The following is a 144,179-nucleotide window of genomic DNA, read 5'->3' as shown; positions in this document are numbered from 1 at the left end:
TCTCGAAAGGATTAAAACGTACTTACACCAATGTTTTCCCTCGTGTTTCTCCCTTAAGGTGCAGTCATACCTCAAAAATGCTGGCATTACAGTGCTGGACTGGCCCGCAATAGTCCATATTTGAACTCCATAGAAAATTTCTGGTAGATAATGTTGTCTAAAATTGCTCAGAAGAAGCCAACAAATAAGATTCAACTGCAGGAGAGCATTGTAAGGATGTGGTACCACGAAATTGGGCAACTGTATATCCAGAAGTTGATTAACTCTGTGCCAGATCGTTGCAAGGCTCCAATTATTATTATTATTATTATTAGCCATATGGTACAAGTAAGCCTGAGGCTTATTGCTGCACCAGCCAAAAAAAAAAAAAAAAAAAAAAATTCCCACATTACCCCGAGAGAGAGAGAGAGAGAGAGAGAGAGAGAGAGCAAGAAAGAGAAGAATGATGATATCCAGCTCAGGATCCTGGATTTGCCAAGCCCATACCCACCAGATGTGAGCCCCTGTGGTAATTTGAAGCTCTAGAAGGAACAACAAAATATTGAGGACTTATTTTGCTGATTTACAGTACATAATACTATTATGTTAACTTGTCATTTCAGATTGTACACATAAATGCAATAAAATGTATGTTTGGTTGTCATGATTGCATTATTTCTCCTATTTCGATCAATTACTCGCTTTACCCTTTGGGAAGATATTTATAGCAATTAGTATATCAGGTGGCTCACGCGACATGCCACACTGGGCAGTGTGGCATGTCGCATTATCCTGCTGACAGAGAGGAAGACCGTTACCATGAAAGGGTGTACCGAGTCAGAAATGATGTTTCGCTGTGTGTGTGTGTGTGTGTGTGTGGGTTGCCTGGAGTTTACCCCATTAGCCACTTCATGTCTTCTTGTTCATAGGACCTTACTTCTTTCTAAACAGCAACTTAGCGAGTGAGGGGGGGCAGAGCCACTAGGTCTCTCCCTACCCCTGCCACGAGGAGGCGTGCCGGGTTCTACTATCATCTGGCTGGGTGTCCCTGAGAGATTCCGGGGCACTCAATTTAGGGGGAAGTAAGGAAGAGTAATAGAAAGGGGGCAAATCGTAGAGTAGGACCGCCCTAAGAAGAAGTGAAGAGTTTTAGTAAGGATAAAATATTTCTCACTTAGGGTGGTGTGAGAGAGAGAGAGAGAGAGAGAGAGAGAGGAAAGTTTATTATTATTATTATGTCTAAGAAGGCACCTAGACTTCCGTCTATCTCCACTCGATAAACTGAATTTGTGCAGAACCTCTGCGAAACAGACCTGTATGACAGGCCTCTTCGCCATCAGGGAACAGCTGGCACCTGGAGAACTGCTCCCTAATGGCCACCCATAGTCACTTGGTATTGGCCTGGTATACTATTTTAACAGTGCCTCACGGACAAAAATCCCGCACCTGTGGGATTTTTGTCCATGAGGCTTCTTCCCTCCCCCCCCCTTGGTTTCCCTTTTCACTTTTTGGTATATATATGTATGTATGTTTGCGTATATATGCTAAAAACCAATATATATATATATATTTAGTATATATATATATATATAAATATATATATATATATATTTTTTTTTTTATTTATTTATTAGTATTATTTTTTTTAATTTTATTTATTTATTTTTTATTATTATTTTTTTATTTATTTATTTTTTTTTATTATTTTTATTATTATTTTTATTATTTTTTTGTTATCTTAGTTAATTATTTTTATTCTCTTCTTTCTCTTCCTTTCGGGTTTCTTTTTCTTTTTTTTTTTTTTTTCCCCTATGGAGTTGGCCCCAGAGAAGGTTTTTTTGTTTTTTTTTTGTCTCAAACTCTGAGACCATAGGTGTCCCATCTACTGGAACTGGCCCACCTTCCCGTGGTGTGGACGAGTACCCAGAATCATCTGTCCAGGTGACTGATGCTTCTGGGTAGCCAAGTGACCAGAACATAACAATAGAACACACACACACACACACACACACACACACACACACACACACACACACACACACACACACACACACACACACACACACACATATCTGGCCCATTTGTAGTGATACTATTCTTCACAGAGATACGAGGCAGAGTTGAACTGACGTTCTAGGAGCCGCCCCATACATAAACACATGTCCACATGTCCACACTAGACTTTCTAATACCTGGGCCACTCTTATTACAAGCACAGACCTGGATTTACCAGTAACACATAAAATCAAATCATCTGCATAAGCAATCTTATGGAGATTTTCAACTGATTGTTCTAGCCGTAAATTTTGTTGGAAAGTTTATTGCCTTCAGTCAGGGTCAAGGTTGGTAGCTATTTCTCAAATCCGGTTGTTCTCTCTCCTAACGGCCTCTCCTCTCTTAAAGGTGCCGTAGTCGCGAAGGTGTTCAATGTCTTGAAATTGTACTCGCTTTTTGTGCGCTTTGCTTTGATTAGCTCGTGTTGGGATGTATTGTCTTGTTGTTGTTGCTCCCTTTTCCGTAGTTGTCCAGGTGTTTTGACATTTCTCCCTCATCACATTCCTTATTGTGACTATTTCTGTTTCCTTTTCAGCCTGCAAGTCAACAGTGATGTCATCGATATACATATATATAATCAATTGGTGATGTGGAATCTACTAAGGAGGAGAGCTTCTGCCTTAGATCCTGGTAACAATGACAATCGTTGAGTATATGGTCAGCAGTTTCGGGCTCGTCGCAGTGACATGTGATGTCTCTGTTAGGCCCAGTTGGTATAGTTTGGCGTTTATACTGCCATGGCCCATCATTCGGAAGGAGGCATATAGGCCTGGCGCTAGCCATCAATTTTTCTTCTTGATTAGCTCTTGCACGTTTGGGATGTATTGCCTTGTTGTTGTTGCTCCCATTTCCGTGGTTGTCCAGGTGTTTTGACATTTCTCCCTCATCACATTCCATATTGTGACTATTTCTGTTTTCTTTTCAGCCTGCAAGTCAATAGTGATGTCATCGATATACATACAGTGTATATATAATCTTTACTGTGTACAAAAGGATGTATACAATGTACGCTTCACAGGAGGAAAGCCAGGGGCTTCACATTGGCTGGTGGACAAAGGCCATGAAGACGGAGCCCACATCGAAATTCGAAGTCATCCCCCAGGGCCAACAATGTAATAAGTTTCAGTTAAATTATTCACAAAATATTCATAAAGATATTATACAGCAATTTTGACATTATTATATACAATATTATACGAACATAATTTTAAAATTTATTATACAGCCCACATAGTGACATAGTGTTTTTTGACAGGCGGCACCGGTGCTTTCGCACAACTCCGCATTTGAATCTCTTGTGAAGTAAGACAGTACTGTCAAGGCCAGATAGCATATGTTAGTGTATGTTCATGTTTGCTTAGTGCGGGTTATGTTGTTCATCTGCCCGCTTAGCCTAGGGTCTGTGGAACACCACAGACTGCTAGTTACCATCACTGGCACTGGGAGCTGGACCAGGTAAGTGGGAAGAGAACTCTGGCTGGCCGACCCTGGGATTAGCCTGAGCTTCCCAGGGAGGGCCAAAATAAAAAAAAAAATAAAAAATAAAAATAAAAAAAAAATAAAAATAAATAAATAAATAAAAAATATATATATATATACATACATACATACATATATATATATATATATATACATACATACATATATATATTTTTGAAATAGGAGAAGGGGTGAGAAATTGAGAAGAAACAAAGTAAGCAGAAGAAAGAGGGCGAGGTAGGGTGGGCCGCCCTAAAGGGGAGCCCACCCTACCTCAGGAAGAAGAGAAAAGATTGTGAGGTCAAGTGACCCACAAAGTCAGGTTGCCTAATAGCATGACCCTGCATTTGATAAGTCAAATGCCAGTCCCACTCCCAGAGGAGTATTTATGTGAGTTCCTACACATGTAGGAAAATCAGTATTGTCCTACACCTCGAAGAGAAGAGGTGACAGCAAGTGAGTGGGTCCCACATTGGGCAAGAGCCCAGTGTCAGGAATTTAATCTTCAGCCAAGGGTGACTTGCAGGCAATGAGCCGTGTCCCACATTGGGTAGAGGATTTGGATAATCTTCTCTTAGGGGATGAGAGGAGGCAAATGGATTCATGAAGCTCAAGGATTGCTTGGAGTTCTTGTGTCTACTGTAGAAAAGTCCTTTTTTTTTGGGTTGGTGGGTTTGTCAGATAGCTTCCTTTGTGAACGCGAGAGATTCCTGTCAGGTCAGGATAAAGATCAATATCCTGTTGGTGTTTTCTTTGATTCCATTCAGGATATGTTCTGTGAATTGAGCCCACATTACTGTGCACATATACAGCCCACATTACTGTGCAGTTTACCTGATTGAGTTTAGGGCATCAAGTATCTATCTCCGGTATTTGCGATCCTGGGCAAATTTGCAGATATCGCCATCGATTACATAGGACTGTGATAAGCATCTGGATAGGGATAAAACGGTCGCTCAGGGCTAGTCTATTGGTGTTGGCTATAAATGTGGGAGCTAACCTCTGTCCAGATTGAGGGATCCTCCAGCAGCACAGTTCCCATATGTGTGGCTTTGAGATTATTCGAGTGGTCATTTTGGCAGTTAAGGTGATGCATCTTTGCAGTATAAGATTTGGCAGTCGAGCAAAGTTTAATGCAGTTGATATCGCAGTTGTTATTTGCTGGGATGCACGATTATGTTTATGTGTAATCCAACGAAGGAGCCATTATTTGAAGGAGTACATTATTATTAATTTAGTGTTGCCCGTAATTGAATACATTAACCTCTATTTGTGTCTGTAAATTGCGTGTATTATATTGTAGATGTGCCTGTTTTGCTGGACGAAAAAACCCCATGTTTCTAGGAAGAAAACCTTGCTATCTACGCCTAAGACCGACTAACTCAACCACGGAGTGAAAAAAGGCTATTACAGTTCCTCGCGTCATAGATGGGACTCGAACCCGGGCCTTTTCCACCGGTGTGGGGAGGACAGTAGAGTTATACTGTGCTACCGCGCAGACATTCGAAGGTACCAGGGGTTTCTCCCATCACCGCGAGTTTACATTGTCGTGTGATACAGTGCACTGTAAATGCAAGAGATATAAAAGTGTATCGATATTGTACAGTATAGTGTTGTGTACCGTTGTTCATCTGTTCATTTAGTCTGAGTCCCAAATGGGATCCAACGTTGCCCACACTTCGCCCGGTGGAGGCAGACCAGGTACACCAGCACGTAATTTGAATTCTGGCAGGCCCTGCCACGACTCTGTAGGGGCTATATGCACAAAGGTGTATAAGGCCGAATAATTAAGCGAACAGAATTTTAGTATTTTTAAGTTTCGACCGTGTGGGGCATACGCTGTGAGAAGTAGACAGGGTGGGTGAGGAGACTAAAGACTGAAGGGTAGAAGTTGGACGTAAGAGGTCGATAGAGAGATTGACCCCTGCATTAGCATTAGCATTAGTAGAGGCATATGATGCAAGAATCAACTAAAAGAAAAAAAAAACCACTCCCATTTCACCCCTCCGTTCATTCGAAATACCCGTCCAGCTGAGCCTTAAATTTATTTAGACTATAAACTGCCACAACAAGGGATGGAAGTCTGTTCCACTAAACAACTACCCGCTGGCTAAAGGCAAATTTCCGCACATCTATCTTACATCTGCCTTTCCTCAATTTGAATTTATGCCCTCTCAAGTGATTACTCTGAGCAAGAGGAAGAATCCCATCGGCATTGAGCATGCTCAAACCATTCAAGGCTTTATACACCTCTATCAGATAACCTCGCAGGTGCCTATATCCAGACACTGTAATTTGCAAAACGTAAGCCTTTCTTCGTAAGAGCAACACTCTGTTCCATTCACTAATCTTGTTATCCATCTCTGTACTCGTTCCAGCAGCTCAACATCGTTCTTGAAATGAGGCCTCCAGACCTGTATACAGTACCCAAGGTGTGGCCTGACCATTGCCTTATACAAGGGAATAATCACTTCCTTTTCACTGCTAGAAAAATTCCTATATATCATTGACAATACACCATGAGCTACTCTTGCACCCGTTTTCACTGCACAGAAAACTTCATATCTGCCTGCACAATTACCCCCAGGTCCTTTTCATTCTCTACCACTTTTAGTTTGGTACCACAAAGTTGATAAGTTACTCTGGGATTACTGCTTCCCATACATAGTACTTTACATTTGTCAATGTTAAACTTCATTTGCCACTTCTCAGCTGATCTGCTCAACTTTTCCAGGTCCTGTTGCAGCAGCACAGCGTCAGTAGTGTCCTTAACAACCATGCCAACCTTTGTATCGTCTGCAAACTTGGATATTAAACTTGATATACCATCATCAATATCATTTATAAATACAGAAAACAACAATGGACCCAACACTGAACCCTGAGAAACTACATTAATAATAGTAGTCCAGGATGAACAGTGTCCATTGATTACCACACTGTTTTCTCTCCCTCAAACATCCATTTATCCATAGCAGCAATTTACCTCCAATGCCACACTGCTCCAATTTGTGCAGCAATCTTCCATCTGCAACAGTATCAAAAGCCTTTCTAAGATCCAAATATATAATATCAAAGTTATTCCCTGCATCCAGTTCTTTTGTGATTGCATCATAGTACTTTCCCTTAACAAAACCATATTGTGTCCGAGCTATAACTGAAGGCCTGTCTAGATGCTCCTGCAGTGCTTCTTTAACCAGTGCCTCCATTAATTATCCTGGAACAGAAGTTAAACTCACAGGTCTATAATTACTTGTGTCAGCCTTTGATCCTCTTTTGTGAATTGGGGTTACATTTGCACATCTCCAGTCCATGGGTACCTCCCCCTAGTCCAAAGAACCTATCATAATTAGGGCTAAGGGTTTGCTTACTTCCTCTGCTGCCTCCTATAACATAACTGGATAGATTCCATCCACCCTAGGTGCTTTTTTTATGTGTATCCCTAACAATTTCTCCTCCACTTTCCTCTCAGTTATTACAAAATCATCTAGCTCTCTGCCAGAGTTTACTTTACCTCTGGCATTCCCTTCCTGAATAACTCCTCGTGTGTGAATGTAGATGCAAAATACTCATTTAGTTTGTTAGCCACCTGAGAAGGATCCTCAACTGTTGAACTATCCATATCCAGTGGACCAATCTGATTCATTCCTTTCCTTCTGGAGTTTACATAAGTAAAATGTTAATCATACTGCATGGAGTGTGGCGCAGGATGAAATCACTCGCGTTTAGGCCTTAGGCAGAGGGGTCGGTTCGTAAAATCAGAGACGGTCTCACGACGAGGACAGTGGAGAGAGTGGCGCTGTCCCCAGTAAGGCTACCACAACAGAAGAGCAAGATCATCCAGTCCACCAACTGGAAGTGCTTCCTGTGCAACTGCACTACTGACCACCCAGGATGGAAGAAAACGGCAACGCATGAAGTGGAGCATCGAAATGAATGCGTACATCATGCAAGCATACTACGGAACAACGAATCTGGAGATCGATATGACAACTTACAGGGCGAGACTACATACGAAGTGACTGGAACGTTTCCCGGATATTAAGGTCACCGAACAGTTAATAGTGGACCAGAGAAGGACCATCGTCACGAAGAACCTGATAGCTCCTGCAATCTTGAAAAAAATCAAACAAGATGTGAGCGATTAACTACAAAGGTTAAAGAATATGGAACCACAGGAAGAAGAACATACCACCACCGAACCAGAGGAGTGAGAGCAAGAAGAGAATACAACCCACAGCAGGTGAAGTGGAAAGAGACAAGGTCATGATATCCAGAAAAGTGTATGAGTGGAAGAAGGCCCTAACAGAATTCGAAGAAATGGACCCCACAAAGACTCACGTGATACCCAAGCAGAGGCCAAATAGAACCTTGTGGAGAGTCACAGACTACCTAAATCGGCACATAATACCGCATTACCGCGACAGTAATGGTGCAACATTGGAGGTTATCCAAACAGCCGTGCATTGTGCTGCGGTAGCAGCCACGAGGATTAATGGGACAGAAGCGAGAGACCAGCAGCAGAAGAACCGAAAACAGAAGGAACCACCAGATTGGGAAAGAAAAGTTCAACAGAAGATAGAAGAATTAACAGTCAGTACCAACGGGCAATAGGAGTAAAAAATTAATTGGAAAATGAAGATCATCCTCAAGAGAGACAGCGTCCACAGCAAAAATGAGACAAGAAATCAGAGAATAAGAGAGTACTTGAACACATTGAAGCAGAACTTCCTTGCACTCAGCAAGAGACTACGCTGATACAAAGAAAGCTCCAAGAGGAAAATAAACAACCGAATCTTCGATGAGAACCAAAGAGGCTTCTACAGGAATCTCGGAGAAGACGGGAAAGAAGGAACGGAACAGCCGAGAAGAAGACGTTTGAGGAGTTCTGGGGAAACATATGGAGCCGGAAAGTAAGTCATAACAGCCGGCGGTCCCGGATAGAACTAGAACGCAAGAAAATCAAGGATGTACAATAAATGAGAGGGTGAGAGATTCGGGAAGAAGTGAAAAAGACGATCAAGAACTATCACAACTGGCGAACTCCAGGAATATATAACGTCCACAACTACTGGTACAAGAAGCTCACTTGCACACACAAGCACTTGGCACAGCAGTTCACCCGATTGATAAGGCGCCTAGAGACAATCCCGAAGTTTCTCACTCAAGAAATCATATATCTGAAGCCTAAAGACGAAGATACAAGAAACCCGGAGAAATATAAGCCAATTACCTGCCTCCCAACAATATTCAAACATAACCAGGAAGATATGGGACAAAGGGGTTCTCTTACGAAGAAAGGCTTAAGTTTTGCAAATTACAGTGTCTGGAAACTAGGCACCAGCGGGGTGATCTGATAGAGGTGTACAAAGCCTTGAATGGTTTGAGCATGCTCAATGCTGATGGGATTCTTCCTCTAGCTCAGAAAAATCACCTGAGAGGGCATAAATTCAAATTGAGGAAAGACAGATGTAGGATAGATGTGCGGAAATTTGCCTTTAGCCAGCGGGTGGTTGGTGGGTGGAACAGACTTCCATCCCTTGTCGTGGAAGTTGATAGCCTAAATAAGTTTAAGGCTCAGCTGGACAGGTATTTCGAACGAACAGAGGGGTGAAGTGGAAGTGGTTATTTTTATTTATTTATGTTACTTTTTTTTTTTTTTTTTTTTTTTTGGCTGATGCTGCATAAGCTTGCTTTCTTGCATCAAATGCCTCTACTAATGCTAATGCTAATGCTAATATCAGACCACTTGGAGAGCCAAGAAAGTAGAAAGGATGCAAAGGATAATGGCCGAACAGCAGAAAGCAAGGGGCTGAGCAAAGGATGCAAGGAGCAATTAACCATAGACGCCGCGCGGTTGTGGAAAAGCCTACAAGAAGCGCCGCAACATGTAAACAGCCTACATAATTTATCGCAAGGCCTTCGACTCCATGCCTCATAGCTGGCTAATAGAGGCGCCGAAGATCTCAAAAGTCAATACGGTAGTGACAAACTTCATAGGAGAAACGATGGCGAAATGGAGTACCACCATTAAGATCGAAAACATCACAATCAGGTCAATCCTCATCATGAAAGGAAACTTCCAGGGAGAAGTCAAGAGCCCATTGTGGGTCTGTCCAGCACTTAACCCGCTATCCACCATGCTCAACAGTAGCAAGTACGGATATAACCTGAAAGAAGGAAGGAAGAACGTGAACACCCTCACCCACCTGATGTACATGGATCACATCAAGCTCTACGCGGGAACCGAGAAGCACCTCCAGCAACTACTCCAGATCACTGAAGAATTCAGCAATGATATTAGGATGGAATTTGGTCTAGAAAAATGCAAGACCCACGGATTACACCAGGGAAAATTAGTCAACCGAAACTACCAACTGCAGACTGGTAAAGAGATTGAATCCATGGCAGAGGGAGAGGCCTACAAATACTTGGGAATGGTGCAGGCTGAGCAGTTACAGCAGAAGGAAATTAAGGCCTGCCTCACCGAAAAATATCATCAGAGGCCAGAAACCTACTGAAAGCAAAGCTGAATGGAGGGAACGCATTTAAAGCGTAAACACCTATGCAGTCCCAATGCTAACCTACTCCTTCGGGGTCATAGATTTGACTAACACCGAGCTGGAGGATATCATAAGAAAGACAAGGACAATGATGACCAAGAGCCGCCAACACCACCCGAGATCTGCTGTGGAGAGACTGACAATTGCACGGGAAGAATAGGAAGGGGCTTGATAGACTTCATTAAGCAACAGAAGACAGAAATAGTTAACCTGTTGTTGTTGTTGTTTTGGAGCATTAGTAACTAAGGCGACATTGCTCCGGGATATGCGGTAGTCATTCTCTGACCTTTCCAGATAGTCACACTCTGTATTTGGTGGTGACAGGCTCGAACCCCGGTCTAAACAAGAAGCGTGTGCTACGCACTGCTGCTCCTTCCTACCTGGCTACGGAGGCGCCTAGTTAACCTGAAGGATTACTTCCAGAAACACACGGCAGCACCCCATCAGGCCATAAGGAAGATAGACAAGCGGTATACCCACACATCCAAAACGAGGAGTCCAACCCCCCCAACCAGAAGGTCCAAACGAAGCTAGAAAGATGGGTAAAGAAGATACTCCAAGGCAGACAGTACAATGATATTTATCAAGATCACATAGATAAAACTGCTTCCAATGCATGGCTCACGAGCGGGACGCTCTTCCCTGAGACTGAAGGATTCATGCTTGCCATCCAAGACCAGGTAATTAACACCAGAAATTATAGAAAATGCAATGCCAAGGAGCCCGGAGTGTCCGATGATACATGTCGGCGATGCCAAATGGCCTCAGAAACGATTCAACACATCACTGCAGGATGCAGTTAATCTGTTGGTTCGCAGAAACCGCTCCGTAGAGGGCGTGTTTGAAGATAACAGTCGGGATGTACCTCTTGGTAGTGCTTGGATTTGTGAACTACAGAGGATTCTGTTTCGCCATCCGGCGATTTCGGTTCATTTGACGGCGCAAATATTCAAATTGACAGTTGAAGTTTAACTTTGCGTCGAATATCCACTCGAAGTCATGATGTTTTGCTGTACTTTTGATGACCTCCCGCCATGCCTACCTGAAAGACTGTGGGATCTAGCTCCAGTGAAAAGACCATGCAAGAGGAATTATCTGGATAAATATTCATACGAGAAACATCGCTAACTCTACTCCTTGGAACTCTTTCTTTAAAAGAACATTGGCACAAATGAACAAGTGTGATCGGGATATAGCTGTGAACAGAAAAGAGTTTCACTGAACTATTTAGAAGCATTGCAGGATCATTTAGACAACACTTCATTTATAGCTCGGACACAGCATGGTTTTGTTAAGGGGAAGTCTTGTCTGACGAATTAGAATGTATACTGTGGTGCAGTCACGAAGGAACTGTATGCAAAGAATAATATCAATTTGGATTTTAGTAATGCTTTTGATAGTGTTTCACATTGAAGACTGCTGCACAAATTGGACACTGCACACTGCTCTTCGTGGACAAATGTTATTAGGGGAGTTCCTCAGGGTTCAGTGTTTTGTCCATTGTTGATTTCCCTGTTTATTAATGATATTGATGATGGTGTATCAAGCTTAATGTCGAAGTTTGTAGATGCTATGGAGGGCGATAGGGTTGTTAATGACCCTAATGAGAATATGGTCCTGCAACAGGATCTAGAAAAATTGAGCAGATGGGCTAAGAGGCGGCAACTGAAACTTAACATTGACAAATGTAAAGTACTACATACGGGAAGCAGCAACCAACCCCAGAGTAACGTATCAACTGTGTGGTACTACACTGACAATAGTAGAGAAAAGGACCTGGGGGTAATTGTGCAGGCAGATATGAATTTCTATCAGTAGTGCATACGGTCTGCAAGAGTAGCTCATGGTGTCTTGTCAATGATATACAGGATTTTTTCTAGCAGGGATACGAAGTTGATTATCCCCTTGTATAACGCAATGTCAACTCAAATCGTGAGTACTCTATGCAGGTCTGGAGGCCTCATTTTAAAAAGGATGTAGAACTGCTGGAACGAGTACAGAGAAGGGCAACAAGATTAGTGAATGGTACGAAAGGTTGCTCTTACGAAGAAAGGTTAAAGTTTTGCAAATTACAGTGTCTGGAGACTAGACACCTGCGAGGTGGTCTGATTGAGATGTATAAAGCCTTGAATAGTTTGAGCATGCTCAATGCTAATGGAGTCTTTCCTCTTGCTCAGAATAATCACCTGAGAGGGCATATCTTCAAATTGAGGAAGGACAGTTGCAGGATAGATGTGCGGAAGTTTGGCTTTAGATAGCGGGTGGTCGAATGTTGGAACAAACTTCCATCTGTCGTTGTGGAAGTTTATAGCTTAAACAGATTCAAGGCACAACTAGACAAACATTTTGTGGGGGGGGAGGTCTTTTTTTTGTTGTATTACTATTGATTTGTTTACTCAATTATATGAGATAATTAGTAATAATGAGACGTGCCCTCCGACCTCTGATACCCACTTACGCTATCTGACTGCAGTATCTAAATCAGAATTTTCCCGGTCCAGAGGGCGTTGTGATTTCCCCCGGTCCTGATAGGTCTGATGTGATTTCCCACGGTCCTGTGAACAACATAGGCATGGTTTAACAATTCTACTAATTATTCTTGCCCTATAACAGGTTAGGGCTACCTTGCCTAATATACACATAATTCATCCTAACATTATGGGAATCTTCTACTCTTGAAGCCATTCCAATTCAGTTTAATACAAAATCCATTTATTCTATTTCTAAATACCCTTAAGATATTGACTAGATGTGTGTAACAAGCTGTGATCTACTTTAATTTCTACCTTCGGTACGAAATACATTCTATAAGTGTCACGTTTCTAAATCTATGAAAAATTTCCCTGCTTTAAAGCATTAACTGATTCTGCTCTCCCTAACGTTTATCGCAACTTTACGTTGTCCTTTTAATTAACAGAAATTTATCGGATTATTCTCAGATGCCTGACATAACCGTCCCCTTTTGTGTAAACCTGGGTTTAGCATTAGCATTAGCATTAGCATTAGTAGAGGCATATGATGCAAGAAAGCAAGCTTATTCAGCATCAGCCAAAAAAAAAAAAAAAAAAACAACCCTCTCCCATTTCACCCCTCCGTTCGTTCGAAATACCTGTCCAGTTGAGCTTTAAATTTGTTTAGGCTATCAACTTCAACAACAAGTGATGGAAGTCGGTTCCACCAACCAACCACCCGCTGGCCAAAGGCAAATTTCCGCACATCTATCCGACATCTGTCCTTCCTCAATTTGAATTTATGCCCTCTGAGGTGATTATTCTGAGAAAGATGAAGAATCCCATTGGCATTGAGCATGCTCAAACCATTCAAAACCTTATACACCTCTATCAGATCACCTCGCCGGTGCCTAGTCTCCAGACTCTGTAATTTGCAAAACTTAAGCCTTTCTTCGTAAGAGCAACCCTTTGTTCCATTTACTAATCTTGTTGCCCTTCTCTGTACCCGTTCCAGCAGCTCTACATCCTTCTTGAAATGAGGCCTCGAGACCTGTATACAGTACTCAAGATGTGGCCTAACCATTGCCTTATACAAGGGAATAATCACCTCCTTATCCCTGCTAGAAAAATTCCTGTATATCATTGACAAGACACCATGAGCTACTCTTGCAGCTCGTCTGCACTGCTCAGAGAACTTCATATCTGCCTGCACAATTACCCCAATCGTTTAATCGTTTTCTGTTATCAACTCTTTCACCTGAAGCACGCAATCTATTACTCAGGGATACAAGGGCTCTAATATATGCATATGTATATATTATCAGAACTGTAGGAGTCCAGTGAACAAAATTGACAAATTTAGAATCTTGCTTTGCTCTCTGGAGTTTGATGTATATAGTATATCTTCACAGAAACATGGCTACTCGATGGGATTCTGGATTCGAAAGTGGCAGTAGTGGGCTATACTGTCCTCAGAAGAGACATATGATCTAGGGGAGGTGGTGTCGCGATTATTATCTCAAACCAATTTGCAGTAACAATGCCCAGGGCTTTCCAAAATATCGAATGAATCTTTTGTCAGTTGAAGGTTCACCACAAAACTGTTCTCATTGCAGTTGTCTACCTTCCGTCCCCTGCCGATCTTCTTCCAAAGAGTTTGAAACGTTTTTTCACCAGTCGGATGAGGTTTCCTTGTTTGGAGATTTCAATACTCAACACTCTCCTCTAGGTATTGAGAAATCATCCGCTACAACTAGGCTGCTATATGAAATCATGTCTGAACTGGGCCTCAAGCAGTATATTGATATTTGTACAAGAGGCAAAGCGACGCTGGATCTCATTTTTCCATCCAAGCAGATCCGTATTTTAGAAGCAGTTTCATTTCTGCCGTCTGATCACAAGGCTTTAAGCTGCCAAATAAACGTATCACAGAAGAGTAGATTCACTACTCTTGTCCGAGCCAAGCTGAACTTTAGAACAGACTGGCAATTATTAGGGGGTGAACTTCATTGCATTGATTCGTTCTCCTTCCCACGGATTAATGATCTTGGTGCAGTCACCGATCATCTTAATAGCACAATTTCCTATATCATTCAAGAGTTCGTATCACTCAGTAAACATTACTCGAATAGATTCCCTCATTGGATCACGACAGACATAATTGCGATTATCCGAGCCAAAGAACAGTGCAGAAAACACAAAGGCAACACATGATGAAGCATATATGGCACTATTCAAGGATCATAGAAGCAACATTAAAAGGATGATCAGAAATCAGTACACTCGTTATATTCAATTAATTAAACGCAGTTTCACAGTGAATGGAGACCTGAAGCCATTTTGGAACATGCTTAAGAATTCTAATAACTGCTCAACAGAAAGCAGTATCACTGATTCCGATTGCAAGCCTGTGACAAAAATAAAGCAGATCTTTTTGCGACCTTTTCCTCCTCCTTTTCCGAGAAAACTGCAGCTACTCCTGCTTCAACTTATCAATTTCAAGTCATTATGGATGATAGACTGAATAATATCTCGGTGGACACAGCTGATATCATTCAAGCGCTTCGGAAACTTAAAAAAGATTTTTCAGCTGGCCCAGATAAGATTCCACTTATCTTGTGGAAGAAATGTTTTACAAAACTTAAATATACAGGGTGTTTCAGTTAAACGTTTCAGAACTTCTAAGAGGAGTAGGGTACATCCTGACAACTCGAAATCATATAGCAATGTGGGGTCGGAAATGCTTTCCTGAAGCGCTGTTGTACACAGAAGCACCATAAAGAAAAGAGACCGTAAGTGAGAAATCGTTTTAATAATACATGAAAAGAAGCAAAAGGTACATGGATTAAAGTAAGTGTTCGAAGTTCCTTCCACGGGCTACAATGCACGCCTCACATCTCCGACGCATGGACATCCGAACATTCTGGAATACTCCAGGCGAATTTCGAATTTCTTCGGCAGCTACTGCGATTCTTGCAACCAGCTCCTCAGCATTGTCAACAGGGGTGTCATAAACTAGCGATTTCCTATGACCCCAGAAATAAAAATCAAGACATGATAGGTCGGGTGACCGAGCAGGCCAACGCACGGGACCACCACGTCCGATCCACTGTTGACCAAATGTGACATCCAGGTAGTTACGAACATCTCCGCTATAATGGGCAGGGGCTCCATCGTGTTGGAACCACATTGTCTGTTGCGTCGATGCAGAAATCTGTTCATCTCTCAAAAGTTATGGCAATACTTGCTGCAGAAAGATCAAGTAGATAGGTCCGGTTAGACCTATCTACTTGATAATCCATGTACCTACGGTAATCCATGTACCTTTTGCTTCTTTTCATGTATTATATTAAAACGATTTCTAACTTTTCTATGGTGCTTCTGTGTACAACACCGCTTCAGGAAAGCATTTCCGACCCCACATTGCTATATGATTTCGAGTTGTCAGGATGTACCCTACCTCTCTTAGAAGTTCTGAAACGTTTAACTGAAACACCCTGTATAAAGAGATTGCTGATAGCCATTACCGCGTGTCCCTCTATGGATAGAAACAGTAGAGGCCTGGAAAAGAAGAAAACAAGAGTTGTTTATGCACCGTGATTGCTAACTATCATTCTTATCCACATTGTACTCTTGTACATTTTCGTCCAATGTATTGCCGGTTACCTGGAAAGAAGCATAGGATGGATGTTTATTTCAAATTTCACGAACTTCAGCTACCACTCCGATTTCGTTTCTAATGACTTCACGTAAAACTTCCACCTTCGTATGGGTACTGAGCCAGGAAACAATAATCTGTATTTGCCTGGTACTACAGTGAGATTGTATTTGCGTTTGGATAGGCGATGCTTACATTGAGAAGGTGCGTGTGCCGAAGGCAGTTAAGCTGCACGATAATGGGCAGAAGAGGTGTTGCTATCAATTAGACCCTTATCATTCTCGTAAGTTCTTCTAATTCTCTTAGTGCGGTTGACATTAGTATTAGCATTAGCATTAGTAGAGGCATTTGATGCAAGAAAGCAAGCTTATGCAGCATCAGCCAAAAAAAAAAAAAAAAAACCACTTCCACTTCATCCCTCTGTTCGTTCAAAATACCTGTCCAGCTGAGCCTTAAACTTATTTAGGCTATCAACCTCCACCACAAGGATGGCAGTCTGTTCCACCAACCAGCCACCCGCTGGCTAAAGGCAAATTTCCGCACGTCTATCCTACATCTGTCTTTCCTCAATTTGAATTTATGCCCTCTCAGGTGATTTTTCTGAGCTAGAGGAAGAATCCCATCAGCATTGAGCATGCTTAAACCATTCAAGGCTTTATACACCTCTATCAGATCACCTCGCTGGTGCCTAGTCTCCAGACACTGTAATTTGCAAAACTTAAGCCTTTCTTCGTAAGAGCACCCCTTTGTTCCATTCACTAATCTTGTTGCCCTTCTCTGTACTCGTTCCAGCAGCTCTACGTCCTTCTTGAAATGAGGCCTCCAGACCTGTATACAGTACTCTAGGTGTGGCCTGACCATTGCCTTATACAAGGGAATAATCACCTCCTTATCCCTGCTGGAAAAATTCCTGTATATCATTGACAATACTCCATGAGCTATTCTTGCAGCCCGTCTGCACTGCTCAGAGAACTTCATATCTGCCTGCACAATCACCCCCAAGTCCCTTTCATTCTCTACCATTGTCAGTGTAGTACCACAGAGTTGATACGTTGCTCTGGGGTTGCTGTTTCCCATGTGTAGTACTTTACATTTGTCAATGTTAAACTTCATTTGCCACCTCTCAGCCCATCTGCTCAACCTTTCCAGATCCTGTTGCAGCAGCATAGTGTCATAGTGTCCTTGACAACCCTGCCAACCTTTCTATCATCATCTGCAAAATTGGACATTAAGCTTGATATACCATCATCAATATCATTTATAAATACAGAAAACAATAATGGACCCAACACTGAGCCCTGAGGGACTCCACTAATAACATTAGTCCACGATGAGCAGTGTCCATTGATTACCACTCTCTGTCTTCTCCCCCTCAACCACCCCTTTATCCATAGCAGCAATTTGCCTCCAATGTCACACTGCTCCAATTTGTGTAGCAGTCTTCCATGTGCAACAGTATCAAAAGCATTTCTAAGATCCAAGTATATAATATCAAAGTTATTCCCTGCATCCAGTTCTTTTGTGACTGCATCATAGTATCCAATCAAGTTGGTCAGGCAAGACTTCCCCTTAACAAAACCATGCTGTGTCTGAGCTATAACTGAAGTCTTGTCTAAATGATCCTGCAGTGCTTCTTTAACCAGTGTCTCCATTAATTTTCCTGGAACAGAAGTTAAGCCACAGGTCTATAATTACTTGTGTCAGCCTTTGATCCTCCTTTGTGAATTGGGGTCACATTTGCACATTTCCAGTCTATGGGTACCTCCCCTGAGTCCAAGGAAGCTCTCATAATTATGGCTAAGGGTTTGCTTACTTCCTTTGCTGCCTCCTTTAATATAACTGGATAGATCCCATCCACCCCGGGTGCCTTTCTTGTGTTTATCTTCAACAGTTTCTCCTCCACTTTACTCCCAGTTATTTCAAGATTCTGTAGCTTACTGCTAGAGTTGAATACACCTCTGGCATTTCCCTTGCTGAATAACTCCTCATGTGTGAATGTCGATGCAAAATATTCATTTAGTTTGTTAGCTACCTGAGCAGGATCATCAACAGTTGACCCATCAATATCAAGTGGACCAATCTGATTCATCCCCTTCCTTGTAGAGTTTAGATAAGTAAAGAACTCTTTGCTGTTTTTCTTTGCATCCCTTGGCAAGGATTTGTCGTAATCTGCCTTCGCCTGCCTAACCTCCTTTGTAACTTGGTTGCATATCAACTTGTATCTATCATAGCCTTCTGTGTCATGTGTTAATTTGTAAGTATCCCATGCATTTTTCTTCTCTGCCATATGCCTCATTAGTTCATCTGACATCCATTTTGGCCTAAATCTTGAACAATATTTCTTAGTTGGTATGTAAAGCCTAGTAGCTTCCAAGATAAGTTCTTTGAATGCTTCCCATTTTGAATTTGCTGTTGGTAACATCATCAGTTGGTCCCACTGTATAGAATTTAAATACTGTCTCAGTCCATCGTAGTCGCCTTTACGGAAGCAATAACCCTTCCCTTTACCCCTAATGGTAGTTACCTCTTTCAGTAAATCCCACTTCAGCACACTGTGATCACTGCCACCTAGTGGTTCATTTATCTGCAGATTCTTAATGCATGAAGAATCACTGCTGATAATCAAATCAAGAGTATTACTCCCTGTAGTTGCCTCCCGAACATGCTGGTGTAGAAAACAATCATCCAATAAATCCACAAAAGCCCTGCTAGTGTGTGAGTAACCAGCCCCCAAATTCCAGTCAATATCTGGGAAATTAATATCTCCCATTATAAGACTCTCTGATTTACTGGCCCACTCTATTTCCCTGTACAGTTCCTTATTATACTCATCAGAGTCATTAGGCCTATAGCACACTCCTACTCTCAATTTTGATCTCCCAATGCTTATGTCACACCAAACTGACTCAATAGTGCACTGTCAAGCGATGTCGACTGGCTTCACTTCCTTGGTTTTTATGTGTTTCTTAACTAATAGCATAACCCCTCCCACCTTCCTATCCTGTCTATCCTTTCTGTAGACGTTGTACTCCCCAAATTGCAGTTCTGCATCCCTTATATCTGTGTGACACCACGTCTCTGATATCCCAACAATATCTGGCTTTGATGTTTTGAGCAATACCTCAAATTCATCAAATTTATTTACTAAACTCCTAGCATTGGTGTACACGCAAGTATACCTGCACCTGTTTCTATTCTTAGCTACCCTAACACAACCCATGTGTTTATTTGTACCGCAATGGCTCCCAGCAGTCTCTGAAATACCATGCATCTTGTTTTTCAGACTTCTGCTCATTCTAATAGAAGCAGTGCAAGAATCTCTTTCACTTCTGCCAGTGGCTACTGTCAATCTATTGGTCTTTGTCTCCCCCCAAGCTAGCAGTTTTCCGACCCACCTAATACTGCCTCGATAGCATCAGCAAATATTCTTGCAGTTATTTGCTGGGATGGACGATATTTGCTGGGATGGACGTTATTTGCCGGGCCTTTTCCACCCGGTGTGGGGAGAACAGTGACGATACCACTGTGCTACCACACAGACAAATGTACCAGGGGTTTCTCCCATCACTGCAAGTTTACATTGTTGTATGATACAGTACACTGTGAATGCTAGAGTTTTAGTGATTGTCTAGAGACCTGTTCATTTAGTCTGAGTCCCTAATGGGACCCAACGTTCCCACACTTCACCCTGTGGAGGCAGACCAGGTACACCGTAACATAATTTGAATTCTGGCAGGCCATGCCACCTAATATTCTGGGATTTCAATGGCAAGAGCCTAACAAAATAACGACTCTGTAGGGGCTATATGCAGAAATGTTTATAAGGACGAAAAATTGGGGCGAACAGAATTTTAGTACTTTTAAGTTTCAACCGCGTGGGGCACACGCTGTGAGAAGTAGACAGGGTGGGTGAGGAGACTAAAGACAACAGGGTAGAAGTTGGACGTAAGAGGTCGATAGTGAGATTGAATAGTGATTGCCTGCATTAGCATTAGAAGAGGCAAGAAAGGAAGCTTATGCCGCATCAGCCAAAAGAAAAAACCACTCCCATTTCAACCCTCCGTTCGTTCGAAATACCTGTACAGCTGAGCCTTCAATTTATTTAGACTATAAACGTCCACAAAAAGGGATGGAAGTCTGTTCCACTAACCACTGTCACTGTCGAACAAAAGCCGAGAATTAGAGTTGAATTTGAAAGTGTCTGCAATTCTGCCCAGACACGATAGGAGGGAATATATGATGAGAGCCTTGTCGATCAATTCGGCCCTGGAAAGATTGTGCAAGGTTCAAGGGGTAGAATTTTTTTCAGTCTGGACTGTACTTGTTAACAGGAGAGATTGCTTCTACAGGGATGGGATACACTTAAATAGAAAGGGTGCAAGAATATTTGCTGATGCTATCGAGGCAGTGTTAGGTGGGTCGGAAAACTGCTAGCTTGGGGGGAGACAAAGACCAATAGATTGACAGTAGCCACTGGCAGAGGTGAAAGAGATTCTTGCACTGCTTCTATTAGAATGAGCAGAAGCCTGAAAAACAAGATGCATGATATTTCAGAGACTGCTGGGAGCCATTGCAGTACAAGTAAACACATGGGTTGTGTTAGGGTAGCTAAGAATAGAAACAGGTGCAGGTATACTTGCGTGTACACCAATGCTAGGAGTTTAGTAAACAAATTTGATGAATTTGAGGTATTGCTCTAAGCATCAAAAGCAGATATTGTTGGGATATCAGAGACTTGGTGTCACACAGATATAAGGGATGCAGAACTGGAATTTGGGGAGTACAACGTCTACAGAAAGGATAGGAAGGGGGGAGGGGTTATGCTATTAGTTAAGAAACACATAAAAACCAAGGAAGTGAAGCCAGTCGACATCGCTGGACAGTGCAGTGTTGAGTCAGTTTGGTGTGACATAAGCATTGGGAGATCAAAATTCAGAGTAGGAATGTGCTATAGGCCTAATGACTCTGATGAGTATAATAAGAAACTGTACAGGGAAATAGAGTGGGCCAGTAAATCAGAGAGTCTTATAATGGGAGATTTTAATTTCCCAGATATTGACTGGAATTTGGGGGCTGGTCACTCACACACTAGCAGGGCTTTTGTGGATTTATTGGATGATTGTTTTCTACATCAGCATGTTCAGGAGGCAACTAGAGGGAGTAATACTCTTGATTTGATTATCAGCAGTGATTCTTCATGCATTAAGAATCTGCAGATAAATGAACCACTAGGTGGCAGTGATCACAGTGTGCTGAAGTGGGATTTACTGAAAGAGATAACTACCATTAGGGGTAAAGGGAAGGGTTATTGCTTCCGTAAAGGCGACTACGATGGACTGAGACAGTATTTAAATTCTATACAGTGGAGCCAACTGATGATGTTACCAACAGCAAATTCAAAATGGGAAGCATTCAAAGAACTTATCTTGGAAGCTACTAGGCTTTACATACCAACTTAGAAATATTGTTCAAGGTTTAGGCCAAAATGGATGTCAAATGAACTAATGAGGCATATGGCAGGGAAGAAAAATGCATGGGATACATACAAATTAACACATGACACAGAAGCCTATGATAGATACAAGTTGATATGCAACCAAGTTACAAAGGAGGTTAGGCAGGCGAAGGCAGATTACGAGAAATCCTTGGCAAGGGATGCAAAGAAAAACAGCAAAGAGTTCTTTACTTATGTAAACTCTAGAAGGAAGGGGATGAATCAGATTGGTCCACTTGATATTGGGTCAACTGTTGATGATCCTGCTCAGGTAGCTAACAAACTAAATGAATATTTTGCATCGACATTCACACATGACGAGTTATTCAGCAAGGGGAATGCCAGAGGTGTATTCAACTCTAGCAGTAAGCTACAGAATCTTGAAATAACTGGGAATAAAGTGGACGAGAAACTGTTGAAGATAAAAACAAGAAAGGCACCCGGGGTGGATGCGATCTATCCAGTTGTATTAAAGGAGGCAGCAAAGGAAGTAAGCAAACCCTTAGCCATAATTATGAGAGCTTCCTTGGACTCAGGGGAGGTACCCATAGACTGGAAATGTGCAAATGTGACCCCAATTCCCAAAGGAGAATCAAAGGCTGACACAAGTAATTATAGACCTGTGAGCTTAACTTCTGTTCCAGGAAAATTAATGGAGGCACTGGTTAAAGAAGCACTGCAGGATCATTTAGACAAGACTTCAGTTATAGCTCGGACACAGCATGGTTTTGTTAAGGGGAAGTCTTGCCTGACCAATTTGATTGGATACTATGATGCAGTCACAAAAGAACTGGATGCAGGGAACAGCTTTGATATTATATTATTTATTCTTTACTCGGCGTTGTAATTGCATAAAAGTATCGGTAAAGGTTTCCACGTGTTTCAACTCCGCTAGCGTTCGTAATTTTCCCGCCATTGTGATACGATAGTTGTATGCCGTACTAGATAGCGTTAGTTGAACTTCGTTAGCAGTTAAATTGTACGTTTAAATAAATACATATAACGACTTAGATTACAAACGTAATATAATTAATTATATTTAACATAATTAATAACATAACATAATTAATAAATTAATAGAATCATGACTCAGACCAGAGCAGCAAAGCAAAAGGCTCAAGCTAATGGAAGCGCTGTGGCTCAGAGCAGAACTGAGGGGGGCAGTTGTTCTCTGACTCACAGCCCTATAAAATGCACAGTTTGCTTGATGTTTGCAGAGCAATCGGGTACGGGACATGATACTGCCAAGGGAGATGTCTTTGTGTGTGCGCGATGCAAGGAGTGTATCGATATCAGGCAACAACTCGGCGTTCTTGTGGGCCTATATGAGAGCTTGAAGGACAGGGTGGATGCCCTCGAAGAAACTAAATTGAGGGGCCCATCAAGCTCTCAGCTGCCCACATCAACGCCAGAGCTTGCACTTGGGCATCGCGTGACACAGAGACAACCCCCAAGGCAGAATGCGCTGGTCCCGAAGGAACTAGTAGTTGTTGGTGACTCTATTGTCAGGGAAACGGGGAACATGCTTTGGAAAAAAGATAGGTGGAACAGGACCAGGGTATGTCTGCCAGGGGCAAAGGTTGATGACGTTGTAGAGCGAATATCATCTTTTAAGGGCACAAAAGGTGATATAGTTGTACACGTTGGCACTAATAATATTAAGAATAGGAGACCGGGAGAATTACTTAACAAGTACAGGTCACTGTTGAACAAAAGCCGAGAATTAGGGTTGAATTTGAAAGTGTCTGCAATTCTGCCCAGACACGATAGGAGGGAGTATATGATGAGAGCCTTGTCGATCAATTCGGCCCTGGAAAGATTGTGCAAGGCTCAAGGGGTAGAATTTTTTTCAGCCTGGACTGTACTTGTTAACAGGAGAGATTGCTTCTACAGGGATGGGATACACTTAAATAGAAAGGGTGCAAGAATATTTGCTGATGCTATCGAGGCAGTGTTAGGTGGGTCGGAAAACTGCTAGCTTGGGGGGAGACAAAGACCAATAGATTGACAGTAGCCACTGGCAGAGGTGAAAGAGATTCTTGCACTGCTTCTATTAGAATGAGCAGAAGCCTGAAAAACAAGATGCATGGTATTTCAGAGACTGCTGGGAGCCATTGCGGTACAAATAAACATATGGGTTGTGTTAGGGTAGCTAAGAATAGAAACAGGTGCAGGTATACTTGCGTGTACACCAATGCTAGGAGTTTAGTAAATAAATTTGATGAATTTGAGGTATTGCTCAAAACATCAAAGGCAGATATTGTTGGGATATCAGACGTGGTGTCACACAGATATAAGGGATGCAGAAATGCAATTTGGGGAGTACAACGTCTACAGAAAGGATAGACAGGATAGGAAGGGGGGAGGGGTTATGCTATTAGTTAAGAAACACATAAAAACCAAGGAAGTGAAGCCAGTCGACATCGCTGGACAGTGCAGTGTTGAGTCAGTTTGGTGTGACATAGGCATTGGGAGATCAAAACTGAGAGTAGGAGTGTGCTATAGGCCTAATGACTCTGATGAGTATAATAAGGAACTGTACAGGGAAATAGAGTGGGCCAGTAAATCAGAGTCTTATAATGGGAGATTTTAATTTCCCAGATATTGACTGGAATTTGGGGGCTGGTTACTCACACACTAGCAGGGCTTTTGTGGATTTATTGGATGATTGTTTTCTACATCAGCATGTTCCGGAGGCAACTACAGGGAGTAATACTCTTGATTTGATTATCAGCAGTGATTCTTCATGCATTAAGAATCTGCAGATAAATGAACCACTAGGTGTCAGTGATCACAGTGTGCTGAAGTGGGATTTACTGAAAGAGGTAACTACCATTAGGGGTAAAGGGAAGGGTTATTGTTTCCGTAAAGGCGACTACGATGGACTGAGACAGTATTTAAATTCTATACAGTGGGACCAACTGATGATGTTACCAACAGCAAATTCAAAATGGGAAGCATTCAAAGAACGTATCTTGGAAGCTACTAGGCTTTACATACCAACTAAGAAATATTGTTCAAGGTTTAGGCCAAAATGGATGTCAGATGAACTAATGAGGCATATGGCAGAGAAGAAAAATGCATGGGATACTTACAAATTAACACATGACACAGAAGCCTATGATAGATACAAGTTGATATGCAACCAAGTTACAAAGGAGGTTAGGCAGGCGAAGGCAGATTACGAGAAATCCTTGGCAAGGGATGCAAAGAAAAACAGCAAAGAGTTCTTTACTTATGTAAACTCTAGAAGGAAGGGGATGAATCAGATTGGTCCACTTGATACTGATGGGTCAACTATTGATGATCCTGCTCAGGCAGCTAACAAACTAAATGAATATTTTGCATCGACATTCACACATGAGGAGTTATTCAGCAAGGGGAATGCCAGAGGTGTATTCAACTCTGGCAGTAAGCTACAGAATCTTGAAATAACTCGGAGTAAATTGGAGGAGAAACTGTTGAACATAAACACAAGAAAGGCACCCGGGGTGGATGGGATCTATCCAGTTATATTAAAGGAGGCAGCAAAGGAAGTAAGCAAACCCTTAGCCATAATTATGTGAGCTTAACTTCTGTTCCAGGAAAATTAATGGAGGCACTGGTTAAAGAAGCACTGCAGGATCATTTAGACAAGACTTCAGTTATAGCTCGGACACAGCATGGTTTTGTTAAGGGGAAGTCTTGCCTGACCAATTTGATTGGATACTATGATGCAGTCACAAAAGAACTGGATGCAGGGAATAACTTTGATATTATATACTTGGATCTTAGAAAGGCTTTTGATACTGTTGCACATGGAAGACTGCTACACAAATTGGAGCAGTGTGACATTGGAGGCAAATTGCTGCTATGGATAAAGGGGTGGTTGAGTGGGAGAAGACAGAGAGTGGTAATCAATGGACACTGCTCATCGTGGACTAATGTTATTAGTGGAGTCCCTCAGGGCTCAGTGTTGGGTCCATTATTGTTTTCTGTATTTATAAATGATATTGATGATGGTATATCAAGCTTAATGTCCAAGTTTGCAGATGATACAAAGGTTGGCAGGGTTGTCAAGGACACTACACTGCTGCAACAGGATCTGGAAAGGTTGAGCAGATGGGCTGAGAGGTGGCAAATGAAGTTTAACATTGACAAATGTAAAGTACTACACATGGGAAACAGCAACCCCAGAGCAACGTATCAACTCTGTGGTACTACACTGACAGTGGTAGAGAATGAAAGGGACTTTGGGGGTGATTGTGCAGGCAGATATGAAGTTCTCTGAGCAGTGCAGACGGGCTGCAAGAGTAGCTCATAGAGTATTGTCAATGATATACAGGAATTTTTCAAGCAGGGATAAGGAGGTGATTATTCCATTGTACAAGGCAATGGTCAGGCCACACCTAGAGTACTGTATACAGGTCTGGAGGCCTCATTTCAAGAAGGATGTAGAGCTGCTGGAACGAGTACAGAGAAGGGCAACAAGATTAGTGAATGGAACAAAGGGGTGCTCTTACGAAGAAAGGCTTAAGTTTTGCAAATTACAGTGTCTGGGGGACTAGGCACCAGCGAGGTGATCTGATAGAGGTGTATAAAGCCTTGAATGGTTTAAGCATGCTCAATGCTGATGGGATTCTTCCTCTAGATCAGAAAAATCACCTGAGAGGGCATAAATTCAAATTGAGGAAAGACAGATGTAGGATAGACGTGCGGAAATTTGCCTTTAGCCAGCGGGTGGTTGGTTGGTGGAACAGACTGCCATCCCTTGTGGTGGAGGTTGATAGCCTAAATAAGTTTAAGGCTCAGCTGGACAGGTATTTTGAACGAACAGAGGGTTGAAGTGGAAGTGGTTTTTTTTTTTTTTTTTTTTTTTTTGGCTGATGCTGCATAAGCTTGCTTTCTTGCATCAAATGCCTCTACTAATGCTATATACTTGGATCTTAGAAAGGCTTTTGATACCGTTGCACATGGAAGACTGCTACACAAATTGGAGCAGTGTGACATTGGAGGCAAATTGCTGCTATGGATAAAGGGGTGGTTGAGGGGGAGAAGACAGAGAGTGGTAATCAATGGACACTGCTCAGTGTTGGGTCCATTATTGTTTTCTGTATTTATAAATGATATTGATGATGGTATATCAAGCTTAATGTCCAAGTTTGCAAATGATACAAAGGTTGGCAGGGTTGTCAATGACACTATGCTACTGCAACAGGATCTGGAAAGGTTGAGCAGATGGGCTGAGAGGTGGCAAATGAAGTTTAACATTGACAATTGTAAAGTGCTACACATGGGAAACAGCAACCCCAGAGCAACGTATCAACTCTGTGGTACTATACTGACAGTGGCAGAGAATGAAAGGGACTTGGGGGTGGTTGTGCAGGCGGATATGAAGTTCTCTGAGCAGTGCAGACGGGCTGCAAGAGTAGCTCATGGAGTATTGTTAATGATATACAGGAATTTTTCCAGCAGGGATAAGGAAGTGATTATTCCCTTGTATAAGGCAATGGTTAGACCACACCTAGAGTACTGTATACAGGTCTGGAGGCCTCATTTCAAGGACGTAGAGCTGCTGGAACGAGTACAGAGAAGGGCAACAAGATTAGTGAATGGAACAAAGGGGTGCTCTTACGAAGAAAGGCTTAAGTTTTGCAAATTACAGTGTCTGGGGACTAGGCACCAGCGAGGTGATCTGATAGAGGTGTATAAAGCCTTGAATGGTTTGAGCATGCTCAATGCTGATGGGATTCTTCCTCTAGCTCAGAAAAATCACCTGAGAGGGCATAAATTCAAATTGAGGAAAGACAGATGTAGGATAGACGTGCGGAAATTTGCCTTTAGCCAGCGGGTGGTTGGTTGGTGGAACAGACTTCGATCCCTTGCAGTGGAGGTTGATAGCCTAAATAAGTTTAAGGCTCAGCTGGACAGGTATTTTGAACGAACAGAGGGGTGAAGTGGAAGTGGGTTTTTTTTTCTTTTTTTTTTGGCTGATGCTGCATAAGCTTGCTTTCTTGCATCAAATGCCTCTACTAATGCTAATGCTAAAGTAATTTATCATCAAGTCTGAATATTTCTTATGAAATGGTAAAGGATGATCTCAAACCGGTTTGTTCATAGCTTGACAGCATCAGCTCCTCACAATGGCCATGTAACTGCTTGCTAACACCATTCAAGACCTGTCTTTTATACTTCTGCCACACAATCCTTATTCTCTTAACTGCTTCAAATGACTATCATCTTTTTGGAATACTCACACAGACATCCCATTCTGATGACAAGTTAAAAATAAATCATTCTCTGACAGTATCCAGCCATAAGTTTACAAATGAAAAAAGCATATATTGTAAGAGAAAACTAAATACAGTACATTGAAGTTTGAATATTTTTTTGTTTTTATTTGAACCATCTTTGTATTTTTAATATTATTGTAATATGACAATTATAATCAGTGAAAAATTAATGAGAAATTTATCAACAGATGCTATTCTGTTCAGATCTCAAAGCAACTTAAGTATTTATTTAAACTGATTTTTTCAGTTCATCACTAATTAAGTAAATTTTTAAGTCCTATTACCACACTCAATTATTAAATAAAAATTTGAAAACAATTGAAAATGTTAGTATATCAGCAGAAACAGTCAGCACTTGTGAAATATTAAACTTTATGTGTCACACTTATGAGGAGAAAACAGTCAATAAAGTGGTATAAAACTTTATAACAGCAATGTGCTCCTGAATTTCACACATATCCTAATTAAGGAAAATCAAAGCTATGTACAAATCAATTCAACATCAGAGAATTCAGCGTACAGCGATGCCATAGTGCCATAGTTAAAACTTCATCACATAAAAAATATATTCCATGCTGACAAAGGTAGCATTAACTAAGAATGAAGAATAACATATCTTTTGATGTTTACAATTTGAATAACACGATTTACTTATTTCTGTTCTAACTATTCGTTTTATTGGATAAATCCAAAAGACAGCAAAATATTTCACAAAGCAAAAATACACCAAATTTTAAAATATATATTTACATTATAATAAACTACACCTTACTCTTTAATATAATAGTGGAACTTCACCAAGATGTTCCTCCTTATTGTCCTGACATTTTTTGAGGCTCAATGAGAAACCCATCAAATATGTTTCATTTTCCTATTATTTTATTTCCTGATTATTATAATTTTCATGGGCTCAGAAATAAAATAATCTGCTAATCCTTTTGTTCATAACAGAGATTTCTTGAAATTATCAGCTCACTCATTTTTAATGGCAACCATTTTCAGAAATAAGTGTTCTGTTATTATGATCACAAATCTGCATATTCCCACATCCAAAGGATATCACTGTGTATACTTAATGCAATCATAGATTGCATGTACAATATTGATATCAATGAAAATGTGAAAGCATCACTATCATAACTGTACATATATTATACACACACACATACAAATATATACACAAACACACACAACCACGTGTAGTAAAACGAACTGTCTTCAGGAAATATAAATTTGGGAATGAAAATGTTGAAAAGAATCTCAAATACACCAACCAAACTGAATGGTTAAAACTATTTATAAAAAAATAAAAAATATATGTAAAATATATAAGAAAAACTATTTAAAGTTTAAAATCTGTAAATAAATAGACCAAAGATGTGCATGCTATCTTTCTCAACTATGACTCTGTAAGAGGACTGCATCCTTGATAACATTAAGGCTATCCATCTCTCTGCAAAAATATAACAAAAGACATGTGACTCCCAGCAGGCTACTTACTTCAAAACTGTAATCTAGCAAAAAAAAGTTCAATGGCAAAGTAATGGGGGTTAGGGGAAGAGCTTCAAACCGTGAAAGTGTGCATAGAATCAAGTAAATACTTATTTAGCTAACTGTGTAGATCTCTTAGTCTCCTTGAAGCTGTGCAATGTTCATGTTTATAGAGGAAAAATCCTGTTGTAAATCCTAGTATTTTGTAGTATGATATTTTACCACTGCTTCCATGATTAAGAAATATGACTTATAGTCTTTGAAAGCTACCAGTAGATATTTTTATGTCTGTGTGTATTTTTTAGTCTACTTATTTACAGATCTTAACTGCCATAGTTATATTTTACCATATATATTTTACATATTATATATATTTTTTTATTTTATTATACTCTATTTAAAATTTATTAGGATACAATAGTGCCAAGTTGCAGCATCAGCACAACCCATTTGTTTTATATTAAATGTTTCATAAATTAATATACATCTATATATATTATTCATCTCTGAAAGAAAAGTACATAAACTTACTTTTCTATACCTTTATATTTCTACAGTATTTCTGTAAAAAAAAAAAAAATACCTATCATATGAAAGAAAAAGTCAACCAATCAAGGAAAAAATTTCTTGTTAGGTGTGCATACCTTCAGTCAGTTTCAAGAGCTATACAAAGTACATAAGATTAAGTCTCTGGTTTTGCCCAAGATTTCTTTCATATTTCATTGATTCTGAGACATCATCGATTGTAAGACATGCCATTATTTTCAGTACCACTAACAAGGAAAAAATTAACACTAAAATAAATTGGAAAAAAAATTTATTTCAGCTGAATACAATTTACTGACATTTTATCATATATTATACTTCATTTGCTTCTCTAGCATAAGAGTCTAAAACTTGTGCATATTCAGAGTCTGATTCTTCTGAATCACTTTTTGAGTCAGAGTCCATGTTTTCCCATACAATGTTGTCCTTTGTGCCAGATGAAGCTTTGGTGATACAGCATTTCTTAAACTATATAATAACGGTATAAAAACACCACAGATAACTCTTAAAGGAATAAACTACGATAGTAGTGTAAAGGGCATAATTTCAACTGTGTCTGACATTGTGCTCATCCTTTTATTATATTGATAATTATAACTGTTAAAAATATTATGCCTAGTTGCATTTAGTCTTACTTAAAGCATTTATTAAAAGAGTGCTACACCATTGTCTCTTGGATTTTCTTCCAAGCTGCTGACACCCATTCTGCAAGTTTTGATGCTGGCACTTTCTTATCTTACCAGAAGGTTTATTTTCATTCAATAATCAGGACTCATTTTCCTTCCTCAAATAGGCCTTAAATGTTGAGGAGTTGACTAGTCAAGCTACCAGAAATAGTCACTACACTTTCATCCAGCTTATTGTTTACCTATTCAGATAGGCTGCTAGATGGTTGGTTTTTGAAGCGTGAAGACATAATTTTTGCTCTTGAATTTTTGATTAATTTTAGTGGTTAAATTAGTGTGTAGGGGATAGAGTGAGTGAAGATCTACTAGAATATATAAAACTCTTGTGGATTATGGTAAATATATAGTGAGTAAGAGGAAATATAAATTTCTGGAAGTTATAATCTTCCATTTGCTTTGTACTGTAATGGCTGCTAATGTATTTAAATAGTAAGGAAAAGTAGTAATTCTGCTGTCTCCAGTTTGTAACATACACTAGATATAGTAGGGAGAATAGACTGAGGTAAAAGAACACATTATACTGAATCTGGAACTGAATTTCTTACAGTTATAGTGGGTTCTGGAGTGGAGATATAGATGTTTAAAGATATTTGCTATTTAGATGATGAATGCTTTGAATATAGCTGGCAGCAAGGAAGGATGCAATGCCACATGAAATTGCCTATCTGCTGTATTGCATTCCCATAATATATTATTAATTTATATATATTTTGAACAAGTTATGGTGTGCCCATAAGAAAGTATTGCTGTCTAAAGTTGAAGGGCAGTTTGAATCTGAGGTATAAATGGTTCTCTGGGAGGTTTTGTATTTGTGCTAGTAAGGAGTTTGCTAGGTGACTTGGTAGATTTGAGGCCTCTCTCTCAGAAGACATAAGATATTTTAAGAAACAATAAGTAAGGGAGGGGGAATTGGTAACAAAATATACTGGTTTACAATTACAGCAGCCACCTTGAATAGTCCCTTCTGTCGTTCTAGGGCTTGCACATACTGGTATGTTTCTTAAATTACTGCTGCTTATGAAGCCTAGGCTAGTGGCCATAATAATGGTTTAATGGGATAATGGTTATGCATTAGTGGAGAAGAGATACTGGTAGTAGTGGAATGTGATGCAAGAAAGCAAGTGTATGAGCTTATGCAGCATCAGCCAAAAAAAAAAAAAAAAATCACATCATTCCCTCCAAATGCCTGTCCAGTTGCTCCTTAAATTTATTTAATCTATCAACTTCCATGACAGATGGAAGTTTGTTCCCGCAATTAACCACCCGCTGGCTAAAGGCAAGTTTACGCACATCTATTCTACATCTGTCCTTTCTTAATTTGAATTTATGACCCCTTAGGTTTGTAATCTGAACAAGTGGAAGGATCCCATCAGAATTCAGCATGCTCAACCATTCAAGGCCTTATACACCTCAATCAGATCGCCACGCAGGAGCCTAGTCTCCAGCCACTGCAATTTGCAGAACTTAAGCCTCTCTTGGTAAGAGGATCCCTTCATTCCCCTCACCAATCTTGTTGCCCTTCTCTGTACACGTTCAAGCAAATCTACATCCTTCCTAAAATGAGGCCCCAAGACCTGTACGCAGTACTCAAGGCGTGGCCTGACCATTGCCTTATACAGAGGGATAATCATCTCCTTTTCCCTGCTAGAAAAAATCCTATATATCATTGACAAACCCCATGACCTGCTCTGGCAGCCTGTCTGCATTGCTCAGAAAACTTCATATCTGACTGCACAATTACTCCCAGGTCTTTTTCATTTTCTACCACCATAAGTGTAGTACCGCACAGTTGGAACGTTTCTCTGGGGTTACTTCTATCCATATGTAGTACTTTGCATTTGTCAAGGTTAAACTTCAGTTGCCACTTCTTAGCCCATCTGCCCAAATTATCTAGATCCTGTTGCAGTAGCACACTGCCATTACCGTCATTAACAACCCTGCCAACCTTTGTATCATCTGCAAACTTCAACACTAAGCCTGATATACCTTCATCAATATCATTGATAAATATACAAAACAACAGAGGATCCAACACCGAACCCTGTGGGACTCCACTAATAACATTAGTCAGTCCACAAAGAGCAGCACCCATTAATTACCACCCTCTGTCTTCTCCCACTCAACCGTCCTTTTATCCATTGTAGCAACTTACTCTTAATACCATTTTGCTATTAGATGGTGGCACCATCTAATAGCAGGAGGGAATTTTTATAATATTATTTATCAATAAAGGTATTTCATTTTATTTTTCAATATAGTCCTGAAATAAAATTTCACGTTCAGGGAAAACACGTCATTTGGGTTTTGTAAGAAGAGTAATGGCTACAGAGAATCAAAACACTGACAATATAAACAGAGAGGGTTCAGCAGTAGACAGCTTTAGGGGCAGAAGCCCTTAAATCTTGGCACAAATTGATAAAATTAATCATTTTAAAAAATGAAAATCTTCACATTGGTGAGAGGAGATGTCATCAGCCGGTGTGGCCTGGGGGCACCATATACTCTTGAGTCGGCCCTGGGATGGTCTAGGGGAATATGTGATTTCTCAACTGGATAAGTGGATATCTAGTGGAGTAGAAATGGAACTTGTTTTAGAGGTGTATTCTGAGAAATGCTCAGATGCTAATGCATCTGCTATGGCAAGCCAATCTGATGGTCAGTTTTGTAAGGATGTGAAGGGGGGGGTTCCTAAGGAGGAAGATGCATTTAAAGGAAAGACACGAAAGAAGAGGAAACCTAAGAAAAAGTTAGACAGTGTAAAGAGGACGGGAAAATCTGCACTGAGTGCAGGGAAAAGAGCTTGTCAGTTCCTGATACAACTGTGCTTGTTGAGGCGAAAGTGGAGAGTAGTGGGATGGAAAAATGGGAGGATATTATCTGTACACTAGAGTATAGTCCAATTTCAACTGCTACTACCGGACAAGTAAGTGCAATATCGGAGAGTTCAGTAACAACATTGATGAACACTGACTGGATACATGATACTGATGACAGTTGTGCAACTTTAACTCTGGATTTATTGGTTGAAGAGAAGATACAGAAACTAGTCCTTATAGAAGTGCAGACAGACATTAACAGCAAGGATGCCCTTAGCAGGGTGGTAAGGAATATTGAACAGGACTTGGTTATTGCAGAGGAAAAAGAGGCAAGGTGCAAGGAGGATGATTTAATAACCCCTCAAAAGAAGAAAAAATTCTGAGGAGGAAGAGAAGAAATTGGTACAGATCCCCAAAAAAGTGGAGATTTCTGAGGGGATAGTTGGATTTATTAGTCAGTCTTGGAGAAATATTTATTTGAAGAGTAAGCAAGGCTTCCAAAGGTGATAGAAAGTATTCTGTTACGCTGTGTATGTTTAGAAGAAACAGTAATTGAGTTGGGATTGGAAAACTCTTAACTTTAAGGTGAGAGTAGTCTGCATGGAAAAGATGGGAGTTGTGTCAGACCCAAATACATGGTATGGCCTCAGCCTCTATAGTGGAGGCACAAGCACAGGAGATGAAGGATGATTTGACCTAAAGCAGTGTACTACAAAAGGGGATTCCATCAGGCCCAACAGAAGAGAAGTGGGGTTGGTGAAGAAAATTATAGCAAATCAAAAGGATGAGGATTTGGTAGGTTGCCACTGGACCTATATTTAGCATTCCATACCCTGCAGCCCTTGTGAGTAGCACAGTTGGTATAACTGCTGTTCTCCCCACACTGGGTGGAAAATTTCAAGTCACGTCGATGACAAGAGGAATTTTTAAGGGCCTTTTACACAACATGACTGAGTTAGATGGTCTCAGACAAGGGTAGCATGGTTTTTCTCCTGGAACTCTGGTTTTTCGTCCAGCAAATGGAAAATCGACCACAGAACACACAATTTACAGACAATATGGCCTTGGCTGATGATACTCCTAAATCCTCCTACAGCAACCACCATATCCTGTGTTTTTATTTTAGATGGGGAAAAACTTATGAGCAACTGTCAATTGCATTGGATCTTACCCAAAATTATAAGGATGAAAAGAAACAAATCTGGAATGAATTAATATCAATGTGGCAGGAAAGATGGGATAATTCTGATAAGGGTCTGATAACAAGGAAGTTTATACCTAAAGTTGCTAGGTTGGGTAAGGGTGTGCCTTATTGGTTTTCTCTGAATCTGTATTCCACTTTCTTCCTTATAGGACATGGATCATTCTTCGCAAAACTGTGTGTGCTTGGAGTAACAGATAGGGTAATCTGTTGTTGTGGTGCAGTGGAGTCTGGTCGCATGTGCTCTATGTCAACAATACCATGATCTTAGACAAGAATTGGTGTCCCAAATGAAATATGTTAAGGAAATTTGTCCAGGCTGTGAATGCAATATTGTAATGATCTGAGAGAACTTTGTAGTGTTTTAGGATTTTGCTCATAAGGTGTTTATGAGAAGGATCCTGCTAGAAATGGAACAAACCACAGAAGTATGATGAAATGGAAATAATTTAAATAGTGTAGGCCACTTGGTGGAACTGTGCATGAATTTCAAACTCTGTTGGGTCTCTTCTGTTTTCAATTAGATATGGGAGAAGTGCACCGGGCTCGTATGGAGGATTACGCTACCACATAGACTGTAATGTGTAAAGAGTCTTCGACATGAACGCCAGTGTTAGTGCTTCTGTGATCTTGAGGAGGCTATGGCTGATTACAGGACTGGTGCTAATTATTAATATAGTGGACTACCTTTCGTTATCTGAGTGACACGAGTGTGAGCTTAGAATTTGCTGTACTATATTAATTGTGGTGGTAGACATCTGGAGAAGAGGAATTTGGACTGGCTGTGTGGCAGTATGAAAAGTTGGATGCTGTTTATGCTTTATATCTCAAAGTAATTTGCCAATTTCTCCTTCTCAATTGGGGTGTAATAAGAAAACCCTTTCTACATAACTCAGTCACAAAATGTAATACAGCTTCATCTATTTGTGTGTATATTCCTTTCTTAGTTCTCATAAATCACTTGGTTGTTTTGCAAGAAAATATGGAGTTGCAGTCATCCAACGATGAATATTCTTTCACTAATATAAAATTTATGACCCACTGCTCTCTTTCCATGCTTTTCTGTGCACAGAATAAGTTTTTGTTTCAATGTGGCATCATACTGAAATCTATTTGAAGACAATTTAAATTACTATGAGGAGCTCAAATTTTAGTTACACATGTACTAGCACTAATGAACATAACTCAACTGAAGTGACAATAAGATGAACAGATATGCATGTGCTTGTGCAGGCACTCCCACACACCTAGTGATCTCCCTTCAGCAACTTTCTTTTGACAGTGATTGTAAGATGCACCCCAATTTCGGAAACATTAAATTGTGAAAAAATGCACATCTTAGAATCAACGAAATATGGTACTCCCAACAATTACAAAATTGTTTTGCCATGGCACTTTGTGGGGAGGATGCATTTCCTCATTAATATACTTCCTGCTTAATATATTCACTTTAACTAGTGCTGTGAAAGCAACATATTAGAAGGTTCCATTTATTTCATACCCTGACCTGACCTCAAAGGTTTCACACTTCTCATAAATATATATATATATATATATATATATATATATATATTTTTTATGTGAACCGCAAACACGAGAGGTATTAGAACCTATAGTACTTAGTACCGTGCTTGGGTTGAAGATGCACCCCAAATAAATAAATATATATTTATTTATTTATAATATTATTATTTAACAGTATGTATATTGTTAGTGTGAAGAAATTGATAATATATAAGTATAATGTATATTTATTTCATTATATGAAAAATCTTTTATTATTCAGAACCTGTGTAAAATATGCTTGATAACTTCATCTAAAGATAATTATGTTAAGACACCTATTAAATGGCTGAATAATAAATCAAAAGTTACTGCAGAAAATATTATGAATGCTAAATCCATTGGCAACAACAGCAATATTATTCAGTTAATCAAACATTATAATATTAAAATGGTATACATTTCAAAAACCTATTCACTAGTACATCTCGTGAGAATTTAAGATTAGCTTTAAACTACTATTATGAGTAATTCAGTAGCAGTCTAGGTTGAAGTAAAGAATACTGGAAAGAACTAGTGGCACTTCACGTTAGTAATAACTACATTAAATTTGGGGATAACATCTATGTAGAAACCAGAGGCATAGCAACAGGTGTTACCAGTTCTTGCAATCTGGCTAACTTGTACCTGCACTATTATGAAAGATTTTTAGATCCTGTAGGTAAAGTATTTCGATATATCGAGGACGTTAGTTTTCGACTGCAATGAGTATGAGGACATTTCTAATGCTGCAATGTATCCAAACGATCTTGAAATAGAGTTCACAAATAATAGTAATAAAAAAGCAACACATTTTGATATGGAAATTACCATAATCAACAATGAAGCATATACTGAATTGTATGATAAGTGGAATGATTTGAACTTCAGCAATACAACCCCAGAGACACACATCTGGTGAGTATGGGCTTGGCACACCCAGGGTCCTGAGCTGGATATCATCATTCTTCTCTTTCTTGGTGATTCCTTTCTTCTTCTCTCTCTCTCTCTCTCTCTCTCTCTCTCTCTCTCTCTCTCTCTCTCTCTCTCTCTCTCTCTCTCTCTCTCTCTCTCTCTCTCTCTCTCAGGGTATCTCGGGAATATTTTTTTGGCTGGTGCAGCATAAGCTTCAGGCTTCCTTGCAACACATGGCTAATAATAATAATAAGCTTAACAAACTGGTACTCTAACATCTCTAAAAAGTGCATTCTAATGTAATAAGAGCACAAACATATAGAAGAATTAAAATAAGTAACAATGACCAACATTTAATTAGTGCACTGAATAACAAAGATAAAAATTATCCGTAATGGTATTCCCAAAAGATTTGTAAAATACCATATGAATATAGCTATTAGAGCATATGCCAGAATTTCACACAGAAGCTACAATCCGGACCAGGTTATTAACTTAATTTGGAACTAAATTGTATTTGACGTCTTTACAGTCAGATAGGGCTATATCTGACAGCACTGAGCATCTAGTGGCAATACAAAATTTACTATTAAAATTTCTATTATATATAGTGTTTACGTGGCTTCAGCAGGCTCACAGGCAGTGCTCAGTTTATGTTATTATTAGTGTAACATTCGGCATTAAAGTCATAATACTTATTTTACCAGTTTACAAAGTTAATATATAATACAAGTTTTTTTTTTTTTTTTTCCTTTGTCAGTTGTTGGCGCATCGGCTTCTGTGGCCGTAATGCACCTTCCAAGGTTTTTGCACTACTCTGATACAAGCCCGAGGCAGGATTCAAACCCACGAACTTTGGGTTCCAGGCAGGCATTTTACCCACCCGGCTAGTCCAGTCGGGAATAATACAAGTCTCATTCTTATGTAATAAGAATGCAAACATATAGAAAAATCAATATACATAGCAATAGCAATGACTAAAAGTTTAATTATTGCATGGAATAACTTAAAACAAAAACTGATCAGCAATGATATCCAGGAAAGGTTAATAAAATATCACACAAATTTAACTATTATACCATTTGCTGGCATTTCATGCAGAAGCTACTATCTTGAACAAGCTTTTAACCAAATTTGAAACTACAGTAATTAGCATTAGTAGAAGAGGCATATCAATTTCTAAAGGTGACACGAGTAATTACAGACCTGTTAGTTTAACATCTGTTCCAGGGAAAATAATGGAGTTACTGGTTAAAAAAGCACCGCAGGATCATCTAGACAAGACTAGAGTTATAGGTCAGACACAGCATGGGGAAATCTTGTCTGACAAATTTGATTGGATACTACGATGTGGTCACAAAGGAACTGGATGCAAAAAATACTTTTGATATCATATACTTGGATTTTAGGAAAGCTTTTGATACTGTTGCACATGGATGACTAGTGTACAAATTGAAGCAGTATGGGCAAGTTGCTGCTATTGATAAAGGGATGGTTAAGTAAGAGGAGGCAAAGGGTGGTAATCAATGGACACTGCTCTTTGTGGAGTAATGTTATTAGTGGTGATCCCCAGGGTTCTGTGTTGAGCCCATTGTTGTTTTCTGTATTTATCAATGATATTGATGATGGTATATCAAGCTTAATGTCCAAGTTTACAGATGATACGAAGGTTGGTAGAGTTGTTAATGACTGTAAGGACGGTACGCTACTGCAAGAGGATCTATAAAAGTTAAGCAGATGCACTGAGAGGTAGCAAACTGAAGTTTAACAATGACAAATGCAAAGTACTGCATGTGTGTAGCAGTAACCCCAGAGTAACATACCAACTGTGCAGGACTACACTCAGGGTAATGGAGAATGAAAAAGACCTGGGGTTAATTGTGCAGTCAGATATGAAGTTTTCTGAGCAGTGCAAACAAGCTGCAATAGCAGGTAATGGGGTTATGTTAGTGATATACTGGAATTTTTCTAGCAGGGATAAGAAGATGATTATCCTCTTGTATAAGGCAATGGTCAGATCACACCTTGAGTACTGCATACAGGTCTGGAGGCCTCATTTTAGGAAAGATGGAGAGCTGATGGAATGGGTACAGAGAAGGGCAATGAGATTAGTGAGTGGAACGAAGGGTTGCTGTTACCAAGAAAGGCTTAAGTTCTGCAAATTGCAGCGTCTGGAGACTAGGGACCTGCGAGGTGATCTGATCGAGGTGTATAAGGCCTTGAATGGTTTGAGCAGGCTCGATTCTGATGGGATTCTTCCTCTCGCTCAGATTACAAACCTAAGGGAGCATAAATTCAAATCAAGGAAAGACAACATTTGTAGAATAGATGTGCAGAAATTTTCCTTTAGCCAGTGTACCCAGTGGGTAGTTGATTGCTGGAACAAACTTCAATCTGTCATTGTGGAAGTTGACAGTTTAAATAAATTCAAGGCTGAACTAGACAAAGTTTTGGAGCTAATGGATGGGTGAAATGGGAAGGTTCCACAATGACAGATGGAAGTTTGTTACAGCAATCAACTACCTGCTGGCTAAAGGAAATTTCTGCACATCTATTCTACAACTGTCTTTCCTCAACTTGAATTTATGCTCCCTTGGGTTTGTAATCTAAGCAAGAAGAATCCCACCAGAATTGAACCTTCATATCCATTCAAGGCCTTATACACATCGATCAGATCAACTCGCAGGTCCCTAGTCTGCAGACGCTGCAATTTGCAGAATGTAAGCCTTTCTTCGTAAAAGCAACCATTTGTTTCGCTCACTAATTTTGCTGACCTTCTCTGCCCTCGTTCCAGCAGCTCTACATCCTTCCTAAAATGAACGTAACACTAATGCAATTGCAAAATACTGGCATTAGCATTATGTTAGTAATTAAAGTATTATTATATTTGCTTAAAACATATATGTAAAAATTAATAATATATATATATATAATCAATTTCTTCATACTAACATTTGAAAAGCCTCTTTCTCATACAGGATACAGGATACATAAAATATTTAAACCTTAATAAATAGCTGAATATATAAAGACAACTTTAAAGACAATCATAAAGACAATTATAAAGACAATGATAAAGACAACTGTATTCTAAAATTTATAAAAACTTCAAAAATTTTCAAAACTTTTACATGTTCACACAAACTTAACACAAGCTGCTTTCTTGAATTTTTATCAGATGTATTACATCTGTTAAATTTCAACCCACTACCCTCTATACACAAAATTCTAAATCAGCACCCTATGCTCTAACACAATCATAAAGAACTAAACTTTTGAGCACTGTAGCTGTTAGAACTAATTGACTGCAATGGTAGACCTAATAGTACAGTATTTTTACCATTACCTCCATTCTTTTTCTGAAGAAAGTTTTATAATATGGAAAACAAGAGCAATGAAAAGTTTAAGAAGTAAACAGAAAGAATCAGATTGTGGTTAAGGCAAATTGACCACAGTGAAGACAAACGAGGAAATATAAGAAAAATATGTGGAAGACAGAGGGAAGGAGTTCAGAGGTGCAATTTGATGAAAGAAACAGCAATGATAAAGCAAAGGGGAGGGAAAAATCATTTATTATGCAGCATTAGATAATCAATATTAAATAACAAAACAGAAGGATAAAGAAGGAAAGGCAATGGTGACATAAACAAGACAAGGCAACATGATTAATTACTGGACTGTTGAACATGGAAATTAAAACTGGAGTATAATGAATGCAGCGCTATCAGGAGTAGTTATTAAGTTAAAAGTATTTCATATAGATTTTGAAGGGTTGGGTTGGCACACCATTTGGTAGATATATGGAAGGAAGGAACCATATATGGGAGGAAGGGCAAAGGTTGATGTTGTTGTAGAACTGATATCATCTTTTAAGAGCACAAAAGGTGATATAGTTGTACACGTTGGCACTAATGATATTACGAGTAGGAGACCGGCAGAATTATTTAACAAGTACAGGTCACTGTTGAAAAAAAGCCGTGAATTAGGGTTGAATTTGAAAGTGTCTGCAATTCTACCCAGACGATAGGAGGGAGTATATGAGAGAACTGTTGATCAATTTGGCCCTGGAAAGATTCTGGAAGGCTCAAGGGGGAAATTTTTTTCAGCCTGGTCTGTACTTGTTAACAGAAGGGACTGCTTCTACAGGGATGGGATACACTTAAATAGAAAGGGTGCAAGAATATTTGCTGATGCTATCGAGGCAGTGTTAGGTGGGTCGGAAAACTGCTAGCTTGGGGGGATACAAGGACTAATAGATTAACAGTAGCCACTGGCAGAGGTGAAAGTGATTCTTGCACTGCTTCTATTGGAATGAGCAGAAGCCTGGAAAAAAAGATGCAGGATATTTCAGAGACTGCTGAGAGTCATTGCGGTACAAGTAAACACATGGGTTGTGTTAGGGTAGCTAAGAAAAAGAACAGGTGCATGTATATTTGCGTGTTCACCAATGCTAGGAGTTTGGTAAATAAATTTAATGAATTTGAAGTATTGCTCTAAGCATCAAAGGCAGATATTGTTGGGATATCAGAGACATGGTGTTATTTGGTGTTTTTTAGGAGCATTAGCAACTAAGGCCATATTGCTCCGGGATATGCGGTGGTCATTCGCTGACCTTTCCGTATTTGGTGGTGATGGGCTCGAACCCCGGTCTAATCAAGAAGCGTGTGCTACGCACTGCTGCTCCTTCCCACCTGGCTACGGAGGCGCCAAGAGACATGGTGTCACACAGATATAAGGAATGCAGAACTGGAATTTGGGGAGCACAACGTCTACAGAAAGGATAGGAAGGGAGGAGGGGTTATGCTATTAGTTAAGAAACACATAAAATCCAAGGAAGTGAAGCTAGTCGACATCGCTGGACAGTGCAGTGTTGAGTCAGTTTGGTGTGACATAAGCACTGGGAGATCAAAATTGAGAGTAGGAGTGTGCTATAGGCCTAATGACTCTGATGAGTATAATAAGAAACTGTTCAGGGAAATAGAGTGGGCCAGTAAATCAGAGAGTCTTATAATGGGGGATTTTAATTTCCCAGATATTGACTGAAATTTGTGGTTTGGTCACTCGCACACTAGCAAGGCTTTTGTGGATTTATTGGATGATTGTTTTCTACAATCAGCATGTTCGGGAGGCAACTAGAGGGAGTAATACTCTTGATTTGATTATCAGTAGTGATTCTTCATGCATTAAGAATCTGCAGATAGAGGAACCACTAGGTGGCAGTGATCACAGTGTGCTGAATTGGGATTTACTCAAAGAGGTAACTACCATTAGGGGTAAGGGGAAGGGTTATTGCTTTCGTAAAGGCGACTACGATGGACTGAAACAGTATCTAAATTCTATAGAGTGGGACCAACTGATGATGTTACCAACAGCAAATTCAAAATGGGAAGCATTCAAATAACTTATCTTGGAAGCTACTAGGCTTTACATACCAACTAAGAAATACTGTTCAAGGTTTAGGCCTAAATGGATGTCATCTGACATGATGAGACATGTGACAGAGAAGAAAAATGCTTTGGATACATATAAATTAACATGTGACACAGAAGCCTATGATAGATAATTTGATCTGTAACCAAGTTACAAAGGAGGTTAGGCAGGCGAATGCAGATTATGAGAAATCTTTGGCAAAGGATGCAAAGAAAAACAGTAAAGAGTTCTTTTTTTATGTAAACTCTAGAAGGAAGGGGATGAATCAGATTAGTCCACTTGATATCGATGGTTCAACTGTTCATGATCCTGCTCAGGTAGCTAACAAACTAAATGAATATTTTGCATCGACATTCACACCTGACGAGTTATTCAGCAAGGGGAATGCCAGAGGTGTATTCAACTCTGGCAGTAAGCTAGATAATCTTGTAATAACTGAGAATAAAGTGGAGGAGAAATTGTTGAAGATAAACACAAGAAAGGCATCTGGGGTGGATGGGATCTATTCAGTTATATTAAAGGAGGCAGGAAAGGAAGTAAGCAAACTCTTAGCCATAATTATGAAAGCTTCCTTGTACTCAGGGGAGGTACCCATAGACTGGAGATGTGCAAATGAGACCTCAATTCAGAAAGGAGGATCAAAGGCTGACACAAGTAATTAAAGACCTGTGAGTTTAACTTCTATTCCAGGAAAATTAATGGAGGCACTGGTTAAGGAAGCACTGCAGGATCATCTGGACAAGACTTCAGTTATAGCTTGGACACAGCATGGTTTTGGTAAGGGGAAGTCTTGCCTGACTAATTTGATTGGATACTATGATGCAGTCACAAAAGAACTGGATGCAGGGAATAACTTTGATATTATATACTTGGATCTTAGAAAGGCTTTTGATACCGTTCCACATGGAAGACTGCTACACAAACTGGAGCAGTGCGGCATTGGAGACAAATTGTTGCTATGGATAAAGGGGTGGTTGAGGGGGGAGAAGACAGAGAGTGGTAATCAATGGACACTGCTCATCGTGGACTAATGTTATTAGTGGAGTCCCTCAGGTTTCAGTGTTGGGTCCATTATTGTTTTCTGTATTTATAAATATTGATGATGGTATATCAAGCTTAATGTCTAAGCTTGCAGGGTTGTTAAGGACACTACTGATGCTATGCTGCTGCTGCAACAGGATCTGGAAAGGTTGAGCAGATGGGCTGAGAGGTGGCAAATGAAGTTTAACATTGACAAATGTAAAGTACTACATATGCGAAACAGCAACCCCAGAGCAACGTATCAACTCTGTGGTACTACACTGACAGTGGTAGAGAATGAAAAGGACCTGGGGGTAATTGTGCAGGCAGATATGAAGTTCTCTAAGCAGTGCAGATGGGCTGCAAGAGTAGCTCATGGTGTCTTATCAATGATATACAGGAATTTTTCTAGCAGGGATAGGGAGGTGATTATTCCCTTGTATAAGGCAATGGTCAGGCTGCACATTGAGTACTGTATACAGGTCTGGAGGCCTCATTTCAAGTAGGATGTAGAGCTGCTGGAACGAGTACAGAGAAGGGCAACAAGGTTAGTGAATGGAACAAAGGGTTGCTCTTAAGAAGAAAGGCTTAAATTTTGCAAATTACAGTGTCTGGAGACTAGGCACCGGCGAGGTGATCTGATAGAGGTGTATAAAGCCTTGAATGGTTTGAGCATGCTCAATGCTGATGGGATTCTGCCTCTTGCTCAGAATAATCACCTGAGAGGGCATAAATTCAAATTGAGAAAAGACAGATGTAGGATAGATGTGCAGAAATTTGCCTTTAGCCAACGGGTAGTTGGTTGGTGGAACAGACTTCCATCCCTTGTTGTGGAAGTTGATAGCCTAAATAAATTTAAGGCTCAGCTAGACAGGTATTTCGAACGAACGGAGGGGTGAAGTGGAAGTTTTTTTTTTTTTTTTTTTTTTTTGGCTGATGCTGCATAAGCTTTCTTTCTTGCATCATATGCTAATGCTAATACTAATGCTAATAATGCTAAATGACTGGAAGAAAATATTTTAGCACTAATGAAACCATTAGTATGAACTGGAAGGAATAAAGCTAGGAAAAACCTCTCCACTCATCTGATTATCCAGGCTAATTAGAGCAAGAGAAAGCACCAAAGTTATATTTTTAAATTGCACACATCAAATATATTTTTTATTTTTTAAGAAAACATATATAAGAGCAACCTACAATTATAATCAGTGTTGATTTATAACACCAATAAAGTACCGAGCAGTTATAAAATAAGCATTCCTATTGACCCTAGTGTCAAAATGGTTGGAGTTAGAGCTGTGAAAATTGGGGGGTATGTCATTTAGGGTATCGGGAAGCAATTTGTAGAAAAAAAAAATTAGTTCAAATTTCCGATACCAGGGGGAAAATGGTGCTGCACATATGTAAAAGTTGTCATTTACTTCTAGACATGCTGCTTATGCAAATGACATCCTGTTAGATAAAAGCAGAAAGATCAATACCACCATCCATAACCATTATAGCTCTTACAAAAAAGGAACATGCTCTTTTTGTAAAAACTGTTCTAGTAAAAGGAGCATGTTCCTTTAAAACATGCTCCTTTTACTAGAACAGTAGAAGGAACATGCTCTTTTAGTAAAACTGTTTTACCAGAATAATAGTAATGCTAATGCAGCACAATGTGAATATTGGAAACTTAAAAGGTTTGCGCAAAGGACCTTTGATGTCTGTGGGGCTTGAAAACTAATAAAGGAATTTGAAGTGACCGGCATGTTAGGTGTAATTCCAGGCAGGGGATGATCAGGTATCGGAATGGATGTAGTGAATGAAGTGGCGGTTGCAATGGTCAGAATGCGAAACACTACCAGTCAATAGTGCCAGAGGTGCGTCAAGAGACTTGAACCTTCCTTGGTCTACTGTATGTAAAGTGCTTCGAATAATTTTACACTGGTTCCATACAAGATTCAGATAGTGCAAGAACTGAAGTCTTGTAATCAGCAACAACGAATAGACTTTGCTCTACGATTTCTGGCTCATATGGAATTTGATGACTGAATGATCTTGTGGCCTGATGAGGCAAATTTCACTTTATTTTTTCACTTTCATTACAGTATGGTGCGAATTCACAGCAGAGTTAATAAACAAACCATTTTTCTTTGAAGAGTCTACAACATCATGGTCCCATAAGGTGTATGGTAATTAGTGCATGCTACTGCACTCTTCTAAGAGATCACATTATTCCTGCTCTGCAAGAAAGGCAATGCTTGGAAACCATAGTGTTCATACAAAATGGTACCCCTCCCCACGTTGGTCAACAAGTGAAGGAACTGCTCCGTTCAACATTCGGAAATGATTGCATCATTTCTAGAGACTTTCCACAGTTCTGGCCAGCTTGATCAGCAGATCTAAATCCCTGTGATTTCTCGCTATGGGGATACCTGAAAGACAGTTTACTGTGACAGCATACAGACACTTGTCGATTTGAAAGCAAGCATTAAACAGAATGTAGCCAAAGTCCCCAATGAGATGCTGTGCAAAACTGTGTTGCATGCAGTCCTCCATTTTCAGAATGTCATCTCAAGTGAAGGAAAGCACAGAGAACAATATCTGTAGATTTCTAAGATCTGATATTAAAATCTAATCCCAAATAAAGTATTCACTCCGGGGGCTCACATCTGGTAAGTATGAGCTTGGCACACCCAGGGTCCTGAGCTGGATATCATCATTCTTCTCTTTCTTGGTGATTCCCTTTTGATTTTCTCTCTCTCATCTCAGGGTGGCTCAGGATTTTTTTTTTTTTTTTTTTGGCTGGTGCAGCATAAGCCTCAGGCTTCCTTGCACCATGTGACTGGTAATAATAATAATTCCATCATGTTTACAGTGCCAATTTCTCCCCTGGTAGCAGAAATTTGAACTAATTTTTTTTCCTTCTACAAATCACTTCCCCAAACCCTAAACAACATAACCACAGGTTTTCACAGTGCTATCTCTAACCGTTTTGACACAAGGGTCTCCTGAATAGGGAAATTTATTTTATAACCACCCGGTATGTGCAACTGTTAAGTATTTAAATTTCCAAAGATGTTATAAATGGACAAAATTAGAGAAATTAGACTGGCATTGTAATACCATTTTTTTAATTGTGTCATGCATTTCACTGCTTTCTCCTTATGCTGACTTAATCCATAAATGCTAAATAGAATTCTTAAGGCCAATTACAGACTGGAAATTTGATTGCTATAATTTTTGAGAAATTACAGAGCAGTTCATTGCATCTTATCAAAATCTGTCACACCCAGTTGGTGCATGTCACCATGATGACACAAATCAGTTCTTGTGAACTATCAGCCTTCCACTCACTAATTTTCTGAATACTAACCAATTTTCTGTTAGATTTTTACCTGCTTTCCTTTAATACCAATCTGCTTTCCTGCTTAATAACCACTGATCCACTTTCCTTCTGATCTGCCTTTAAGCCTATTATTTTTGTTCTCTACTTAGCTAATTCCCCTTCCTACCTCTCTATGCATCCATAGAAAATCATAAGTTTGCTTTGCTTAACCTTTTGATTAGATAAATGTTTCCTCATTTCCTTCTTGTTTCTTCATTTTTTAATATGGTCTTTCCATTTTTTATCTGTTACTTATAGCTTTCTTAAAAAATTCTCTTTTCTGTAGACTGAAATTTTTGATAACGCCTTTAATTTCTTACCCAGCTCTCTGCTCAGAGGTTAAAAATACTTAAAAACTATATTATAAATAGCTATTTATAATATAGCTATTTTAGAGAAATAATAGAAAGAGAAATTAGCCAAAATTTTGGCTAATTTCTCTTTTGCTCCAAATAAATTTGAATAACTGGCTTCCTACACTTCCTGCTTTCCAATATTTGGTCATTCAGTCTAATCTAAGTTTTACTTCTCTCTTTCTCAACTTTCATTACTTCTATTGGCGACCGGGCTAGCCAGGTAGGTAAAGTGCCTGCCCAGCAACCCAAAGGTCGTGGGTTCGATTCCTGCCTCGGGCTGGATATCACGATGGTGCCGAACCAACCGGATGGTTGAATATCCCGGCCAAGATACACGAAGGAAGCAAGAAAAAACTGGTTCCTTCATTTATTGATCACATTATACGAAATAAATAAATTACTTCTATTTTTAGGTAACTAATTTTTACGTCAAATTCTCTATAACCCTTATCCAGAGATTCAGATGATTTATTTAGAGATTCTTGAAGATCTTCTAAGCTACTATTTAAGAATTAAATAGTAGCTTAGAAGTAGTAGCTAAGAATTAAATAGTAACCTCTCAGTAAACAGCAGGACGTGAATCAGACTGTCAAACAAATAAGTGACAAACCTTTATGCACTGCCACAGATGATATGCAGGAGAGAATGAAAGGTGCTTTAACTAAATATAATGATGACAAGAGTAACGTTTGAAAATAAGTAATACAAAAGCAATATCAAATAAAAATAGGACCTAAATTAGAGTACAAACAAGGAAAAGCAATATGTAAAGCAATGATTTTGAACACCTGAAGCAAACATTAAATTCTGTGCCCTCTTTCCTGTTCTGATTTTTTTTTTCATGAAAAATGTATCCACCTCTAGTAATGAGCAGACATTAAGCACAGAACAGAAAGAATAAAAAAAGGTGAGAAGAATTAGAACAGACAGACTTGAGAATAATTAGGGTAGATGAGAAATAAAAATGAAGAGTGAAGTGGGAATGCAGCAGTCAAGACTAAGAATATAATATAAGTGGGAGAAATAAGCTAAATAAAACAAAAATAACATATAAAAGAAAGAACTGCTCAGTTCAACCGCAACAATGAAATTGGGGAAATGAATGTGGAAGACCAAGAAGATCCCAAAAGAGATGGTGACAAATAACAGAAAACAATATGAAGAATGGAAAAGTGCACAGAATAGAACAAAGTTGAAGGCCCAGAGTATAATAGCCTGTTGGAAAAAGTTCACATATTAAAATTCTTCACACCTCTTGTACCTGATTTATATTTTCATCACAGAAGTTTTTCATTTAAAAATTAAGAAACATTTTTGTTGTTGTGTATATATGTTGCATACAAAGATAATTTAAAATAACTACCAAATATAAATTATCCTGTTTTGAAGGGTATTTTATTAGAAATTTTGGTAGATATTAACAAATTAAAAAATATTGTTTTTATCTATGAGTTTTTTTTTTTTTAACTTAAACGAATTTTATTGAAAAAAAAAGTTAATTAAAACAAGATAATCTACACTCATTTTATGAAAATAACGTACTTATGCAATTTTAAAAACTTTTATACACAGTTCATTCTTCATCTAATAATATAAACCATGGGAAGCTATTCCCACTTTTCACATATTACACATTACCATTAATAATGAGCTAAATGACATTCTGGCTACAGTAAGGCACAGTTGTCAGATGCTAGCACTGACATGAGAATCTATTTGTTTTGGTTTTACTTTTGCAAGATGAACAAAAGTGAAAAAAAGTGGTAAAAAAAATTAAATATATTTTTACAATTTTGATACAAAAAATAGGGGAAAAGAATTTTAACATGAAAAGAATATCAAGATAAAGAAGTTTAATAAGATGTCTTGGGAAATCTGATTTGCTAGTGCTAGCACACACTTGGTATAAAAGGCACCAACTACTAAAGAGACGATGACTGTTTGCACTATTTTTTTACCATGGGTGTTCCATATGGACTGTACTGAAACAAAAACAAGGGAAAGTTAATATCATTCACTTAAATCTTTAAATGTAAAATACAATAGAAGCATACATTTAAATTCCAAAATACATGAATAAGATATAAACCTAAAACCAAAAATGTTCACACTAAACTATAAAATAAAAAGGGAAAGAACAAAATAAAAAAAAAGAAGAATACATTAACGGTGAGAAAGATAACAGATAATAAAAAAAATGGTATGTTTTCAACTCTGTTACACTAAAATATTCCACTTGAAAAACAAAATATGATATTATCATTAGCTAAGTTAAATGAATCAGTTGCTTCAAATAAAATTAAAATATTAATATTGTTTCCATTACATTGTTATCAATAAATATCTCTCTATTTTGAATTATGAAACATAATGATTATATTTTTTTACAGTGAAAAATTATTCACAAACACACAAAGGGTCAATTTCCCTTTATTGCTCCTGTTTCTTTATTCAGAATTAACATATTCACTAGCAGTTTCTCCTCACCATCCAGAAACTTTTACCTGTAAAGATTCATGTGAAATACCATTCAATTCATTGCCTATACCAGCTGGGCTGTCAATGATTTATGTAAGGACCAATCTTATTTGCTCTTTCTTCTTTGTATTTATATACATGTAGAACTTATCCCCTTTCTTTGGCCCCTTAAACAGTGATTTCTCATACTCCACTTTTGTCAGGCAAATGATTCTGTGGTGCTATTACAGACCAACTTATAATGATTATATGCTTCAGTACGTTTCATCACTCTATAACAAGCCTATACCATTTTTATTTGCTCAATTAAACTAGTTTGTTTTTTAATTATCCCTCAGCATTCCCCTAGTGCTATATTTTCTTAATGATGTGTGTGTATATATATATATCTTGACTGGCCTCCATAGCCGAATGGTCAGGAGCGGGAGCGCAGTAGCACACGCTCTTTGAGTAGACCGGGGTTCAAGCCCCTGACTGCTGAATACGGTCGATCTGCCAACCCGCACTGGACCAGTGTGGCGGATTATGGTCCATTTCCCTCAGCATGAATTGTTGAGGAGGAGGATTCCATCCTGCAGTGGGTTGATAATGGCTGCACTTTACCTACCTTTTTTTTTATATATATCTTAAATTATAAGAGGAAACCTCACACCTTTTTGTAGGATGTAATCCTCTCGACACTCATTCGCGGATGAATGTATTATTACAAGAACCAACGTCCCATGTTTAATATAAAATAAATCAGTTTGAGTTTTAAAATAGCTATGTATTTAAAATCATCATGTATTCAATTCTCATATCCACCACAGTGCATCGAGAAGAGCCATGGAAAGTTGACAGCCAATCAACCCCGCCCTCCCAAAACCAACCAATATTGGCATGCTAACACGAGAACCGAAAAACAATTGTCGAAAAAGATCTTGAAGCCACAAAATAAATATACATCAAATCACAAATAATTTAAACTTTAAAATTTGTCTAAAACTTCTTTTAAGGGAACAACTTATTCGGACTGTTTCACAAGAAGTAAAAAGCAGTTCGCGAATGATATCCCCCCTCCTGTTTTATATAAACTTATCAAAACCTGACACAAGATTATTTATTCAGACCAATATATGAATTACTGTTCATACACACGTGTAGAGTCAACGAGTCCGAAATATTGTAAGGTCTGCATACATTAATAGAGTCGGCATTTAATCTCATTTCTAAGGTTTCTGTAATTAATAATTTAAAATATTCCTGCTGTGTATTTAGGACTTTCAATTCATTAAAAAGGAACATGTGTCCATCAGCATGAAAAGCAAGCTCCAGGGAACATGTCCTGCCTGCCCTAACCGATGTTGCTGTATCCTCATCGAAAGAGAATTTTGGGTTGATCCAATATAAGCGGAATTGCACCCACCACAAAGAACGTTGTAAACAACGTTGTGTGCCTCCATGGTTGAAATGGTGCCAATCGCTCTATGTTTCAAGATGATATGGAGTTTACTCATAGGGTGTGCAACCATCTTAAATTCAGTGTTCTTAAAAAATGTTAATGAATTGTCTGTACCAATATTGTATATAATATCGGTGTTATTGTTATTTTGGTTTTTAGGAGCATTAGCAACTAAGGCCATATTGCTCTGGGATATGCGGTGGTCATTCCCTGACCTTTCCGCATCCTCCATATTTGGTTATGACAGGCTCGAACCCCGGTCTAATCAAGAAGCATGTGCTATGCACTGCTGCTCCTTCCCACCTGGCTACAGAGGCGCCCTATAATATTGGTGCAAATATACCATAGTTTACCCATAAGTTTAACTGTACATGTAGTGTAATGGCATCGTTTAGATTTTATCTCATATTGTGGCTACCTTCACAACGAGATACCAGGTATTGCACTACTTCAAATAAATAACGCTTCTCTAGTAGGGGAGACTGCTGAGTATAAACGGGCCTGTTGTACTGGGATCCATGGTGAAATGAAATAATGATAACTTATAAATCCAGTAAAATATCCTTAATATAAATACTTTGTAGCTTTTGAGGCAATCGTGTCTCTTTTTCAACAGAATTTGAACTTAACGGATACAGTTATGCATGCAGTGAGACGTGTGAAGGCACGTTATTCAATCAGTAAACTGGCATTCATTGTTGCTGCAGGGACATGTGGTCACGGGTTCGAGCCCGTGACCACCAAAATATGGAGGATGCAGAAAGGTCAGGGAATGACCACCGTATATCCCGGGAGTAATATGGCCTCAGTTGCTAATGCTCCTAAAAACCAAATAAAAACAACAACAACAATTCATTAACATTTTAAAGAACACTGAATTTAAGATAATTGCACAACTTGTGAGTAAACATCATGTCATCTTGAAACACAGAGCGATTGGTGCCGTTTCAACCATAGAGGCACACAACATTAGGCAGCACTATGTAAAATTTGTAAAGCTTAAAAATTAAAAAAAAATGATCAGGTGCTGAAAACCAAACTGGCCTAGGGGCTCCACATACCCACGAGCTGGCCCTGGGTTAGGGCAAGTAGAACATGTGCCTCGAGAGCTTGCTTTTCATGCTATCAATGATGGACCCGTGTTCCTTTTTAACAAATCAAAAGTCCTAAATACACAGCAGGAATATTTTAAATTATTAATTGTGGAAAAATTAGAAATGAGATTAAATGCCGACTCTATTAATGTAGGCAGACCCTATGATATTTCGGACTTGTGGACCCTAACGTGCATATATAAACAGTAATTCATACATCAGTCCGTATAAATAATCTTGCGTCAGGTTTCGATAAGTTGATATAAAACGGGGGGGGGGGATATATCATTCGCGAACTGCTTTTTACTTCTTATGAACATGGAAACGGTCCGAATAAGTTGGTCCCTTAAAAGAAGTTTGTGATTTGATGTATATTTATTTCGTTGTTTCAACAACTTTTGACAACTGTTTTTCAGTTCTCATGTTAGCATGCCGATATTGGTTGGTTTTTGGGGGGGTTGATGGCTGCCGACTTTCTACGGTTCTTCCTGATGCACTATGATGGATATGAAAATTGAATCCATGATGATTTTAATATGTAGCTATTTTAAAACTCAAACTTAAACATGGGACGTTGGTTCATATAATAATGCATTCATCTGCGATTGAGTGTCGAGAGAATTACAGTCCTACAAAAAGGTATGAGGTTTCCTCTTATAATTTAAGATTAATAATAACAGGACATATTGGGCTTCACTGCTCTTTCGATTTTAATTAGTAATATATATATATACACACACACAGTAAATCCTTGATTTAACAGACCTCGATATAACAGATTTAATGGACTGGACAAATAATAATACAGTAATGTACATATTAATCTAGACCATATTATTTTTTTTAGGTTATACAAAACTTCAGTATTATTATTAATTAAAAATTAATAATAATTACCTATTTCCATTATTGTTTTGATAATTACCTACTTTTATTTTTATAATCAAATTCAGAAAATTGTTTTTTATTCTTTCTGAAAATGTGTTCAAATAACTGTTTTCCCAGATTACAGATAAGCACAAGTGTGAATTGACAACTGAATACGACTCGGGACACTAAACTGCAGGTCTACCGACTCACTTTGTTTCGGTTTCAGTCTGCCTCAAGCTATTGTGCGATCAGGTTGTTGTTGTTTATTTGGTTTTTAGGAGCATTAGCAACTAAGGCCATATTGCTCCGGGATATGCGGTGGTCATTCCCTGACCTTTCCGCATCCTCCGTATTTGGTGGTGACGGGCTCGAACCCCGGACTAATCAAGAAGCGTGTGTTACGCACTGCTGCTCCTTCCCACCTGGCTACGGAGGCGCCGCGATCAGGTTGTATATAGAGTGTTGCTGTGATTTCTGAATTGACTTTATTTATTAAATAAGTTTGCCATCCTTACAATTTAAAATGGCATCAAGTGGTAGAGGAATTAAAAGAAAGCATGTGAACTTAAATGTGGCACAGATATTAGAGCTAATTGAGAAATTAGAACAAGGCATCTGAGTAGCAAGTGTTTGTGAAATTTATGGCTTAAAAAAAACAAACTGTTTCTAATATCCATAAATCAAAGGCCAAATTGCAACATTTTTCTTTAAAATATAGTGTTGATAGCTCTAAATGTGGTTCTACGGATCGGAGTAGAAAACATATGAAATTTGTGCAAGATAAAAACTTAGAAGAAGCTGTGTATAAGTGGTATGTTCAACAGAGATCTAGTGGTCTTAATGTACAAAGTTTTGAGTTGAAATCTGCATGTGAAACTCTTGGAAAACACACAGGACTTAATGTTAAGGCAAGTGATGGGTGGCTGTGGCCTTTAGAAAAAGGCATGGCATTATGAACAAAAAACCTGTGGTGAATCTTTAAGTGCAGACACTTCATAAGTTGAGCCATTTAGAAAATTTATAAATGAACTTATTAAATCGGAGGGCTTTATTTTATCACAGGTTTACAATGCTGATGAAACTGGCCTGTTCTATCATGCTGTTCCTGAAAATACGCTAGCCTATAAACATGAACACAGCACTCCTGGTCGCAAGTTAAATAAGGAGCGAATTTCTACCTTATTTTGTGCAAATGCTGATGGCTTGCATCACCTGAAGCCCATGGTGGTAGGGAAATCAAAGAAACTATGCACTCTTAAAGATATTATGAATCAGTTGCCTGTTATTTACACCAGCTCAAAGAATGCGTGGTTTACTTCAGAGATTTTTTCTGACTCATTCTACACCCACTTTGTCCCTAAAATTTCCCCCCCATAATGTAAAGGCATTTTTTTGCTTCTTGACAATGCCCCTGCTCATCCTAGTGTTGAGAAGTTAGTAAGGATGGCAGAATTAAATGTCTTTTTTTGCCTCCTAACACAACTTCAGTTATTCGGCCAATAGACCAGGGAATAATTGCAGCCTGCAAGAGGCTGTATAAGAAATTCTTTTTTGGAAGAAGTAATGGTCGTGTGTTGGAGGATGAAGAAGGTACAGAAGAAGACACAAGAGGAGCCAGGACACCTCAGAATCTATGAGCCTACAACATTAAGTCTGCACTCTTTAACTTTGCAGCTGCTTGGAAGGAGATGAAGACTATGACTTTGGCAAATAGTTGGAAGAGGTTGTTGTACAATATTGAACCGGATTTGGATTTTGAAGGATTTGAGGCAAATGACTTTCATCGCACCCTTGTAAATGCTGGCAATGAGGAAACAACTGAAGATGTCCTGAAATGGCTTGAAAATGATGAAGGTGATCCTAGCTACCAAGTCCTCACTGAAGAAGAAATTGTGGATGAGGTTCAATATGGCAAGGCAGGGGAAGAGCAAATTACACCAGCACGGCCTACACTGTCTGAAATGAGAAATCTCATGGACATCGCCATCCACTACATAGGGACATCTTCTGACCCTGAAATTGTCCCTTACTATGAACGTTTTCGGCAGTTCAGGGTGATCATTATTAAGAAACAACATCAGAGGGGCAAACAACTGAAGCTGGATGCTTTCTTTAAGAGAACTTCACCGACTTCCACTCCTATTTCACCTCCAAACTGCTTGTACATTTCAACCGTCTACAAGCAAACAGATGACATCAGTGTCTCCATTTGTGAACATTTAAAGAAGAATCTGAAGCTGAGGCCTCTACACCTCTACTTTCAGATACTGAATAATGGACTACTGTACTACTACTACTACTATGGTCACAGCAAAATACTCTTCACTACACTATAATTTTATATTGTACAGTACTGTATATTGTATTAAAACTTTTTTTTTATATTAAGAACAATAAAAAATGCCCCCCCCCCAGGCTACATTCGATTTAATGGACTTTTAGCATTAACGGACACCTGTTCTCCCCTATTAGTCCATTAAATCAATTAAATCCAGCTGATGCTGTATATGCATTTATGGCTTCTGTTATAGTGGCGTTAAAATTATTCCATAATTTGACCATCTCTGTCTCTATTCATGCCACCTTAGACTACCATAGACCCGTTTCACTTTCTTCCTTGTGAATACAAGAAAGAAAAAAGTGAATCAGATCGGACACTTGTGCACAGGGTGTGAGAAAGTATTAGACAACCCAGCTGATGCTGCAGATGAATTGAACAGGTATTTTGCATCTGTCTTTACTGAAGAAAGACCCTTCATTGCTGAAAAGAAGATATGCAAGTGAGGTTAAGTCATATGAAAATAGCAATTTTTAAATTACAAATGACTATTTATAGTCATCTGTAATTTTCAACTTTTGAGCATAAAGGTAAGTAAAGCTCCTGGAGTTGATGGCATATACCCAGTAATTTTGAGGGAATGTGTTGAACCATTGAAGTATGAGGGCACCTTTTGACTTGGAAGAGATTCCTTTGGAATGAAGAAATGCCAATGTATCAGTTCTTGGACCACGGTTGTTTCTGATTTTCATGGTGATGATGGGCTTAATGTAAAAATTTTCAGATGATGTAAAGATTGGCAGAGTAGGTAATGATCAGTACCAAGTAGCACTCCTTCAGGATGACCTGAACAGGCTACAAGAATGGTCAGAAATGTGGCATGTTTTAAGGCAGCAAAATGCAAGGTCTTACATTTGGGGAAAATTGATGGAGTTGAATTAAAAACAGCAGAGGAAGAAAGAGATCTGGGAGTTATAATACAGGCAGATATGAAGTTTTCTGAGCAGTGTAAACAGGCAGCCAGGAAAGCCCATAGTGTCCTAACAACGATTTAACAAACATTATCCTGTAGAGATATGGAGATCATAGTAACACTGTATAAGGCAATTGTAAGACTGCATTGGAATACTGTGTTCATGTATGGAGACTTCATCAGAAAAAAAAGACATTGAGCATCTTGAAAGAGTCCAAAGAGGGACAACTCGCACGGTGAGATTGGCAAAATGGTGACCATAGGACGAAAGACTCTGATTGAGGTTTATGAGCCTCAGAGGGGTTAGTAAAATGAATGATGGTGGAATTTTCATTGTTATAGAGAATTTCAGAACTTCAGAGCATAAATTCAAATTGCAGGGGTTTAGAATAGATTGTAGGAGTTTTCTTTTAGCCAGCAAATAGTTGATTGTTAGAATGGGTTGCCTTCTCAGGTAGTTGAGGCTGACAGTTTGAATAAATTCAAACATGAACTGGATAGTTACCTATGTGGGAAGGAAAGCAAATAATTTGTATTCTTATCTACTCAAGGGTAGTGTATTTTTTTTTTCTCTCTTTTCCCTGACCAGTGCAGCAAAACCCTGTAGCTTCCTTGCACTATATGTCTATTACTATTACTTTCCTGAAATAAAAACCATTGCCCTTATCTTTAACAACTCAGACCTTACTCATCATCAAACACTTTAGCACTCTCCATGATAAATTCCCACTAACAGTTCCTGTGCTATCAGGTTCTCCGGTGATGATCAAGCCTAGAATATTCTTGCTTTTAGTACTTTTCCTGCAGATATAGTTATCAATCACATAGCCGTTTAAAAAATTTTGAACGACCACATGAGTTTCTCATCAAATTGCTCTAATCATTAACCTTGCAATGGGGCACCCCATAAAGTAACAAAGCCAATGGCACAAAATCTGACAGGTGCCAAACTTTCTTTTTCATTTCTGAAAAAATGTTTTGGGTTTTTTGAATTTTGCTTGGAGTATACTAGTATGTCACCTTTTTTTAATAGATTGCAATACTTATTGTGTGTAATTCTTTATTTTTTAATAAAAAAAATTAAAATATAATTAATAAAAGGGGGACCTGTTTCAAATGCAGGTCCCCCTTTGCAATATTTGAAATGGCTTCAAAAATAATGCTCTGCTGCATTAAATTTTTCAGCCAGCTGTCAGGGAATGCCATGATTTCTCTAGTGATGGTGATAGGTTCTTTAGAAAAAACTACAACAGTCCATGTAGTCAATCTAATTAATATTGTTTTTAATCCAATAATATTGCCCATCAGAAAAATCTAATATCCATTAAAAATTTGAGGAAATGTTGGGATCAGTTTCAGAACTTAAAGGTTCCATCATCAATACAACATACATGATATATCATTCTTTTCTTTTTTTTTTTGGATGGTGCAGCAAAAACCTCTGGCTCCTAATACTATTAGGGAAGCCCATTTAAAATGCTGATCAGTTCTGAGTGAGAGAACTAAATACATGCTAAAAATACTAATCTTTTCATGGAATAGAATATAAATAAAGGGATGGAAACTGTCCACGTATTCACTCGTCTGCTGCTCCCCTGTCCTTTACTTTTGCAGTTGGAAAACCTCTTATGAATGACCAATGAGGAACAAATAATGGTGGGATATTATATATATGTCATACATTCATTAAAACTATTTCTTTATATATATCTATATTACTTTTATTATTAAATGAAAGGGGTTTTTCAAAATGCACTAATTACTTTGGAGCATTCTATACACAGTTTCAAAAAATCATAGAATATAAGGGTAAGGATTTCAAAAGAGAAACTTGACTCACAATAAGTCTAACTCCAAAATGAGTATCATGATCTGTGGTACTGGTAGCCAATGCCGACTTCAATTGTCCTGAAGAAAGAATTGCAATAAACCGCCCTTTTTCTACTGCACTTTCAAGTATAAGAAAATTGCTCTGAAGTGAAGGTTCCCTCACTTTAAAACGACAGTTGGTACTTCCTAATCCACCAGGTCCCTAAAAATTAACCATCTGGCTGAAAAAGCTGTTAATTTATAATATCATCATAAAAAATATCAGCACAGAATTTTTCCATATTTAATCATATTCTACATGAAGTAGTAGAGCTTCCTGCAAGAAAAACTGGGAACTGGAAAACATAAATACTTCCATGGTAATCAAATAATGGTGGGATAAAATAATGATACCCAATCAAATGTAATCGAATAATGATACCCAATTACAGAAAAATTCTGCAGGGGGGGGGGGGGTATCAGTATTTTTATTATCGTGAAATTACTTGGAAAAAGCTATTTTTTTCAGGTCTTTTCTCAAAAACATGAGAAAATCTCTTGGAATTTTCCAAGAGATTTTCTCATGTTTATCTTGGTGAGGAAATATTTCACATGTGCCATACATTCATCAATCATTACCCATTAAAACGATTTCGTTTTTCATTCAAAGATCAAAATGTTTAAGGACTAAATTATTTAAACAATATCTGCAATTTTAAAAAAATTGCTTCAATCTTGCATTTTTCCTTAAGTCTCATTTCTGAAGATTCTAATTTTTGATCAATTCCTTTATTTATTACCAAGCTATTCAACTCCACAGGTTAAAAATAGGCTTATTAAGAATATACAGCTTCCACTGACTTGACAGTTTATTAAAAGAGAAGACTAATTACACAGATGTTAAAATGATAAAATATCTACAATTAAAACTGAAAATATATACAATTAAGAACATAAAATAAAATAGTGGACTACAATTAAGATGTACAATAAAATATATCTTAAAAACTGAAAATATATACAACTAAAAGAAATAAATGTAAGATAACATAAAATAAACCTGCAACAAGCCTCTTTCTTAACGACAATGAACATAATATACTAGAAAGAGAAAACCTATGCATGCATAATAAATATGCGTGAATGCACGAGTTTTCTCTCTGTAGTATATTACGTTCATATTCTATTTATATTAGTTAAACAAAAATTTGTTTAATTGGCATAAAAAAAATTTTTTTAACTTTTCTTATTTTACTGTTTCTTTCCATTAAAGACTGATCACAGATATATAAAATTACCTACTTTTTTTTTCGATTTCTGTTATTTTAGTTTATATTCTTAACATTCTTCATCTCTACCAACTTTTATAACTTTTGATTTTAAGCTGGTAGATGACTTTCATCAACCGGTGAAATACCACCACTTTGCTTATTGGAGGCTTGAAGTGATGAAACCCATGTTTAGTCTCTAGAGCAAAGTTTTCCGGCATCCCCCTCCCCCCATACTTCTCCTTCAACCCATGCACGGTACTAAGTACTACAGGTTTTGATACCTTTCGTGTTTGGGGTTTTCATAAAAAAAAAAAAAAAAAAAAAGCAGCTAATTTTCATATCAAATTCTCTTGTAGAATTAAATCTGAATGGGATTTCAACTGTATCTGTCATTGCTACATATTTTAGTTAGTATATAATTGTTATTTTAAAGCAATATTGGCTTTGATTGAGAAGGTAAGCTCATTCAAACAATATAGTGTGATGCAACATACATGAGTGTGAGAATGAAGTCACGAGAGTATGATAGAAGGATAAAGGGAAATAGTTAATATAAGAGTTAAAGAAATAGAGTGTAAAAAGTTTAAAAACTTAAGCTTGGATAAGAGTGTGCGATCATTTATAAAATTAGACTTACGAGCTCATAATTTTCATATGAACTCATAAGTCTAATTCTATGCGTGTATGGTTGGTTCTTATAATAACCAAGCTCTTTATATCAACTATTCCCATTTATCTTTTACTGTTGTGCTCGTGTAATCCCATTCTCACATTTGTGTATTACAATGTGTTACCAGGGGTTTCCGAAAAGTAAGGTAACACATTTTCTTAATAATGGTGAAAGGAAATGAGATGAAATGCGGTGGACAGATAGACCCATTAATAACGTTGAAAAAGACTGCCAGTGCAGTGTTGCAGTACTGTTGCCTCACAGCAGATTCGAGTTGCAAAAATGGTGGCTACTGTGCGAGTGTGGTCCAAAACAGGTGTTGGTGAAGTTATTCGCTTTTTATAAGCAAAAGGGTCTTCACCAAGTGACATTCACTGTGAACTGGTTGCTGTGTGTGTACGATGAAAAGGTGATGACAAAGAAGCAAGTATGCTTTTGCTGCAATGAATATAAAGCAGGCCATGTTGACATTGAAGATCGACATCGGGCAGGCAGGCATTCATTGGGCAAGGCAGAAGACATTTTGCACATTAAGGGCATTGTTCGTGAAAACAGGCGAGTGAAACTGCGTGAAATTGCACAAATAGTGAATGTGAGTAAGTCAATTGTTCACGATATCCTTGGCTTTCGAAAGGTGTGCTGCTGCTGGATGCCTCGACAATTATAAGAGGAGGACAAAGCAAAACGCATGAAAATGTTTCTGGAGAACCTGTTGCGATACAGCGATGAAGGAGAGGATTTTCTCGCTCGCATAGTCACAGCAGACAAAACGTGGGTTCATAACTTTACCCCAGAGGGCAAACAAGACTATAACCTGGAAATATCCACAATCTCCTGTGTGCAAAAAATTCGAAACTGTTCCCAGTGTCCAAAAAGTCATGGCCACAGTGTTCTGGGATTTCCAAGGCATTCTGTTGGCAGATTTCTTGCTGAAGGGAGGACAATCAATGCACAGCTTTACTGTGCAACGTTGGAAAAACTGAAAGCCAAAATCTGATGCAAATGACCAGAACTCCTGACAAGCAGCGTGATTTTGTTGCACAACAACAACACAACTCCACACACTGCCCACAGCACTTGTGAGTGGCTGTGTCATAACTGTTGGGAAACTCTGTCACATCCCCCCAACAGCATAGATTTAGTGCCCTCTGAAAAAACACCCTTCAGGAAAGCATTTCACCACAGATGAGGAAGTTCATCAGGCGGTGTGATGTTGGTTACTGCGTGTGGGCACGGTCTTCTCCAGTACTGGTATTGATAAACTGATCCATCATTGGGACAAGTGCATCAATAAAACTGGAGACTTTGTGGAGAAGTAGTGCATGTTCACTTATTTCTTGATGTGTAATTTCAATTTCATATTATTAAACATCATTGAGAGAAAAATGTGTTACCTTACTTTTCGGTAAAATTGTTTGAATGAGCTCGCCTTCTCAAGCTAAAATGTGCTTCAATACCAATTACATAATAACAAAATGTGGAGCAATGACAAATACAATCCAAGCTCCATGCAGATTTAACTCTACAACCCTACAACCTTTATATAATATATTCAGAGACTCTTGAAGATATTTACTAACACAATATCATTCACATATAATTTCAGTGTAACTTACATTCTTTTATAAAATGGCCATTGAAACTTATAAAAAGAAGTAACAGGTCAACCTTAAACCAATTTCTAATGCGTCCTTTAATTCTTACTGCAGATATACTATTGTTATACAAACGTTTTATTCTCTTTGATGTCATATTTTTAAAATTCGAAAGAGCAAATTTCTAGGTATTTTGTCCAATGCTTTTTCAAGATTAACAAAGTCTAAATGCAGGTTTTTATTTTTCCCAAGATTTTTCTGCAATTTGTCTTAGTACAAACATTTGATCCTGGCACTCTCTGTTTGGGTTAAAATAATCTTCCCATTTGGCCCTGACCAATCTTCTCCAAGGTTACATTCAACAATGCTTCTAACCCTCATTTCTAAGGTGCTTGCAGAGATTTTGCCTGGAAAACTAAAGAAACAAATTGCCTTTGATTCAGCTTTATTTCCCTTTCATAACATTAGTACAATTAAAGTTTAGTTCCAATCTTCCAAAACTTATGAGAGAAAGCAATGTCATGGTGGAGACAGCATATCATCCAGAGGTAATTTTCTAGAGGAAAATGACCTTTGGATTATGCCTCCCATGACACCTTTTTCTCTTCAGCTTTCAAAAACTGAACCTTCTCCACCCATTTCAATCTTATCCTTTCCTTCAGTCTTTAATTTAGCAACTCATGAAAGTATTTACTCTGTAATTCTGAAATCCCTTCCATATCTTTTAATTTTGCCCTTATCATTTTTATTATGTTATTTATGATTCCAATACCATACCCCACTTAAAATTAACTAAACAGTGAAACTTCTTGCCGACTGGGCTAGCCGGGTGGGTAAAGTGCCTGCTTGGCAACCCAAAGGTCGCGGGTTCGAATCCCACCTCGGACTTGGATCAGAGTAGTGCAAAAAATCTTGGGGGGAGGTGCATTATGGCCACAGAAGCCGATGCACCAACAACTAACAAAAAAAAAAAAAAAAAAAAAAAAAAAACAAAGAAAGAAACTTCTTTTCCATATTTTTCCCAAAACTTTATTTTGTCTCTTGCACACATATCTCATAATCATTGCACTTTTCTTGATATTCCAACAAGGATTCAAAAAAATTTCTTAAAAGCATTTTTTTCTATTCTCTGACTAACTTCTTGGTTCTGCTATGCATTCTGCAATTATGTTAGTCTCAGGCATGCCATTTAACCCTTTATCATGAAAGTTTCTAAATTTGATGATTGTGAAAAAGCTGAGGGTTTCTTGATTTTTTCCCTTTTTAACAATTTTTGTCTCTAATTTTTGATACTAATTATCAATTTTAATTTTATTAAGACAAGATGTCGTTTCCAATCTCAAATCTTCTGTGTACCTTCCTATAGTTCTTTAAGATCTATTTCTATAATGATACAGCCAACTAACTATGCTTTTGTTGTATCTATAATGTTGCCTCCATATAAACTATCTCTAAGCTAAAAATTAACATGGCTTGCACAAAATTCTAGTAGCCTTTTAACATCATTAACAGGCTACTAGAATTTATCAATCTACAGAGACATTCTCCTAAAACATCTCTGCTTTACATCTCTGATACACAGATTTGTATTTAAATATTCCACAATTAAAATCTCCAACCAATATTCCTTCGTCATTCTTTCTACTGGTCTTTTTGAAATACTGAAATACTTTTCTATTTCAACTTTTTTTTTTTGAGCCTTCAACTGGTCAACACGTACAGACAAATTGTATCACCAAATTTTTCATCTTAAAATCCACCCACATAACTCTACTGGATAATGCTTCCAAGCCAATTAAATTTTCTTCCAATCTAGTTTAAAAACCATTGCTACACTGATTGCACAGTAACTAACTTCCAGAAAAAATTAATTCATAATTATTGTTCAGTTGCAGCTTTCTAATATACATCCTCTTTGTTTCTGTGATACCTGCTATTCTGTTATCATACTGTGCTAATTCCACTTCTTTGCCATTTATGCTCCTAACATTAATGGTACCTACATTGATAGTTGTTCCAGTAGCATATTTAGCAGTGTGTATGCCAGTTCCTTGAGAAACAACAGCGGAGATCTTGTTGATCTGGGATGTGCCCTAGCTGGTGTGATTCTGAGTTGCTTTGTCCTACCATAGTGATAAGACTGTAGCCTATCCAATTTGATCAGCTGTTGGTCACATATTAGCAGTACATCCTCATTTCTTTAATAGCCATATAACCTAGCTTCCTACTACGTGGTTTCCAGCAAGCCTAGCTTTAAAGATGTGGAGTCTCACCTACTTAAATAGCCTTAGACCCTTCAATAATCTCAGAGCAAAGTAACCAAAAAAAGGGGGAAAAAAATCTCATCCCAAGACAATAATTAAAAGGTAAAGTTTTTGTTCAAATAATTTTTTGACTATAAAGGCATAATTCAACATAAATTTATATTTTATCTTTATATTATGCATATACTATTTTTTACCAAGGCCTTTTTTGTAAAAAAATAAGCTTCTGAAACACTATGGAGACTGGTAGATATGGAATGCCTGTAACAAGGGGGTGGGGGGATAAATTTGACCCTCTGGGGGATTTCTTTTAATAATGGCATCTGTGCAAATATAAGGATATTTCATAATAAATAAGTATAAGCAGTATCGTGGCTACCTGCATCCATAGCCAAGTGGGCAGGAGCAGGAGTTTAGTAGCACACGCTCTTTGAGTAGACCGGGGTTCAAGCCCCTGACTGCTGAATATGGTCGATCTGCCAACCCACACTGGACCAGCATGGCAGATTATGGTCCATTTCCCTCAGCATGAATTGTTGAGGAGGCTTCCATCCTGCAGTGGGTTGATAATGGCTGCACTTTTTTTTTAATAATAGTCTTTTTATTTAAATATATAAATTTTTATTTTTACAAGTTTACAACTTCCAGAACAGTGTTTTGGTGCATTCCGATAGGGGGGAACCCCCACTATTTTTTTAGGAGTATGTACATATATGCTTTTCATGAGTGAGCTCTCCAGAATACATAAGTATATATGCATTTTTCAAGGTCATTGCAAGAATATTTCAATTAGCATTAGTAGTGGCAAATGATGCAAAAAAAGCAAGCTTATAACAGTTTGTCTAGTTCTTCCTTGAATTTATTCAAGTTTAAAAACTTTAAATCCTTGAATCACGTAGAAAATCTTCCATCTTCCACAACAACAACAGATGGAAGTTTGTTCCAGCAATCAACCATCCCCCACTGGCTAAAGGCAAACTCCCTAAAATCATTCTGCAACCATCCTTCCTCAATTTGAATTTGTGCCCCCTCATGTGTGTAGTCTGAGCAAGAAGAGGAGGAATCCCATCAGCATTGAGCTTGCTCAATCCATTCAATTCAATTAGTTTTTTTGGAAAAAAATAGTTTTTTTTTTGGTTACATTACGTAATCTTCAGATTATTGCTGTCTGTTTATATATATATTGTATTGAAAATCTTCCATAATGTGTTTCAATCTCTTATTTGTGTTACTAACTAATAATATACATAATTTAAATATATGGCAAATTGAAAAACACTATTAGAGCTTTCGGAGGTGTCTGCCTCCTTCCTCGGTAATAGTGAGACTTAAGCGACACATCCTTAAATACCAGGTTCATGGCACATGTGGATGACCAGGCGCATACTCAGCATTCCTTTCACTTGTACCAGAACTGGAAGTGGTCTGGAGATGTGGAAAATTAAAACGTTTATCTCGGCCAAAACCACCGCCTCAAAAAGGGGGTGAAGCCTAACTCCCCTGTCTCTGTTCATGCTATTGTTACCAGAGGATCCAATCCACAGACTTTCCAGCCACTTGCAGTCCCAGAATCTATGCGCCCGGTCAAGGATGACAGCATTGTCGGGGAAGATCTGGTGTTGTTTTTCCCAGTAATGCTCGGCAATGGCGGATTTATCGCGAAGCATCCTCGCAATGCGATCTGACAGGCCCGGATAGTAGGGAACATACACTGTGGTAAGCGGTACAGGCGGAACTACCCGATTGGGCTCTTCCTCTCTGTTGTATTCATCAATGACCCTCTGGGGGTAACCGCACCTCATAAGATCCGTCGTGATTTGCCTAATTTCCTTCTCCCCCTCCTCAGGGGTACTGCAATGTGTTCTCACCCTACCCAAAAGTGCTCTGGCCCCTACACACTGGTTTCCTATAAACCTTAGTTCTAAGTCTGGGGCCTTCCCTATATACCATTATGTCCAGAAATGGGAGGGTACCATCTATTTCTACCTCCGAGGTGAATTTTATAAAGGGGGAGAAACCATTGAGAAACGAGACCACATCTTCCTCTCTCCCCTTCTTTACAATAGTAAACGTGTCATCAACATATCGTTTCCACTTACGCATAGGCAACTCCAATCTCGCAAAAACCTTATTCTCAAATTCCTCCATAGCCAGATTTGCAACAATGGCACTGATTGGAGAACCCATGGCTGTGCCATGAACCTGTTTATACATCACTCCTTGGAAAACCAAGGTTGTACTAGAAAGACATAATTCAACAGCACCACATATATCTTCTATGTTTAGGTGGGATCTAGCACTTAAGGTATTATCCTTTTGTAAAGCCAACCTCACACATTCTACCCCATGTGCTATGGAGATACATGTAAATAATGATATAACATCATCATCTCGTCCTCCCCTATTTCTTGACTCCTTACAAAGTTCACAAATTCCACAGTCTCCAATGACCAACGCGGACCGCCCCACATGCGTCGCTTAAGTCTCACTATTACTGAGGAAGGAGGCAGACACCTCCGAAAGCTCTAATAGTGTTTTTTATCGTCTTTTTATCGCTTTTATATTTATATTTTAATGCATTTTAACTTATTTACTTATTTTATTTTTGTTATAGTTTAATTTTTTGTAAATAATTAAAAGTTTTTTGTTAATATATTATTTTACAGTCTTTTCTATCATTTTATTTTATTTTATTTCATTATTCAATCAGTCATAAACGGTTGGTGTGTGTGTTTAAAATTGGTGGTATGAATAATCCCAACCTCAGAGGCCTTATTGCAGATATAGTTAATGTTTATGGCCATACAGTTTTGCGGCACATCCGAAGGTTCCAAAGATATAGCATAGCTGAGTCCAAACAGCAACAGCACTTAAGGTTTGCCTACCGTTGCAGGGATCATAATCTTATGCCACATGGATTTAGGATCAAGGCACCATTTAAAGATGCCCTTTTGTCCAGGATTATCACATGGTATCAAAAGAAGGTTTTGAATACATGGATTCAGAAACTTCATGATGACTTGAGACATAGTAGGAGATTGATTGCTGTAGCATTAGGCGATATTAGTAGTAGACTGTCCCCCCTACACCTGATAGGTGTGAAGAGGTTAGTTCTGGAGAGGACGAATAGGATTACCTATTCATATAAACAGAGACATTTTAGGAAGTTTCACACGTTATTAGAGGAGCAGTCCGCTGTATTTAGGGGTAGCGACCATTCCAACTTTATTCAGAATTTAAGTGGCAAATCGTTAACCCAAGAACAAGAGAGACTATTGGCTCTTGGACCTAAGTTTGCATTGCTACCCCCTAAGCCTCCAATTACCGAAACATCTATGGGTATTGAGAGGGCAATTAGCAAATTACCTGAACATATTGCTAATCAAATTCGTGTTAAAGCTGTCGCCATCCTGGGCCAAGCAAAAACGATTGCTCCAAATCTTACCCCGAAACAGAAGAAAGCACTAGAAGAACTTAAACGGGACGAAGATATTATAATCCTACCAGCAGATAAAGGCAGATCAACGGTGGTATTAAACAAAGAAGATTACCACAAGAAAGTGTCAGACTTATTAGGTGATAGTGGTACTTATAAGATTATCCACAGAAACCCCTTGTGGATAATCTTACACACTGTTCTAAGAGGTTTCTTAGAACAGTGTGTAAATAAGATGCTACTTTCCTGGCTAAGAATGGAAAAGATTCCAAAGGACAAGTATTGGTCCATGCATGCAACAGGGTGTCGACTGCCCAGATTTTATGGGTTACCTAAGACACACAAGGAGAATGTTCCACTACGGCCCATAGTTTCCTTCATTGGTAGCCCTACGTATGCTTTATCAAAATATCTGGCGCAGCTGATTTCCCCGGTTCTGGGGCGGTCCGCATTGGTCATTGGAGACAGTGTGCAATTTGTGAACTTTGTACGGAGTCAAGAAATAGGGGAGGACGAGATGATGATGTCATTAAATGTTATATCATTATTTACGTGTATCCCCATAGCACATGGGGTAAGATGTGTGAGGTTGGCTTTACAAAAGGATAATACCTTAAGTGCTAGATCCCACCTAAACATAGAAGATATATGTGGTGCTGTTGAATTATGTCTTTCTAGTACAACCTTGGTTTTCCAAGGAGTGATGTATAAACAGGTTCACGGCACAGCCATGGGTTCTCCAATCAGCGCCACTGTTGCAAATCTGGCTATGGAGGAATTTGAGAATAGGGTTTTCATGAGATTGGAGTTGCCTATGCGTAAGTGGAAACGATATATTGATGACACGTTTACTATTTTGAGGGGCAGAGAGGAAGATGTGGTCTCGCTTCTCAATGGTTTCTCCCCCTTTATAAAATTCACCTCGGAGGTAGAAATAGATGGTACCCTCCCATTTCTGGACATAATGGTATATAGGGAAGGCCCCAGACTTGGAACTAAGGTTTATAGGAAACCAATGTGTAGGGGCCAGTACACACATTATAGGACGGCACAGACTGTCCAACATAAAAATAGTGTGGCCAGAGCACTTTTGGGTAGGGTGAAAACACATTGCAGTACCCCTGAGGAGGGGGAGAAGGAAATTAGGCAAATGACGACGGATCTTATGAGGTGCAGTTACCCCCAGAGGGTCATTGATGAATACAACAGAGAGGAAGAGCCCAATCGGGTAGTTCCGCCTGTACCGCTTACCACAGTGTATGTTCCCTACTATCCGGGCCTGTCAGATCGCATTGCGAGGATGCTTCGCGACTTTCAGGCACGCTGTGTGCATCTTCCAGGCCAGAGGTTGCACACAGTAGTGTCACAGGTCAAAGACCCCATTACTAGGGATTCTAGTAGTTGGGTCGTATATGAGATCACATGCCCGGATTGTGGGGAATGTTACGTGGGGGAGACAGGACGGCGTCTCAAGGACCGTCTGGGGGAACATTCACGAGCGATACGGACCGCAGAGCTCAATAAATCCGCCATTGCCAAGCATTATTGGGAAAAACAACACCAGATCTTCCCCGACAACGCTGTCTTCCTTGACCGGGCGCATAGATTCTGGGACCGCAAGTGGCTGGAAAGTCTGTGGATTGGATCCTCTGGTAACAATAGCATGAACAGAGACAGGGGAGTTAGGCTTCACCCCCTTTTTGAGGCGGTGGTTTTGGCCAGAGATAAACGTTTTAATTTTCCACGTCTCCAGACCACTTCCGGTTCTGGTACAAGTGAAAGGAATGCTGAGTATGCGCCTGGTCATCCACATGTGCCGTGAACCTGGTATTTAAGGATGTGTCGCTTAAGTCTCACTATTACTGAGGAAGAGGCAGACACCTCCGAAAGCTCTAATAGTGTTTTTATCGTCTTTTTATCACTTTTATATTTATATTTTAATGCATTTTAACTTATTTACTTATTTTATTTTTGTTATAGTTTAGTTTTTTGTAAATAATTAAATGTTTTTTGTAAATATTATTTTACAGTCTTTTCTATCATTTTATTTTATTTTATTTTATTTCATTATTCAATCAGTCATAAACGGTTGGTGTGTGTGTTTAAAATTGGTGATATTTGAAAATTGAATAGGGGAGGGAATGAGGAAATTCCACCTGTTAACAATAGTTGTCCAATTTGCAATTACAAAAGTCTCTAAAATTCAGATCCAGAAATTAATGAAATTGAATCAAGTAATATATAAACAGATGAAAAGGATACTATACTAATGTATCAAAGTAAAAGTAATAATTAGTTTTTTTTGCAATTTTTTTATTAAAATGGGATTTGCTTTCTGGCAATAATATCCCCGTAAAGTTGGGCAATCAAGTCAAAATCAAAACAAATTAATATTTAAAAGAACTTATGTATAAAGTTTTAATTTTTGAAAAACTTACCTTATCTCACTGAGTTCATACACATTAATAAAACTCACTGCTCAAAGGTTCAATAAGGCCATGAACTTAGAAATCATCAAGTGCTTGAGAGATGCAATAAGTGCATCTCTAAAACACTTAATTGGTCAATGTAGTCCCATATCAGCAAACCATCCTCACTGTGAGAAAAAACAATGAATACCTTTCCAAACATTATTATTATAGGCATATGATGCAAGCTTATAAAGAATCAGCCAAAAAAAAAAAAAAAAAAAAAAAAAAACTTTCCCACGTCTCTAGTCCATTCCGTCTGCCTTGAATTTATTCAAACTGCCCACTTCCACTACACCAGATGGTTGTTCTAACAGCCAACCACCCACTGACTGAAGGCAAATCTCCTGACATCTATCCTGCAACCATCCTTCCTCAATTTGAATTTAGTGGGAATTCAAATTGAGGAAGGATTCCAGCAGACCTACATCCTTCCTAATATGAAGCCTCCAGCAGTACTCAAGATGCAGCCTAAACATTTCCTTATACAAAGGAATAATCACTTCCTTGTCCCTGCTAGTAAGGTTTCTGTATATCATAGACAAAACTTCATTGGCTATCCTGGCAGCTTGTCTGCACTACTCAGGGAACTTCATATCTGACTGAACAATTATCCCCATATCTTTTTCATTTTCCACTCCCCTAGGCACAGTACCACAATAATTTTGTATGTTAATCTGGGATTACTGCTACCTATATAGAGTACCTTGTATTTATCAATGTTAAACTTCAACTGCCATTTCTCAGCCTATCAGCCACATTTTTTTTAGAACTTATTGCAGCAGCCACCTCTGATTACTGTCATTAACCACCCTACCAATTTTGGGTCATCTACAAACTTAGACATTAAGCCTGATATATCCTTTTGAATATCATTAATAAATACAGAAAACAATAATGAGCCGGGCATCGAACCCTGTGAAACTCCACTAATAATATTAGTCCATGAAGAACAGCGTTGATTAATAACCACTCATCTTTTCCCACTCAACCATCCCTTTATCCAGACCAGAGCAATAACTTACCGTTAATGTTGCCACACTACTCCAATTTGTACAGCAGACTTTTATGTGCAAAAGTACCAAAAGCTTTCCTGAAATAAAAGCATATAATATCAAAATAATTTTTTTGTATCCGGTTTATTTGTTACTGCATTACAATATCCAGTCAGACTGGTCAAACAAGAACTCCCCTTAACAATCCATGCTGTGATTCAGTATAAGTGCAGTCCTGTCTAGATTATCCTGCATTACTTCTTTAACCAGAAACTATTTTCCCCAGAACAGAAGTTAAGCTAACAGGTCTGTAATTACTCATGTCATTCTTTGATCCCCTTTATGCATTGAGGACTCATTTGCAATCTCCAGTCCATAGGGACTTCTGAATCCAAAGTGTGAACGCAGATGCAAATTACCTATTCAGTTTGTCAGCAACCTAGGCAGGATCATTAACAGTTAAACCATCCTCATCAAGTGGACCAATGCAATTCTTTGTTACATTTCTTGGCATTCTTTGTCAGAGACTTCCCATAATCAAAAGTATTGCTTCTTTTTATTGATTCTCTGACATGTTGCTATAGAAAACAGTCATCCAATAAATCCACAAAAGTCTTGCTAGTGCATGAGCAACCAATCCAAGTCAATCTCAGGAAAGTTAAACCCCCCATTATAAGAAATTCTGATTTACTGGCCGGCTCAATTTTTTGTATAGTTGTTTGTTATACTCATTGCCATCATTAGGCCTATAACACACTGTTACTCTCATTTTTGTTTTCCCAGTGCTTATAACACCCAGGGGCTCACAATCTTGTGAGTATGGGCTTGGCAAATGCAGGGTCCTGAGCTGGATATCATCATTCTTCTCTTTCTTGCTTTCTTGGTGATGCCCTTCTACTTCTCTCTCTTTTTCTCTTTCTTTCTCTCTCTCTCTCTCTCTCTCAGGGTAACATGGGAAGTTTTTTTTTTTTTTTTTTTTTTGGCTGGTGCAGCATAAGCCTCGGTCTTCCTTGCACCATATGGCTAATAATAATAATATCAGACCAAACTGACTCAACGTTGCACTGGCCATTCAAGTTGACTGGATGAACTGCCTTAGATTTTATGTGTTTCTTAACTAACAGCATAACCCCTCCTCCCTTTCTACTCTTTCTGTACAAATCGTACTCCCCAAATTCCAATTCTGTACTTTTAATATCTGTATGACACCATGTCGCTGATATTCCAACAATATCTGCCTCTGATGTCTTGACCTGCACTTCAAATTCATCAAATTTATTTACTATGCTCCTAGCATTAGTGTAAATGCAAGTATACATACACCTTTTCTTACTTTAGTTACCCTAACACAGCCCATGTATTTGCTTGTTTCATGATGACCCACAGCAGAACTTGAAATCCCTAAAACCTTTCTTTCAGACTAATATGTTATCGTGTTCCAATAGAAGCACTGCTTCTATTGGAACACGATAACATATTAGTCTGAAAGAAAGGTTTTAGGGATTTCAAGAAAGGTTATCGTGTTCCAATAGAAAGAAAGGTTATCGTGTTCCAATAGAAGCAGTGCTTCTATTGGAACACGATAACATATTAGTCTGAACAAGATAATGTATTAGTCTGTTATCCCCCTCCTTCAACACATTATCAGTTTTCTGATACACCTAACACTGCCTTGACAGCATCAGCAAATATTCTTCTATTTAGGGGAATCCCATCCCTGTAAAAACTCCTATTAACAAGCACAGACCATGATGAGAAAAATTCTACCCCCATTAGCCTTGCACAGTCTGTCCAGTGTCGAACTAATCGACAAGGCCATCAACACGTACTCCCTGCTATCAGGTCCTGGTGGCATTTCTCTGCTTATTCTCAAAACTCGTGCTGTTGGGCATGCTCCTGTTCTGTGTCACCTTTTTACGTTTTCTTATTCCACTGATATGTTTCCTTTTGCTTGAAATTTGCTCACATCCAGCCAGTTCTTAAATGGACAAATCTCTCCCATTTAATTATCATCCCATTGCACTTATCTCTATTCTTTCCAAAGTAATAGAGAAATCTGTCAACTGCCAACTATTAAACTATCTGAAAACCTTCCATCTAATCAGTGCTCATCAACATGGATTCTGTCAGTGTCAATCCACTGGTTATATACCGGCTTATTCATCACATGATGGAAAAGACTGATGAAACTCAACCAGTCACTCGACATTTCTAGGACTGTTGATCGTATTTGATGTAAACGTCTTCTAACAAGCTCTCGTCTTATGGATTAAAGTATGTTTTTTGCAACTGGGTATTCAGTTTTCTCCCTGACCATGTACTGTGGGTGATGGTCAGGGAGAAACTTCTTTACCTACCAATAGTCACATCAATTATTTCTGTCTTCTGACATTTCCACTGATGCTCGTATTCCCCTTGCACTTTTTCTCTTGTATATTAATGAACTTCTTCCACTAACTGGCAATCCTATCCATAGTTTTGCTGACACTAGCACACTACATTGCAACTTCCAATTTGCAAAACCCTGCCTTGCACAAACAGCTTCACCATCTGGAATATCCGCCAACAATTCCTTAAATTCTTATTTCCAAGTAATTTTCCAATGGGACATAACTTAGTCAATTTCAATCCTTCTAAAACTCAGTCCTGTCTTATTTCTTGCAAATAAAAGTCTCCTACTCCTATGCTGCATATCTTCAATGATAATGAGATTTCTATACAAGATCACATCTTTATTAGGAATTATCCTGGCTTTTAATCTCTCTCTTGACTTAAAACATCTCAAATATTGCTTCCTATGCATAAAAAAAAACTAGCTTTTCTTTTTCACATTTGTCATTACTTTTTTTCTATAAACTACTTACTCTGTACAAATCTTAAATTCATGAAATATTATTCTGGAAACAAGCTTCTAGATTCAATCCAAAAAAGGGCAGACAGGATAATTAATGACACATCTCTAACAAAGTCTCTCCACCCTCTGTCTCATAGATGTTCAGTTTCTGCTGCTGCTGCAGCCTTTTCTATAGATACTTCCACAGGCACTGTCATTCTGAATTAGTACAGGAACTCCCCAACTTACAGAAATTTGGCTTTACGTAAGTTTTTGCCAGCCAGTGCAAACTTAAAAAAATCGTGGAAACGTATTTTGCATCCTGTAGGAATAAATGGAGGTATCGTAAAAATATCGTAATGTGAACCCAATAACACATTTTTTTTTTTTTTCTTTTTGTAATTCGTTCCAAGTCGTTGGAAGTTGAAAATTTCACTATATTACTAAGCCATTTATCTCTCTAAAAGGTCATATTTATAACGGAAATTGCACTACCCTTTCATCGTTATCATACGTTCCCGTTATAAGCATCAATTTTGAACACTTTTGTAATATTTTTCTAAAATACGTTTCTGGAGGTCATGACCATAAAACAATAAAAACAATTTGCACTTTCTGGTTTATTACGCTTTTCTGTTGGTGAATCTAATTATAAACGGTATTATCGCAAATGCAACTCTATCTTATTGCATTTGCGATAATACCGATAATTGCAATTGTGTGGGTTTTTATGCTATTATGGTGTTCCCCTTCACTGAAATCTTCAATCATATAAAAACAAATTTTCAAAAACTTCTCTTCATTCCTATTTACGTATTACAATGATGAAGGGAAAGGGACCGACGGAAAGTGCAAGTGCTGACAGTGCCAGGAAATGAAACAAAATTTATTTAGAAATGAAGATGAAAATGATTAAGAAGTACGAAGCAGGACAAAGTTTGTCATCTATTGCAAGGGAATTAGGTCTCACTTCTTCAACGGTGAATACTACTTAAAGGGAGAGTGCATGTATAAAAGAACATGTTAAAGAATCAACGCATTTAAGATCAACAGTGATCACAAAAAAGCATTCAGGTGCTATATTGAAGAAGGAAAAGCTATTAATAATATGGAGGAAAAATCAGATTTGGAAGCAAGTGCCCCTAAGTCTAATGACCATTCAAGCAAAAGCAATAAGTATTTATAAAGATATTAAGGATAAGTACAGTGAACCCCAACCCAAGTTCGTGGCAAGAAGCAGGTGGTTTAATAGGTTTAAGCATCACACTGGTTTCCAAAACATTAAAGTATGCGGTGAAGTCGCCAGTGCCGATTCTGCAGCTGTAGAGAAATTTTGTGATGTGTTGGAAAAAATTATTGATGAAGGTGGCTATTCAATGCAGTAAATTTTTAACATTGACGAGACTGCTCTGTATTGGAAAAAAAAAAATGCCAGATCAAACAAACATTGCCAAAGAGGAAAATACAATGCCAGGTTTCAAGGTGTTAAAAGACAGGGCCACGCTCTTGCTTGGGGCTAATGCAGCAGGAGATTACATATTAAAACCGCTGCTTGTGTACCATTCACATCAATAAAGCCATCCTACACGTGCATTTCCGATCGAACAAGAGAGCAAGCATAGATAACAATATCTCTCTTTGAGGATTGGTTTAAATGCTGCTTCATTCCCAAGGTTGAAAAATATTGTAAAGACAACGATGTTCCTTTCAAGATTTTGCTTCTATTAAATAATGCTCGTGGATGTCCTATGCATCTAGATGATTTCAATTCAAACGTGAGAGTCATATTTATACTGCCAAACACGACTTCACTCATCCAACCTATGGATCAGGGTGTTATTTCGAATTTAAAAGCATACTATTTATGCACAACATTTTCTCAGGCAGTAGACGATGAGAAAAACTTTATGTTAAGAGACTTTTGGAAATCTTACAATATTTACTACACCATTTACTACACATTAATAAGGCCTGGGTGGAAATTACTAAAAGTTGTTTAAATGGCACATGGAAGAAAATATGCCCACAGCACGGAAAAGGCTTCAAAGGATTTGAAAAAGATGAATCATATGAAGAGATTACAGATAAGATTGTAAAAGTTGCAAAGCTACTTCTTGTTGTTGTTATTTGGTTTTTAGGAGCATTAGCAACTAAGGCTATATTGTTCTGGGGATATGCGGTGGTCATTTCCTGACCTTTCAGCATTCTCCGTATTTGGTGGTCATGGGCTCAAACCCCGGTTTGATCAAGAAGCGTGTGCTACGCACTGCTGCTCCTGCCCACCTGGCTACCGAGGTGCTCAGAGCTACTTCAGTTGGAGGTTGATGCCAAAGATGTGGAGGAGTTAAAAGAGGAAGAAGAGAAGGAATTATCTAACAAAGAACTTATTGACTTGCAGGCAGTGATGGTGAAAGAAGAAAATGCTAACAAAGATCAAGATGAACCAAATGAGAAGCTAAGACACTTCATCACCAGAGAAATGGCAATGGCATTTCGTGAAATTACATCAGCAATGGTGAAGTTTGAGAAAATGGATCCTGCCAGCGAACAAATCGTTCAGCCCACCCCTTCTAAATCTATACAGTCCTCAACCTCCGCACAGCGTACTTATCAGCTGAAGATGTTGATTCTGGCAACGATGCTTGAGAGGTAAAACTTAATGATGTTATGCCTGTCTCCTCTCTTTTTTTGTAATTTTATAATTTTGAAATTTTTCTAAATTGCATGCCTTTGTAATTTTTTCTGTGCATGAGATAAAAAAATTGAATAAATACAATAAATAATTCTATTTACATGTTTGTCAAACATTTCTTTTTTGATTCAATCAATTCAGCGAGCACAGTTGCGAGTGCTGCACAAGCATGGGGGAAATTCCGACTTATGTAAAATCCGACTACTTACATAGTGTTCTGCAAAACACAACCTTTACGTAAGTCGGGGAGTTCCTCTATCTGCAATTCTACCATGCTCTTCCAAAAAGTCTGAACACATATCAAAACCAATCAGCATCCATTTATTGTCCAATTCCAAACTCACAGAACTAATGTCTCCTCTTCCCCCTTTATCATTTCGATTTGTTTTCTACAACAACCTTTCTTCCCATGCATTTTCCAAAAATTACACAAGTTAGTGTTTAAGAATCATTTCTACAGTAGTGGAACCAACTGAACTTGTATAATTAGATGCATCATTACATTTCATATTGAGAAATCCTTCATGAGTTACCTACAGTAGTAGAACCAACTAAACTTGTATAATTAGATGCATTATTATATTTCATATTGTGAAATCCTTCATGAGTTGCTTATCTTTCCTATTTTGAATGAATAATGATTCCCCAATAGAGGAGACTATTGTTACTTATTCTCAGTGGTTACCACCACCCAGACAGCCATTTCAGGGCTAGTTGGCCCATCCTCAGTGGATGGGTAGGTCCACAGTGGTATAAAAGCTGAAAACTCAATTGTGAATTTATTCACAATATGAGAGATGCCAAAAGGTGTATAGCTAAAACATAAAAAAATCTCTAGAGCAAAAGGCTTCAAACTATAGAAAAATATTACTGTTACTTATTCTCAGTAGATACCACTGAGAATAAGTAACACTAGCCTTCTCCATGTATGGTCTACGTACACGATTTTGGACTCATGGACCTTTATGCGCATGTGTAAATAATATTATTTGCATTGGTTAATAAAAATAATCTCATCATGGTATGCTAAATTGAATCTTATTATTAGTATAAAAGAAAGTGGAGATTTTTGTGTCACTTTACTTCTTGTGAGCACGTACCACCCTGAAATAACTTTGTCCCCTATTAAGAAGTTTAGTCTATAATATTTTAGTAAATTTGACAATTGTCTTCAATTTCCAGTCCATTATTACTGGGTGGTTTAGTTTTTAGTGGGTTGATATGCATTGGCTTCACTTCACTCTTCCTTTTGGCAGTAAGTAGATTAGGGAAATTGAATACAGGATTATTTTTAAGAAACACCTATACATTAACAATTTCAAACCATAATATCGTGTCATAAATTTAGTTTTATATAATGTATTAATTGGATTAATTTGATGTGAGCGTCGGGCTGAAGAACTTCCTATAAAAAGGTACAAATTAATCTCTATATTTTACAAAAAGTACTAAGTACTATAGGTTATACCTTTCATGTTTGGGGTTTTCATTAAAAAAAAAAAATGATAGCTGTTAAGAAGATGCCAAGGTCACAAAACAGTGTCATCCTTACAGATATCATTCTGTATCCTTGCACAAGATACCAACAGCACAAAAATACTTAATCCTATCTACTCTCTTTCAGATTGCACACTACTGTATGTCTTGTAGTTACATAAGAGTGAAAGTAAATATTTTAAAACTGCTTCATATGGTACTATCAAAGACTATTGCCATTTCAAATTTGAACTTTGGCTAAGTTTCACATAAATGAATAAGATTACTGATGCTGTTCTCTCGTAAGCAGAACCATTACCATGGGGCAGGGTAATGCATTACAAATAAAAAGCACTTCGTTCTAAGAATGTATGTATGAATTGTCTACTGATAAGCAACCTTAACTATCTTTTGTTCATAACTAACTTATGTACACGATATTTGACTGGTGTGAACATTTAATCATTATTGTTATTCAACTCCATAATCCTATCTACTCTCTTTCAGATTGTGCCATATTGTTTGTTCCCATAAGTGTGAAACAGCAAAATATATTATTATAGGTTGCTGTGCATATGAAAAAATTAAAACAATTGTTTTTCCACAAGAAAAAAAAAAAAAAAAAAAAAACTAAATTTAAAACAATCATACAACTTAATTATTAAATTTAAAAAAATACTTACAGCACCATACATTTGTGTAACTCCATCTTTGATTGCCAAGTAGTTAAAATTATTATGGAACTGAAATATATTTCCTTGTTCTTGTACCACAGTAAAATGAGCTATTCAGATAAAAGATAACATTATATGTAATTAGTACAGAAGGGTGAAAATTAACATGAATTACAAATGAATGTATTTTACACTAAGTTCTTAAATCAGAAAGAATATTTGGGAGGCATATACAAAAGTACACAATACTTACTGAGATATTTTCATCTCATTTGCAGCTAGTGCTTTTAAAAGGCAAAATTTTTAAAAATAAGGTAGGAAAAAAAAAATCACATAATATTGAGCAGAAATTATATAAATTATAAATAAAAATTATATAAAAATAATTTTTCTTCTGGGAATTCATTTTTTCAGGAACAAGACCTCTGTGAACAAAAAAACACCAAAGAACAAAGCATTTCAATAAACCCTAAAATCTGCTTGAGCTAAATGGCTACAGCTTACACAATAACAATCTTGACTATAATTAGTATTAGTAGTGACAAAATGATGCAAGAAAGCAAGCCTATACAGCATCAGCCAAAAAATATATGAATAAATAGTAATAATAATAATCACAGGATGCAGGGTGATCACCCAGATACATTCATAGATAAGACCAAGGATAAGTGCAAGGATAATACTTCAGAGGCTAGCACAAAAATACTAGTTGATCAAAGAAAGTGTACATGTATTACAAGCCCTAGAGGTCTCTAATACAAACCTCAGGTCATACTATAACAAACTATACTGGGACCAAGGCATAATAACAGACAAGACAGTCCTACACCAGGCATAACTGTGAAATCGACAAGAAAGAAATGGCTACATACCTGATTGACATAGCAGTGCCCATCACCAGCAACCTCCAGAAAACCTATGAGGAAATGATCAGGAAGTACACAGACCTAAGACACAGTCAAATAAATGCGTATATGATAAAAGTACACAGTCAAATAAATGCGAATATGATAGAAGTACACAGTCAAATAAATGCGAATATGATAGAAGTACACAGTCAAATAAATGCGAATATGATACAAATAATGATAATACTGATCACTGTGTCAACCACTGGAATAGTATCAAAGAGCCTTCATAAGAACCTAGTAGCAATAGGCCTTCCAGGGAACACTTACATGGAACTCCAGAAAGCCACAATCCTGAACACCTGTAGGATAGTCCGAGATTTCCTCAACCAACAGTAATAATAATAGTAATTGAACACAACCAACTATCTTATGCACCTGGTACCAGTACCTGTCACACAGTGGAAAAAATCCAATAAAGAAAAAAGTCATAATAATAATAAAAACTGCCCACTTTGTCCAATCCTTCTTTAATTTTATTCAAACTACCCACATCCACAACACCAGATGGAAGTATGTTCTAACAATCAATTACTCTCTGGCTAAGAGCAATTTTTGCACACATTGTATAATAATATCTTTATTGCCAATCTACACATCATGGATTGGAAATGTACACTGGAGTGAAAAACAGGGGTAATTATATTTATTGATAATAATTATTACTGTTATCTGTTTATTTCCGAACTGAAGTCATTCCTATACAGTGCTGCTGCTCAGGAAGGAATCAAATAATAGTAGTAGTAATGGCAAATGATGCAAGAAAGCTAGTTTATATAGCATCAACCAAAAAAAAAAAAAAAAATCTATATAGTTCATCCATCCATACCTTCCAAAATTTGTCTAGTTCTTTCTTGAATTTATTTAACTCTTCCGCTTCCACAACAACAGATGGAAGCATATTCAAACAATCAATCAGCCAGTGGGAAAACTTCTGTACATCTATCCTGCAACCATCCCTTCTTCAACTTAAATTTATGCTCCCTTGTGTATAGTCTCAGCAAGTAGAAGAATGACATTAACATTCAGCTTACTCAATCCATTTAAGGTTTTAACCACCTCAATCAGATCTTCCCGCAAGCGCCTAGTCTGGAGACACTGTAATTTGCAGAACTGAAGCCTTTCTAGGTAATAGCACCCTTTTGTTCCCTTCACCAGTCTGGATGCCCTTCTTTGTGCCTGTTCCAGCAGATCTACATCCTTCCGAAAGTGACACCTAAAGACCTGTATACGGTATTCAAGATGCAACCTAACCATGGCCTTATACAAAAGGATAATCCCAAGTCTTTCACTCTCCACTACACTCAGGTAGTGGAGAGTGAAACAAGGTAACTTATCAACTGTGTAGTACCACACAGTTTATAAGTTACCCTGGGGTTATTGCTACCCATATGCAGTACCTTGCATTTGCCAATGTTAAACTTCAAGTGCCATTTCTCAGTCCATCAACTGATGATGCAAATATTAATATATGACATTAAACATATATAAAGAAATTAAAGTATTAATAACTTGCATTTCATATGGGCTATTTCACAGTACACATTATAACAAAAAGATTTAAGTGTGCATCTAGACATCTGAGGACCTAAACCCACATATTTTCCCCAGGGGCTCACATCTGGTGAGTATGGGCTTGGCACACCCAGGGTCCTGAGCTGGATATCATCATTCTTCTCTTTCTTGGTGATTTCCTTCTACTTTTGTCTCTATCTTTCTTTCTCTCTCTCTCTCTCTCTCTCTCTCTCTCTCTCTCTCTCTCTCTCTCTCAGGGTAACTCGGGAATTTTGTTTTGGCTAGTGCAGCATAAGCCTCAGGCTTCCTTGCACCGTATAGCTATTAATAATAATAATATCTTTTCTCCAGTGGTAAACTACCATACAGTTACATCCACTACCATGATATGGCCCAATCACTTGTATCATATGATTTTTTAAAAATGTGGGAGGGTTCATTTGCATATTGTGTGTATGTGGGGGGGAAGAGTTATGTATTATGTCTATACAAGGGTATGCTCTTGGACCATTTGCATGTTGTACATGCTGATAAAACACAGCATAACCCGCACTGGAAATGCTACTCACCCCACCTGATATCAGATAAATAGAGCTCCACCTGAAGAGGTCTTAAAGAGATTCAACTGTCTATCAGCAATAGGATTTGAATCTAGACCTTTCAAAATGAGTAACAAGTGGCAAACTCACTCTAGAACAGAGGGAATAAAAAATGAATGAAAGAATGGAAGACAGAAATAGGTAAGTATTAGATTTCAGCACAATCATTCAGGAATGTGAAAAACATAGAATGTACGATACAGGATTTTTTGCAACACCTTTCAAAATTTGCTTTTTTATGTGTCTTTTTTCCTACATTAGTATATTTACAATATAGAGATGCACTTGTCACAACATAATAAGAGTAGTGGATATGACTGATGGGCCAAAACTAGTGTTAAATAAACACTGGTTTTTTCCATTAACCATTTCTGTTTTCTTAGTTTATCTTTCTTTCTTTGTAAACAGTACATTTTATGCAGACAAAATGTACTGGGGGAATGAAGGGATCCTCTTACCAAGAGAGGCTTAAGTTCTGCAAATTTCAATGGCTGGAGACTAGGGACCTGCGCGGTGATCTGATTGAGGTGTATAAGGCCTTGAATGGGCTGAGCACACTGAATTCTGATGGGAATTCTTCCACTTGTTCAGATTGCGAACCTAAGGGGGCATAAATTCAAATTAAGGAGAGACAGATGTAGAATAGATGTGCAGAAATTTGCCTTTAGCCAGCGGGTGGTTAATTGCTGGAACAAACTTCCATATGTCATTGTGGAAGTTGATAGGTTAAATAAATTTAAGGAGGAACTGGCCAAACATAAGCAATTGCTCAAAATACAAGCAGTTGCTCTTGACATCTCAAAGGCTTTCGATCGTGTTTGGCATAAAGGTCTTCTAAACAAGCTTCTATCTTATGGTTTGCCAATTGTTTTTTGTAATTGGTTATCCAGTTTTCTCTCCAATCGCTCACTGAGGGTGATGATAGATAGCTCTCTGTCTTCTAACCTCTCCACTAATGCCGGTGTCCCCCAAGGTTCAGTTCTTTCCCCCACTCTTTTCCTCTTGTATATTAATGATTTTCTTCCATTGACTGGAAATCCTATCCATAGTTTTGCCAATGATAGCACATTGCATTCCACTTTCCATTTTGAGAAACCTTGTCTTGCTCAATCAGCTTAAACTTCTCGAAAATCTGCTACCAATTCCTTAAATGCCGATCTCCAGGTAATTCTCCAGTGGGGCAAAGACAACTTAGTTGATTTAAATCCTTCTAAAACTCAGTCTTGTCTTATATTTCGCAAAAAGGATTCTTCTGCTCCCATGCTTATCTTTGGTGACACTCTGATTTCTAGACAAAATGATATATCTCTTCTGGGGATTACAATGACTTCTAATCTCTCTTGGCACAAGCACATTACAAATATTGCTTCCTCTGCATCTAAAAAACTTGGTTTTCTCTTTCGCTCTTGGTGTTACTTTTCTTCCAAACAGCTATTCACTCTGTACAAATTGCAAATCCACCCTACCATAGAATATTGTTCCCACATCAGGGGTGGTGTCCCCAAAACCTCTCTCAGGCTTCTTGATTCATTCAGAAGAGGGCAGTTATGTTAATTAATGAGTCATCTCTAACAGAGTCTCTCCACTCGCTGTTTCAGAGATGTACTGTTTTTGCTGCATGCCTCTTTTACAGATATTTCCATGGGCACTGTTCTTCTGAATTGGCTTCTACAATTCCCACTCTCTCTCTTTCAAAACAGTCCGAACGTATGCCGCCACCAGCCAACATCCATTTACTGTCCAACTTCAAACTAACAGAACGAACTTTTCATCTTCCTCGTTTATTCATTCAACTGCTGTTTTCTGGAACAACCTTCCTTCATACGTATTTCCTGAAAATTAAGTCTTCAGAAGTTCAAGTTCAATGTGAATAAATATCTTCTTCCGTCTTCTCAGCCTCCAACCCAAGCACACTACTAAGTACTATAGGTTCTAATACCTCTTGTGCGTTGGGTTTATATAAAAAAAAAACTCATCAAACAACTGCAACAGCACCAGTCCAAGAACTTTATTGCCACACCTCATAATGTTTGCATTTCATGACTCAAGCAAAAATTTTAATTGATCAAATTGACTTAGTATGCTCCTAGCTTTAGTGAAGAACTAAATATATGCTTATTTGTTTGTGCTCTTGGTTCCTGAACGTGTGCTACTGCAGTCATGTTCAATGAGTTTGGAAATACCCTAACACAGCCCACACAAACTGCTTGTTCCAAGACCCACAGACACCATGTTTTCCAGGCTGCTGCATGTCCCAAAAGAAATACTACATCCATTTCTCCTCTACTTACAGCTGCAATTAATTTAATTATTAGTCTCTATATTCCCCACCAAACAGTATCCCAACCAAACTCTGCTTCAATAACTTCAGCAAACATTTTTGCACACCTTCTATTTTAGCATAACCCATCCTCGTAAGAATGATGCCTGTTGAAAAGTGCACGACATGTCAAGAAAAATTCTGCCTCCATTAGCCTTCCACAATCTCTCCAGGGAAAAATTATACTCTACCTTATCACATGTGAGAAAAATTATAGCCACTTTCAAATTTAGCCCTAACTTGCAGTTTTTCCTAAATATTGCCTCATAACTGTGATGTATACAAAGCACAAACAATAAAGAAAGCTGTCCAGGACAGGAACATTTTTTAAAGTGAAATTTTAATTAAAATTTCACTATAATAAAAACTTGGGAACTTATTATCAGACTTGGGAAAACATGAATTTAGATAACTAAAATTTCATGAAATATTAAACACAGTTATGGCTACATTACTGACCATTAAAAAATTGATGTCCTTCTCCACCTAAACCATCTATAACTAAAAGACTATCTGAAGCCTGAAGAATCTGTAGACTACGTCCAGTTGTTCGAGAAATAAATTGGATAACATTTCCATGTTTCAATAAATCCTGTAAAAATAATTTTAAACTAAAATTAAACAGAATTAATTATATACCTGTGTTGTTTTTAATATTTTACTTTATTATCAATCTTCTAATGTGTTGTTATGTAACAAAACAAGTACATCCAAAGGGTAATAAACCAACCAATTATTCTTGTAAAAATCAATTATAACAGGCCCTCAAAAATCTGGCAAAACAGGGAATAGCACTTGAACAATTTTTGGAAATTTCATATCTCTGAAACCTAATACTGTATGGCTTTGCTAGTACTTTAGTGTGAGCCTTCGAATACTGTAAATAAAATTATGGAATAATTTTTAAAGCGATCACTACCACAATCACATTGTATCACTCACTTCAGAAAATTTCTTGAACTCAGCATTACTGCTTCACATTCACTGCTTCCTTCTGCAGCATTAGCTTTTAATCCAATTAGAGAGGAAATCACCATACTTTTAAAACTTTTTTTTTCTTCCAGTTTAAAAGAAGAAAAACTACATATTTTTGTCAAGCAACCTTCACCAGAGGTTGATTAATTCGGTCACAGTGAGAAGAATGCCCAAAAATGTCTCTGCCTTTTCCAGTCCAGATTGACTCAGTCCCATGGTTTTCAATCGCAGATCAAAAAGGTCATTGGAAAAGCCAGCAGCGAAAGTGTTAAACAAGATTAAAAATGATTAAAGTTTTTAAAAAATTTTAAAGCTTTAAAAAGTATTAAAAGTTAAAAGTTTAAAAAATGAAAATTGCCATAGTTACAACTGTAAATTAAATATGACCATGGAAAATTTTATCATAACTTCCCAAAGCAACATATTTTTTGAAATAATTGAAACTTTTCGCTATAGTAATGAGAACATCTGTGTATTTAAAGGAATTTCAAAGGGACTGGAAATATGGCAATGTTTCAAACGGTGAATTACAGACTCAGAATTTCAAAGGGTGAAAGAGTAATTACAGACAAATTACTTTAACTTCTAATAATGGAAAAATAAAAAGAAAAATAACAACAGAATCAAACATTACAGTAAAACAATCGTCTAGACATCCTGTCTAGACATCCTATTTGTTAAGGGGCGTTCATGTCTGAAAACCTGATTAAATATTATATATTTCTGTTTTCTATACTAGTGTGTTAGAAAGCCAACACAAGAAAAAAATGCTCCTCAATAGACTATCAGCAGTCACTCTTCATCATTAAGAATCTTCAGATAAAGGAACTTACTAGGTAGCAATGATGCGGGATTTACTTAAAGATATAGTTACTGTCAAGTGAAAACAATGGTCTCAGACAATTTTTAAATTCTTTTCAGTGGAACTCAATGATGAGGTCAACAACTGCAAATTATAAAGGGGAGGTATTCGGAAAAGTGATCATTGAATCTACTAAACTTTTTATACCAACTAATGGATACAATTCAAGGTTCAGACTTAACTGGATGTCAGATGAAACTAGTGACAGAAAAGAAAAATACATTCGATGATTACAGATTATCAGGGGACACAGACACCTACAGTAAGTATAAACTAGCCTGTAGTCAAGTCACTAAGGAGAGTTTAGTCAAAGCAAAATTATGAAAAAGTCTTTGGTTAAGAATGCAAAGAAAAGTAGAAAGGAATTATTTGCTTATGTTGACACTAAAAGGAAAGTGTTTGAACTACACGCCCACTAGAACTATGAACAGCATAACTATTGACAATCCTGTTCAAGTTGCTGACAAACTAAATAAACATTTTCCATCTGCATTCATACATAAAGAAATTTTTAGGGATGGGATAACAGAAGTATACCAAGTTATAAATGGGAACTAAATGATTTTGTGATAACTGAGAAGAAAGTTGAAAAGAAATTGTGTAAATTCAAAGTAAATAATACACCTTGGGCAGACAGCATTTATCTCTTACATTAAAAGAAACTGCAAAAGAGATAAGCAAACACTTGGCCATAATTATGAGAGCATCCATGTATTCAGGGGAGTTCCCCAGAGTTTGGAGATTTGCAAATGTCTCGTCTAATCAGAAATGGGGATCGAAGATAAAAGTGAGTAATTACAAAGCTATAAGGTTGTTTTTGTTCCAGGGAAAACAATGGAGTCGCTGCTTAAAAAAGTAATGCAGGATCATCTTAGTAGGAATGCAGTTCTTGGGAGGGGAGGGATCTTGTCTGACCAATCTGATTAACTATTATGATACTGTAACAAAGGAACTGGAATAAATAGTTCTGACATCATATACTTAGATTTCAATAAAGCTCATGACACTATTCCTCATGAGGAACAAATTACTGCTTGAATAAAGGATTAATTGAGTGGCAGAAGACATACGGTAGTTATTAATGGATATTGTTGTTCTCTGACTAATGTTATTGTGGAATCCCTCAGGGTTCAGTGATGGCTACTTATTATTTTCAATATTTATTAATGATACTGCTGACGACATATCACGCTTTAAGTTTTCTTATTAATGACAGAAATGAAGCTGATATCACTGATATCTTTCTTTCCAGAAATCCTGGAAAGAAAGATATCAGGGATTTGAAGTGCTGCTGTGGGTCATCATGGAACAAGTGGTTATCCTAACACATGGGCTTCGTTAGGGAACTAAGAGTAAGAACAAGTGCATGTATATGTGCATGTATGCTAATGCTAGAAGCATTGTAAATAAATCTGATGAATTTGATGTACTGATCAAATCACCAAAAGTAGACATTGTGTGGATATCAGAGACATGGTGTCATTCTATAAGGGAAGCAGAGTTCGAACACGGGGAGTGCAATGTCTACTTTTTTTTTTTTATGTATTTATTATACTAGGTGTTACTGACAAAAAATTGCATGCCACCATATCATAGAATACAGTACTTGAAAGACAGATACATGAACAGTCCAGGAAGTGTTATCACGCAACACAGCGGCAACCCCAAAGGCAGAATGCACTGGTCCCAAAGGAACTAGTAGTTGTTGGTGACTCTACTGTCAGGGAAACGGGAAACATACTTTGTAAAAAGGATAAGTGGAACAGGACCAAGGTATGTCTGCCAGGGGCAAAGGTTGATGATGTTGTAGAGCTGATATCATCTTTTAAAGGCACAAAAGGTGATATAGTTGTACACATTGGCACTAATGATATTAAGAGTAGGAGACTGGAGGAATTACTTAACAAGTACAGGTCACTGTTGAAAAAAAGCTGTGAATTAGGGTTGAATTTGAAAGTGCCTGCAATTCTGCCCAGACACGATAGGAGGGAGTATATGATGAGAGCCCTGTCGATCAATTCGGCCCTGGAAAGATTGTGAAAGGCTCAAGGGGTAGAATTTTTTTCGGCCGGGTCTGTACTTGTTAACAGGAGAGACTGCCTCTACAGGGATGGGATACACTTAAATAGATAGGGTGCAAGAATGTTTGCTGATGCTATCGAGGCAGTGTTAGGTGTATCGGAAAACTGCTAGATTGGGGGGATACAAGGACTAATAGATTAACAAGTAGCCACTGGCAGATGTGAAAGTGATTCTTGCACTGCTTCTATTGGAATGAGCAGCAGCTTGGAAAATAAGATGCAGGATATTTCAGAGACTGCTGGAGTCACTGGAGTACAAGTAAACACATGGGCTGTGTTAGCGTAGCTAAGAAAAAGAACATGTGCATGTATACTTGCGTGTACACCAATGCTAGGAGTTGGGTAAATAAATTTGAAAATTTGAGGTATTGCTCAAAGCATCAAAGGCGGATATTGTTGGGATATCAGAGACATGGTGTCACACAGATATAAGTAATGCAGAACTGGAATTTGGGGAGTACAACGCCTACAGAAAGGACAGACAGGATACGAAGGGAGGAGGGGTTATGCTATTAGTTAAGAAACACATAAAATCCAAGGAAGTGAAGCTAGTCGACATCGCTGGACAGTGCAGTGTCGAGTCAGTTTGGTGTAACATAAGCATTGGTAGATCAAAATTGAGAGTAGAAGCGTGCTATAGGCCTAATGACTCTGATGAGTATAATAAGAAACTGTACAGGGAAATAGTGGGACAGTAAATTAGAGAGTCCTATAATGGAGGATTTTAATTTGAATTTGTGGGTTGGTCACTCATACACGCAAGGCTTTTGTGGATTTATTGGACGATTGTTTTCTACATCAGCATGTTCGGGAGGCAACTAGAGGGAGCAATACTCTTACTTTGATTATCAGTAGTGATTCTTCATGCATTAAGAATCTGCAGATACAGGAACCACTAGGTGGCAGTGATCACAGCGAGCTGAAGTGGGATTTACTCAAGGAGGTAACTACCATCAGTGGTAAAGGGAAGGGTTATTGCTTTCGTAAACGTGACTACGATGGTCTGAGACAGTATTTAAATTCTAGACGGTGGGACCAACTGATGATGTTACCAACAGCAAACTCAAAATGGGAAGCATTCAAAGAACTTATCTTGGAAGCTACTAGGCTTTACATACCAACTAAGAAATATTTTTCAAGGTTCAGGCCTAAATGGATGTCAAATGAACAAAGGAGACATATGGCAGAGAAGAAAAATGCATGGGATACATATAAATTAACATGTGACACAGAAGCCTATGATAGATATAAGTTGATCTGTAACCAAGTTACAAAGGAGGTTCGGCAGGCAAAGGCAGATTACGAGAAATCTTTGGCAAGGGATGCAAAGAAAAACAGTAAGGAGTTCTTTACTTATGTAAACTGTAGAAGAAAGGGGATGAATCAGATTGGTCCACTAGATATCTATGGTTCAACTGTTCATGATCCTGCTCAGGTAGCTAACAAACTAAATCAATATTTTGCATCTACATTCACACATGGGAAGTTATTCAGGAAGGGGAATGCCATAGATGAAGTAAACACTGGCAGTGAGCTAGATGATCTTGTAATAATTGAGAGTAAAGTGGAGGAGAAATTGTTGAATATAAATACAAGAAAGGCACCTGGGGTGGATGGGATCAATCCAGTTATATTAAAGGGACAGCAAAGGAAGTAAGCAATCTGTTAGCCATAATTATGAGAGCTTCCTTGGACTCAGGGGAGGTGCCCACAGACTGGAGATGTGCAAATGTAATCCCAATTCACAAAAGAGGATCAAAGGCTGACAAAAGTAATTATAGACCTGTGAGTTTAACTACTGTTCCAGGCAAATTAATGGAAGCACTGGTTAAAGAAGCACTGCAGGATCATCTTGACAAGAATTCAGTTATAGCTCAGACACAGCATGGTTTTGTTAAGGGGAAGTCTTGCCTGACCAATTTGAATGGATACTATGATGTAGCCACAAAAGAATTGGATGCAGGGAATAACTTTGATATTAATATATAATTGGATCTTAGAAAGGCTTTTGATACTGTTGCACATGGAAGACTGCTGCACAAATTGCAGCAGGGTGGCATTGGTGGCAAATTGTTGCTATGGTTAAAGGGATGGTTGAGTGGAAGAAGACAGATAGTGGTAATTAATGGACACTGCTCATCATGGACTAATGTTATTAGTGGAGACCCTCAGGGTTCAGTGTTGGGTCAATTGTTGTTTTCTGTATTTATAAATAATATTGATGATGCTATATCAAGCTTAATGTCCAAGTTTGCAGACGATATAAAGGTAGGCAGGGTTGTCAAGGACACTACTGACACTACACTGCTGCAACAGGATCTGGAAAGGTTGAGCAGATGGGCTGAGAGGTGGCAAATGAAGTTTAACATTGACAAATGTAAAGTACTACACATGGGAAACAGCAACCCCAGAGCAACGTATCAACTCTGTGGTACTACACTGACAGTGGTAGAGAATGAAAGGGACTTGGGGGTGATTGTGCAGGCAGATATGAAGTTCTCTGAGCAGTGCAGACGGGATGCAAGAGTAGCTCATGGTGTCTTATCAATGATATACAGGAATTTTTCTAGCAGGGATAGGGAGGTGATTATTCCCTTGTATAAGGCAATGGTCAGGCTGCACACTGAGTACTGTATACAGGTCTGGAGGCCTCATTTCAAGAAGGATGTAGAGCTGCTGGAACAAGTACAGAGAAGGGCTTCTATTAGAATGAGCAGAAGCCTGAAAAACAAGATGCATGGTATTTCAGAGACTGCTGGGAGCCATTGCGGTACAAGTAAACACATGGGTTGTGTTAGGGTAGCTAAGAATAGAAACAGGTGCAGGTATACTTGCATGTACACCAATGCTAGGAGTTTAGTAAATAAATTTGATGAATTTGAGGTATTGCTCAAAACATCCAAGGCAGATATTGTTGGGATATCAGAGACGTGGTGTCACACAGATATAAGGGATGCAGAACTGCAATTTGGGGAGTACAACGTCTACAGAAAGGATAGACAGGATAGGAAGGGGGGAGGGGTTATGCTATTAGTTAAGAAACACATAAAAACCAAGGAAGAGAAGCTAGTCGACATCACTGGACAGTGCAGTGTTGAGTCAGTTTGGTGTGACAAAAGCATTGGAAGATCAAAATTGAGAGTAGGAGTGTGCTATAGGCCTAATGACTCTGATGAGTATAATAAGGAACTGTACAGGGAAATAGAGTGGGCCAGTAAATCAGAGAGTCTTATAATGGGAGATTTTAATTTCCCAGATATTGACTGGAATTTGGGGGCTGGTTATTCACACACTAGCAGGGCTTTTGTGGATTTATTGGATGATTGTTTTCTACATCAGCATGTTCGGGAGGCAACTAGAGGGAGTAATACTCTTGATTTGACTATCAGCAGTGATTCTTCATGCATTAAGAATCTGCAGATAAATGAACCACTAGGTGGCAGTGATCACAGTGTGCTGAAGTGGGATTTACTGAAAGAGGTAACTACCATTAGGGGTAAAGGGAAGGGTTATTGCTTCCGTAAAGGCGACTACGATGGACTGAGACAGTATTTAAATTCTATACAGTGGGACCAACTGATGATGTTACCAACAGCAAATTCAAAATGGGAAGCATTCAAAGAACTTATCTTGGAAGTTACTAGGCTTTACATACCAACTAAGAAATATTGTTCAAGGTTTAGGCCAAAATGGATGTCAGATGAACTAATGAGGCATATGGCAGAGAAGAAAAATGCATGGGACACTTACAAATTAACACATGACACAGAAGCCTATGATAGATACAAGTGATATGCAACCAAGTTACAAAGGAGGTTAGGCAGGCGAAGGCAGATTACGAGAAATCCTTGGCAAGGGATGCAAAGAAAAACAGCAAAGAGTTCTTTACTTATCTAAACTCTAAAAGGAAGGGGATGAATCAGATTGGTCCACTTGATATTGATGGGTCAACTGTTGATGATCCTGCTCAGGTAGCTAACAAACTAAATGAATATTTTGCATCGACATTCACACACGAGGAGCTATTCAGCAAGGGGAATGCCAGAGGTGTATTCAACTCTAGCAGTAAGCTACAGAATCTTGAAATAACTGGGAGTAAAGTGGAGGAGAAACTGTTGAAGATAAACACAAGAAAGGCACCCGGGTTGGATGGGATCTATCCAGTTATATTAAAGGAGGCAGCAAAGGAAGTAAGCAAACCCGTAGCCATAGTTATGAGAGCTTCCTTGGACTCAGGGGAGGTACCCATGGACTGGAAATGTGCAAATGTGACCCCAATTCACAAAGGAGGATCAAAGGCTGAAACAAGTAATTATAGAGCTGTGAGCTTAACTTCTGTTCCAGGAAAATTAATGGAGGCACTGGTTAAAGAAGCACTGCAGGATCATTTAGACAAGAACTTCAGTTATAGCTCAGACACAGCATGGTTTTGTTAAGGGGAAGTCTTGCCTGACCAACTTGATTGGATACTATGATGCAGTCACAAAAGAGCTGGATGCAGGGAATAACTTTGATATTATATACTTGGATCTTAGAAAGGCTTTTGATACTGTTGCACATGGAAGACTGCTACACAAATTGGAGCAGTGTGACATTGGAGGCAAATTGCTGCTATGGATAAAGGGGTGGTTGAGGGGGAGAAGACAGAGAGTGGTAATCAATGGACACTGCTCATCGTGGACTGATGTTATTAGTGGAGTCCCTCAGGGCTCAGTGTTGGGTCCATTGTTGTTTTCTGTATTTATAAATGATATTGATGATGGTATATCAAGCTTAATGTCCAAGTTTGCAGATGATACAAAGGTTGGCAGGGTTGTCAAGGACACTACTGACACTATGCTGCTGCAACAGGATCTGGAAAGGTTGAGCAGATGGGCTGAGAGGTGGCAAATGAAGTTTAACATTGACAAATGTAAAGTACTACACATGGGAAACAGCAACCCCAGAGCAACGTATCAACTCTGTGGTACTACACTGACAGTGGTAGAGAATGAAAGGGACTTGGGGGTGGTTGTGCAGGCAGATATGAAGTTCTCTGAGCAGTGCAGACGGGCGGCAAGAGTAGCTCATGGAGTATTGTCAATGATATACAGGAATTTTTCCAGCAGGGATAAGGAGGTGATTATTCCATTGTATAAGGCAATGGTCAGGCCACACCTAGAGTACTGTATACAGGTCTGGAGGCCTCATTTCAAGGATGTAGAGCTGTTGGAACGAGTACAGAGAAGGGCAACAAGATTAGTGAATGGAACAAAGGGGTGCTCTTACGAAGAAAGGCTTAAGTTTTGCAAATTACAGTGTCTGGAGACTAGGCACCAGCGAGGTGATCTGATAGAGGTGTATAAAGCCTTGAAAGGTTTAAGCATGCTCAATGCTGATGGGATTCTTCCTCTAGCTCAGAAAAATCACCTGAGAGGGCATAAATTCAAATTGAGGAAAGACAGATGTAGGATAGATGTGCGGAAATTTGCCTTTAGGCAGCAGATAGTTGGTTGGTGGACAAGACTTCCATCCCTTGTTGTGGAAGTTGATAGCCTAAATAAATTTAAGGCTCAGCTGAACAGGTATTTTGAACAAACGAAGGAGTGAAGTGGAAGAGTTTTTTTTTTTTTTTTTTTTTGGCTAATGCTGCATAAGCTTGCTTTCTTCCATCATATGCCTCTACTAATGCTAATGCTAATACTGTACTTAAAGACATAAATACATGAACAGTCCAGAAAGTGTTATGCTCTTAGTTAAGAAGCATATTAAATCTAAGGTAGCAGCATCCAGTTGATAGCATTAGCACAGGCACATGATGCAAGAAAGCAAGCTTATATAGCATCAGCCAAGAAAAAAAAAAAAACACCCTTATTTCACCCATCCACTCACTCCAAATATTTGTCAAGTTCTTCCTTGAATCTATTTAAGCTATCAACTTCTACAATGACAGATGGAAGTTTGTTCCACAATAAACCACCTGCTGGCTAAAGGCAAACTTCCGCACATCTATCCTACAACTGTCTTTCCTCAATTTGAATTTATGCCCTCTCAGGTGATTATTCTGAGCAAAGGAAGAATCCCATCAGCATTGAGCATGCTCAAACGAATCAAGGCTTTATACCCCTCAGTCAGATCACTTCGCAGGTGCCTAGTCTCCAGACACTGTAATTTGCAAAACTTAAGCCTTTCTTTGTAAGAGCAACCCTTTGTTCCATTCACTAATCTTGTTGCCCTTCTCTGTACTCGTTCCAGCAGCTCTATATTGTTCTTAAAATGAGGCCTCCAGACTTGTATACAGTATTTAAGGTGTGGTCTAACCACTGCTTTATACAAGGGAATAATCACCTCCTTATCCCTGCTAGAAAAATTCCTGTATATCATTGACAAGACACCATGCGCTACTCTTGCAGACCGTCTGCACTGCTCAGAAAACTTCATATCTGCCTCCACAATTACCCCCAGGTCCTTTTCATTCTCTACCACTGTCAGTGTGGTACCACAGAGTTGATACAATACTCCGGGATTACTGCTTCCTATATGTAGTACTTTACATTGGTCAATGTTAAACTTCATTTGCTATCTCTCAGCCCATCTGCTCAACTTTTCTAGATCCTGTTGCAGACATCTACTGTCATTAGTGTCATTAACAACCCTGCCAACCTTTGTATTGTCTGCAAACCTGGACATTAAGCCTGATATACCATCATCAATATCATTTATAAATACAGAAAACAACAATGCACCCAATGCTGAACCCTGAAGGACTCCACTAATAACATTAGCCCATGAAGACAGTGTACATTGATTACTACTCTCTGTCTTCTCCCACTCAACCATCCTTTATCCATAGCAGCAATTTGCCTCCAATGCCACACTGCTCCAATTTGTGCAGCAGTCATCCATGTGCAACAGTAAGGCTTTTCTAAGATTCAAATATATGATATCAAAGTTATTCTTTGCATCCAGTTCCTTTGTGACAACATCATAGTATTAAATCAAATTAGTCAGACAAGACTTCCCCTTAACAAACCCATGTTGTTGTTGTTTGTTTGTTATTTGGTTTTTAGGAGCATTAGCAACTAAGGCCATATTGCTCTGGGGATATGCAGTGGTCATTCTCTGACCTTTCCGCATCCTCCGTATTTGGTGGGCATGGGCTCGAACCCCTGTCTAATCAAAAAGCGTGTGCTACGCACTGCTGCTCCTGCAGGTGCCTTCGTAGCCAGGTGGGAAAGAACAGCAGTGCGTAGCACACGCTTCTTGATTAGACCGGGGTTCGAGCCCGTCACCACCAAATACGGAGGATGTGGAAAGGTCAGGGAATGACCACCGCATATCCCGGAGCAATATGGCCTTAGTTGCTAATGCTTCTAAAAACCAAATAACAAACAAACAGCTGCTCCTACCCACATACAAACCCATGTGTCCGAGCTATAACTGAACTCTTGTCTAGATGATCCTGCAATGCTTCTTTAACCAGTGCCTCCATTAATTCCCCTGGAACAGAAGTTAAACTAACAGGTCTGCAATCACCTGTGTCTCCCTTTGATCCTCCTTTGTGGATTGGGGTCACATTTGCACATCTCCAATCCATGGGTACCTCCCCTGTGTCCAGGGAAGCTCTCATAATTATGGCTAAAGGTTTGCTTGCTTCCTTTCCCGCCTCCTTTAATATAACTGGATAGATTCCATCCACCCCAGGTGCCTTTCTTGTGTGAAATCTTCAACAATTTCTCCTCCACTTTACTCTCAGTTATTACACGATTATCTATTTTACTGCCAGAGTTGAATACACCTCTGGCATTCCCCTCCCTGAATAACTCCTCAAGTTGAATGTCGATGCAAAATATTCATTCAGTTTGTTAGCTAGGTGAGCAGAATCATCAACAGTTGAACCATCGATATCAAGTGGACTAATCTGATTCATCCCCTTCCTTCTAGAGTTTACATAAGTAAAGAACTCTTTGCTGTTTTTCTTTGCATCCTTTGCCAAAGATTTCTCGTAATCTGCCTTCACCTGCCTAACCTCCTTTGTGACTTGGTTACAGACCGGCTTATATCTACCATAGGCTTCTGTGTCACATATTAATTTATATGTATCCCATGCATTTTTATTCTCTGTCACATGTCTAATTAGCGCCACCATAGCCAGGTGGGCAGGAGCAGCAGTGTGTAGCACACGCTTCTTGATTAGACTGGGGTTCGAGCCCGTGACCACCAAATACGGAGGATGCGGAAAGGTCAGGGAATGACCACCGCATATCCCCGGAGCAATATGGCCTTAGTTGTTAATGTTCCTAAAAATCAAATAACAAACAAACATGTCTAATTAGTTCATCTGACATCCATTTAGGCCTAAATCTTGAACAATATTTCTTTGTTGGTATGAAAAGCCTAGTGGCTTCGAAGATTAATTCTTTGAATGCTTACCATTTTGAATTTGCTGTTGGTAACATCATCAGTTGGTTCCACCTTATAGAATTTAAATACTGTCTTAGACCACTGTAGTCACCTTTACGAAAGAAAAACCCTTCCCTTTACCCTTGATGGTCGTTACCTCTTTGAGTAAATCCCACTTCAGCACCCTGTGATCACTGCCACCTAGTTGTTCCTTTATCTGCAGATTCTTGATGCATGAAGAATCATTAATGATATTCAGATCAAGCGAATTACTCCCTCTAGTTGCCTCCCGAACATGCTGCTGTAGAAAACAATCATCCAATAAATCCACAAAAGCTTTGCTAGTGTGTGAGTGACCAACCCACAAATTCCAGTCAATATCTGGGAAATTAAAATCCCCCATTATAAGACACTCTAATTTAGTGGCCCACTCTATTTCTCTGCACAATTGCTCATTATACTCATCAGATTCATTAGGCCTCTAACACACACCTACTCTCATTTTTCCTTTCCCAGTGCTTATGTCACACCAAACAGACTGAACATTGCATTGTCCACAACATGAATTGGATGCACCTCCTTAGATTTTATATGTTTCTTAATTAACAGCATAACCCCTCCTCTCATGTCCTGTTTATCCTTTCTGTACACTATTCATATTTTGCTATGAATAGTTTCCAAAAATCACGGAGTGACTATAGCTTACTGCAGAGGTTATATTTGGTTTCAAATTAGATTATAGAAATGTATTTCTTTGAGGAACTGAAAAACATCTGCTATATTTTTCCTATCTTCCAGTATGGTTTTGAGAGTGAGAAAGTGATGTTTGCTTGTCAACTCTTTGAAACAATTTTGGTGCTCAACTGTAAAAGCTGTACATATAATTAATACATGTTCTACTGTTTGTTGTGTGTGACAGGTAGGACATAGAGGGGAATCCTCACTTCGCAAGAGATAACAGTGGCTGAAATGAGTATGTCCTATTCACTTTGTCATGTCTGTTTTGTTGATTAACAAATTTCCATGGTTGGAGTAAACTTTAATTTGGTGCAATTTGCTGTTGCCAGTGGAAGGGAAAGGAATGCCAGAAGTTTACAAACTCTAAGAGTGAGGTAAATAATTTTGTGATAACTCAGAGGAAAGTGGAAGAAAAATTGTTGAAGCTGGACATAAAAAAGGCACCTACATCGGGTGGATGGGTTCCATGTAATTATATAAAGAAAGGCAGCAAAGTAGGTAAGCAAACCCTTAGTGATAATTATGAGAGCACCTTTGGAGATGTACAAACGTATTCCCAATTCACAAAGGGGGATCAAAAAGTGAAGAGTAATTACAGACCTGTTAACTTCTCTTTTTGTGGAAAATAATGGCATCACTGGTTAAGGAAGTAATGCAATACCATCTACACAGGAATGGAATTATGCTGCAGCACATTATGAATTTGTTAAGGAACAATCTTGTCTGACCAATCTAATTGGATATTATGACACATTAACAAAGGAACTGGATGGAAAAATAATTCTGATATCATATACAGTTGAACTTGGTTATAATGATCACAGAAATGAGATCACAACAGCTGTAATGAGCAAAAACCCATAATGATTTTAATTTACGAGTATTCTCATACAATCGCTCACTGTTATAACAAGTGTACTACACGAATATACCGCACAAATTTTGGTAACTATGCAAACATTCGTAATTCATTTGTATAATTACAAACATTCAGTTCAGTCAAAAAAACCCAATTCTTGAAACAGACAAAAATGAAGAGGGCAACTTAGCTTTTATGACCACAGGCATTGGACTAGCGGCCGGTTTAATACCTTGTCCTTTCGGGGACGGGGGTTATACAATAGTGCATTGGCATTCTGCTCATCGCATTTATAGATTGTCTTGTATTCACTGAACCATAAATTTATTTCAGAATTCTAAGAATTTTGTCAACTGGACTTTAAGAACTTTGTATGCATTTCGGGACTTCTAAGAATTTTGTACGCATTTTGGGAGTTCTGAGAACTTTGTATGCAGATCACTTTACTGTCATTTTAAATAAAATCCGTTAGAAATTAACCCTTCCTTTGGAAAAATGTCTATTAACAAAAGAAAGTGTCTCAATTCGCAAAAAAGTTGAAATTATTCAAGAGTTGGAACATGGTGCAAAAAATGTTGAAGTGTGTAAAAAGTTTTCTTTGTCCTCTTCAAGTGTATCGACATTGTGGAAGAATAAAGATGTTTACATATCGACACTGGAAAAGAACATAACCAGAAAAAAAAAATTTAGAAAGTGTGAGGTTACAAACGTCAATGAAGCATTGCTTCAATGGTTCACTACAGAAAGAAGTGCTGGATTTTCAACAGACAGTCCGATCTTGACGGCTCAAACAGAAAAATTTGCTAAACAATTTGGATGTGACGATTTTGTATGTAACAACAGTTGGCTGGATCAATTTAAAAACCGAATGCAAGCATATTAATATAAATAATATGTAGGTATATACTAATACTGTATTATTTTTCTCTCTCTAATATTTCTTTTGTTTTTTTAATCTATCTTTTTATCAACTTATTGAGAATTTTAAAACAATAGGAGGTAGATTCATCACTGATATAGTAACGGATAAAACGAGAAAATTTTGTCGGTCCCTTGATGCTTGTTATAACCAAGTTTGACTGTATTTGAACTTCGAGAAAGTTTTTGATACTGTTCCACATAAAAGACTGCTGTATAAATTGGTGCAGTGTGGCATTAAGGGCAAGTTACTGCTCTGAATAGAGGGAGGGCAGGTGAGTGGAAGAACATAGGGAGTTTTTATTAACTGACATTGATCTTCATTAGTAGAGTGAAACTGGGTTCAGCCCATTTTTGTTTTCTACATTGATTAAGGACATTAAAGGTATGATCGGGCTTAATGTCTGGATTTGCAGATTATGCAATGGTTTCCAAGGGTGGTTAATTACAATATTCTGCAATGAAATACAATAATTACTGCAATGAGATCTAAAAAAATTAGGCAGATGGGCTGACAAATAGCAGTTGAACTTCAACAATAACAAATGCAAGGTAGTACAAGAGGAAAATGCTAATGGCATTTTCCTCTTGCTCAGAAATGGCAATAATTAGGCCAATTGATTGATGATCTTGAGTACTGCATACAAGTCTGGAGGGCTCATATTAGAAAGGATGTAGGTCTGCTGGAATGGTTGCCGAGTAGGGCAATGAGATTGGTGAAGGGATTGAAATGGTAGTCTTACCAAGGAAGGCTTCAGTTCTGCAAATTGCAGCATCTGGTGGCTATGCACTTGTGAGATGATCTGATTGAGATGTTTAAGGTTTTGAACAGATTGAGCAGATTCAATGTTTATGGCATTTTCCTCTTGCTCAGAAATGGCAATGATTAGGCCACTTGATCAATGATCTTGAGTACTGCATACAAGTCTGGAGGGCTCATATTAGAAAGAATGTAGATCTGATGGAATGGTTGCAGAGTAGGGCAATGAGATTTCTGTAGGGAATGAAAGGATATTCCTACCAAGATAGACTTCAGTTCAGCAAATGGCAATAACTGGACACTAGATACCTGCAAGGAGACCTGTTGAAGTGTTTAAGGCTTTAAACAGATTGAGTAAACTATAAGTTGATGGCATCCTTACTCTTGCTCACACAAAAAAGGAACAAAACTTTAAATTGAAAAATATGGTTGTAGAACAGATGTAAGGAAACTTGCATTCAGCCAAAATGTAATGATTGTTGGAATTAACTACCAATAATCGTTTATATATATATATATATATATATATATATATATATATATATTTTTTTTTTTTTTTTTTTTTGGCTACTAGTGCTGTACAAGCTTTGTTTCTTGTATCATGTTGCCAATATTATAATAAAATAACAGGTTCATATAAAAGTCAGTGTCACAGAATGTACTGTGCATTAAATTTTACATTACAACAAATAAACTTGCTGTAACAACAGATAAATTTATAGGAGAGAAACTGAAGAATATTATCACATTTAGTGGTCAAGGATATTACATGTTTGAATCTACATACAACTGCATGTATCCAAATGAATCTACATACAACTGCAGCAGGCATAACTCTGTAATTGCATACTGACTACTGATCATACCATATATATATATAGTTTCCAAAGACCATATTTTATTTTTATTTAAGAAAAAAAGTCACTTTCTAATGATAAATGAAATATATATATATATATTTATATTGGTGATAAAAAAGAAAGTTAATAGCTATAACTACAGCAACTGTAACTAATATTTATGGGTCAATGCAGTTGCAAGCAATCATGCAATACACCCACATAATGTATATAAAATATTAAGGATAATAGAAAATGATAGAAAAGGTAAATCAATCAAATAATAATACTTTCAGGGACTTAAGAAAATACAAAAAAAAAAAAAATTATTATCGCTTTTTACCCACAATCTAGATGACTTCAACTGGGGCCAACCACCCGGACTGAAGGCAAAAAGCGACAAGAGGTTCTTAAATTTCTTAACTTTCTATTTACTATATTTGGCCTATTTTGGTTTATATTTGGTTTAGATTTAAATTACTTAGCATATATTGATCATTACAGAAACAGAGAACCTCTTGTTGCTTTTTGCCTTCAGTCTGGGTGGTTGGCCCCAGTTGAAGTCATCTAGATTGTGGGTAAAAAGTGATATTTTTTTTTTTTTTTTTTTTTTTGCGCGTTTTCTTAAGTCCCTGAAAGTATTATTATTTCATTGATTTACTTTTTCTATCATTTTCTATTATCCTTAATATTTTTTATATATATATATATATATATATATATATATATAAACAAGGAAATAAATGCTCACCAACACAGGGTGGTCCAAAACTTTATTTATTGCTTTAACACCAGCTTTTGTAAGACCTCTGAGTACGCCACCAACTTCTTTGCCAACAGATGTTAACGTGTCTTGTAAACCCCCATGCTGAATAAAGATAATGAAATTAACAAGTCATTTAGTATTATGCATTACCTAGAAATCTTATATGTATTATCATAACTAGCATAGTAACTCACTTTTACTATGCTAGCATAATAACAAAGCATAGTAAAAACTATTTAAAAAATGTAGGCTAAATTTCATTTATGATTGGCAGCCATCCATATTAATAATTTTAGATTCATTTCTATATTAGTAAAACAGCATTCTGAAAGTTACCATTGTCAGTTCATAAACCAGAGCAAAATTACATCAAATACATATCCAGTTTTCCAAGGTGATTAACTCCATTTCTATTATTTGTACTAACCTATACTTGCATATGCAGGGTGATTAAAATTAAGTATATCACCCTGGCCACCTGTAGACCGTAAACAATGAATCATGCAGGGAAGATATTTTAAACAGTGTCCATATTATACAGAAATTAATAGCACAAAAAAGTTCTATAAAAATGACAACAATACCAAAGTGTGCTTGGCACTGCTTGCAGTCAGTATGAAATGTAAATTTCATGATATAACTAATGATGCGCACGCGCACACACACACACGCACGCACGCACGCACACAACATGGAAGGTGATTAAAAAATATTATGAGAATGGCTGTGTAACCGAAAAAACCACGTAGCAGCAGGCCTAAAATGCTGGATGCCATGATTGTAGACATCCAAAAACAGTCAACACTTACTGATACCTGGAAATGCTTGTTGAGTGGTTCATAGACCACCTTGTAACATGGAATTTAGCGAGGGTATTTCCAACAAGACAGCATAAGTGCACCTACATCTGTGGTCGCAATGGAGGCATTGAAGTCTGTGTTTCAAAATCACATGTTCTCTAAGGAACTCTGGCCTGTAACATCACTACACCTTACCTCTAAAAATACCTGCTGTTTAAGGTATCTGTGGGGATATCTTAAACAGCATGTATTTGTAAACAATTCACATTAAAATCAAGAACTAAAGGACACTGTCACAAAGTTAATTGCCAACATTCTCACAGACATGCTCCACCATGTTGCCAAAAACTTGTGTTGTCAGGTTTCAGCATCTTTAGCATAATGACCATTATTTTCAACATCTCTTATAATGCATTGTGACATTATACAACAGGTCTACACGTAAACAAAATTATACGTTGTTCCTGAAAGTGTAAACAGAGTAATATTTGTCCCAGAGTAATATATAATTTATATCCCAGGAGCTCACATCTGGTGAGTATGGACTTGGCACACCCAGGATCCTGAGCTGGATATCATCATCATTCTCTTTCTTGGTGATTCCCTTTGCTTCTCTCTCTCTCTCTCTCTCTCTCTCTCTCTCTCTCTCTCTCTCTCTCTCTCTCTCTCTCTCTCTCTCTCTCTCTCTCAGGGTAACTCGGGAATTTGTTTTTTGGCTGGTGCAGCATAAGCCTCAGGTTTCCTTGCACCATATAGCTAATAATAATAATAATAATAATAATAATATACAATTGTATGGGTTTGGCTGCCTCAAAAACAATGTGCACCTTGCTTATTTATTCAACATTTATTAAAGAGATAAAAATTTTGATATTGACAAAACTTTACATTAATTTCAAATTTTGCTCAGATAAAATGCATGATGTTATCTGTGCAGATATTTAAAGCAATTAAAAGTTTACCACAATGAGCTAGTTAACTACTTACTCCTCTTCCTGGATACTGGGAACTTGATGGAGTTACATAAATGGCCTACATGAAATAAAGAAGAAGTTAAATCAAAATGAAGTAATATTAAGCAGAATTATTAGAGATAAATTTTGAACATTTAATACTTAATTTTAAACATTTAAACATAGTAGCATCACTTTCTCTGGATACATCGTGAATCTTATTTTAGTGGGGTGGGGTTAATGAGATTGCTTTCATTGCTCACACATGCATTTAGACTCTGGGGCATCACCTCAGAGACTATGACCAATTGATCCATAAAATATTTGCCATCCTTGTGATAGCATACAAAACATTCCCTTCACAAACTCACTATTCATGAGTTTGTGAAGGGAAGGTACAGTTCCTCACTCAAATATTTAACCAGAGATGCAACACACACCTTCTGATAATCTAACTGGTCCTATAGTACAATGTTTTTTTTTTTTTTTTTTTTTGATTTGGTAGTTGTTGGCGCATCGGCTTCTGTGGCCATATTGCGCCTCCCAAGGTTTTTGCAGTACTTTGATCCAAGCCCGAGGCGGGAATCGAACCCGCGACCTTTGGGTTGCCGGGCAGGTACTTTACCCACTCGGCTAGCCTGGTCGGCTAGTACAATGTGGACAATAAATGAAAATGTTGCACTTTGAGGTAATCTTGTGCACAGTCACGTGACAGCTAGCGTGCACCAGCATATCTATGTGGGCCAGTAATTTCCCTATTAATGGTTTCATGTGCTAATGCTTAGACCCAGAAATGGTAGCTCCTGGGTAGACAACCATTCCTGTGTAAAGTTAGACCACTGGAAGACTGTAGTGATAAATGTTCATGGGTTATTTATCCTCTGCACATTGGGTATATTTCCGATGTTTATGTATATGTTGTTCACAAATCAGTAAAGTGGGGTACTATTTCAACAGGTATCGAAAGAGTTTGATAAACAATGCACACACAGAGCTTATATTAATGCTCACTTTAGAAATGATAATTTCATCTATGAGTTAACATCAGTTACTAATATCATTTTTAATTGAATTACATCACCAAGATTAGCATTACTAGAGGCATATGAAGCAAAAAAGCAAGCTTTCTTGCTTCATCATCACAACATCACTACACAACATCAACAAAAAAAAAAAAACTTCCCATTTCACCCATCCATTCATTCCAAATGTTCGTCTAGTTCTATCTTGAATTTATTTAGGCTGCCAACTTCTACAACGACAGATGGAAGTTTGTTCCAGAAAATCAATCACCCACTGACTAAAGGCAAATTTCACTTCCTCAATTTGAATTTATGCCCCCTCAGGTGTGGAATCTGAGCAGGAGAAAGAATACCATCAGCATTGAGTTTGCTCAAACCATTCAAGACCTTATACATTCTCGATCAGATCACTCCGCAGGAGAATTAAATGTCAGGATGATGTTTCTGGCAGGAACAAGTTGCCCATCCCTATGCATAAGTATTTGTTTCACAGCTGTCATTCCTTGTGGTTTTAATTCAGAACAGATTTCCCCTTCAGACACTTCCATGAGATCCCATTCTGAGATGACACCACAGGATGAGTTCAGTATCTTGTGAGGGTAACTCTGATTGGCACTTCCCCGATAGATGTAGCTCGGAGGAGTTGTTCTGAATGTTTGTCAGTTCTAGTCTGTACAAGTATGTCACCTATGCAAAACTGTTTGACAGACTTAGGAGAGCCTGCCAACCCTTCTGGATAAAGAAGGGTGAAATATTTCCTAAGAGTTTCTCATTAGCGGAGTGAATGATCAGGTAACAAGCTGTTGGGCCTGTTATAACTTCTGTTTTCTGTCTTTTAGCAGAAGTGACATTATCTGGGTCAACGGTCAAATTTTCAGACAGCAACTGGGTTGGGACCCAAGAAGAAATAAATTTATCAGAATTCACGAGTTTTTTGATTTTGTTCAACGCCCAAGGTCCCCACCCTGATGATGGAGCCAAAATGCAAAGCCCACTATGCGGCAAGCAATAAATGCACTCAGGAGTGGGCACCAGGGCTATCCAGATGCTATACCTGCACCTCTGCAGCCTGAATCCTGTCCCTTGGACAATGAGGGTAGGAGCATGGCATTGACATGGTTGACCCTTGCAGGTGAACCCACTGGCCAATTGATTCTGGCTGAGCCATCCAGGATCACCCATCTTATCAAAGCAAGGATCAAAGTGGTGTGCTAAAGCTGCCCCTCCTCAACCACCAGGATCCCCCCCTCCCAAATTTCCACAGGTCGCAGTGCACAGCAAACATGCCAGATTCCTACCTATGGTGCAAACCTGGAACCTAGGCTGTGGGCAATGGATCCCAGTGATGCTAATCTGGAATCCCATCAGCTTCACTGGGAGGTCCCCTCACCATGTACAGGAGTCCACATTGAGGGACACTCACAATAGTCCATGAATGTACTGTGGCAGCACCACAGAATAGTTTTCGACTGTAGTCTGGGTGTGCCAAGTCTGACACACCGCAGCAGGGAGGTAGTAATCCAAGTGTATAAGACTGCACTTGGAATACTTTGTCAAGTATGGAGACCTCACCTAAGAAAAGATATCAAGCTTCTTGAAGGGTTGAAAGATGGGCAAAGCACTTGGTGAGATCAGCAAAATGACATCCGCATGAGGAAAGGCTTCAGTTATGTTGGTCACAGAGATTGGTTAACCAGTCATCTTAGAGGGAACCTAACCTCAACTGAGGTCTATAATAGCCTGAGAGTAGAAAGTAAAGTGAAGGAGGGTAAAATATTCACTGTTATGATGACTTCAGAGCTATGGGCATAAATTCAAATTAAATGAGAACAAGTTTAGACTGGATTGTAGGATTTCGTATCAGCTAGTGAGTTAATTACTGGAATAAGTTGCCTCCATGAATGGTGTTAAGGCTGAGAGTTTGGGAAAATTCGTAGATCAGATGGATAGGTAGGTACCTATGTGAGGAAGAAACTACATAGGCAATTTGTTTGTTTATTTATTTTTTTGGTTTACACAGCAAAAGCCTAGTCTTCCTAATACCATATGGCTAATACTGATACTATTTCAGTGTAGGTATAGAAAGTTAGAGGAAAGAATGCTACTACGTGTTATGCTTTTCTGTTTTTACTGTCTGGGAACACTAATATGAGGATAAGCCCAAACTCTATCACTGGAGGGACAACTGCCACCTTGAATAAAGTTTTATGATAATTATTTATTATTAGTATTAGCAGGCAAGATGATGTAAGCAATTCATGTTTATTTAGCAATGGCATTAAAAATATATATAAAAAAACTGATTTCATCCAAGTAACTGACCAAGCCTTTGTTAAATTTGCACAAGCTCACTGGTTTTAGATTAGACAACCAGTCTGCAATCTTTTTTTCAATTTAAATTGTGTGTCTTTAATTTGCATTATGCATGAAAAAAAAAAAAAAAAATGATATACTTATTTAGTTTACTCAAAACATACAATGCCTTATACCTTGAACAGGTCCCCATGCACACATCTTGTTTTAAGACTGTGTTACATAAAAATTAAAGTCTATCTTTGTAGAATACTTCTTTATGTGAATAAAAAATCTTGTTGCTTTTTGATGCACCTCTTTCAGCAGATAACAATCCTTGAAATGAAATTAAGTCTCCAAACATGTCGATAATATTCAAGATGTGGTCTAACCAATGCACTGAGTTAAAAAAAAAAAAAATATTTTCAATCTCCACCAAACTTTCCAAATTTAACAGCATCAGGTGAAAGACAATTTACTGAGATAAAGTTCACTGTTATAGAATGACAGTTTACATGTCCTAATAATGAAAACTTAAATTGCACACAGAAGAAAGTGCACAACTTTGCACATATTTTCAATGTAAAACTATGCAAGACACAAAAGACCATTTGTCTGTTGCATGCAAGACTGTCTATGAGAAGTAGAATATATTTGCTAATGAAAATTCAGGACAACATTTAATGTGTATGAATAAACAATATGTAATTTATTATGTTTTAATGGTAGTGCACCAAATTTAGTGCCAAAATTTAAATCCAATCTTGTATTTTTATATTTTGTAACATTTGCTGTATTTTATATCTAAAATATCTTTTAAAAATACAGTGAAACTTCCTTTTAACGGACAGCCATGGGGAACGAAAATGTGTCCGTTAGAGAGAAGTGTCCGCTAACAAGAAGTCTGAGGGGAAAAAAAAAAAAAAAAGAAAGAAAGAAAAATCGTTAAACTTTTAATGTAAAATTAAATTAAAATATATACAGATTTTGAACAATATTTTTGTAAATAATATACAATTACATACACAAGAGATAAAGAAAAATCGTTAAACGTTTAATGTAAAATTAAATTAAATTACAGCGAAACTTCTCCTAACGGACACCTCTCGTTAACGGACATCTCTCTACAACAGACATTTTCAAATTCCCCAACTCACCTCCATTGGTTTTAACGTGTTTGCAGCTTCTGTCTAGCGGACATTCTCTGTAACGGACGCGGACAGGCAATCTGCACTGTTTCATTTAGATTAGCACTTAATTTGATCTCCCCACAACGGACTGCGGGAGAGCTCACGGTCCTTTTCTAGGAACTTTTCTTCCATGTATTGCCTCAATCGTGTGCTTATTTTCTATTTCCGATTCTCTGAATTTTATCAAGGTTTACGTCGCTGTTCTAAACCCTTTTTCAATAATTTTAAGGCACGTGTAAAACTTCTGATGAATTCAGTGTGTGCAGATGGGGGGGATTTTGTCGGCCTTTCGTATCTTTTCAGTTTCAGTTTTTTTCAGTGTCGTGTGAAGTGCACAATGTCTTCTCGTAAACATTTAACTTTAACAGATAAAGTCGAACTCATTAATGCGTATGATCGGCAAAAAAATAGTGTTAGCAATCTCGCTGCAAAATTCAAAATCGGGAAGACGCAGGTAAGCGACATCCTAAAGAAAAAAAAATGAACTGCTCAAACAATTTTGGCAACACGGAAATGATCAGGTTCAAAAATCATTTCCGAAAACTGTTGGACTTCAAATTGATAATGTTACGTATGAGTGGTTTTGTCGCGAACGTGCTAAAAAAATTCCCATTAATGGGCCTATTATTAGGGAAAAGGCTTTGGAGGTTGCGAAATCTATGGGAGTAAATGAGTTCAAAGCTTCTGTGGGATGGCTAGACAAGTTCAAAACTCGGCATAAAATTTCTTGGAAAACCGTAAGTGGTGAAGGTAGATCTGTTGATACTGGGGTTGTAACAGAGTGGACTGTCAAATTGGAAGATTTATGTCATGATTTTGAAGCTAAAGATATTTACAACTGTGACGAAACAGGGTTGTTTTTTTTAAAGCTCTTCCTGAAAAAACAATGAGTCTAAAAAACGAAAAGTGCCAGGGCGGAAAAATTTCTAAGGAACGCTTGACTGTACAATTGTGTACAAATATGCTGGGAGACTTTGAACAACCACTTGTTATGGGAAAACCACAAAATCCTCGTTGTTTCAAGGGCATAAAGTTGAATCTTTTGAATGTTGACTGGAAGTCTTATAAAAAAGCGTGGATGACACGAGATATCATGAGCGAATGGATAAGTCACTTTAACCAAAACATGATTCGTCAAAACAGAAAAATTATTCTTCTCATGGATAATGCTGCATCTCACTCGCACATTGAATTGTCCAACATTCAAATCGTTTTTCTGCCACCAAACACATCTGCAGAGCGTCAGCCCTTGGATCAAGGGATAATAAAAAATTTTAAACTTCACTACAGAAAACGTGTTTTAAGACATCTCATTGCAAACATGAATGATGTAAAATGTGCGAGTGACCTTGCAAAGAAAATCAGCATCCTAGATGCGATTCAATGGATTTCCTCTTCAGTAAACGCAATTGGAAAACAAACTGTCCTGAACTGTTTTGTAAAGTCTGGCTTCTCAAACGCAAAAATTGAAGTTGTGAACAGCAATGTGGAGCACCAAGAAGAACAAGAACTTCAACATCTATTGATAATGTACGATACTTCAGCTACAAGTGACCCTGGCTAAAATATCAACGACATTATCATCGATATTTTTCAAGAAGTTCCTCATGAGGATAAAGAAATGGAAGGAGGTCATTCTGTCGAAGAACATATTAACGACGAACCACCGATAATGAAAACAGAAGAAGCGCTCATACGAATCAATTGTTTAAAAATGTTTTTCGCCGCTGAAGAAGATACTGAAGGACTTTCGATGGTTTCTTCACTCCAAACAAATGTTGAAAACAAAATTATCAGCCAGAAGAAGGTGCAGAAGAAAATAAGTGATTACTGTATGTATTTTTCTTAAGATAAAGTCATAATATGCATAGCACAATTGTATGTATATTATTTACAAAAATATTGTGCAAAATCTGTATATAATTTAATTTAATTTTACATTAAACGTTTAACGATTTTTCTTTATCTCTTGTGTATGTAATTGTATATTATTTACAAAAATATTGTTCAAAATCTGTATATATTTTAATTTAATTTTACATTAAAAGTTTAACGATTTTTCTTTCTTTCTTTCTTTCTTTTTTTTTTTTTTTCCCCCTCAGACTTCTTGTTAGCGGACACTTCTCTCTAACGGACACATTTTCGTTCCCCATCGCTGTCCGTTAAAGGGAAGTTTCACTGTATATATGTTTTCTATTTGTATGCCACTGTAGTATAAATATTGTACAAAAACATTCAAAAATTCTTATAACTAAAACACTCATTCCCCTCCTCAATCTAAAGTCACAAATATTCTTCTTCTCTACCAACAGAGATTGGGCCATTAAGGTCTATTCCGAGACTTGAATTGGTCCATCCATCTTTTCTTGTGTCTTCCAACACCCTTTCATCCATGTGGCCTATAAAACAGAGTCTTCTTAGAATAAATAAATATTCTGTTTATACCCTGGGACAACCACACGGTCAGAGGAGTTCACAAGAGAGACAGAATACAACAGACAACACCGTATTCAGCAGTCATGGGCTTGAACCCCAATCACTCAAGGCACGTGTACTTACGCCCTCATGCACTGACCACTCGGCTATGGTAGGCAGTCTTTCATCAGTCAATCTCATTATGTGTTCTATATCTTGTAATATCTTCCACTATATTGCTGATGCCTAAATGTTCTTTATAGTGTGGTTTGGGATATGGTCTCTCAACAAGTACCCTGCAAGCGGCCAGGGCTGGCACAGTAAGCGTGGTAAGCAGGGCACAGGGGCACCAAAATTCAAAATTTTTATTAAAATAATATTTAATAAAAGTATCTCAAGGGTGCCAAATACATTTCTGCCTAGGGGTGCCAAAAACCCTAGGGCCACATCTGCAAGCGGCCTAAGAAATCTCATTTGTAGTGCCTCCAACCCCCTTTCATTTTTTATTCAAAATCCAAGTTTTGGAGCCAAACATTAAGGATGGTTTTGAGGTTCATTTTATGGAATCATAATTGTATATCTCTTGACATATATTTACCAAAATGTCTTCTAATAATACCATTCATTTTGTTCAAATTTATTTTATCTCCACATCTGCATTTCCTAAATCTCAAATTGTATTGGCGAGATATTTAAATGTGTTTACTTCTTATATTATATGGCCATTATTAACTATTTTTGCTTATAATAATTCCTTTCCTTGCATGGCCATAGTTTTGGTTTTTTGGACTGATATTTCCATACCAAATAATGAACTAATTTTGAAGATATTGTGGGCTGCTTTTTGTAATTCTGTCTTGGATTCAGCTAAAACAACTTGCTCATCAGCATATAATAGAGTTGAGACTTTTGTTTGTGCTGAAATTGAAATCTCATTAGAGTGTCACAAATATTGTTTGTTATTTTCCAATGATGGGGGAAATTATTCTTTACTTTGGAAAATCTCCTTTAGCTTTGATGATAACAAATTTAATGTCAAAATATCAAAAATGATTTAGATCATATGATTTAGAATATCAATATAAAAAAAAAGTTAAAGACTTTGAAGAACAATAATGAATTAGAAAAAAACACTTGGGCAGACAGTTTCAGATGGTTAAGGTAGTAATCACAAAGATTAGTTTAAAAAAAGAACAAACTGTGAAAACTCAGTCATCACTTCTTGCAAAAGCAGCAGTAAGTTACATGAAAATTGTAAGCTCCCAATTTCTCATTCATGGATAGGGAAGCATATATGTAATACAGCTAACCCTCGTATAACATGGTAGTTATGTTCCTATAAAATCTCGTGTAGTACAAAACTGCATTATACAGGGCTAAGAACCAGTACAAAAGGGGGGGTATATTCCAAAAGCTAACAAAAACAGGCCTACATAATTTTTTATAACCATCGGAAACTTAATTTTTATTAAAAATAGTAATATCTGAACAAACGTCTTACAAACTGTGATATGTATATATCAGATAATGTAAATTCACTTAATTTTCTTCCTCTTCATCGCTGCTAAGCACAATCAAACGAGAACGTTTTCTCTGTTGCACAATATATTCACTTTCTGAACTTGCTTCTGCAGCATCTATATTTTGTGTACCTTCTGCTCTTTTTAAAAAAATCAGTAATCTGGGTTTGTTTGCTTTTGCTTGATAGATCACTGTAAATTGCATGGTATGGAGCTAAGCATTTTTGAAGCTCCCTTTTGAACTTAGCGCTTATTTCAGTCAAAGGATCCGCATTCAAAAAATAAGATTCTAATTGTTAGGCTAAGTTTATGCCTTCCTGTATGCTTTTTAGTGTAAAATTTGGAACATCAGAATTTTCATCTGTGCTACCATCCTCTGAATTGATTCAGTTTACCTCTGATGCCATTTCCACTGAATCTGCTTTGCCAGCCTCTTTTTCTACCATTAATTCTTGAACGTCTTCAGTAGTCATATCATCAAAACCTTCCCCTCCAACCAACTTAGCAAGTTCTACTATCTCACAGATTCTGTTTTCTGCAGGTTCGATCATATTTCCTGAATGAACTGACTCTGGCCATACAGTCTGGCCATCCAACATGCATTTAATGTTGACGATTTTACTTCTTTGAGCAATAAAGCTATGATTCTGATACAGTCCAAAATTGAAAAATGTTTCCATGCTTCCATCACTTCAATAAATTCAGAATCAATTTTTTCCAAAATCCATTGTACTGAGTGATGTAATGAGTTTTAAAAGTAGATATAATGCCTTGATCTAATAGCTGAATTAAAGAAGTTGTATTACGTGGTAGGAACATTACTTCAATGTTTGTATGACTTAAATTTTTTTGGATGGCCTGGCACATTATCAAATAGTAATTAAACTTTGAAATCTAGATTTTTCAGCTTTAAATAGTTTTCCATAGTTGGCACAAAACATTTCAGAAACCATTCTTTACATAAATTAGCAGTCACCCAAGAATTTTTATTGGTTGTCCAATATACTGGTAACGCATTTTTATTTACGCCTTTCACTGCATGTGAATTAGAGGATTTATAAACTAGCATAGGTTTTATCATGTAATAGCCTGATGCATTACAGCACATAAATAAGTAATGCTACACAATCTTCAGATGCCTTAAAAACTGGTGCAGTTTGAAAAAAAATGTTCTGTTGACCATTCCCCCCCCCCCCCAAAGACATGTCTTGTCAGCATTGAAAACTTGATGTGGTATGTATCCACGCTCTTCAATAATTTTTTGAAATTCCTCTGCATACTTCTTAGTAGCTTCATTATCAGCTGATGCACTTTCACCTTGAATTCTTATGTTATGTAATGAGAAGCAGTTTTTAAATCTCTTAAACCAACCTTTACTGGTTGCAAACTCTGGAAAATTCTCCATTTTTTTTAAAATGGTTATAAATTTTTAGTGCCTTTTGTTTAATTGCATTGTCATCTAATTGGGATCCATTTTTTACTGCTATCATAAATCCAAACACTGAGTGCTTTTTCCATTTTCTCAATTATTGGCACTCGAGGACAATCTATCACATTTGAAGAAATGCAAGATCCTACAGCAATGGAAGTTTTCTGTTCATTTTTCTTTATGGTCCAGACTGTTGCTTCATTTAAATTTAACTGTGTGCTTTTTTACTTTCCTTAGTAATAATTTAGGGCTGGAATTTAATTCACAACAAAGAAATTATTCCAATATGGTTCTTAAGAACAAAATTTAGTAATACATACTAGGAAAAATTTATAAATGATCAAATAAAAATGAAAATAACCTTACAAAAACCTTAAAAGTCACAAACTGCATGCTTCAAAGTCAATTTTTTATGATCTCAAACAAGCACAAGTTCAATAGCACAGAACCTAACACAGGGATTTCCCAACAAAATAAAAATAAGGAGATTTCCGAATATTTTTTTTGATGTGTAAACATCTTTGGCAGCACCTACTAAATTTCAGACAGTAGTAAAATCAATCTGTCATGATTTTGCAATGGAAATTATATCATTTCTGTTTCATAACAAAGAAAAATGGAGTCGAGAGTGGAGATCATGCAAAGGATCTCCACTCTCGTTATGAAATGGAAATGACATCATTGTTATGAAATGGAAATGATATTTCCATTTCACCACTTTGTTATGAAATGGAAATGACATCATTTCCATTTCATAACATCATGGAAATGACATCAAAAATGGAGTCAAGAGAGGAGATCGCACAAAGGATCATGGGAGGTGATCTTGGATATGCTCAGTGCTGGCATAAACCAGCTAGTGGTAGAAAAACGTTTCTGATTCGGAGCATACCACTTAAGTGTTATTGGGCTAACCATTGCCACTTGTGGCAGAAACTTTTGGTAACCAGACATTGGTAACCACAGAAATGGATATCTTGAGAGCAATGATCTTCGACGTGCTCATAGCTGGTTTATGCCAGCTCTGAGCACGTGCAAAATCATTACATTACATGCACTTCAGACTTACCAGTTGAAACAGATGTAAAGCAGGCATTGCAGTACTCATCTGTATTACTGAAGCAGTTGTATATTTCCATCAAGAGGGAAATCATAAACATTTTTCTGCAACCAGCTGGGCCAGTCAAGAATATTTGAATCGGTACATTATGGTGTAGCACAAATTCTAAGCAATTATGTAGTGATTCAGAGCAGGAAAAAGTGCATTATATTTATCAGTTAGAAGAGTTACAGAACTCTTATACAAACATTATAGAAAAACATTAAGTACAACTTATGTTATTTTATTTTACCAAAATAATTAAATTGTTAAGAGTAAATTGTCAAGAAAAAATCTTATCTATGAAACTTACTGCCGGAGGAATATTTGTTCTCTGTGGAGGAGGTGTTCTTGGTGCATAAGGTGGAGGAGGTGGTTGCTGAAGATAATTCTCATAAGGGTTTCCTGGAAAAGCCATTCTGTTCTGTTTCTGCTGAAAGATTATAATTCTCACTAAGTTATATGATTGCAAGTTAATTATATAACAGATTTCCTTTTACATCAAAAATGATATCTTGTGTGTACTATCTTATGTGCATTATACATGTTCAAGCATGTGTGATACATATAATGTATATGCCTCTCCTTACCTAGAGATGGATCATAAAATCACAACCTGTGATTGCATCACTGCTTCAAGGCAGCCAAGTGATCAAACATGAGAAAACATTGTACAAGGACATGTCACTAAATATGTACTTACATTCTCAGTCTCGTGAATTCCTTTGACTTTATAGTCATCCCGGAGTATAAGCAGAAAATTTATTTATTTGTTTCATGTGCAGAACCTGCACCAGTGAAACTGAAAGTGACAAATTGAAAGCTCTACATGCAGTCCTTTAAATCCAAAGTTAACAGGCAATGAAAGTCACAGTTATACCTAGTTTTCCCCCTATTGATAGTGAACAAAAAATTTTAAACAGTGCAAATTATTTTATCTCCTAGCAGTACAAGGTTACCCATATGTAAATGCTTTAGAAGTCTATCATATTATAATTAGAAAGCAAATAAATAAAATTTGTATGCTTTACTGCATTCAATTTTCAATTATGGGTATCATTCTGCCCCCAATAAAGACCAAAAAGTCCTTGGCATTAAGGCTTGGAATTCAGCTTGGAGACAAATACCATTTTCTATGGTTCTGCCTAAGTTGCTAATATATTTATGAACTGCATGGCATCTCCTGAAAAGGTGAATCCACTATATTTAAAAATTGAAACCAATTTTTGGTTTCAAGGTAAGCTCTTGAAGCTTACTGGCTTCTTGTCAGTTGGTAGGTGGTCTTTATTTGCAAACAAATGGTGAATTCTGACCAGTATATTTTGTCTAAGTGAACAATGAAATAGTGTATTGAAATAAAACTTCTATTTAAACACAATAATGACTGTTATGTATACCCCTAATCCCTAGAACCTGTGACAGAGAAGGAAATCAAATCATTTTTCTTCTCTGCATGAGCCTCATTAGCTCATCTGACATCCATTTAGGTCTAAATCTTGAACATTATTTCTTAGTTTGTATGAAAAGCCTAGTAGCTTCCAAGATTAATTCCTTGAAGGCTGAGGGCTGATGACCCTCCTATGTGCGTGTCATATTACGCAGTAAAGTAAACAGAATTTACTTCATTCTAGCTACTGCTTTGAAATATCCCCTTGCACTGGGGTTGAAATGGAAAATTTTACAGGATATAACACTCACTAATAAAATGTCTTATTTTTAATAATTAAGTATATACATGTCATCATCAATGACTGTGACAAACCAAAACAGCATTCTGGCACTCCAGTCTATTCAATACCGTGCAACTGCATTCTTGCAGTATTGTACCACACAGGGCAAACCTTACTGAGTTGTAGAGATTAAAGGTATACAAGTACACCAATGCTAAAAGTATAGTAAATAAATTTGATGAATTTGAAGTGCTGGTCAAGACACCAAAGGCAGATATTGTTGGGATATCAGAAACATGGTGTCACACAGATATAAGCAATGCACAATTGCAATTTGTGGAGTACAATGTGTACAGAAAGGAAGGGAGGAAGGATTACGCTGTTAGTTAAGAAACACAAAAAAAAAAAAAAAAAAAATCAGGAAGTGCATCCAGTTGACATGGGTGAACAGTGCAATGTTGAGTCAGTTTGGTGTGACAAACACTGAGAAAGGGAAAATGAGAGTAGGAGTGTGTTATAGGCCTAATGGCTCTGATGAGTACAATTAATTGTGCAGAGAAATAGAGTGGGCCAGTAAATCAGAATGCCTGGTAATGGGGGATTTTAACTTTACAGATATTGACTGGAATTTGTGGGTTGGTCACTCACACACTAGCCAGACTTGTGGATTTATTGGAGGACTGTTTTCAACACCAACATGTTCGAGGGGCAACCACAGGGAGTAATACTCTTGATCTGATTATCAGCAGTGATTATTCATGCATTAAGAATTTGCAGATAAAGAAACCACTAGGTGACATTGATCACAGTATACTGATGTAGGATTTACTTAAAGATGAAACTACCATTAGAGGTAAAGGAAAGGGTTTTGCTTTCGCAAAGATGACTATGGTGGTCTCAGACAGTTTTTAAATTCTATACAGTGGGATCAACTGATGATATTAAAAACAGCGAATTCTAAATAAGCCTTCAAGGATTTTGGTTGGTTGTTTGGATTTTTTTTGGCGTATTAGCAGCTAAGGCTATAATGCGCCAAGACTATGTAATATTTAAAAAGTTTAAATTCTTGGTGACCTAATTAGTAAGGCCACCGTGTCCAGATATATAGTAATGTAACAGTAGCATAAATTAAATACAATTAAAAACTTTTATTGACTTAAAATAGCTAAAAACAGCAGATACATTGTCATTGTCAGATAAAATCTGACTGACTGTATACGGCTCAGTCAGATGGTTAAAAGCAGTAATACGGATATTGCTAAAATTTGGACAGTCAATTAAAAGGTGTCTGATAGTTAAAGTTGTGCCACAGGACACGTACATAGGAGGGTCATCAACCCTCAGCCTTCAAGGAATTAATCTTGGAAGCTACTAGGCTTTTCATACAAACTAAGAAATAATGTTCAAGATTTAGACCTAAATGGATGTCAGATGAGCTAATGAGGCTCATGCAGAGAAGAAAAATGCATGGGATGCATATAAATTAACAGGCAACACAGAAGCCTATGGCAGATATAAGCTAGTCTGGAATCAAGTCACAAAGGAGGTTAGCAAGCAAAGGTTGATTATGAGAAAGCCTTGGCAAAGGATTACAAAGAAAAACAACAAAGACTTCTTTACTTATGTAAACTCTAGAAGGAAGGGGATGAATCAGATTGGTCCACTTAATATTGGTGGTTCAACTGTTGATGATCCTGCTCAGATAGTTGATAAACTGAATGAGTATTTTGCATCCATATTCACACATGAGGAAATTTTTAAGGATGGGAAAGACAGAAGTTTACTAAACTCTAACAGTGAGTTAAATGATTGTGTAATAACAGAGAGCAAAGTGGAGAAGAAATCATTGAAGTTACACATAAAAAAGGCACCTGGGGTGGATGGAATCTATCCAGTTATATTGAAGGAGGCAGCCAGCAAGGGAATTAAGCAAACCCTTAGCCATAATTATGAGAGCATTCTTAGATTCAGGAGAGGTCCACATGGACTGGAGATGTGCAAAATGTATTCCCAATTCACAAAGGGGGTTCAAAGGGTGACACAAATAATTATAGACCTGTAAGTTTAACTTCTGTTCCGGGGAAAATAATGGAGTAACTGGTAAAAGAAGTGTTGCAGGATCACCTAGACAAGACCACAGTAATAGTTCAGACACAGCATGGGTTGTTAAGGGGAGCTCTTGCTGACCAGTTTAATTGGATACTAAGATGTGGTCGCAAAGTAACTGGATGCAAAATTTAATTTTGATATCATATACTTGGATTTCAGGAAAGTTTTTGATACTGTTGCACATGGAAGACTTCTGCACAAATTGGAGCGATATATCATTAAGGGGAAGTTGGTACAATGGACCCCTATAGTTCGGTGTTGGGTCCAATGTTGCTTTGTGTATTTATCAATGATATCAATGAAGGTATATCAGGCTTAATGTCCAAGCCTGCAGATGATACAAATGTTGGCAGGTTGTTAATAACAGTAAAGACAATATGCTACTGCAGCAGGATCTATAAAACTTATGCAGATGGTCTGAGAAGTAGCAACTGAAGTTTAACATTAACAAATGCAAAGTACTGCATATGGGTAGCAGTAATCTCAGAGAAATGTTCCAAGTGGGTGGTGTTACACTCAGGGTAGTGGAGAATGAAAGAGAGCTAGGGGTAATTGTGCAGTCAGATATAAAGTTTTCTGAGTAGTGCAGACAGGCTTCCAGAGTACGTCATGGAGTCTTGTCAATGATATATAGGAATTTTGTTAGCAGAGACAAGGAGCTGGGTGATTCCATGTCAAGTGGCCTAATTTTGAAGATGGTCCCTGCTCGACCATCTTCAATTTTGTTGAAACTTGGTGTAAATGTTTAAACCGGTTTCCAAAGAAGATGTGCAAAAATTCAGTTCAAAATATATAGTATGCTTGAGGCACCAGCACTTTTTTTGTGGAGGTCACTTGTGTTACATAAAGCAAATCACAAAAAATTTTCAAAGTTTTAAGCGTTACTGTTGTACAACATTGAGAGGTAGTGCTCTGAAACTGGTATACCTAGTTAACTTTTGGCAGAGAATGCAAAATGTTTGGTGTCCAGGCTCAAAAGCCTTCACATTTTTTACAATGTGGTCTAAAACTAGCACTAAAAATTTGTCACGACAAATTTAAGAAAGGCTTTTGAAAGTCATAACTTTGACCTTTTTGTACCTTCTTCTTTGAGCATTCCATTTAACATCTGCATGAATTCAGCCTAACTAAATATGAGATCTTATACTTGTTTGCTGGCTAAGATATTTTTCTTTAAAGATAGACTCAAAATTTGAAAGTCAAAATTTGACCTATCTTTAGGGGCAAATATCTTAATGTGGGATTCCACAACCATCAAGCACCGCATCCAACTTAAGCACCTTAGTGTAATCCTGGACTCAAAACTGTCCTTCCTCCCACACCCACAGTATATCCAAAAGAAGATAAGAAATTACACAGCATTGGTGACAAGGGTTACCCGCACAGACTGGGGTCTAAACTGACATATCTAGCCCTGGAAGTCTTTATTCCAGCCATCTCATATGCTGCAGGGGTCTGGTATCACCGGGCAACTTTGTCACAAATCAGAAGAAATTAGCCACCATTTAAAGAGCAATACTATTTACCATCACCAGAGCCTGCTGCACAGTGAGCACTCCTGCTCTCCAAGTCCTCACTGGAGTCCTCCCTCTAGATCTTGAAATAATTAGATGCAGCATGTTGTATCATCTGTCCAAAGGAATCTCCACTACCACCACTGGATTCACCACCAACCCAGCAATCAATCGCAAGACAGAGAAAAGGTGCCTTCACGCTCACCTGCAGCAGGCCTGGCAAGACAGATGGACAACATCCATTAAGGGAGCAATTACAAAGAAATTCATCCCTGAAGTAACGTTCACGTTCCCAAAAGCCCCAAGCTGGTTTTCCTCTGGCCTGTACATAACGTACCCCTCACAGGCCATGGGTCGGAACAAGAAAAATTAACTTCTCTGGGCATCACAGATGATCCATGCTGCCACTATGACACCGACAAATCTTGGCACCATATAATGCATGTTTGTTTGTTTGTTATTTGGTTTTTAGGAGCATTAGCAACTAAGGCCATATTGCTCCGGCGATATGCAGTGGTCATTCCCTGACCTTACCACATCCTCCATATTTGGTGGTCGCAGGCTCATACCCCGGTCTAATCAAGAAGCGTGTGCTATGCACTGCTGCTCCTGCCCACCTGGCTATGGAGGCACCACCATATAATGTATGACTGTCCTGACTATGACGACTTGAGATCTATTCTGATCACAAAGATTATTAATTTACCAAAGGACCAAGAACATATACTAATTCATACCCATGACAATTATAAATACTTCACTTTTGCACAGGATGTCTTCAACAGACGAAGAACATTAAGGAGCCTAAACCACCAAGACCAATAACTTGAGACAGATTCTGGGCACCCCTCTCCAGTAGCATCAACCGCCAACCTCCACTGAACTGAAATTCACTTCCTTCATCCAAGTTCCACTGGGCTAATATCTGCAGGCAAGATCAACCAATACCTGATCCCATTCAAGACTCCAAACCCAGACACTGGAGACACCAGCAGCTATTCTGCCACAGTCACATTGGCAATCAAACTGAGCACTCTAGCCTGGTTTTCTTTTATTCCCCTCCCCAGCCAGGGGGAGGAGGTTGGTTCCTGTCTCCTCACTCCTGCCACCCCCTTCTTTCGCCTGGTGAGGCACGGGCCTGCCTCACTGACTTTCTGGGGTCACCTCCTCTATCATCCCCTTATCTCTGTCTTTTGCCCCCAGCCTTCAGTCTCCCCCTACTCTGTCTAATTCGCAGTGTACACCCCACACAACTTATCAATTAATAACGTCCAAATTTAAACCATGCTTACGTAAACCTCTCTTGGCCTTTTATATTCTAACGTTAACCCCTTTTTTTATTTTATTATGATTTTTTTTCACATAGGCCCTTGCCACTGAAATCTTTGGAAACTAGGTGGCAGGGCCTGCCACAGTACAAAAAATCTACTGGGTACCTGACCTACCTCCCCAGGGCCAAGTGCGGTAACAGTGGGTCCCAACAAGGGCCCAATGGCTAAATCGTCAGAAAAACAATGGTACACAACACAACACATCCATCCATCCACTCCCCACACACTTTTTAAATCTCTGGCCTCACGGAGTTCTGTGCTACACAAACAGAGTACACAACGCAGAGATGGAGGAAACTTCTGGTGCTGTCAGACAACTAACACACTTTGCACCTTCAATTCCCTCATTTTCCACCATTTGAAAGAGCAGGTTTTAAGCAACAAGAATCATGGTTTTTCAGTTTTGTGTCTTGCTACTTAAGGCCTAAAAAATACCTTAAACATTTTATATTTTCCACATAATATTTGCATTCTTATTTGATAGTGAAGTTTCACATCTAAATAAAGACAGTTTGTTGTTTGTTTGTTTGTTATTTGGTTTTTAGGAACATTAGCAACTAAGGCCATATTGCTCCGGGGATATGCGGTAGTCATTCCCTGACCTTTCCGCATTCTCTGTATTTGGTGGGCACGGGCTCGAACCCCGGCCTAATCAAGAAGCGTGTGCTATGCACTGCTGCTCCTGCCCACCTGGCTAAATAAAGATAGAACTATTGCATTTACAAGAGTGAAATTTTCCGCAATTACTTTACCCTTTGGTTTAAGGAGAAAGGATACATTGCCAATGCACAAAAAGATCTGTATTTTTTACAATAGGGGTGCAAATGGCAAGAAAAGAAATTGCACGGGTTTCTTTAGTGCAAGTTCCCAAGTCTGAAAAGTGGTCTTTATTCAGGATTCCAAGCATAAAGATGATGTTCTATTGGTTTCTAAGCTTGAAAGAAGTTATAACTGCAACAAAATTTATTTAAAACACAATACAATTAGCATTAGCATTAGTAGAGGCATTTGATGCAAGAAAGCAAGCTTATGCAGCATCAGCCAAAAAAAAAAAAAAAGTAAAATAAATAAATAAAAAATAACCACTTCCACTTCACCCCTCTGTTCATTCGAAATACCTGTCCAGCTGAGCCTTAAACTTACTTAGGCTATCAACTTCCATGACAAGGAATGGAAGTCTGTTCCACCTACCAACCACCCGCTGGCTAAAGGCAAATTTCCGCACATCTATCCTACATCTGTCTTTCCTCAATTTCAACTTATGCCCTCTCAGGTGATTATTCTGAGCAAGAGGAAGAATCCCATCAGCACTGAGCATGCTCAAACCATTCAAGGCTTTGTACACCTCTATCAGATCACCTCACTGGTGCCTAGTCTCTAGACACTGTAATCGCAAAACTTAAGCCTTTCTTCGTAAGAGCACCCCTTTGTTCCATTCACTAATCTTGTTGCCCTTCTCTGTACTCATTCCAGCAGCTCTACATCCTTCTTGAAATGAGGCCTCCAGGCCTGTATACAGTACTCTAGGTGTGGCCTGACCATTGCCTTATACAAGGGAATAATCACCTCCTTATCCCTGCTAGAAAAATTCCTATATATCATTGACAACACACCATGAGCTACTCTTGCAGCCCGTCTGCACTGCTCAGAGAACTTCATATCTGCCTGCACAACCACCCCCAGGTCCCTTTCATTCTCTACCGTCAGTGTAGTACCACAGAGTTGATACGTTGCTCTGGGGTTGCTGTTTCCCATATGTAGTACTTTACATTTGTCAATGTTAAACTTCATTTGCCACCTCTCAGCCCATCTGCTCAACCTTTCCAGATCCTGTTGCAGCAGCATAGTGTCAGTAGTGTCCTTGACCACCCTGCCAACCTTCGTATCATCTGCAAACTTGGACATTAAGCTTGATATACCATCATCAATTCATTTATAAATACAGAGAAAAATAAAGGACCCAATACTGAACCCTGAGGGACTCCACTAATAACATTAGTCCACGATGAGCACTGTCCATTGATTACCACTCTCTGTCTTCTCCCCCTCAACCACCCCTTTATCCATAGCAGCAATTTGCCTCCAATGCCACACTGCTCCAATTTGTGCAGCAGTCTTCCATGTGCAACAGTATCAAAAGCCTTTCTAAGATCCAAGTATATAATATCAAAGTTATTCCCTGCATCCAGTTCTTTTGTGACTGCATCATAGTATCCAATCAAATTGGTCAGGCAAGACTTCCCCTTAACAAAACCATGCCGTGTCCGAGCTATAACTGAAGTCTTGTCTAGATGATCCTGCAGTGCTTCTTTAACCAGTGCCTCCATTAATTTTCCGGGAACAGAAGTTAAACTCACAGGTCTATAATTACTTGTGTCAGTCTTTGATCCTCCCTTGTGAATTGGGGTCACATTTGCATATCTCCAGTCCATGGGTACCTCCACTGAGTCCAAGGAAGCTCTCATAATTATGGCTAAGGGTTTGCTTACTTCCTTTGCTGCCTCCTTTAATATAACTGGATAGATCCTATCCACCCCAGGTGCCTTTCTTGTGTTTATCTTCAACAATTTCTCCTCCACTTTACTCTCAGTTATTACAAGATTCTCTAGCTTACTGCTAGAGTTGAATACACCTCTGGCATTCCCCTCGCTGAATAACTCCTCATGTGTGAATGTCGATGCAAAATATTCATTTAGTTTGTTAGCTACCTGAGCAGGATCATCAACAGTTGACCCATCGATATCAAGTGGACCAATCTGATTCATCCCCTTCCTTCTAGAGTTTACATAAGTAAAGAACTCTTTGCTGTTTTTCTTCGCATCCCTTGCCAAGGATCTCTCGTAATCTGCCTTTGCCTGCCTAACCTCCTTTGTAACTTGGTTACAGATCAACTTGTATCTATCATAGGCTTCTGTGTCACGTATTAATTTGTATGTATCCCATGCATTTTTCTTCTCTGCCATATGCCTCATTAGTTCATCTGACATCCATTTAGGCCTAAACCTTGAACAATATTTCTTAGTGGTATGTAAAGCCTAGTAGCTTGCAAGATAAGTTCTTTGAATACTTCCCATTTTGAATTTGCTGTTGGTAACATCATCAGTTGATCTCACTGTATAGAATTTAAATACTGTCTCAGTCCATAGTAGTCGCCTTTACGAAAGCAATACCCCTTCCCTTTACCCCTAATGGTAGTTACCTCTTTGAATAACTCCCACTTCAGAACACTGTGATCACTGCCACCTAGTGGTCATTTATCTGCAGATTCTTAATGCATGAAGAATCACTACTGATAATCAAATCAAGAGTATTACTCTCTCTAGTTGCCTCCCGAACATGCTGATGTAGAAAACAATCATCCAATAAATCCACAAAAGCCTTGCTAGTGTGTGAGTGACCAGCCCCCAAATTCCAGTCAATATCTGGGAAATTAAAATCCCCCATTATAAGACTCTCTGATTTACTGGCCCACTCTATTTCTCTGTACAGTTTCTTATTATACTCATCAGAGTCATTAGGCCTATAGCACACTCCTACTCTCAATTTTGATCTCCCAATGCTTATGTCACACCAAACTGACTCGACACTGCACTGTCCAGTGATGTCGACTGGCTTCACTACCTTGGATTTTATGTGTTTCTTAACTAATAGCATAACCCCTCCTCCTCCCTTCTTATCCTGTCTATCCTTTCTGTAGACATTGTACTCCCCAAATTCCAGTTCTGCATTCCTTATATCTGTGTGACACCACGTCTCTGAAATCCCAACAATATCTGCCTTTGATGTTTTGAGCAAAAACTCAAATTCATCAAATTTATTTACTAAACTCCTAGCATTGGTGTACATGCAAGTATACATGCACCTGCTCTTCCTCTTAGCCACCCTAACACAACACATGTGTTTATTTGTACCCCCATGATTCCCAGCAGTCTCTGTAATATCCTGCATCTTATTTTCCAGGCTGCTGCTCATTCCAATAGAAGCAGTGCAAGAATCACTTTCTCCTCTGCCAGTGGCTACTGTTAATCTATTAGTCCTTGTATCCCCCCAATCTAGCAGTTTACCGACCCACCTAACACTTCCTCGATAGCATCAGCAAACATTCTTGCACCCCTTTCTATTTAAGTGTATCCCATCCCTGTAGAAGCAGTCTCTCCCGTTAACAAGTACAGACCAGGCTGAAAAAAATTCTACCCCTTGAGCCCTGCACAATCTTTTCAGGGCCGAATTGATCGACAGGGCTCTCATCATATACTCCCTCCTATCGTGTCTGGGCAGAATTGCAGGCACTTTCAAATTCAACCCTAATTCACGGCTTTTTTTCATCAGTGACATGTACTTGTTAAGTAATTCCGCTGGTCTCCTACTCTTAATATCATTAGAGCCAACGTGTACAACTATATCACCTTTTGTGCCCTTAAAAGATGATATCCGCTCTACAACGTAATCAACCTTTGCCCCTGGCAGACATACCCTGGTCCTGTTCCACCTATCCTTTTTACAAAGCATGTTTCCCATTTCCCTGACAATAGTCACCAACAACTACTAGTTCCTTTGGGACCAGCGCATTCTGCCTTGGGGGTTGCCGTTGTGTTGCGCGATGACCAAGTGCAAGCTCTGGCATTGGTGTGGGCAGCTGAGAGCTTGATGAGCCCCTCACTTGTAATCCTTCGAGGGCATCCACCCTGTCCTTCAAGCTCTCATATAGGCCCATAACAACGCTGAGTTGTCGCCTGATTTCCTTACACTCCTTACATCGCGCACATACAAAGACATCCCCCATGGCAGTATCATGTCCCATACCTGACTGCTCCGCAAACATTAAGCAAATAGTGCATCTTAAAAGGCTGTGATTCAGAGGGCAACTGCCCCCCTCAGTTCTCCCCTGAGCCACAGCATTCCCATTAGCTTGAGCCTTTTGCTTTGCTGCTCTGGTTTGAGTCATGATTTCGATTTACTTTCAATAAAATTTCAATTTCGGTATAAAATTAAATCCTAAACTTGTATCCCAACACAGTTATAATGCTATATTTAAGTTTCAGTAATGAGTGTTATCTATGAAATCTACGAGTGTTATCTACGAAATATTTATGTTTCAGTAACGAGTGTTATCTACGAAATATTTGTTTCAGTAACGAGTGTTATCTACGAAATATTTGTTTCAGTAACGAGTGTTATCTATGAAATCCCTTTATATAACTTCCGTATCGTTATGTATTAATTATTTATTTTTACTAATTATTTATGTTACGTAACCTAAGTGGTTATACTTCATTGGCAATTAAATTAAAAGTACAATTTAATTGCCAATGAAGTTTGACAAGATTAATAGATTTTACTGATTGATTTTCCCGTAACAATGGCGGCTCCTTATGAACGGTAAACACGTGGATTTGATACCCTTTCCGATACTAAGTAATACCTACAAAATCTCTATCTAAGTTACTTTAAACTTAAGTACCGTAAATAGGAATATAAAGCTACTCTAGAAAATAAGTTAATATGTCAATTTAAACTAATAAAGCAGAAAATAAATCAGAAAAAACTTCTCTGTTCCAAGAGCGGCAGAAAGGCACGTCCGCACCGGCAACGAATTAAATGGGAATCCAATTTGAAATAAGCAAGTGAGTGTGAAGATATTGAATCACTGCTTTGTAATGGACTGGAATTTTTCATTGATGGTTGATATTACTACTTCAGGCAAGCTATATTGTCGTCCCATTGTTGTTTTCTTTCTTTCCAGGGCATATCTGACTAAATTCATCATCTTCAAAAACTGCCATCACCTTTTACTTTACTTGCTCAGAATGCTTTTTTCCAGGTATGGCCATGATTCCTTCTTCTGCTTTAAGTTTTCTAGCTTTCTTGACCATTCTTTCTGAGACACTAAACTCTTCCATTGTTTTCGTTATGGACCAACAACTGGAGGCTATTAGACTCTTTTCGGCACGATGGGCACAGCTGTTAATATTTGAAGTTTTTCTGAATGACTTGATACCATCAACTTTTCTTTCAATTCTTTCAGCAGCTCATTGTAATCTAAGCAGTTTCCACACTGATGACTTGCACTTGGCGCCATGATGTCATTTGGATCCAAGCCACCAATAGATGCAATTTTACTGGCAATTATATCTTGTACTTGACTTGCCTTCCTTTTGGCAGAGCCTTGTGAGTTTCTCTTAGCCATTCGAGAAATTTCAGAGGGGAAATAACAATAACCATCAAATTTGTGTTCAAGCTTTCAGTCACATGCATTTTGTCATCGTGGTCTGATCCAGATAAAGTTGAAGTTCCTGTTGCTGCTTTTCGGCTATTAGACTCTTTTCGGCATGATGGGCACAGCTTCTGACCTGGTTTTATGTCTACCTTTGTTAGTTCTTTCAGATAGTCTGCCACTGACAAATCAATTGGTTGTAAACTTTTTTCCACCATATGATTTTTCTTCTCGAAAGGATTGTAACATGAATGCCGCAAAAATTCAAATTTTGTCAAAAGCAAAGCTTCATGATGTAGACGAATTGTCTTCTTCACCTAGTTTTAATTCACAATGTCGACCTATCAGCTGTTGTTCTTCAAATTCAAATCCTTTAAATAATTTTAACCCAATTTTGCATGTATACGATAGATAGCACATGACATTTAGAATTATCCATATGACTGATGGTGCATGAGTTCAGCTTATCTCCAGCAAAATCTTCTGATTCCATGGCTTTCGTGCTGACTAATAAGTGGATGTTTCTGCAAGCAATGAAACCTTAATTTTATTACAGTCAAACAAAATATAGAGGAACAAAATAAACAAACTGATCATCGTGACGATAAAACACATAACAGCATGGTTCAAATATCTGCTCTATTTATACTTTATTTTGTATGATTCTAGAATATTCCAGAGTTCTAGAATGTTCATCAGTTTTTTTTGGAATTCAAGAATATTCTATAATTCTTGAGTATTCTTCTAAAATATTCCAGAATTCTAGAATATACTCTATTTCTAGATTATTCTAAACATCAGACAGGATTAAGGAAGTTTCTGCAACAAAAAAATCTCACAAAATAACAATACTTCACATAAAACTACTTTATGTTTAGGCTTAATTTTAAGGCCTTAAGACACAAAACAGATCCTTGGACCTTGAGGTTGTCACATACATTCTCTCAGATATGCCAGACAAGCTGTTCTTGCTACCTGGGAGTCTAAAACGCTGATGGAACTGATATTCGGGTGACACTTAAGTCAAGTGGACCCAATTTCGGCGAAGTCCGGACGGTCTATGACAGCCAAATCCTCTGCTTGCACCTTCACGATGGTGGGACTGTTAGTAATCCTGGGTATAACCTCCGTGCACAAGTACATGGTGGGTGACCACCCAGGTGTGAACCAACGTAAGCAGGGGTCGAGGTGTGGCGCCCACACCACATGGAGGAACGCCGCCCCTCTATGTTACCAGGCAGTACTAGGTGGTAGATGACTCTCATCAACCGGTGAAATACCACCACTTTGCTTATTGGAGGCTTGAAGTAGTGGAACCCATGTTTAGTCTCTAGAGCTACCAGATAGTACTGCCAGATACTCTGCCAGATAGTGACTGGAGGGAGTCCGAGTAGTGTGTATGCGGGGAGCATTTTCGAGGCCACGTTATGTCAAGGATCTGGGTATATTCTTACCACATGTACGCCATATCCAAAAATTTCATTACTTCATACAGCATGTCCCACCCACTTTTTCTTACTATTGAATACAACATGAATTGTCAAAATAATAGAGCAAGCTTATCTGCAAAAAGATCTAAACCTCCCAAGGACTTCCTAATTCATTTCACAAATATACGTGGTCTCAATTCCAATCTCAAAGATGTCCATTTCCACTTGCAGTCTTCTAAGCCCCATGTACTTTTTCTGACTGAATCTCAGTTATCAGTTGATTCAACTACTGCTCATCTCAGATGTCCAAATTATTTGCTGTATGATTCCTTTCGTCTCAAAGGTGGTACTTGTGCATATGTCCGTTCTGATATTCCCTGTCAGAGACTTGGCAATTTGGAATCTCCTCACTTTGATCTTCTCTGGCTTAAAATCTCTCTACCTCATTGTGTCAAATTCATCTGTTGTCTCTACCGTTCTCTCAACCCCACTAATCACTCGGAGCTCCTTGACTTCCTCTCTTTGCAACTTGACTTTCTCCAGTCCAACTTTCCTAACAGTGAGGAAATTTTCCTTGGTGATTTTAATGTTCACAACTCCAGCTTGCTTCCATTAGTCATACTGATCCAGCTGGTCGAGATGCTGAGGCTTTTGCAATTATTAATGACCTTGCCCAGATTGTTCATTTACCTACAAGAATACCGGACAATCCTAATCATACAGCCAATACGCTTGATCTTTTTCTCACAAACAACCCTTCTAAATACAAGGTCGAAGTGAGAGGTCCTTTAGGTACTTCAGATCACAACTTGGTGATTGTCTCTTCTCCAATGGAACCTTTATCTCATGGCTATTCCCAACCTCGTATTGTATGGCATTACAAGAATGCAAAATGGGATGACTTGCGAGACTTCTTTTCTTCTTTTCCTTGGTCTGATTACTGTTTCAAAACTTCTGATGTCAACGTTTGCTCAGATCGTGTCAGTGAAATTATTCTTGCAGGAATGGAATCCTTTATCCCACACTCCACTTTAAAATCTCGTCCTTTATCTAAACCTTGGTTCTCCAACAAATGTGCTAAGGCTGTCCAAGAGAAGAATGTTGCATATCGTAACTGGCTTGTTTCTAATTCTTCAGTTTCATTTTCTGCCTACACCAAAGCTCGCATAAATTGTAAAGCACTTATTAATCAGTCCAAACTAGAGTTTGAACAGGCTAAGAGTAGAAAACTTGCTTCTTGCCCTAATGGTAGCCGAGCATTCTGGTCTCTTGCCAAAGCTATTGGCCGAAACTTTTGCCCATCTCTGCTCCCACCTCGGTCCAAACCAGATGGTTCTGTTGTCACTTCAGCCAAGGATAAAGCTGACCTGCTAGCATCCCATTTTTCTTCCAGCTCATGTATTAATGATCTTGGTAAAACACCTCCCACCATTCCTAACCTGCTCCATTCAATGCCTTCAGTGGTCTTCCGTCAAAAGGATATCAGAAGGATTTTGATGAATCTTGATGCTAAGAAAGCTCCAGGTCCTGATGGTATTTCTCCACTAGTTCTCAAAACCTGTGCTCCTGAACTTACTCCTATTCTTTGCCGCCTTTTTTCACTTTCTTATTCCAAAGGTGTTTTTCCTTCTGCTTGGAAATTTGCTCATATCCAGCCAGTTCCTAAAAAAGGGTGACAAATCCTTCCCATCCAATTATCGTCCCATTGCAATTACTTCTACTCTTTCTAAAGTAATGGAGAAATCAATTAACCGGCAACTCTTAAACTACCTAGAAACCTTCCGTCTGATCAACGATCGCCAGAATGGATTCGGTCAGTGTCGATCCACTGGTGATATTCTGGCTTATGTTACCCATTTATGGACTAATTCAATGGAAAGGTTCGGTGAAACACAAGTAGTTGCTCTTGACATCTCAAAGGCTTTTGATTGTGTTTGGCATAAAGGTCTTCTAAACAAGCTTCCATCTTATGGTTTGCCAACTGTTTTTAGTAATTGGTTATCCAGTTTTCTCTCTGATCGCTCACTGAGGGTGATGGTAGATGGCTCTCTGTCTTCTAACTTCTCCACTAATGCCGGTGTCCCCCAAGGTTCAGTTCTTTCCCCCACTCTTTTCCTCTTGTATATCAATGACCTCTTCCATTGACTGGAAATCCTATCCATAGTTTTGCCGATGATAGCACATTGCATTCAACTTTCCATTTTGAGAAACCTTGTCCTGCTCAATCAGCTTCAAGCTCTCGAAAATCTGCTGCCAATTCCTTAAATGCCGATTTTCAGGTAATTCTCCAGTGGGGCAAAGACAACTTAATTGATTTCAACCCTTCTAAAACTCAGTCTTGTCTTATATCTCGCAAAAAGGATTCTTCTGCTCCTATGCTTATCTTTAGTGACACTCCGATTTCTAGGCAAAATGATATATCTCTTTTGGGGATTACCCTGACTTCTAATCTCTCTTGGCACAAGCACATTACAAATATTGCTTCCTCTGCATCTAAAAAACTTGGTTTTCTCTTTCGCTCTCGGCGTTACTTTTCTTCCAAACAGCTGCTCACTCTGTATAAATCGCAAATCCGCCCTGCCATGGAATATTGTTCCCACATCTGGGGTGGTGCCCCCAAAACCTCTCTCAGGCTTCTTGATTCCATTCAGAAGAGGGCAGTTAGGTTAATTAATGATTCATCTCTAACAGAGTCTCTCCACTCGCTTTCTCATAGACGTACTGTTTCTGCTGCATGCCTCTTCTACAGATACTTCCATGGGCACTGTTCTTCTGAATTGGCTTCTATAATTCCTGCTCTCTCTTTCAAAACAGTCCGAACACGTGCCGCCACCAGCCAACATCCATTTACTGTCCAGCTTCAAACCCACAGAACCAACTTTCATCTTCCTCATTTATTCATTCAACTGCCGTTTTCTGGAACAACCTTCCTTCATACGTATTTCCTGAAATTTACAATCTACAGAAGTTCAAGTCCAATGTCAACAAATATCTTCTTTCATCTTTTCAACCTCTAAACCAAGCACAGTACTAAGTACTATAGATTCTAATACCTCTCGTGTTTGGGGTTCTCATAACAAAAAAAAAAAAAAAAAAGAGATAAACCATGATGCTTGTAGCTGAAACTCTGCTCTTTCCAGTGGTGGCAAAAATGAGAGAATTGAAGGTGTCCCACATTAACATATCTGCCCCTTAAAATATGTCAAATTTGACTTTCAAATTTTGAGTCAATCTTTGAAGGAAAATATCTCAGCCAGAAAACAAGTATAAGAGTTGATATTTAGTTAGGCTGAATTCATGCAGTTGGTCCTGTCGTCATCTGTCCTCCAGGCTACTACTCATTCTAGTAGAAGCAGTGCAAGGATCACCTTCATCTCTGTCTAATCCCTCCAGGGCCGAATTGATTGACAAGGCTCTCATCACATACTCCCCCCCCTCCTATCGTGTCTGGGCACAATTGCAAACACTTTCAAGTTTAACCCTAACTCGTGACTTTTTTTTCCACACTGACCTGTATTTATTAAGTAAATCTGCAGATCTCCTACTCTTAATGTCATATTGCGCTCACTTTTGCCCCTAACGAACATACTCTAGTCCTTTTCCAGCTATCCTTTCAGTAGTTTGTTTGTTTGTTATTTGGGTTTTAGGAGCATTAGCAACTAAGGCCATATTGCTCAGAGGATATGCGGTGATCATTCCCTGACCTTTCCACATCCTTCGTATTTGGTGGTCACGGGCTCGAACTCTGGTCTAATCAAGAAGCGTGTGCTACGCACTGCCGCTCCTGCCCACCTGGCTACGGAGGCGCCTATATTTATTAGGTCAATAAACTGATTAATAATATTATTATTAATATTGGAAGTACAATTCAAAGGAGCACAGCTTACACACATCACCAAACAACACAAAAAAAAAAAAAAAAAGCAACAAACGAGTGGATAAATATATTTTTTTTTTCATTCATTATACAATTTTTCCAAACCCTCCTCAAATTTATTCAAACCACCCACGTCACAACACTAGTTGGATGTTTATTATAATAACTGATTACTCTTTGGTTGACTGCAAATTTCCATATATCTGTTCTGCAGACTATACTTTACCAATTTAAATTTATGCCTCCCTTATGTAGTTCATCACAGAAAGAATAAAGATACCATCAGCATTTAGTTTACTTAACTCTTTTAAAGTCTTATACACTTCATTTAGGTCAACACACAGATGTCTAGTTTCCAGAGTCTGTAATTCACAGAACCCCAGTTTTCTTGGTAAGAATATCCCTTTGTGTCCACAACTAATCTTGTTTCTTGTCCCTGCACCCTTTCCAACAGATTTTTGTCCTTTCTAAAATGAAGTTTCCAACCTGTATGCAGTATTCTAGATGTGGCCTAACCATTGCCTTATACAATGGGATAATCACCTCTTTGTGCCTACTGGCAAAGTTCCTGTATATCATTGACTTAATCCCATGGGCTGTTCCAGCAACTTGTTTTCATGCTGAGAGAATTTCATGTCAGACTGTACAATTACCACAAGATCTTTTTCATACTCCACTATTTTAAGTTTGGTACCACCAAAATAGTATGCTATTCTAAGATTACTGCCACCCAAATGTAGTACCTTGCTTTTATCACTGTCAAACCTTGCCATTTTACAGTTCATCTGCTTAGTTTTTCTAGATCCACTTGAAGTAGCATATCCTGATTGCTATAATTAACAACTGTGCCAACCTTTGTATTATCAGCAGACTTAGACATAAAACTCGAAATTATTATTATTTTTATTATTAGCTATATGGTGCAAGGAAGCCTGAGGCTTATGCTGCATTCCCCTTCTTGGTGATTCCCCTCCTTCAGAAGTAGAAGGGTTTGTTATTTGTTTGTTATTTGGTTTTTAGGAGCATTAGCAACTAAGGCCATATTGCTCCGGGATATGCGGTGGTCATTCCCTGACTTTTCCGCATCCTCCGTATTTGATGGTGACGGGCTCGAACCCCGGTCTAATCAAGAAGCATGTGCTATGCACTGCTGCTCCTTCCCACCTGGTTACGGTGGCACAGAAGTAGAAGGGGAATCACCAAGAAAGAGAAGAATGATGATATCCAGCTCAGGACCCTGGGTGTGCCAAGCCCATACTCACCAGATATGAGCCCCCAAGGTTATATCTATATCATTAATAAATATTAAAAACAGATGGGAAATCAAAACTAACACCTGTGGATCTCCACTCATCAGATTAGTCCATATGAAGAGTAGTGGCTATTTATAACCACTGTTTGTCACTTAACTATCACTTAAGCTTAATCTGTAGTAGTAACTTCCCCCTTATGCCACAGTGGCCAATTTATATAATTAAATATTAAATTTTAATTAATAAATTATTTATTTTATTTTATTAATTAAATGCTTTAGAGGCTTAAGCCCTAAAAGCATTTTAATTTTATTTATTTAATAATAATTATTATTATGTAATTGTCCTCAGAAATACAAGATATTTATTTTCCAAATTCTCTATACTAGAGGCAAATTTTATTATATCCAGGCTACAGTTACCTTCTAGAATTGAAGGGGAGAAAATATACATTGTCATTAAAGTCTGAGACTTTTGTGGCCTTAAACGTCACAATTAGATCCCTGCAATTCCTAGATTCCAACATTTGCTACATATATTGGGGCTTGGAGGTCAAACCTTTGACAGCCTACAGTGATCGCAAAACTCAACTTTTATAATATCATAAATGTCTATAAACCAACTTAGAAAAAAAAAAAAAAAAAAAAAAAATCTAGAAAAGGAATCAAAAAAAATTAGTCACAGATTTTTTAAACCTTTCTACCAGTGACGTTTGATGAAACTTAGACTCACTAAAAGGAAAGTTATATCTAAATTACCCCCGGGGCTCACATCTGGTGCATATGGGCTTGGCACACCCAGGGTCCTGAGCTGGATATCATCATTCTTCTCTTTCTTGTTGATTCTCTTCTACTCTCTTGTTTTCTTTTTCTTTCTTTCTTTCTCTCTCTCTCTCTCTCAGGGTAACTCAGATTTTTTTTTTTTTTTTTTTTGGCTGATGCAGCAAAAGCCTCAGACTTCCTTGCACCATATGGCTTATAATTATGATGATTATGATGATAATAATAATAATGATAATAAATAAATCTGACAGACAACTGGCACTTATGTACGGAACCACTTTTATAAGAATTTCATCAAACCATTTTGCATTGTTACTTTTGTAAAAGGTTTTAAATTGTACAAAATCAGCATTGAAAGAACACAAGTCAAAAATTACAAATGTGAATTCGGCTACTAAAATTGATTTTAGAAATACGAAAATGTTAAAACACATATTTTTGAAAATGTTGAAAACGAACAATTTTATTTGTAGTAGTAAAAAATGTAAAACAGAAATCCCAATAAGGAAAAGAAAACGGTTTAGCTGAAAACGTAGCACTCACCTCTCACTGTAATTTTAATTTCAATTCAAAGAAGAAAATATAACGTATATTTCGTTACTTGGAAAATACAAATGTGACTTCTCTTTACTAAATAGCAAAACTTTATTCTCAAAGAATAATTTTGACTGGCCACTGGTATGATCAATAAGAGAAATCCTATGACGCAATCAATTCCAACGCACGGTGTTTACGGTCAGTTGCAAACACACCGTTGCTACTGCGTGAGCCACTCGGTCATATGACGTCACTATATATATATATATATATATATATATATATATATATATATATATATATGTGTGTGTGTGTGTGTGTGTGTGTATATATATATATATATATATATATATATGTGTGTGTGTGTGTATATATATATATATATATATATATATTTTTTTTTTTTATTCTTTTTTTTTTAATGTAAACCCCAAACACGAGAGGTATTAGAACCTATTATTGAGAAGACGAAAGAAGATATTTGTTGACATTGGACTTGAACTTCTGTAGACTGTAATTTTCAGAAAATACGTATGAAAGAAGGTTATTCCAGAAAACGGCAGCTGAATGAATAAACGAGGAAGAAGAAAAGTTGGTTCTGTGGGTTTGAAGTTGGACAGTAAATGGATGTTAGCTGATAGCGGCACGTGTTCGGACTGTTTCGAAAGAGAGAGCGGGAATTATAGAAACCAATTCAGAAGAACAGTGCCCATGGAAATATCTGTAGAAGAGGCATGCAGCAGAAACAGTACGTCTATGAGACAGCGAGTGGAGAGACTCTGTTAGAGATTGATCATTGATTAACCTAACTGCCCTCTTCTGAACGGAATAAAGAAGCCTGAGAGAAGTTTTGGGGGCACCACCCCAGGTGTGGGAACAATATTCCATGGTAGGGCGGATTTGCGATTTACAAAGAGTGAACAGCTGTTTGTAAGAAAAGTAACGCCGAGAGCGAAAGAGAAAACAGAGTTTTTTAGATACAGAGGAAGCGATGTTTGTAATGTGCTGGTGCCAAAAGAGATTAGAAGTCAGGGTAATCCCCAAAAGAGATATATCATTTTGCCTAGAAATCGGAGTGTCATTAAAGATAAGCATAGGAGCAGAAGAATCCTTTTTGCAAGATATAAGACAAGACTGAGTTTTAGAAGGATTGAAATCAACTAAATTGTCTTTGCTCAACTAGAGAGATTACCTGGAGATGCATTAGCATTAACATTAGTAGAGGTATATGACGCAAGAAAGCAAGTTATTCAGCATCGGCCAAAAAAAAAAAAAAACACACCACTCCCATTTCACCCCTCCGTTCGTTCGAAATACCTGTCCAGTTGAGCCTTAAATTTGTTTAGGCTATCAACTTCAACAACAAGTGATGGAAGGTCGGTTCCACCAACCAACCACCCGCTGGCGAAAGGCAAATTTCCGCACATCTATCCGACATCCGTCCTTCCTCAATTTGAATTTATGCCCTCTGAGGTGATTATTCTGAGCAAGATGAAGAATCCCATTGGCATTGAGCATGCTCAAACCATTCAAAGCCTTATACACCTCTATCAGATCACCTCGCCGGTGCCTAGTCTCCAGACTCTGTAATTTGCAAAACTTAAGCCTTTCTTCGTAAGAGCACCCCTTTGTTCCATTCACTAATCTTGTTGCCCTTCTCTGTACCCGTTCCAGCAGCTCTACATCCTTCTTGAAATGAGGCCTCCAGACCTGTATACAGTACTCAAGATGTGGCCTAACCATTGCCTTATACAAGGGAATAATCACCTCCATATCCCTGCTAGAAAAATTCCTGTATATCATTGACAAGACACCATGAGCTACTCTTGCAGCTCGTCTGCACTGCTCAGAGAACTTCATATCTGCCTGCACAATTACCCCCAGATCCTTTTCATTCTCCACCACTGTCAGTGTAGTACCGCAGAGTTGATACGTTGCCCTGTGGTTACTGTTTCCCATATGTAGTATTTTACATTTGTCAAAGTTAAACTTCATTTGCCACCTCTCAGCCCATCTGTTCAACCTTTCCAGATCCTGTTGCAGCAGCATAGCGTCAGTAGTGTCCTTAACAACCCTGCCAACCTTTGTATCATCTGCAAACTTGGAAATTAAACTTGATATACCATCATCAATATCATTCATAAACGCCGAAAACTAATAACATTAGTCCACGTTGAGCAGTGTCCATTGATTACCACTCTCTGTTTTCTGCCACTCAACCATTCCCTTATCCATAGCAGCAATTTGCCTCCAATGCCACACTGCTCCAATTTGTGCAGTAGTCTTCCATGTGCAACAGTATCAAAAGCCTTTCTAAGATCCAAGTATATAATATCAAAGTTATTCCCTGCATCCAGTTCTTTTGTGACTGCATCATAGTATCCAATCAAATTGGTCAGGCAAGACTTCCCCGTAACAAAACCATGCTGCGTCTGAGCTATAACTGAATTCTTGTCTAGATGATCCTGCAGTGCTTCTTTAACCAGTGCCTCCATTAATGTACCTGGAACAGAAGTTAAACTAACAGGTCTATAATTACTTTTGTCAGCCTTTAGCATTAGCATTAGCATTAGTAGAGGCATTTGATGCAAGAAAGCAAGCTCATGCAGCATCAGCCAAAAAAAAAAAAAAAAAACCCACTTCCACTTCACCCCTCTGTTCGTTCAAAATACCTGTCCAGCTGAGCCTTAAACTTATTTAGGCTATCAACCTCCACCACAAGGGACGGCAGTCTGTTCCACCAACCAACCACCCGCTGGCTAAAGGCAAATTTCCGCACGTCTATCCTACATCTGTCTTTCCTCAATGTGAATTCATGCCCTCTCAGGTGATTTTTCTGAGCTAGAGGAAGAATCCCATCAGCATTGAGCATGCTTAAACCATTCAAGGCTTTATACACCTCTATCAGATCACCTCGCTGGTGCCTAGTCTCCAGACACTGTAATTTGCAAAACTTAAGCCTTTCTTCGTAAGAGCACCCCTTTGTTCCATTCACTAATCTTGTTGCCCTTCTCTGTACTCGTTCCAGCAGCTCTACGTCCTTCTTGAAATGAGGCCTCCAGACCTGTATACAGTACACTAGGTGTGGCCTGACCATTGCCTTATACTAGGGAATAATCACCTCCTTATCCCTGCTGGAAAAATTCCTGTATATCATTGACAATACTCCATGAGCTACTCTTGCAGCCCGTCTGCACTGCTCAGAGAACTTCATATCTGCCTGCACAATCACCCCCAAGTCCCTTTCATTCTCTCCCACTGTCAGTGTAGTACCACAGAGTTGATACGTTGCTCTGGGGTTGCTGTTTCCATGTGTAGTACTTTACATTTGTCAATGTTAAACTTCATTTGCCACCTCTCAGCCCATCTGCTCAACCTTTCCAGATCCTGTTGCAGCAGCATAGTGTCAGTAGTGTCCTTGACAACCCTGCCAACCTTTGTATAATCCGCAAACTTGGACATTAAGCTTAATATACCATCATCAATATCATTTATAAATACAGAAAACAATAATGGACCCAACACTGAGCCCTGAGGGACTCCACTAATAACATTAGTCCACGATGAGCAGTGGCCATTGATTACCACTCTCTGTCTTCTCCCCCTCAACCACCCCTTTATCCATAGCAGCAATTTGCCTCCAATGTCACACTGCTCCAATTTGTGTAGCAGTCTTCCATGTGCAACAGTATCAAAAGCCTTTCTAAGATCCAAGTATATAATATCAAAGTTATTCCCTGCATCCAGTTCTTTTGTGACTGCATCATAGTATCCAATCAAGTTGGTCAGGCAAGACTTCCCCTTAACAAAATCATGCTGTGTCTGAGCTATAACTGAAGTCTTGTCTAAATGATCCTGCAGTGCTTCTTTAACCAGTGCCTCCATTAATTTTCCTGGAACAGAAGTTAAGCTCACAGGTCTATAATTACTTGTGTCAGCCTTTGATCCTCCTTTGTGAATTGGGGTCACATTTGCACATTTCCAATCTATGGGTACCTCCCCTGAGTCCAAGGAAGCTCTCATAAATATGGCTAAGGGTTTGCTTACTTCCTTTGCTGCCTCCTTTAATATAACTGGATAGATCCCATCCACCCCGGGTGCCTTTCTTGTGTTTATCTTCAACAGTTTCTCCTCCACTTTACTCCCAGTTATTTCAAGATTCTGTAGCTTACTGCTAGAGTTGAATACACCTCTGGCATTCCCCTTGCTGAATAACTCCTCATGTGTGAATGTCGATGCAAAATATTCATTTAGTTTGTTAGCTACCTGAGCAGGATCATCAACAGTTGACCCATCAATATCAAGTGGACCAATCTGATTCATCCCCTTCCTTCTAGAGTTTACATAAGTAAAGAACTCTTCGCTGTTTTTCTTTGCATCCCTTGCCAAGGATTTCTCGTAATCTGCCTTTGCCTGCCTAACCTCCTTTGTAACTTGGTTGCATCTCAACTTGTATCTATCATAGGCTTCTGTGTCATGTATTAATTTGTAAGTATCCCATGCATTTTTCTTCTCTGCCATATGCCTCATTAGTTCATCTGACATCCATTTTGGCCTAAATCTTGAACAATATTTCTTAGTTGGTATGTAAAACCTAGTAGCTTCCCAGATAAGTTCTTTGAATGCTTCCCATTTTGAATTTGCTGTTGGTAACATCATCAGTTGGTCCCACTGTATAGAATTTAAATACTGTCTCAGTCCATCGTAGTCGCCTTTACGGAAGCAATAACCCTTCCCTTTACCCCTAATGGTAGTTACCTCTTTCAGTAAATCCCACTTCAGCACACTGTGATCACTGCCACCTAGTGGTTCATTTATCTCCAGATTCTTAATGCATGAAGAATCAATGCTGATAATCAAATCAAGAGTATTACTCCCTCTAGTTGCCTCCCGAACATGCTGGTGTAGAAAACAATCATCCAATAAATCCACAAAAGCACTGCTAGTTTGTGAGTAACCAGCCCCCAAATTCCAGTCAATATCTGGGAAATTAAAATCTCCCATTATAAGACTCTCTGATTTACTGGCCCACTCTATTTCCCTGTACAGTTCCTTATTATACTCATCAGAGTCATTAGGCCTATAGCACACTCCTACTCTCAATTTTGATCTCCCAATGCTTTGTCACACCAAACTGACTCACACACTGCACTGTCCAGAGATGTCGACTGGCTTCACTTCCTTGGTTTTTATGTTTCTTAACTAATAGCATAACCCCTCCCCCCTTCCTATCCTGTCTATCCTTTCTGTAGACGTTGTAATCCCCTAATTGCAGTTCTGCATCCCTTATATCTGTGTGACACCACGTCTCTGATATCCCAACAATATCTGCCTTTGATGTTTTGAGCAATACCTCAAATTCATCAAATTTATTTACTAAACTCCTAGCATTGGTGTACACGCAAGTATACCTGCTCCTGTTTCTATTCTTAGCTACCCTAACATAACCCATGTGTTTACTTGTACCGCAATGGCTCCCAGAAGTCTCGGAAATACCATGCATCTTGTTTTTCAGGCTTCTGCTCATTCTAATAGAAGCAGTGCAAGAATCTCTTTCACCTCTGCCAGTGGCTACTGTCAATCTATTGGTCTTTGTCTCCCCCCAAGCTAGCAGTTTTCCGACCCACCTAACACTGCCTCGATAGCATCAGCAAATATTCTTGCACCCTTTCTATTTAAGTGTATCCCATCCCTGTAGAAGCAATCTCTCCTGTTAACAAGTACAGTCCAGGCTGAAAAAAATTCTACCCCTTGAGCCTTGCACAATCTTTCCAGGGCCGAATTGATCGACAAGGCTCTCATCATATACTCCCTCCTATCGTGTCTGGGCAGAATTGCAGACACTTTCAAATTCAACCCTAATTCACGGCTTTTGTTCAACAGTGACCTGTACTTGTTAAGTAATTCTGCCGGTCTCCTACTCTTAATATTATTAGTGCCAACGTGTACAACTATATCACCTTTTGTGCCCTTAAAAGATGATATTCGCTCTACAACGTCATCAACCTTTGCCCCTGGCAGACATACCCTGGTCCTGTTGTTCCACCTATCTTTTTTACAAAGCATGTTCCCCGTTTCCCTGACAATAGAGTCAACAACAACTACTAGTTCCTTCGGGACCAGCGCATTCTGCCTTGGGGGTTGTCTCTGTGTCACGCGATGCCCAAGTGCAAGCTCTGGCGTTGATGTGGGCAGCTGAGAGCTTGATGGGCCCCTCAATTTAGTTTCTTCGAGGGCATCCACCCTGTCCTTCAAGCTCTCATATAGGCCCACAAGAACGCCGAGTTGTTGCCTGATATCGATACACTCCTTGCATCGCGCGCACACAAATACATCCCCCTTGGCAGTATCATGTCCCGTACCCGATTGCTCTGCAAACATCAAGCAAACAGTGCATTTTATAAGGCTGTGAGTCAGAGGACAACTGCCCCCCTCAGTTCTGCTCTGAGCCACAGCGCTTCCATTAGCTTGAGCCTTTTGCTTTGCTGCTCTGGTCTGAGTCATGATTCTATTAATTTATTAATTAATTATAATTAATTATGTTATGTTATTAATTATGTTAAATATAATTAATTATATTACGTTTGTAATCTAAGGCGTTATATGTATTTATTTAAACGTACAATTTAACTGCTACGAAGTTCAACTAACGCTATCTAGTACGGCATACAACTTTCGTATCACAATGGCGGGAAAAGTTATTCTTTACTCGGCCTTGTAATTCCATAAAAGTATCGGTAAAGGTTTCCACGTGTTTCAACTCCGTTAGCGTTCGTAAATTTCCCGCCATTGTGATACAATAGTTGTATGCCGTACTAGATAGCGTTAGTTGAACTTCGTTAGCAGTTAAATTGTACGTTTAAATAAATACATATAACGACTTAGATTACAAACGTAATATAATTAATTATATTTAACATAATTAATAACATAACATAATTAATTATAATTAATTAATAAATTAATAGAATCATGATTCAGACCAGAGCAGCAAAGCAAAAGGCTCAAGCTAATGGAAGCGCTGTGGCTCAGAGCAGAACTGAGGGGGGCAGTTGTCCTCTGACTCACAGCCTTATAAAATGCACTGTTTGCTTGATATTTGCAGAGCAATCGGGTACGGGACATGATACTGCCAAGGGAGATGTCTTTGTGTGTGCGCGATGCAAGGAGTGTATCGATATCAGGCAACAACTCGGCGTTCTTGTGGGCCTATATGAGAGCTTGAAGGACAGGGTGGATGCCCTCGAAGAAACTAAATTGAGGGGCCCATCAAGCTCTCAGCTGCCCACATCAACGCCAGAGCTTGCACTTGGGCATCGCGTGACACAGAGACAACCCCCAAGGCAGAATGCGCTGGTCCCGAAGGAACAAGTAGTTGTTGGTGACTCTATTGTCAGGGAAACGGGGAACATGCTTTGTAAAAAAGATAGGTGGAACAACAGGACCAGGGTATGTCTGCCAGGGGCAAAGGTTGATGACGTTGTAGAGCGAATATCATCTTTTAAGGGCACAAAAGGTGATATAGTTGTACACGTTGGCACTAATAATATTAAGAGTAGGAGACCGGCAGAATTACTTAACAAGTACAGGTCACTGTTGAACAAAAGCCGAGAATTAGGGTTGAATTTGAAAGTGTCTGCAATTCTGCCCAGACACGATAGGAGGGAGTATATGATGAGAGCCTTGTCGATCAATTCGGCCCTGGAAAGATTGTGCAAGGCTCAAGGGGTAGAATTTTTTTCAGCCTGGACTGTACTTGTTAACAGGAGAGATTGCTTCTACAGGGATGGGATACACTTAAATAGAAAGGGTGCAAGAATATTTGCTGATGCTATCGAGGCAGTGTTAGGTGGGTCGGAAAACTGCTAGCTTGGGGGGAGACAAAGACCAATAGATTGACAGTAGCCACTGGCAGAGGTGAAAGAGATTCTTGCACTGCTTCTATTAGAATGAGCAGAAGCCTGAAAAACAAGATGCATGGTATTTCAGAGACTGCTGGGAGCCATTGCGGTACAAATAAACATATGGGTTGTGTTAGGGTAGCTAAGAATAGAAACAGGTGCAGGTATACTTGCGTGTACACCAATGCTAGGAGTTTAGTAAATAAATTTGATGAATTTGAGGTATTGCTCAAAACATCAAAGGCAGATATTGTTGGGATATCAGAGACGTGATGTCACACAGATATAAAGGATGCAGAAATGCAATTTGGGGAGTACAACGTCTACAGAAAGGATAGACAGGATAGGACGGGGGGAGGGGTTATGCTATTAGTTAAGAAACACATAAAAACCAAGGAAGTGAAGCCAGTCGACATCGCTGGACAGTGCAGTGTCGAGTCAGTTTGGTGTGACATAAGCATTGGGAGATCAAAATTGAGAGTAGGAGTGTGCTATAGGCCTAATGACTCTGTTGAGTATAATAAGGAACTGTACAGGGAAATAGAGTGGGCCAGTAAATCAGAGAGTCTTATAATGGGAGATTTTAATTTCCCAGATATTGACTGGAATTTGGGGGCTGGTTACTCACACACTAGCAGGGCTTTTGTGGATTTATTGGATGATTGTTTTCTACATCAGCATGTTCGGGAGGCAACTAGAGGGAGTAATACTCTTGATTTGATTATCAGTAGTGATTCTTCATGCATTAAGAATCTGGAGATAAATGAACCACTAGGTGGCAGTGATCACAGTGTGCTGAAGTGGGATTTACTGAAAGAGGTAACTACCATTAGGGGTAAAGGGAGGGGTTATTGCTTCCGTAAAGGCGACTACGATGGACTGAGACAGTATTTAAATTCTATACAGTGGGACCAACTGATGATGTTACCAACAGCAAATTCAAAATGGGAAGCATTCAAAGAACGTATCTTGGAAGCTACTAGGCTTTACATACCAACTAAGAAATATTGTTCAAGGTTTAGGCCAAAATGGATGTCAGATGAACTAATGAGGCATATGGCAGGGAAGAAAAATGCATGGGATACTTACAAATTAACACATGACACAGAAGCCTATGATAGATACAAGTTGAAATGCAACCAAGTTACAAAGGAGGTTAGGCAGGCGAAGGCAGATTACGAGAAATCCTTGGCAAGGGATGCAAAGAAAAACAGCAAAGAGTTCTTTACTTATGTAAACTCTAGAAGGAAGGGGATGAATCAGATTGGTCCACTTGATATTGATGGGTCAACAGTTGATGATCCTGCTTAGGTAGCTAACAAACTAAATGAATATTTTGCATCGACATTCACACATGAGGAGTTATTCAGCAAGGGGAATGCCAGAGGTGTATTCAACTCTAGCAGTAAGCTACAAAATCTTGAAATAACTGGGAGTAAAGTGGAGGAGAAACTGTTGAAGATAAACACAAGAAAGGCACCCGGGGTGGATAGGATCTATCCAGTTATATTAAAGGAGGCAGCAAAGGAAGTAAGCAAACCCTTAGCCATAGTTATGAGAGCTTCCTTGGACTCAGGGGAGGTACCCATGGACTGGAAATGTGCAAATGTGACCCCAATTCACAAAGGAGGATCAAAGGCTGACACAAGTAATTATAGACCTGTGAGCTTAACTTCTGT

The 144,179-nt window shown here is 38.3% G+C and overlaps 1 protein-coding gene and 1 long non-coding RNA gene across 3 annotated transcripts; both read right to left on the bottom strand.

Annotated features, from left to right (window-relative positions):
* Positions 1 to 49,137: 49,137 nt before the first annotated feature.
* Positions 49,138 to 101,386, bottom strand: LOC150080172 (uncharacterized). Its single transcript, XM_090380634.1, has 6 exons — positions 101,357 to 101,386; positions 101,148 to 101,264; positions 84,442 to 84,574; positions 78,650 to 78,750; positions 58,298 to 58,489; positions 49,138 to 49,305 (listed from the first exon to the last, which is right to left on the bottom strand). The coding sequence occupies exons 1-6, from the start codon at positions 101,384 to 101,386 to the stop codon at positions 49,270 to 49,272; spliced, it is 609 nt and encodes a 202-aa protein (XP_090236760.1). The 3' UTR covers positions 49,138 to 49,269.
* Positions 101,387 to 102,949: 1,563 nt separating this feature from the next.
* Positions 102,950 to 134,786, bottom strand: LOC150080171 (uncharacterized). 2 transcript variants are annotated; one of them, XR_016547414.1, is made up of 3 exons: positions 134,606 to 134,786; positions 114,196 to 114,315; positions 102,950 to 102,994 (listed from the first exon to the last, which is right to left on the bottom strand). It is a non-coding gene; the product is annotated as an uncharacterized LOC150080171 (long non-coding RNA). The 2 variants fall into 2 exon arrangements; XR_016547415.1 differs by having other exon boundaries at positions 114,196 to 114,312; positions 134,606 to 134,627.
* Between the last annotated feature and the right edge of the window lie 9,393 nt (positions 134,787 to 144,179).

This window comes from Mastigoproctus giganteus, chromosome 9 (genome assembly GCF_048544385.1).
Source record: "Mastigoproctus giganteus isolate SK-2022 chromosome 9, ASM4854438v1, whole genome shotgun sequence".
In the NCBI taxonomy this organism is placed as follows: domain Eukaryota; kingdom Metazoa; phylum Arthropoda; class Arachnida; order Uropygi; family Thelyphonidae; genus Mastigoproctus; species Mastigoproctus giganteus.
This window is presented reverse-complemented; position numbering and strand designations above follow the sequence as displayed.

Coding starts and splice junctions, on each gene's coding strand:
- LOC150080172 (XM_090380634.1), bottom strand. CDS start 101,386: ATGCTTTGTTATTATGCTAGCATAGTAAAA. Junction 78,751..84,441: donor AGGACATCAATTTTTTAATG/GTCAGTAATGTA, acceptor TTATCTGAATAG/CTCATTTTACTGTGGTACAA. Junction 58,490..78,649: donor TTACACAAATGTATGGTGCT/GTAAGTATTTTT, acceptor GTTAATTTTTAG/GGACCTGGTGGATTAGGAAG.